The following is a 128,679-nucleotide window of genomic DNA, read 5'->3' as shown; positions in this document are numbered from 1 at the left end:
ACATTTTTTTCTTAACTTTCTGGTTTCCAAGGACATAGGACTCTGAATCTACTTCTAGCCCAAACTTAGCAGTAACCCCTTTATATATAGCTCTGCTTTGATTTAAGCCAATCAAAATACTACATTTAAAGTTTACCTAAATACCACCTTTCCTCAAATCCTAAAATAATTCCACCTCTTCCTCTGATTAGATGGTTCTTAGTTCCTATAAACCCTACCCGCCCCACAACACACACATTGGAACTGATGGTCAGAACCGTTTTACAGATATACACATATATGCATATACTGCTGAACCATTTGGAAGTAAGTGTTCGACATCATGATAGTTTGTCCCTAAATACCCAGGGCATATCTAAGCCTAAAATTCTCCTATATAACCTTACCACTATAATTATATCCCAAAATTTATTAATATAATAATCCAGTATGTAGTTCCTCAGAAACTCTAAGATCAAGCTATAAATGTTGTATCTTTCTTGGGAAGGCATAACTGTAACAAATTCTCTTAAATAAATTAATCCTAATTATGTTTTAATGTTTATTATTTCATGAAAACATTAGCCTAGATCTTGTGTTAGTCAGTCATGGCACAGTTTAGCCCATTTATATATTTCAGGTAGAGCAATGTTTCCCCAAGAAGCTGGGAAGTTGAATGCAGATATTGACTTATTCAGAGAGCCATAAACCTTGGCATGCCCATAAAACTGCTGTCTTTATCAGTTGGGCCACATTAAATTTGAAGGGAAATATTTCAAAACATTTTCAGATATAAGCCATTAAACAAATACCAATAATATATGTGGGACACAGATACCTCATTCTTTTTTATGGCTGAGCAATATTCCACTATATATTTTCCATATATATATATATATGTATATATATATATACATATATATATATATATATATATGTATACATACACACACATATATACATATACCACATCTTCTTTATCCACTCATCTATCATTGAAGACTTAGGCTGCTTCCATAATTTGCCTATCATGAGTAATGCTGCAATAAACATAAGGGTGTATATATCTTTTCAAATTAGTATTTTCATATTCTTTGGGTAAATACTAGTGGAATTCCTGGATCATATGGTAATCCTATTTTTAATTTTTTCGGAAACCTCTATCCTGTTTTCCACAGTGGCTGTACCAGTTTTCATTCCCACCAACAGTGCAAGAATGCTCCGTTTTCTCCATATCCTCATCAACACTTGTTTCTTCTGTTTTTGACTTTAGTCATTCTGACAGGTGTGAGGTGATAGCTCATTCTGGCTTTGAACTGCATTTGCCTGATGCGTAGTGCTGTTGAACATCTTTTCCTGTGTCTGTTGGCCATCTGCATGTCTCCTCTAGAGAAACGTCTGTTCGTGTCCTGCCAATTTTTTAATTGGATTGTTTGTTGGTTGGTTGGTGTTGAGTTGAATAAATTCTTTATATATTTTGGATACTAACCTTTTATTGGCTATGTCATTTCTAAATATCTTCTTCCATCCAGTAGATTGTCTTTTTGTTTAGTTGACAGTTTCCTTTGCTGTGTAAAAGCTTTTTATTTTTATGTAGTCCCAATAGTTTATTTTTGCTTTTGTCTCCCTTGTCTTAGGAGACAAATCTACGAAAATGTTGCTGTAGCCAATATCAGAGAAATTACTGCCTGTGCTCTCTTCGAAGATTTTTATGGCTTCAGGTCTCACATTTAGGTCTTTAATCCATTTTTAGTTTATTTCCCTGTATGATGTAAGAAAATGGTCCAGTTTCATTCTTTTGCATGTTGCTGTTCTGTTTTCCCAGCACCATTTGTTGAAGAGACTGTTTCCCATTGCATATTCTTGCCTCCTGTGTTAAAGATTAATTGACCATACAGTCATGGGTTTGCTTCTGGATTCTCTCTCCTGTTCCATTGATGTATGTGTCTGTTTCTGTGCCAGTACCATACTGTTTTGATTACTACTTTGTAGTGTATTTTGAAATCTGGAATTGTGATGTCTCCAGCTTTTTTCTTCACTTTCAAGATTGCTTTGGCTATTCAGGGTCTTTTGTGGTCCTGTACAAGGTTGAGGATTATTTGTTCTAGTCCTGTGAAACATGCTGTTGGTTTTTTGATAAGGATTGTATTAAATCTATGGATTGCTTTGGGTAGTATGGACATTTTAACAATATTTGTTCTCCTAACCCAGGAGCATGGAATATCTTTCCATTGGTTTGTGCTATCTTCGATTTCTGTCATGAGTGTTTTATAGTTTTCACAGTATAGGGTTTTGTGTTTTTTTTTTTTTGCCTCCCTTGTTAAGTTTATTACTAGGTATTTTATTATTTTTGGTGCAATTGTAAACAATGGGATCACTTTTTAAATTTCTCTTTCTGCTACTTCATTATTAGTGGACAGAAATGCAACAGACTTCCATATATAAGCAAATGATCTGAGACTATTCCTTAGCTAAAACGAACCAGGTTTTATCCTATTAGATACGCCCTGTTGCCCACAGAGATCAGAGCCAGGGGACCATTTCTTCAAATCACAAAGATCCTACACACTTTAGTCCACTTAATTCTCGGTTGGAGGACCGTTTTCCCCTTTCTTACTGTCTACTACCTGCTTCTTCTTTGTTATGTGAAGAAACTCTTCACTTATGTAGGGTTGTCTCAGTCTTTGCCATAAACTAGCTTGTGCTGGGCTCTTGCCCTTCCTTCTCCAAATCCCTTGAAGGGTAGAGTAGGTGGTCAGGCTGTGTTTTCACCAGCAGACCTCTTGTTGCCCAAAAGCCATTTATCCCCAGCCTGTGAGCAAGACTAAAATTCTTGCAAGATAATATTTGTTTTTTTTTTTTTTCTTTCCCAGTCCAAGCATTTAGGACTTTCTTAGCTTTTTCCTCAAGATAACCTACTAATTAGAGATGAGGAAATAGCGGGGGAAGTACAGGAATATGTATAAACGGAGGAAGGAAAAGACTATTGTGTCTCCTAGTTTATAACTTTTGTTTTCCAAAAGTCCAAAGAATAAGATACCGCTAAAGAGGTTATGATAAGTGCTCAGAAAGAGACAAGTTCCCAGTGTTTGGGTACACGAAGAGAAATGGAATGGAAGGAGTAGTCATGATAAAGAGAATAACAGATGTCCCTAGGGACTTGAAGAAGATTCCTGTTGTCCTGAAGAAGACAGGGGGCAAATGCTTGGTGATGAAAGCTGAGAAGGCAGATGGGACCTAGACAAAACAACCAAGCTCCAGATGGCTGTTTGGGGTCCAAAGAGTTTGGGCCTTCTTATTTGCCAAGTAGAGATCCTTATCACAATGACCTGCTTTGATAGATGAACACCAAAATTACCCGCCAGTCCAACTCTTCGTCACTTACACACGCCTGCTTTGCGAGCTCTGCCACAGGCAGAAGGGAGACTTCTCGCCTCTTAGCAGAATAAGATAACAAGAAATTAACTTGAGTGGCAGCAAGATGGTAGAATAGGAAGCCTCAGGTCCCCATTCTTCCATGAAGACACCAAATTAACTATATACGGGCCAAAGTGCCTCGTGAGCTTTCTGGAATCCAGTTAAGTCACAGCATCTCAGGCAAGCACGAAGCCAAGGAAAGATGCATCTAAGCATGTGAAAAAGCATGTGATATATTACCCACCCTGGCACAGTGTGGTATGATGGGGAGAAAACTCTCCTCCAGCTCTTTCCTCAGGAGGGAAGGAACAGCGGAGGCAGAGTATGTGTCTAGTACTCTGGATTTTCAAGGGGCTTCCAGAGGGATTGGTTTCTGTCTCACTGGATTCAGAGTGCCGATGGAAACTGGCAGTTTGGCTGCAAGGTTGAGGGTCACTAAGAACAAAGGCAACCACTGCGGCTTGTCATAGCGGCAGAGTGACTGTAGTACCTCAGACAGACATCAGGGGAAGAAGATGTATGGGCTCCAAAGAAGAAGTGGGCAAACCTCTTTAACTGGGGGGTCTACATGTACAAGCCCAGAGAAGACGCATCTCAGAAAAGGTTGGAGGGGTCCCCAGAATCTCTAGCCATGCTGATTGGCAAAGCTCTTCCCCGTTATGAAGCCAGTTTGAAAGACTGGAGGAGGTGGCTTTTGTTTTTAATGTCCAAGTCTCAAAAAAGATCACAAAGCAAAGAGAGGAACAGGAAAGCATGGCCCAACCAAACCGAAGTAAATCTTTAGAAACTGACCCTAAAGAAAAGAAGGTCTATGGGTTACTTTATCTCAAAAAGATTCCACACTCATTATTTATTGCATCATTATTCCCAATAGCAAAGAGGTGGAAACAACCCAAATACCCACTGGCAGGTGAATGGATAAACCAGAAGTGGCACATGCATACAGTGGAATATTATGCAGCATTAAACAAGAAGGAGATTCTATCACACGCTACAATGTGGATGAAGCTTGAGGACATCATGCTAGGTGAAATATGCCGGTCAAAAGAGGACAAACGTTGTACGATTCTATGGCTGTGAGGACTCTAAAGTAATCAAATTCATAGAAACAGAAAGCTGAATGATAGTTGCCAGGGGCTGAGGGTGGAGGAAATGGGAAGTTGTCATTCAATAGGTATAGAACTTCCGTTTTACAGAAAAACGTTCTAGACATCTGTTGCATGACAATGTGAATGAACTTAACACTAGTGAACTGTAAATTTTATGTGGTTATATAACTATAAATATAATTATAAATATAAACATAGGTAAAATATAAAAACTAAATGGAGTGCCTGGGTGGCTCAGTTGGTTAAGTGTCCTCTTGATTTCGGCTCAGGTCATGGTCCCAGGATCGGGGATCGAGCCCCGCATTGGGCCCTGCACTGGGTGTGGAGCCTGCTTACGATTCTCTCTCTCTCACTCTGCCCTCCACTCAAATAGATACCATACAATAAGATAAATAAATAATCTAATGCAATTTTGAAAATAAATAAAAATAATAAAAATTTTAAAAATTAAAAATTAAATCAATGAGTTAAATAGCAACAATGATTCGTCTCTTGAATGCTTGCCTTTGCACAGAAGTCACAGAAAAAAACCTTTTTGCTTCTAGATCAGTGGTTTCTCAATGAGGCGATTTTTGTCTCCTCTCCACTGGGGGACGTTTGGCAATATCTGGTGACATTTCTAGTTATCACATCTGGGGTAGGCAGTGTTACTGGCATCTAGAGAGTGCAGGACTCCCCTGCCCTGCAAAAAAGAATTATCCAACCCAAAATGTCATTAGTGCTTCTCCGGAGAAGAGATGTCCTAAATTATTAATCACGGGTGTTACTGCTCTGTCAGTCCTTTCCCTCCAAGTTGGATTGGTGGAGTCCAGACTCTGGAAACGAGAGATGGTCAAGGTGGGATGGGTCTAAGTCGAGAAAACAGAGAGAGGAGTCTCTTGTTCAGATATTACTGAAGCCCAAAAGAAAAAGGAGGAGGAGAGTGCAGGGGGTAGAGGGAGGCAGGGAGGGAGATTGGAATTGGGTGTTTGAATGGGGTGGATATTGGAGGGAAGACAGGAGATAAAGCCCTTTTGGACTACCACTCTGTATGGTCCGGTACTAAGCACCTTGCACGTGTTGTTTCATGCAATCCTGTAACTCATCTGCGATTATTTGAAGCTATAATTGTATAGAGAGGAAGACAGACTGTAGAGGGAGTCTTTGCTTGGTTGATAGAATTCATTGGTTATTAGCAAGAGTCTGTTCCTTCTCTCAGACTCATCTCTCGAGTTTAACACAAAAGAATTCCATTAGTAATCTGTGCCATCTAGTCCTGGGAACTAAGCTAACCTTAATGGTGTTTCTTAACTCTTTTCTTTAATGTGTGGAGTTAAGTGCAGAACCCAGAATCCCTTGAGGTGACAGTGATGGGTTGCAACTGTGTTCCCAGGGTTCCTTCTGGCTCTCCCCCAAGGGAAAGAGGAAGCTTGTGGAATGGGGCTGTTCAGCCTCTATGACTGGCTCCGGTGCTGGCATCCTGAGCCAGCACCCTGATATATCAAAGTTGGCTTCCAAAGAACGTCCATCTGGATGCTTGAGGGTGCATAGGACCCCTCTGCTTCACAAAAGCATCCCAAGTCTGAGTCTGTTAAATCTGTGCAGGTCCTTCCCCAGCTACGCCCCCATCTGGTTTCACCACTTCCTAGAAGTGTCCAACCTTTCTGGGACACAGAGATCCATTGCTAGAAAGAGAGAAACCAGAAAAGAAGGACCACCCTATAGCAGGCAGCATCTAGGCAGTGGGTGCTGAGAGGCTGGTTCAGCCTGTCCAGAGCCTAAGGAACTGGAAAAAAGAAAAATTTACATAAGTAACAAAAACATTTTTTCTATATTCTATTATTACTGTTATTAGCTATATGTTATTGAATGCCTCTTGAAATCAGCACAGTCATTATCACTATTATTATGACTATAGTTAGCTATATGTTATTTAATATTATTATTTATCAGTATCACTATCACGATCAATGTTACTATTATTGAATGCCTCTCGGAAACAGTAAAGACCTTCTATAAATATTTTCTCTAAACTGATTCATAACAAATCTCCAGTGTCGGTACTGTTGCCCTGTTTAAGAGACTTGAAAACTGAGGCAGAGAAGAACACCGACTTGTCTGATAACACAGAGCTAGGAAGTGTTGGGGTGGCAATGCACACACAGAGCTCAGGGAATCTCACGTTCTCCCAATCTTTAGGTTTTCTACTGGAGACTTGGCTGAAGATGCTAGGAGTTTGGGGAAAAAAGGAAGTGCAAGCACATTTCACAAATCCACAATCTGTAAGTATCACATCCTGTGTGGCTATAAACTCTGGACTGAGGAAGGGCTGGTGATTTTCAAAAGGTGAAGACCAGTAGAAAATTCTACAGGACTGTGTGAGAACCGAGAATCTCCTGGGAGTTTGAGAGACCTCAGCTGCAACCAACAGGCTGGTCCACGGGCACAGGTAGGCAATGTCCAGAGACTGTTTTCAACTTCTGACTCCCCTGCTGTGCCTCCCTTAGAGGGGATATCGGATTGGAAGCTCCTGGAGAGAAGTTAAGAGGCACCAGATTATTCTGGAAATAGAGCAGGCAGAGGGAAGGAGTTCTGGATTAACTCTTGCTGCTGTTTTCTAACTGTGTGATCTCAGTGAGTCCCTTGCCTGAGGTCACGTGATCAGTGAGAGCACAGCTCTGGCCCCTTCAACTGTTCTTGGGCCTTGTACAAACTGGACAGTCCAGGGGCTGAGAACGGTGCTATGAGCAGAGATGCTGGCTGAGCTCGTCGCTAATACTGCAGGCAGTTTGGTCACTTGAGGCTGGCAAGTGGAAGGCTCGGGCCTGGAACCCGGCTTTCATGACTCTGGTCCTGTTACCGTCTTTCTACATGCTGCTGCCTCTCCAGAATGAGTCAACACAGGCACAGGCTGCTGTTGCCAGGTGGAAAGGATGAAGGGGTCACACGATCTAGTGAATTGTGCAAAGGCTGCATACTCAGGGGGAGCTGGGGTCCAGTCCCAGCTCTACAGCTCTCCAGTTATGTGAACATGCCTGAGTAATCATCATAACTGCAAATATCTCTTCGGCATTAACTCTCTGCCATGCATGTGTGCAAAGTGGGTTTTATTTCCCTTCACAACAAGCTTTTTGATTCTGAGTTTCCCTCACTACGGCATGGTTTTGGTAACTAAAGAACCAACTAACCTACAGGGTTGTTGTAAGGATTAAAAAGGCATTATAGGGTGGGGGCACCCGGCTGGCTCAGTCCATAGAGCATGTGACTCTTGATCTCGGGGTCATGAGTTCAAGCCCCATTTTGGGTATAGAGATTACTTTTTAAAAAAAGGCACTAGAGGATAATGTCTAATAAAATACAACTTAAAAATACTTGGGATTAATCCTAATAAGTATTATTATTGGGCTAAAAAATGAACAGTTAGGTAGCGTGAGAAGTACAGAACCCGAATAGGAAAACGCTGATGAATAGAACCCTTCCTGCATCTCATAACTGGTAGGGACGTTTGAGGGTGACATTCTTGGAATATTTGGCTATTCAGTTGTTGTGGGTAGAACCAGGGGAGAGATTTCGACGTATTGCAAGTTTTGTGTGACCATCTGCCTTTCGAGATTGGTGTGCCAAACGCCGTTGGGAAACAAATATTCATGATGCCAAGTATTTGTGGTTTTCACCGCTGCATGCTGTATAAATTTCCTTCCCTAAAAGAATAGGTCAAGTCCAGACTAACGGGCAAATACTGGCTTCCAATTTTGGGAGGCCTGAGAGCTCTATACTTTTTAAGAACTGAATGTGTTTATTTTCTCTTCCAGGGTTCGTGGCACAATCATGCTATCACGGTCCATGACCAATGAGGCCACTGCAGTTCTGACACCAAATGGCATCAGCTTCCCCCAAACAGGGGAACCTAAACCCACCAACCAGAGGCAATACAACCTCAAGAAACAACTAAAGGCAGAGGTCAAAGTTCTTGGGGTAAGGCCAATTCAGAACGTGCTAGAATGGGATGGGGAGGGGGGCGGGGTACAGGAAAGAAACCGTAGTCTTTAGACTACGTCATGGTGGCTCTTAAGTTTTGCCAGAGGGACTCTGGGTTCGTGAGTAGTCCAATGGAAGCCACTTGTAGAGCCATCCAAACCTTCCCCAGACCTAAGATGATATTAAAAATGTTTTTCCCCTCTTCTGAATACTAGCAATTGAGTCTTTGTTGATGTTTCCATAGTTTTGCAATAGCACACTCCTCTTTTTATAAAAAATCACTTTTTTTATTGTTTTTAATGTTTCATTTATTTTTAGTAGAGAGAGAGAGAGAGAGAGAGAGAGAGAGAGTGAGAGAGAGAGAGTATGGGCAGGGTAGGGGCAGAGAGAGAGAGCGAGACACAAAATCTGAAGCAGGCTCCAGACCCTGAGCTGTCAGCACTGAGCCTGATGCAGGGCTCGAACTCATGAACCACAAGATTGTGGCCTGAGCCGAAGTCAGACGCTCAACTGATTGAGTCACCCGGGAGCCCCCAAAATCACTCTCTTGAAGTGTAATCAGAGTACAAAAAGCCATATGTCTACATGTTTTACCAGAGTAATGGTGATAAATAATTCCATATTTTATGTATGTTTTTTTCTATGTGTTCACCAATTGCATGCTTAGGCAACCTGACTGATGTTTTTGAAGGGAATTTTTCCCTCACCACAAATCATGAGAAAAATAAACTTCTCTCCCCTCTTTTATCCTTCCCTTCTGAGAACAGGGATGATATGTGTCTTTTGTTAGCTTCTCTCCTCTCATGCATGATTTGCTAGAGCTCTGCAGACTGATGGGAGGAGAGCTGGGAGGGATATATGTAGGACTGGAATTATCTCTGCAGTTATATGATCTAAGGCTGCAGAACCTAGGGGGACCCATTGCCTTGCCTCAAATACATGATCCTGTGGGGTACTACGAGGTTCGTGGGACATAATGTTTGGAAAACTGCTTGGCAAATATTCACAGGGCTGGAAATATCTGCGGCGGGTGTCAAGGAGGCAACCTTGGCCACTTGGAAGCCAAGATCCACAGCTGTAGGGACGTGGACTGGAGGGGTCAAGGAGCCGACCGGAGGGTCAGGTTCTCTGTTGTGTCCAGCAGGGTATGGGAGATGAGGGGAGGGACTTCCACATCACCAGTGCCAAGGCGGTGTGAGGGCTCTCAGATCGCCCCTGTTTCCATAAGAGACAGGAGAGTTGGTAGTAACAGAATGAGAGAGCCAGGGAAAACAGTCCAACACTGAGCCGGGAGCAAGGGCCATGAGCCAGAGAGGCAGAGATGCTCGAAGGCTTGCTGAGCACCTGCCAGATGGCCCGACACTATAGTTTTCTGTGACACAGCAACATCTCCTCCAACATCTTCGCGGAGCCCCCACCCCAGACCTTTTACAGTGTCTGTATCCTTGCTGGGATCCTGATGATGTGCGAGGACCCTGGGAGAGATAAAGAGGCTTTGCCTCTCCAGATGCTGACTTTAATCCTCTGTCTCCCTTCTTCTTCTTCCAACAGGCTATTCAGATCCTGTGCGGGGTGATGGTGTTGAGTTTGGGGATCATTTTGGTATCTGTTCCGTCCTCTCCATCCTTTACCCCAGTGTTTTCCACCCTTTTGAAGGCTGCTTACCCATTCATGGGAGGCTTGTGTGTGAGTAGAGATCCTTAGGAAGACAAGCGGGGTGGAAGTGGGAAGAAGATGCCAGGAGGGCAGGCTGTGCACCTGTCAGCTCACTGTCTGCCGGGAGCAAGGGGTCAATGGTAGAACATGTTTCCCTGCGTGTATAGCCCAGGGAAGAGTTGAGTCGGGTGGAATAGCAGAAGTCACCTGATTCTACATCTATGTCTTGGTTGGCTCAAATAATCATTTCTTCTGAAGATCACCTTACTTTTCATGTCATCACCTTGATGATTTCACAAGTGGCTAACATTGCGGCTTCGTGTATACGTAGAAACTGACCTCACCGTTGTCTCTCCTTTCTGAGTAGTTTGTCATTTCTGGAACTCTGTCAGTCATCATGGAGAAAAAGTCAACTAAGCCTTTGGTGAGTATAAGAACTCTGACCCACTACTCATGGATCGAAATGAAATTTAGGGAGAACTCTCCAAGGTCAATGTCTCCACCTTGCAGGTTCAGAGCAGATATTTATCAGAGTCAGGAACTGAGTCTGGATTATCCATATTCCTGTCCAGTGCACCCTCCTCCGGTCACTGCACGCTCAGTCACAGACTTCATTCAGGGTACTGTCTTATACTCTAGATCAGTGCCCAGGAATCTATTCTAGAAAAAGTATGCCTCCTTATAATGCCCTTTTGATGGTGACTGGACTTTAAATTTAAGTCTTCAGTGACGAAGTCGGTGACAGTGTTACAAAGAGGTCTATGTGTTGTGGATTCTGTCCAAACCCTTGAGAAAAGCCAGTCAAAATTGTTATGTGGGGAATTCTCTCTCATTCTTTTATCTATCTGATCTAAAACTCAATACTTTTGGTGGATCTGAGTATAAACTCTCGAGTCCTAAAAGGTGTCATTAATTATTGGTATTGGATAAAAAAAAAAAAAAAACACACAAATTTTCCTGCGTTTAACTCTTCCAGGAAAGCCAGGATTGGGAGTGGCAGGGAGAGGAAAGATGGATTGTAGGGAGGTTTCTAATCTGTAAAATTTCACTAAATCTTCACTCAATCCTAGGTCCCTCAAGTAGTTTGATGTTAGGGGTCACATGTGAGAATGCCATAGAACAGAGAAACTCCATTTGGAAGCTCTGCTTTAAAAAAAATCTCCTGGGGCGCCTGGGTGGCTCAGTCGGTTAGGCGGCCGACTTCGGCTCAGGTCATGATCTCACAGTCTGCGAGTTTGAGCCCCGCGTCAGGCTCTGTGCTGACAGCTCAGAGACTGGAGCCTGCTTCGGATTCTGTGTCTCCCTCTCTCTCTGACCCTCCCTCATTCATGCTCTGTCTCTCTCTGTCTCAAAAATAAATAAACAAAAAAAAAAAAAATTTAAAAAAAAATCTCCTGAAGGCATCAGGAAATTAGAGTGAGTGCTCAGGACAATGCCAATCCCTCCCCCCTCTCTCTCTTTCTCTCTCTCTCTCTCTCACTCTCTCTCTCATCAGACTTTAGAGGTTAATTACTTGGAACCCTTACCTAGCCCCCAAGCTGCTAGATCAGTGCTGTCTTATAGAACTTACTGGAATAGCAGAGATGAAGCAATCACACTGCCAGTCACATGTTGCAACTGAGAACAGGAAATGTGGCCAGTGAAATAGACAAACTGAACTTCAAATTTTATTTCAGTTTACTTTAAATATAAGTAGTCCATGTGGCTAGTGACAACTGTATTGGATAATGTTTCTAGGGGCGCCCGGGGGGCTGAGTCGGTTAAGCATCCAACTCTTGACCTCGCCTCAGGTCATGATCTCATGGTTCGTGGGATCAAGCCCCGCACTGGGCTCTGTGCCGACAGTGCAGAGGCTGCTTGGGATTCTCTCTCTCATTTCCTTCTGCCCCTCCCACACATGCACATGCTTGCTCACTCTCCCTCTCTCTCAAAATAAATAAATATTTTTTTTTAAGACTAATGTTTCTAGATTATCAGGGAAGCTTATGGGACCCTTACCCCAGAGAAAAGCAACACCAGAGTGAACAGAGCAGCAAACTCAAAGCCATGGGGGTGTGGGCTTTGGGTGCACTCAGGCTCACCAGAGTCATGAATCTTGTAGTGAATTCTACTGTGTTCACACATTATACCAGCCCTTTCTGAGGTGGAGGGAGAGTGCTGTCCCAGAACAAACCTAAATTATTCTAAGAAAGCTATACTCTGGAAATCAGGTTATCGGGAGGCCCAGGAGCGTGCACCTTAGTCATTATTTTAGGGAATGGGGGTTAGGAGGAGAAAAATGCCCTGCCTATTCTCTACTGTGCCCCAAATCTCCAACTGCTGAGCCCCTAAAGGAAGAGGAACCTAGACAGGATTATGTGATATTCTAATTTGTGGCTACTGGGAGTTCCCTGGACCACACTCACCTATAAATATAGCTTTCAGGATCATCCTCGCTCGAGTCCCCTTTCCTGTGAGTTGGGGTAGAAGAGACCACATCTCTGAGCTCAGTGTGTTTGTTGCCCTCACTCACTTTGTACATGTGGAAACGAGACCCAGAGTGGAAAATGGAACTGGGGAACGGAGCACTCAGGAAAACTGAGAGGGTCGTAGGCAAAGCTACTACTATGATGTCAGCTTCCTAACATCCAGTCTGACCTTCTGCCTCACCCTGCCACTCACGTGCTACACCATCCTCGGGCCTAAGACTAGAACTCTCTCTATATACTCCTTCATACAGAGCTCTGGGTGTGACCACTCATTCATACAGAGCCCTGGGTCTGTCCACTCCAGGGCTCACCTAAGCCTGACTACACTATGTCCCCATATTCCTATCTGGGTGGGTGGGCGTTGAAGAAGGTGGGGTGCAAGGAGGAGCACCTTGCTTTGTCTGCCTCCTCTGTGTGGCTGATGCTTCCACCAGGGGTTTCTGGATGAGTTGGGGGAGAAAGAAATCACATCTGCCTTTGGTCATACCTTTTAGGGGATTCTGTAGACACGGCCTCAGGAAGCCCCGCCATCAGTCCTGGGTAAAGAATTCAGGAGAGGAATATTCTCTGTCACCTACTGAAGTCCTACGTGGGGAGAAACATTTCATTTATTCATTCACCTAGCCAAGATGTACCTTCTAGGTTCAGAGATGTTGCTAAGTGCTGGGGAGACATACAGGTTTAAGTCTACCCATGCTAGACTTCCTGAAGGACACAGATTAGAAAGTAAGGTTCTGCAATGCATTGGCAGAGAGGGATGATAGAACATTGGTTGCTCATCGGAAGTGATTCTTAACTCAGCATTTGTCTGTCAGGTTCAGAGCAGCGTGGTTGCAAACATTCTGAGCTCTCTATGCGCTCTGGTGGGTTTCATTCTCCTCTCTGTCACTTTGGATGCTGTGGATCCTGCCTTTCGGAAGTGTACCTTCAACAAAGAGCAAAGAAAACCTGAATGGACTACATTTAACTATTATATTAACCCATATATGGACAAAGAATGCATCACGGCCAAAACCACTCTGACTGTAAGTATTTTTTAGATGGGTTGTTCCAGTCATATGAGGTTTCTGAAAGCCTTGACTTGTCGTTACCCCTTCTTTTGAAAATCTGTCTAACTCTTTCCGGGTTGGGCATCTGGGGGAAGGCCAAGGCTCCGTCTTCCCAAAGAGGGGGGCACTGCCCGACTGAGATGACAGGGTAGGCTCTGGGGCAGTGAAATGGAGTAGAACAGGCAATGACAAATAAAGGTGATAAGGAAAAGCTAAAACTTACCTTGATAGAGTTTCTTAATAATCAAAGTAATTCTGTTGTTAGCGTCATAAAATAGGAGTTTGCCAAACCAAAAATCTTGGCACGTGGAAAGGTAAATTCAGAAAGGCAAAGACAGCAGGAAGATGTAAGTGATCAGGAAGCATGGAAAGTATGTGTACTAGGGTGTTAACTTGGCCTGAGCAGACATCAGGCCAAGCACTGAGAAGTAGAGGGTAGGAAGCGTGACCCTGGAGGTGAGGGCTTCTCCTTCCGGTGACCGCAGTGATGAACAGTATTGATCGAGTGAAAAAGCAGCATCATTGCTCTTTTTTATAACTTACAGAGGTGGAATTTATTAAATTGAGAAATATATATAGAAGGATGGAGAATGGCAACTGATAACAATTGCCGCTGTTAGGGAAAAGAAAGCAATGAAGTGTAGCTAATAGAAATAATGTCTTAGGTTGGAGCATTGAAGGGTATGTGTGCGGTCAGAAAACCCTGAGAAAGACACGAATAAAGGGGCTCCAGAATATCTGTTGTCCTGCAGTCACAAAAGTGGGTGATGTCAAGGACACAGCTGGAGGCTGGCCAGAGCTGGTCAAGCACGTGCTTGCACACCACTCCTTATGGAGCTGGCCCAAGGAACTTGCTTCTCTCCAGGTTCGTGATATGATCATGGGGAAAAGGTACCTGCAAATGAGGTTGGCAGTAATTGACATAAACCCACACTTGGTGGAGCCAGCTCATGGTGAGAATCATCCTGGAGAGAAGTTGAGGAGGGATTTGTATAATGAATAAAGTCTGAATTGGTGAGGGATAATTTTGCTTTATAAATAAAGGGACTATGGTGAGCTTGCTTGCTAGGACAATTTCTCGTTAACGTCCACGAGTTGCGTTTCCTCTTCCACTGTGTGTAAATAGACGAGAAGTCCGTGCAGTCACATTTGCTCTCCTGTCCTATCATCTCGCCGGGTCTGCATGAAGGCTGCCTCAGGACAGAAATGGTAGAACCTAGTCTCTTGGTGGAGCATCTTTTTTGAGTTGCTTGGCTTTGTCAGTGAGGGTGGCGGCTTTGTTTATGCTGTGTTTATTGCCTGGATTGTTCTTTCTAACCCTCACAGACATCAAGAAAGGCTAAGAAAGCCCATCCAGAGGGGGTGTTAATATTGACTTTTACAAAGGACTTACACCAATGAGGTCAAAACTTCATTGGTTCTCAGATCCCCCTGAGAAGGAAGTATCATGGTGCGCATTTGATAAATGAGGAAACAAGCTAGAGAAGTAGAGACTTCGGGCCCACTCAGCTGCTTAAGCAGTAGAGGTGAGGCTGAGGCAAGAATGGGAGCTGGCCTCTCCCAGCCCTGGGAGTTATCATACCACTAGCTGCGTCAACGACGGAATCAGATACAGCTATGTCTTCGAGCGAGACGTACGGTGCACAAAGTGGATTATGTGTAGCTAATGTAATTACAGTTCATCCTCCCTCTCAAGGGTCTAACTAAGCAAAGGGGTTAAACTAAGCCAGTTGCCAGGCTGGGCAGGAGCAGTGTGCTCTTCACTCTGTGATGGTTGAGGCCTTCATCCCCACAGTCGCCGCCCAACAAGGGATGAGGGCTTCAGTTGACTCAAGCACCGCCAATCTTGTATTTCCTCCGCTGCAGGGAACTCTGTCTGTGATGCTGATTTACACGGCGCTGGAGTTCTGCCTGGCTGCGCTCTCTGCCGTGATTTGGTGGAAAGAGGCTCACTCCGACTTCCCTGGGGTGAGTGTGCTGGCCGGCCTTCCCGAGTCCTGCCAGGTGTATTTCAGGTTCAGGGTTGTGTTGAGTGATGTCAGCTAGGGTGACCGACGGGCTGGCAGTTGTCGGTCATGAGATACACATCGGAGCTGGTTTGATGGGGATGGAAGACAGATGAGGAAAGCAGATAATGACTGGGGAGCTGACTGGCCGAGGGTCAACCAAATGGAATGGTTGAACCTGAAAAATGGACCAGTTCGGTCTCCTATCTTGTAAGTGCAGAAACCTGGAAGTTAAGTGGCCTGCCTGGCATTGTGTGTGAGTCCGTGCTGTGCTTGGGTCCCTAGAACTTGGCTTGTGTCTTCCCTAGACAGCCCCAGTCTCCTTAACAGTCTTGACTCAGTGAAAGATATTTGCACATGACTGCGTTTGGCAAATGTCCTTTGCTCTGGCTTCACCTTCCTGTGATCTTCAAATTCTTTTTTCACCTAAAAGATACTTTTAAAAACTTGTTGTTTCAAATTCCATGGGACAGCACCCTCCCACCACCATAGACTCACAGCTTCATTTAACCAAATTAAAAAGCCTTGATTTATCCAAAATTTTTATTACAGAAAGCAGGATGAATACTGAGCTGATGAGCAGCACTTATTTAAAGAGCTTAATGACATGCTACACTCATCTTGTATAACACACATGCATACACACACACACACACACACACACACACAGAGATTGGAGGAAATGACATCGAGAGATGTATATATTAAGCTGAACCTTAGTGAAGTCTGAAGAACTAACATATTTTGTTTCTTTTAGCGTGTGCTTTTCCTGCCTCAGAGTTGCAAGAATAAATCCAGCACACCCTCAAAGGCATTTCGTGACCCTGGATACGAAGAACTAGTAACTTCTTAGGGGAAATAGTCATCAGAAATTTGGCTTTATGATACTGTATGAAGACCAGCCAGAGAAACTCAAGAAAGCAAAGTTTGAGTTCCCTGAAATGTAGCGTTTAGGTAATGAGCACTGGAAATGTATATGTTTGTTTTCTTGTTGCTGAATATATGTGCTCAATAGGGGGGGTCTTGGTTTGGCATTAGGTAAAAGCACAGATGTGTAAGTTACCATCGACTAGACCGCCAAATAGTCAGACATTTACCAAAAACCTAGATAGGATTGTGTGATTCAGTGATCATGCTGAAGTAAAGGAGACAACTCTTTCCTGTCCCCCTTAATCGCCAACAGGAGTTAACTGACTTACGGTGGTGTTCCGACTCTTTCATAGTAGACAGTAGTGTTCCCTCACAGGATTTTACTCATCACTACGTGTAGACAAGCCCCCTACAATTAAACCTCAGGAGCTCTGTAAGTAATTGGCTTCAAAATAAAATCTTTATGTGATTTCTATGATGTGTATTTTATCAATACCACCAAACAATTAACTCAATTCTACCTGGAGATAGCATCTAACACTACAGGTTAAGGGCTCAGTCCTATTAGACTGTGACCCTACCACCCTCTTCCCACTTCAGATGCCAGTAGCAGGCCCAGATTGTCACCTGAGCTTCTGGCCCACGGGCTATAGGTAGAGGTTCCCAAGCCCCCTCCTTAGTTCAACTAATTTGCTAGAGTGGCTCACAGAACTCAGAGAAATGTTTCACTTACTATTACCAGTTTATTATAAAAGGATATAACTCTAGAAAATCCATAGGGAAGAGATACAGAGGGCAAGGAATGGGAAAGGCTGTGGAGGACCACTCTCCCCGAATCTCTTTGTTTTTACCAAGAAGCTATCCCAATCCTGTTCTGGCGTTTTACGGAGGCTTTGTTACATACCCATGATTGATTAAATCACTGCCCATTGGTGATAAAACTCAATTTTTACCCCTTCTCTCCCCTCTCTTCTTTCCAGAGGCCAGGGGGGTGGACTGAAAGTTCCAATCCTCTCATCAATCATAAGGTGGGTTTCTCTGCTTGGGGAGGGTCCCCAACCTATCCTTAGGTTCCCTGAGGGCTTTTCCCAAAGCTAGACTTCTCTTAGCTTTGACTCCTTTCTCAGAAAAGGCAGCCAGCCCTTTAGGCCACACTCAAAGTCACTTCTTACCATTGGTTCAACATAACCAGCGTGTTAACCACCTGTGTCTTTTAAGCGGCCACGCCCCTCCAGCCTGAGTGAAATGAGATTGGCGTCTACCTTGAGATCTGAAGATGTATTGAAAACACGTGTGTTTCACATAGAACATGCTCCGTTGAGTTTTATTTTCAATTTTCTTCCACTGCCGCCACCCCCCCCCCAACTTTTTCCCTTACGCCAACTTGATTCTGTAAACAATTTGAATCTCTGTCTGCCTCTGGATTTTGAAACTGATTAATCTCCTAAGATCTTTCATTCCTCCAAGAGTGTCTGTACAGGGCTCTAAACAGAGAATCTCAGACTGCAGCAATTTATTTTCTCTTCCCTTTGCTGCCAAGGAAGATTTTAGAATTAAAGGCATTTTTCAGAGCTTCTGCACAGGTGACTCTACTGACATCCAGTGGTGATAAAGAGAAATGCTTTCCCTCCCCCACCCCCACCCCCCACCCCCGCCCCCGAGCCCCCCAAATAAATAGAAAAGGCAAGCCAGGGTAATAATTCAGCAGTGTCCATGGGGAATTTCCCTGTGGGCAGCTAATATGACAGTATAAAATCACACCTGCAAACTTTGTCTGCATATGTCATCAGTGAGAGGTGACAATGCATCTTTCGGAAATAATTTACTATTTGTATCTTCAAAAAGACACGAACCATTACTATAAGAAGCTAGAATACCTATATTCTTTTTTTTTTTCAATATATGAAGTTTACTGTCAAATTGGTTTCCATACAACACCCAGTGCTCATCCCAAAAGGTGCCCTCCTCAATACCCATCATCCACCCTCCCCTCCCTCCCACCCCCCATCAACCCTCAGTTTGTTCTCAGTTTTTAAGAGTCTCTTATGCTTTGGCTCTGTCCCACTCTAACCTCTCTTTTATTTTTTTTCCCTTCCCCTCCTCCATGGGTTTCTGTTAAGTTTCTCAGGATCCACATAAGAGTGAAAACATATTAGAATACCTATATTCTTATGAAATAAAATAGGCTTTAATATGAGACATTATTAGAGAGAAAGAGGGATATTTTATCATGATAAAAGGGTCAACAGAGCAGGAAGAAACAAGGGTAAATGAAGGTGTAATTAACAGCAGAGACCCCCAAATATAGGAAGCCAAAACTGACAGAATTGAAAGAATTCAGCAACTGCAAGTGGGTTTCAATATTTTATTCTCAATCATTGATAAGAAAGCTAGACAGAAAATCAAGAAGGAAATAAAAGACTTGAACACTATTAACCAACTTAACTTGATGCACATATATATATAAGATAAATCTTAATATAGGGGCACCTGGGTGGCTCAGTCGGTTAAGCGTCTGACTTCAGCTCAGGTCGTGATCTCACAGTTCGTGGGTTCGAGCCCCGCATCAGGCTCTGTGCTGACAGCTCAGAGCCTGGAGCCTGCTTCCGATTCTGTGTCTCCCTCTCTCTCTGCCCCTCCCCTGCTCATGCTCTGTCTCTCTCCCAAAAATAAATAAATATTTTTAAAAATCTTAACATAATATATATTATTTGTAGGAATGCATTTGTTATACAACAATAGAAAACAAATATAGATCATATGCTGGAACTTAAGACAATAAATTTTATAAGATTGAAATAATATAAAGTTCTCTGAACAAAACAGAATTAAACAAGAAATCAATAGCAGAGAGACTTTGTGGAATCCCCATATAGCTGTAAATTTAAATCACTCATTTCTCAATTGACTATGGGTCAAAGAAATTAAAAAAAAAAAGAAATTGGAAAATATTTTAAATTCAATAAAAAAGAAAACATCAAATGTATGGGAGACAGCTAATCCTGGACCTAGAGGAAAATTTATAGCTTTCAGTGCTTATATCAGAAGCAAAAATGTCCCAAATCCATAACCTTAAGCCCCCTCCCATGAAACAGGAAAAAGAGAGAGAAAACTAAATCCAAAGGAAGGAGAAATAAGGAAATAATTAAGGCTAGAGCACAGAAAAATAATGAAGAAAGACTAAGGAAAGCAAAGTTAGTCCTTTGAAAATGCCAGGAAAATTAACAAACTTCAGCTACACAGACCAAACAGAAAGGTGAGAGAAGACACACATTATCAAAATCAGTTATGGAAGAGGAGACCCATCACCAACTCTACAAAAATTAAAAGCATTGTAAAGCCCTTATATATAATTCCGAACAATTTTATGCCAGCAACTTACACAAATAAATGAAACTGTAAGATAGACATAAATTACCAAAACTGATCCAAAAAGAATTAGAAATATATGAATGTATCTATAACAAGTGAAGAAATTGAAATAATATTCAAACACTTTGCCACCAAGAAAAGCTCAGACCCAAATAGCTTCACTGGAATATATCAGATACTTAAAGAAAAATAATAACAATCCATTATAAACTTCACAAAAGAAAGGAGGCGGGGTGGGGGGAGGGGGGCGCCTGGGTGGCTCAGTCGGTTGAGCGTCCGACTTCGGCTCAGGTCATGATCTCACAGTGCGTGAGTTCGAGCCCCGCATCGGGCTCTGTGCTAACAGCTTAGAGCCCGGAGCCTGCCTCAGATTCTGTCTCCCTCTCCCTCTGCCCTTCCCCTGCTCACGCTCTGTCTCTCTCTGTCTCTCATTAATAAATAAACGTTTAAAAAAAATTAAAAAAAAAAAAAAAAGAATGAAAGGAGGGGACGGTCTCAGCTCATTCCATGAGCCAAAGCCAGACAAAGACATTAGAAGAAAGGAAAGCTACAGAATAATGTGCCTCAAGACTGCCATTTTTTTTCCATTCTCCTGAGGTCACAAGGGCAAAGTCAAATAAGATGCCCATTCTGGTGATACCTCTTTTATCACAGTGTCAGTCAGAACCCAGGCAAGAGGCATCTCACCTGGGGGGCTTGTTTCATAGTCTTTGTACAGCCATTCTGAAGCCGCCAGCTTTTGAGGTATTTCCATGGCTTCAGTAGGCGTTGACCATCACAAGGCAAAGGAAGGACAGTAGAGCATTTGCCCTCTTTTGAGTGTAAATGATGCACTTCTCCGTTAGTCCATTATACACTAAATTCTTAGGAGCCGTTTTTATAGATGTAGACAATTGATCCGTGTGATTTGTCCCGGTTCCTTTGGCTGGCGCTCCTCCTACTGGCCAAAGAGGGAAAAGCTCACTCTTGGTCTTGTTAAGCAGGAACACTAAAAAGGAATGTTCAGCTGACTTGCCATTCTTTTGCAGTTCCTTAGTCATCCATTTTGCTAGATCCTCAGGTCAGGTTTCTATCATTTCCATATTATACCGGGAAGTCCTATTATCAGCAACTGATTTTAAAGCCTGTGCCACCTCAAACCGAAGGGGTTCAGTAACCACCTGGGCATTCCCTTTATCAAAACCACCCTTTTTACTTATAAATAAATCCTTAGCAATATTTTTAGTTAAAGACGAATCTGGGTCTTCAATGCAATGTCACTTCTGATGCCCAATGTTCCAGTGGTAGCGGTTAGGGTTTAATTTCTTTTTATTTTTTAAAAAAATTTTTTACATTTATTTATTTTTGAGAAACAGAGTGAGACAAAGCGTGAGCAGGGGAAGGGCAGAGAGAGAAGGAGACACAGAATCTGAAGCAGGCTCCAGGCTCTGAGCAAGAGGTCAGCACAGAGCCTGATGCGGGGCTCAAAACCAGGAACTGCGAGATCATGACCTGAGCGGAAGTCGGATGCTCAACTGACTGAGCCACCCAGGCGCCCCGGGTTTTAATTTCTAAAGAAGACTCATAGGATCCAAATGGACTATGCGTCCCACTTTAAGATCTATTTTGCAGGACTAGGACACGATATAGCAACAGCGTTAAAGTAAAAATGTGCGTTCCAGCTAATGACTGCCTCATTGCAAGGGGTCCATAATGACGGGCTTGTGTTCCAATTGCCCTCCCTTTCCCCCTGTGATGCACGTTTGCTTTTGATAAGGAATCCCAACAGAAAACCTCAGGACCAGGACCAAATTGTATTGGTTTGGGGGCTTCTTATACTTGGCTTGTCACATGGGCATGTTATTGCAACCAGCCCCAATAACATACCATTCTGTGGTCTCGCTGAAGCCACATACACATCACTAGTCACACTGTTATCAATAAATAATGCTGACAAGCTGGCACAAGCCACCCAGAAACTCCTCAGACCCCTGGTTACAGAGCAACACAATGAATCCATGTGTCCATGCCTTGACTAAGGGTCAGTGCCCCACAGGTACTCCCGAAACACCTCTCAGGTCCGTTTCAGGCTTGCTGAAATTAACCCCAACAACACAGGCATGGGTTTGGCCAGACTTGGTTTGACTAATTACTCCTTGTGTGATCTTGGATCAATTCTCAGCTTCCTTTTTTTTTTTTTTTTAATTCTAATATATAGATAATAAGCAGATCCTTGTGTCTGTCATGTAAGGACTGAAAAAGAAATTCTGAGCACTATTCACTATACCTCTGATAAACGTTGGATCTATACCTGTCACACTCAGATGTTTGAGATAAGGAAAAGGAAACATTTTAGCCTTTCAAAGGCATACTCTCAGCAAGAAGAAAAAGCATTTGGCAGAGAAGAGGCCAGCGTTTGCAGGCATCTTTTTTGGTAGGGGCGCCTTAAGAACGGAACTAGAATTAAACAGAACTATTAATATAAACGCGAATCAGGGAGTTTGGGTCTAAATAAAAGAATCAAGTGGAAACCGATACAGTGGAATATGCACCATCAGAAGAGTTCAGAAAGCTGTTATCTCTGTTTCTGAGCGTGGTAGATTGTTGATTATCTTCTGATAATATTAAGGCTAGCTTATCTTTACCGCCCTTATATCTAACCTAAAGTTGGAAATAAAGAAGCCTAGAGTAACAATTCTACCATAACAATCCTTCTCCACAGAGGGCCAAGGGCAGGGGGCAACTCCATGAAAGATATGAAACACAAGGTTGCAAACCAGAACAGCTTGCTACTTAAAACCCACTGGCAGCCTGGGATAGACATCAAGGTAGGTGCAGGTCATTTTTGGTTGTATATATTCTGGCTGAATTTGGCAATGATTCCGGGCTTGAGTCTGGGCTGGGGATAGGCAAAATCCCTGGATTGGGAGCAGATCCAAGCTGGAAGAGTGAGGATCCAGGGAGGGGAGGAGACAGCAGAAAAGTCTTTCTCTGCCAGCTTGGCAGGGGCTCTGTGGCAGTATTTTCTCTTACTGTCATTTGTTTTACTAAGGATATATGCACAGATAATATGATTACAAATACGTTATCTATTGCCCAGGGTCAGCCTTTTGCTTCATTTGCTTCAATGTTATAAAATTTAAAAAAAAATTAATAAAACTTTCTAGGCAGAGTTGGAGCCTCAGCCCTGAGCCGCCAGCTCATTTTCCTTCCTTCTGAACTCAGAGACAATCATTATTTTTCCCTTCCCATCCATGTAAGACTTTTACCACATGTAGGTATATGCATGTTCATACACATGAGAGGACAAGGTTTTATTTACTTTTTATAACGTTTATTTATTTTTGAGACAGAGAGAGACAGAGCATGAACGGGGGAGGGTCAGAGAGAGGGAGACACAGAATCCGAAACAGGCTCCAGGCTCTGAGTTGTCAGCACAGAGCCCAACGCGGGGCTCGAACTCACGGACCGCAAGATCGTGACCTGAGCTGAAGTCGGACGCTTAACCGACTGAGCCACCCAGGCGCCCCTTACAATTAGAGTTTTGAAAAATAAGATTATCTTCTTCATCAGAGGCTGAATATGACTTTTTTTTTTTTTAACTCTTGAGATACACAGAAAGGTTTACACGGAGGCAAGTGTGTGATGGAAGTAATTCAGGAAGCTTTTAGAGCAACATGCACCACCCTTAATTTCTGTCCGTCCTTTGCATTGGAATTCATAATTTACCCATTAAAGTGTTACTTGTTTCTGTTTTACAAGGTCAGCAATAGATTCCAATCTTCCTTTCATTGTTTACCATTAATTCATTTAAAAAGTAAAGGATGTTCTCCCGTTAGATGCCGAGCGATTGTTCTAGATGCTGAAGAAACAGAGATCAAGAAAACCTGGTATACTAGGATGTCAGCCAGAAAATGAAACATTTTGCTACTACTTTTTATATTTCACTTGAAATATTCTGCAGGTGATTTCATCGTTAGAAGAGAGGTGTTTCACTGAGGGTGTCATAACCCGATAATCCAGGTATTTCTAATGACAATGTAAACAGATAAAACCTTTTGGCATGGAATTTAGGATGTGTAAGACTTGCTCTTATCCTTATGCTTTGATTCAATAATCCCACAAAAGGGAATTTATGAATATGAATGTTAAAGGGATACTTATTTACACTAACAAAAATAGGTCACTTAAAACATATATGGCATCTAGGGGCACCTGGGTGGCTCAGTCCGTTAAGCATCTGACTTTGGCCCAGATCATGATCCCACGGTTTGTGGGTTCGAGCCCTGCATCGGGCTCATGTGGACAGCTCAGAGCCTGGAGTCTGCTTTGGGTTCTGTGTCTCCCTGTCTCTCTGCCCCTTCCTGGTTTGTGTTCTCTCTCTCTCAAAAATAAATAAAATTTAAAAATATACATATATGGCATCTTGAAAATGCTTAATAGATCATACCATTATTCTTTTTTAAAATATTGTGCAAACAGAAAAGTGATAATTAACAGACACTTGGATAGATTTTTAATATATAATGTGAAGTGTAAAACATTTAGAGACAAGGGTGCACGTAAACCATAATTAAACTCTCAAAAACCATTTATGTGTATCAGCAAAGACTTGGAATGAAGGCAAATATTGCTAGTTGTGTGTGGTTAATGTACCTTTATGTGAACTTTTCTCTGTTTTTTCAAAATCTTATAATGCAGTCATTATGTTAAATACAGAAAAATAGTATGGCTTTGTGAAGAAAAAAAGTAATGTAGGCTTAGAGGAAAAGACCAATCGAGTGAGATCCATTCTGTTCTATTCTAAAAATTCATCATATGGAAATTTTAGGCAATGATACAAAGAATTCATAGGAAAGCTTAAATTGCTCTTTTCTGAGGAGAAAAGAAACGAACTGGAAACGTGCATCACGTTGCAGATTATTAAATAACTTCGATGAATTGTCTCAGTAACATGACGTGAGAAAATCCTTATGAGGTCACAGAAACGTTGCTATTCCTAAATCACAGCTGAAGAAATAGAAACTCGGAGAATGTACCTGAATTGTCCAAAGCCACCGAGCAAATAACAGGAAGTCGCGATTCACGCAAGGGTGTGCCTGACCTTAAGGTATGCATTCTTCCAGTCCAATCCACAGCTCTTTTTTGCAGATATGTCAGAAACAACGGAGGCGTCCGCTCTACAGTGGTGAACATCTTGGGCTTCTAGAAAGTGTAAGGAAGCTGTCCAAGCCCCCGTGGTACTATTTTCCCATCCCTGCCTTCCACTGCTGTGCTCCAGAATTCCATATTCCATTGATTCCATCCTGGAGGGCTGCAGAACCGCCCCCCCCCCGCCCCCCCCCCCCCCCGCATCCAGGCGTCAAGTACAGGTCTCTTACAGAATGAGTGATGCCGTTGCTACCGAGGGGACTGCTGGGGGCATTTCAACAAATGAAATTCAAAGTGCGCAGGTGGGACGAGCAGACGCACCCGATTTAGCTCAACGTGTACACAGCAAGCTGCGTGATTTCCTTAAAAAGAATCTGCAATCCCTGGGTGTAAGTTACCTTTAGCCCTGTAGACGTTAGGGGGTGAGTATGGAAAATTAAATGGTCTACAACTTTATTGGGGCTGAATTATTTTATGCCAGCTCATAAGACTGGGTAAAAAGTGGGTAGGAAAATATATCTGGGAGTACACTTAGATCAGATGTTTTGCTTTGAAGGTGTTTCAGGCTCCCAGAGTTCAAATGGGATGTTTGTGCCCAAATATAATATCCCCATGACGTAATATCCATCCACAGGGCCTGGGAAACCAACACCATTTTTTTTTTTTTTTTTGGATTTCACTCTTCCGAGGATTATTTTTAAGACCCAGTGAAGGTGGAAAAGATAAAAATGCGATTCATATGTGGCCTTGAGATCGAGGGAGAAAAGTCTGTAATGTAGAGAGTTTTTCCACTTCCCCCCTGTATTCTATTTTTGTTCCTCCAGGTAGCTCAGATAATGATTGGCCTGAAATGTTTCTTATTTGGGATCATTGAGATTTTTCTTTACTGGCACTCTGACTTCAGGAATCTTTTATTCTGCTTTTATATTGGTTACCCGTTCTGGGCTGCAGCATCTGTGAGTATATCTGTTTGAACTACTTTGGGAATCAAAGAAGTTATTTAGAACTTGTAAATAAAGGAAAAATATATGTAATTAGTTTATCCTCTCTTTTTGTAGACAATAGCTGAGACTCCTTTTTAGACTCTGTTAGAGGCACTGTGCCAAGTAGATAGGGGATTTGTTAGGAGAGAAAATGATGAAGCAGCCTCAGGACCAATTGTAAGTGTTTGGAGAAAAAAAAAAATGCTCCTGAGTCCCATGCTCCCTCCTTTGAAGGGAGAGATCATTCCTACTTGAGAGGACCCAGGTGTACTTTAGATAGCAAATGAGGGGCACCTGGGTGGCTCAGTCGGTTAAGCATCCGACTCTGGCTCAGGTCGTGATCTCACGGTTTGTGAGTTCGAGCCCCGCGCCGGGCTCTGTGCTGACTGCTCAGAGCCTGGAGCCTGCTTCGGATTCTGTGTCTCCTCCTCTCTCTGCCCCTCCCCTGCTCATGCTCTGTCTCTCTCTGTCTCTTAATAATAAATAAACGTTTAAAAAAAATTAAAGAAAGCAAATGAACTTTCAGGTTGGAATAAATTGGGATAGGTCAGGATGGGGGTAGGATGGGGGTGTGTAGGCAGAATCATCCATCCTATCCAACTCTATCACGGTCAATGGCATCTACCTTGAGTTCTTGCCTCACTTTCTCTCCATGTCAATATTCTTCCATGCACATGCCCCAAATGGACACACATTCAACTTGGTTCGATTCAATGCGTTGTTCCTTAGGAATATTCTTTTGGACTGGGAGAGATGTGGGGTTCAGGTTAAGTCATCCAAGGTGGAGGTGGGTGATGTGGATAGGAAAGCGTTCTCCCCCGTTAATGTCTTTCCTGTCTTATGAACAGTTCATCATGTCTGGATCTTTGACCATCTCATGTACAAGAAAACAAACAAAATTTCTGGTGAGTATCAGTTTCCCTTTTGCTCATTTAATGAGTTAACAAGAACAGTTGACTCTGACTCTCTACAGGAGGCCAAACCAAAACAAGATTTGGATATTCCAGTCTATTTCGTTGACTTGCAACTTTTTCTTCAATGATCTATTTCATTGGCTTGCAACTTTTTCTTCAATCATCTGTTAATTCTTTAGAAAACGAGACATACACTTAGCTTTTTTAAGAGAAGAAATTATCCAGGGGTGCCTGGGTGGCTTAGTTGGCTAAGCGTCTGACTCTTGACATCAGCTCAGGTCATGATCTCATGGGTTATGCATTCAAACCCTGTGTCAGGCTCTGTGTTGACAGTGTAGAGCCTGCTTGGGATTCTCTCTCTCTCTCTCTCTCTCTCTCTCTCTCTCTTCCTCCCTCCCTCCCCCACTTGCTTTCTATCTCTCTCTCAAAATAAATAAAAATTAAAATTAAAAAAGGAGGAGAAAGTATCCAACTGTCTGAATTTTAGCCTAGTAAGAAGCAAAAGAAGGGGGTCTTCACAGATGGATCCTTGTTTCAATGGTTGAAGAGACGCATTTTGGAAGGCTAAGATGGAGAGGGGAGCACGTTTGTGTTTATATCAGGGAGCTTCTAGTTCAGGGTGGACATATTGAAAATCACTCCTACCAGTGATACCAGAACAAACAGAACCCCCATGATGTTGGCTCCATGGGCTTTCATTTCTGGAGGATCACTTCTTCCCTTCTCTCCCATGATGTAGAGTGGCTTGCCAGAAAACGGCTTCAGTAAAACAGGAAATTGAATTCCTCATGAAGGATCCCTTACCTTAGCCCGTAGAGCCAGGGCATGCCTCCAGGGTACTGCAGAAGATGTGTCTGGAAATACAAAGGGCCCTGAGTATTTCCATTAAAGGCTTTATTCTCTTCCAGATCGAAGTCAGTATTGGAGCTAACATTATCAGCACACTACTTTCAAGCACTGGGATAATTCTTCTCTCCGTGAATTTAGTTGACATAGTCTTACTTGAATGCTGGGAGTTACCGGCATGTTCGTTGGTTAAATCTTTTATAACTGTAAGTACTAATTTGTTGGATGGTGTCTTCACACGTGATGTTTGTTTTCAGTTACCTCAGCCCTCAGCGACTAAAAGCCTATGATGAAGTTTCTAAAGGTTGAAAAGTGATAGGAAAACAAATAAATATAAACATGACATTTGTTTTAAAAAAAAGTGAAACAACCTGATTTCAGAATTGCAGAATTATGTGTGTGCATTTCTGTGTGTCATTTTAAGAACACATATTCTTATTATTCCAGATTTTCTCTGATGAACATGGGCTGTTCTAAAAAAAAAATGATAAAAAGACTGCTCACAGATCAGTGTGCCCAGAGAGGAGGGACCTGATCTGGAACATTGAGGACTGGCCTATGGATTTCTGGTAGTGAAAATGATACAAAATTTGGGAGCTGGTCTGAGTCATCTTAATGTTAATTTAAAAGATCAATGGAGGGGCGCCTGGGTGGCTCAGTCAGTTGAGCATCTGACTCTTGATTTCAGCTCAGGTCATGATCCCAGGCTCATGAGATTGAGCCCTGCATCAGGCTCTGCACTGAGTGTGGAGCCTGCTTGGGATTCTCTCTCTCTCTTCCTCTGCCTCTCTCCCCATGCTCTCTCTCTATCTCTCTAAAATAAAAAAACTAAAAAATAAATAAAAAAATAAAAGACCAATGGAATGTTAGTAAATCCATCCTTTCTGTGAGTAAAGTTGAGTCACATGATGTGTGTATGTGTATGAATGTGTGTGTATGTGTGTGTGAGAGAGAGAGAGAGAGAGAGAGAGAGAGAGGGAGAGAGAGAGAGAAAAGTCCTGGTGTATTCAGTGTTTGACCAATGCGTGTGAAAAAATGGCTGAAATAGGAGTAACTAACTCTAGAATGTTAAGGGAGTTCTTTTGCAGAGCTCTGCCATTTAGAATTCCTATAACTCATATTTGTTTCTGTAGGAGTTTATTTATGGTTGCTCGCTGAGGCAAGGTTTGTGCCAGATCCAATATTGTGTCTCAATGGAATGGGCATATCTTGGATAGGAAGTGCATTGTCCTCAAAATATCCACTAACCCTGGCCCCTTGCCCCCCCCCCCCCCCCAGACAACCAGGATGAGCACATTGCAGACTAAAGCTGGTTGGGGAAATCTTAATTCTTGCCCTTCTCTTCTGTAGAATATTGTGATCCTTCAAATGATACTGACTTGTGTGCAGATTTTTATTTCGTTCTCACTCTGTGGGCTCACTTATACCGTGGATGGCAATGAGATCAGCTGGGTGAGTAGCCTTTTTTATTGAGAAGGTGAGGAAACATTTAAAGCATCACAAAGAATCAGATGTGTTAATAGTTAACTTCAATCTCTGGTTGTATAGAGAATTGGTGAAAACAACAACAACAGCAAACACCCCCCCCAAAACCCTCTTAATGGCAAGATGGGAGATGGGAGGTTAGAGAACAACAGTTACATGTTACATTCACCAGCCACTCCATTTTCAAAATATTCCATTGTATAGATGCTTCATTCATAGTCAGTTTCCCTCATTCACTCACACATGTATTTCTTACTCATCCATCTAAAATATACTGAACATGTATTACATTTACTGTGTTGGGAGATGGGGAAACAGTGGCTTTTCCCATATCTTTAACAAGTGGATGTCATAATAGATCGAATAAATACTTAAGGAAAAAAGTAGCAGCCAAGTAAGAGATACAATAGCTCTAGGAACACGTAAGTGTGATTTCGATATTAATTCCATACCTCATAATTTTTCATGGAATCCCATCAGTCATACACACCCCAACACGTCAATGTGCTCACACGCACAGACGTATTCATACGTGTATATGTAGTCTCCCACATCACCACATGTGCGTTCCTCCATATTTATTCTGCAAAGCCCTCGTAAATGGTTGGCCTTTGCTACATGCAAAATGTCATACTGATATTTCTGTTTCCATGTCCCTAGGACAAAAGTCACGGGGACATATCTCATTGTGTTCACGGATAGCATTTTATCATTTTTTATGGAATGACTGTCTCTCTTGCTACTACTCAAATCCCTGTAGATGCTGGCACGGACGGTTGGCTACATAAATACCTGACAAGATCACCGAAAAAAATGTATTTTACGGTGGTTCCAGACATGGCTAGAATTGCCCTATCTCTACCTAGGCTGTTGTGAAAACATTGGCCGGCCAGGGTGTTTCAGCTTTGGCATTGTAGACATTTTGGAATGAATAATTACGTGTTGAGGGGTGGTGGGGTGGTGGGAGGAGGGGACATGATCTGTTTAGCAGCATCCCTGGCCTCTACCTGCTCGATGTCAAAAATTTCTCCCACCCCCAATTTTGGCAACCAAAATGTCTTCAGACATTGCTAAATATCCCCTGGAGGGTAAAGGTACCACCAGTTGAGGATCAGTGGGCTATACAGAGCACTGCAGCAAAAAACTTACAAGATCAAATAAAAATCACTGAAAATCTGGTTGAAGTAATTGTAGATGTTGTGATGTCCTATTTCTAGGCTTCTGCACTAAGTTGCTTGATCAGATCACATTCTGAAGATCCTTATCAAGACTTACTGACTCAACCTGAAACTTACGAAGATTTAGTGCTTCAAGACATAGACCAGGTTCACTCTCATCCATGAGACACCATCGAAACATTTTTTACCACACCAGGGCGTCTTGGATCCATGATGGCAACCAAAGACAGATCTGATAGGAATCTTCTACAAATCCCCTGTTCCCCATGTCTTTTATTACGCACTTTCACATACACAGACACAATTAGCATGGATATGTGCTTACTTTGACAGGTGACCAGCAAATACTAATATTAGCATTCCGTGGCCTAATAGACTTCTTTTCATTGGGACGGTATTACCATTTTTGAGCCAATTTCAGTTCTTAGGCCTCAGAGAGGAATTTGTTGTTACCCACTTACTCCTTCCTAGAAACTGTACTTCCCTCTGGGTTGACAGTTTATTCAAGTGAAAAATCTTTGTGCAAATAGTTTGGGTGAGTAGTGGCATACCATCTGACACTGGGTCCAATCTAAGTTTCTTTGACTGTTGAATGTACTAGGTCTCCCTTTCTTGTGTCAAGGTGAACTTGACAAAATGTAATGCGATACAAAATGCACACTCTAATGTATGACACATAGTAAAAATCTAATGCAACCTCATTATTACCTGAATGCTGATTTAATCAACCTACCGCTCAATCATTTTTTTTTTTTTAATGATGTTGCTTTCTTCTTGGTGACTGGGTATCATGGTGTTTTTTTTTGTTTGTTTTTGTTTTTGTTTTATATGGCACTATCCAGGGTTTGGTTTATCAAAGGCAAATTTTTTGAATTAGGATTTGTGTGTCTATTTTTTAAGAAGCGAAGAAAAACATCAGTAGGGAGGAAGAGAAGATAGAAGATGGTCAAATGAAGATAGCAGGGGTAGCCTGCTCAGGCTGCCATAAAAGAATACCACAGAATCAACAACGGAAATTTATTTACTCATAGCTCAGGAGGCTGGAAGTCCAAGATCAAGGTACCAGCTGGGTTGCTTTCCCTGAAGCCTCTTTTCCTTGTTTGCAGATGGCTGCCTTCTTGCTGTGTCCTCACATGGTCTTTCCTGTGTGTGTGTCTGTGTCCTAACCCTCCTGTGATAAGGACACCGGTGACAATTGGATTGCATAAAATATGGCTTCATTTTATCTTAGTTAGCTCTTTAAAAGACACTATCTTCAAATACAATCCCCTTCTGAGGTTTTGAGCATCAGAACTTCAACATATACACTTTAGGAGGACACAATTCAGCCCATAACAAGAAAATGCAACCAGTAAAATATACCTTAGCGAGCCAGTTCTAACTGTATACGAAGTGGATCTTAGTTTAGAAGGAAAAATCTAGGAACTATATTTATATATCAACTCCTAGCTGTCGCTGTTTAAAAGCTCTTCTCAGGAATTATTAATTCCCTGGCAATATCTTCCTGCCATGTACATATGTAGGACCTACCTCTCTGGGGTTGGAGAAAGTCCTCAGGCAGAGAATCAAGAGTGTGCTCTAGAAACAAGGCCTGTGGGACATGGGTTGGTCAGTGACCAGTGTTGGCCAAATCATGTCATGGTCAACTACACTCATTTCCTACACTAGAGCCTTTTTTCACATGAAAACTTCTCAAAAAAAAAAAAATATTGCAATAGAGGAAAAAACAATGGTACCCACATCTACAGTTGTTCTGAAGCTTCAATAGTATCCATCAATTCCTTCTTTTAAGCTCCATTTTAGATTCCACGCACCCTCACTCAGTACTTCTGATTGTCTCAATTTCTTCTCCATTAGGACAGCCCAGACATTCTCCTTTGAGAGGTCTGAGCCTCTGGTTTCATGCCTCCTCCAGGCCATGGTTGTTCCATTTACCTATTTGTGGTTATTACGAGACATGGAAACATCAGGAGGCATCCTGGTGAATCCCATGAGTTCCTGACATAATCCTTTACATCCCTATCACTTAAGAGCAATACTAATTCCTCGAAGAAAGTGAGTTCTATAGAGTACCTTCTTTCATTTTCTTCTGATTCACTGGTTTGAAGATTCCAAAATGACTCACTGTTGCTAGTTTTGGTGGAACCCTTACGGTGTACCTGATAAATGCCTCGCCCCTGCCTCATAGGAACCAACACTCTACTTCAGCAGAGAATAAACTTCCAGGAAAAGCATAAACTTTACAAATGGATCACTGGGATATTTCTTGAGAGGGGTCACCGTATTCTATCCATTAGGGTTATAACAATACATAATAGCCACTGGCTCAGAGATACATATAGCCATTTAAAGGACAAAGCCCCAACTCCCCAGAGTATGACAGTCTTGCAGTATATTTAAGAAGTCATTCTGGCATTCTAACAGGAAGAAATTAAGAACTTCTGTTCATCAAAGGACACTCTTGGGACAATGGAAACAGAGCCACTGACTGGGGGAAAATATTTATAAAACATATATTTGATAATAGTCATGTATCCAGGATACATAAAGAACTCTCAAAACTCAATAACAAAATAGCAAACAACCCAAGTAATACATGTGAAAAATAATTGGATGTGCTGAATCTTCACTTCACCAGAGAAGATGTAGCAATTAGAAATAAGCACGTGACAAGGTACTCAAGATCACTGGTTGTTAAGAAATGTGAATTAAGACCATGAGATTCTTTTATACTCCTATCAGAATGGCTAAAATGAAAAAGACTGATCATAACAAGTATTGGCAAGAATGTGGAGAATAGAAACCTTCATACGCAGCTGGTGGGAATGTGAAATGGAAAACATTCTGGCAGTTTCTTAAAAATCTGAACACATACCTATGACCCAGATATTCCACTCTTGGGTAAATACCCAAGAGAAATAAAAGTATATGTTAACACAAAGGCATATGTACACAAATGTTCATAGCAGCTTTATTCGTAATAGCTTTCAACTGGAAACACTCCAAGTGTCTGGTAACAAGTGAATACACAGATTGTAACGTATCCAAACAGAGGAATGCTACCACCAAGCAATAAAAAGGAATGAACTGTCCGTAGACAATGCAACATGGATGAATCTCAATATAATTACACCAAGTGAAAGAAGACAGAAAAAGTACATGATGTATGATTCCATTTATATAAAATAGCAACAGAAAGCAGATCAATAATTTATGGTAATGGGGATGGGGGTGAGGAGGGGCAGGAAATTTGGGGGGAGTGATGTTTCTGTTCATTATCTTGATTGTGATGATGGTTCATGGTTGTGTATATAAGTCAAAACTTTTCGCATGGTAGTCTTAAAACAATGATGGTGTTTTATACACCAGTTGTACCTCAATAAAGAGTTTTGTTCTGTTTTTAAGACATTATTCACAGGCCAGAGGACTCTTCCTCCAGGAAGCAGAAGCCGGAAGATAGATAGATGGCTAAGATGAAGACAGTTCTTCAGACAACTTTTCTAGCTGCCTTTACTCTCATGAGAATCAGTGCTCTCTTTACAGAAATTCAGAAATCACCCCTTGTCACTTGTAAAACTAAGAACATGCTCTTTCCTGGCAGGTGAGACACCATTACCATCTGGTTGGTAGCTTCAAAAAGTTTGGATTCAGGCTCCAAGTCTTCCTCATATTACTAGACCCCGATTGCTCAGTCCTGTGTTTCTAGCTTTCCATAATGGAGATTAGGTTATATCAGGTTACACACAACCCATCCACTCCCCCGATCTAGAGGGTGAGATCTTATCACACCTCGCTTTAGTTCCCTAAACTCATCTCCTGCTAGAGGAAAACAGCTCTTCTCCAAATATCCAGACAACAGGGAGGAGCTATCTCTGCCCCAGGACTACTCACTCAGGGTGGGTCTCCACCAAGCATGTTATTGACTCTCTAAGAGAGCGAGAAGTGGAAATTAGCTTGATTCTTTCCCCGGTCCTGCAACCAAGAGATGACAAATGCTACTTTTAGATCTTCTGTGTTCCTTAGTGCAGATGAGGTACGCTGGAAGGTTCCCTTTTTAGGGCCTAATCTGATTGTGAGTGTCAGATGTATATATAAGATTGTTTAACTCTCGTGAGCAAATCATGCCATCCATCAGCTACAGAATATTTCACAACCAAGTAAACAGGGCATACTAATCTTCTTAGATATCTTCTATCTTTGGACTGTCCCTTGAACAAGGCCTTCTTGCAGCCTTGATCGTTTATAGAGTTTGAAAGATACAACAACAACTCAATTAAGAGTAAAACAAACCATTAATCAGAGGTCCCAGTTACAGCTATCTATCTAAAATGGGAAACGTTGGGGCGCCTGGGTGGCTCAGTCGGTTAAGCGGCTGACTTCGGCTCAGGTCATGATTTCACGGTCCGTGAGTTCAAGCCCCGCGTCGGGGTCTGTGCTGACCGCTCAGAACCTGAAGCCTGTTTCAGATTCTGTGTCTCCCTTTCTCTGACCCTCCCCTGTTCATGCTCTGTCTCTCTCTGTCTCAAAAATAAATAAACGTTAAAAAAAAATTTAAAAAAAATTAAATGGGAAATGTTTTCAAAATGAAAATTACTAGAGGAAAAAAGTCAAAACAAAACAAAACAAAGACAAAGAGGTATTTCTGAAGACTGAGCATTCTGGAAATCAAACGGGGTTTCCTTAAGAAATAATAATATTGAGGACCAAGATTTGTCCTAAGGAGTTCAAATCTATTAAATGAATCAATCCTCACAACTCTTATCTGACAACAGTGCCTATAAACAATGCTTTTACCAGTTAGGAACAAGAAATCTAGAGAAGTTAAGTGCCTTACACATGGTATGCAGGAAGTAGAAAATGGTGTGATGAGGATAGACCCTGAAACAGACATATGGAAGTCTAACTCCTTACACATAATAGAAATTCATTTCTCAGGCACACAATAATTCACATTGAGCACCCCTAGCCAGAAGCAGCTCTTCCCCAGGTTGTGACCCAGTGACCCTGACCTCATCCGTCTGGCCTTCACCATTCCTTAGAACCCTATACGTATGTGTAGTAAACTGTAAGGAAGGCACAACAGAGGAGGTCACCATGGGAGTCCATGCTCCAGACCTGTCAGTAATGTTCCAGAATGAGGTCTTAGTATAGAACTGCTTGCAGAGAATGCTAAAATGTAGTTAACTCTGTGTCTAGAATGGACCGCAAAATAGACTCTGAGCAAGAGCGAGTTTTCTCCACCATCTGTAATTCTGCTGGCAAAATTACCCACTGGCATTTTCCCATCTCAAAACATACTCTTCTCATCAAAGGAAACAACTCCACCCAGTCAACATACTCATCCTGAGAACTGGAACCTTTGGGTGTATGTAGTCTGCTTCATCTGTTCCGGCTGTTATTCCTCACAGTCAGAGACCTCTGAATTAAAAAACAGCAACACCAACAACAAATCCGTTTATTTTCCATCACCCCCTACTCTAATTCGTGTATAGTCAAGGGTGGGAAACGACAGTTCCAAAAAGGGAGGAATGGAAAACATGCAGACGTCCTTGGTCTACAAGAATAATGGAACTCCGTAGGGTCAGTGTCATGACCGTTCCCTATGTTGTCAGTGAACGAGGTTAACTGTAGACAGCCTGCTTCAGTGTGGAATGTGCTTCTAGTCCATCGTCTCCTAGGGCCCTGGCTTAAGTGTGGGCTGGATATAAACCCAGTCACTCTGACTCTGATCCTATTACAGGAAACAAATAACAGGCACAGGTACATATTGATCTCAGGAACAATTTGCTCTGAGAGAAAAAGGACCCGTCACCTGCCTTATGAGAATATAAAAAACCGATAATATATCTATACACATTAGATACATGTAGAGATGAGAATGGGCCAGTTGAATATGCAAAAGCTATCTGGAAGCAAAGAGTGCTCTCCTGTAACTAATCTCATTTTCCTTCCTCCACTTTTATTCAAGCCTGACTTTCTCTTAAGTTCTGCAATTAAAGGTACACCCACTGAAGTGAAGAATGACTTTTAAAAAAACGAGCCCTGGAATCAGATGCTAGTGCCGTTAGCCTGTGATCTTGCAAAATTACTTATTATCTCCATGGTCTCTAAAAGAGGACAATAGTAGACCTGTATCAGAAGGCTGTTTTGAGGAAAAATGAGATTTTTGTCTCCAAAGTACATTTTGTCTGCAAGGTGCTTTATACATCTACAAAGCCGGGCATATGCTAAAAGCTCAGTGAGTATTAGCCAATATTCTATCAGGCCTGATACTAGCTCTCTATTTTGCCTTATTCTGTGCTTTATTTAAATTCCTATTAAAATACGTATGAGCTGCAACATTATGCTAAGTGTAAGAAGCCAGACATGTTGTATGATTCCATGCATAGGAAATATGCAGAATGGGTAAACCCACATAGACAGCGTGTGGACTGGTGGTTGTCAGGGCCTGAGGGAGGGGAGAAATGGGGGAGAAATGTTTATGTTATGTGACTTTCACTTCAATAAATTGAAAAAAAAATACAGTATGGGCTTAGTTACAAGTCGCTCTTGGATTTGCCATTGGAGAAGATATGAAAGGAGACGTTGATGGCCGACCACCCCTTCCCAGACGGTGGCCCTTCGTCCTCTGCGGGAGTCCAAGCATCCGAAGTCATGCCTACAGGCTCACACGTCACTGCACTGCACGAGCGTAAGAACGCACCGGGGCATTGCTCGCATCTGTTCCTCTCGTTTCTCCCAGTATGAATTCCTTGGTTTTGCCATTTCACCCTTGCTACCTTGAACTCCCGATCTTGTCTCTGCTGTCACCCTTGGGGATTTGAAATTTTGTCTGGCATGCCTCTCCCTGACCCAGGCTCAGTGTCTAATACGGTCCCCTTCATGCCATCCAATGACCAAAGTGGTTAGCTCCGCCTCCGGGAATTTTTCTTTTTTCAGCAGGAAGTCTGGATGAAAACAGGAAGTGAGGGAAGACCCAGGTTAATGCAGTGATTTCTCATTCTCCCACCACATCTGTATTGTCTTTGCATTCTGTGTCTTGGCAGGGCCTCTCCGGCCATTTTTAATTTTATGCCACAATAAATGCTTCCATTTCCTAACCAGGGATTATTTAAGCCCATGAAACCTGCCTACCTGGATGGTGGCTTCCTGACCACATCACTTGTTTCTGCTGGAGAATCACCCTCGCCAAATTCCTAAACTGAAACCCGTTTCATATTTGGCTCAAGGCCCCAGTAAGTCCCTGACGCTTCTACCGTGAGTTTTTCAAGCCATTGTCTTTCTTTTTTCTTTCTTTCTTCTAATTTTATTTATTTTTGAGAGAGAACGGGGAGGGGGGAGCAGAGAGAGCAAGAAAGAGAGAATCTTAAGCAACCCCTGCACTGTCAGTGCAGAGCCTGACATGGGGCTCAGGAACTCACGAGCCACGAGATCATGACCTGAGCCGAAATTAAGAGTCAGATGCTTAACCAACTGAGCCACCTAGGCGCCCCAAGACATTACCTTTCTTAACTCGTGAATGCCCCAGGTTTTGAGAAGCATTTCCTTCCCCCATCTCTGTCCACAGAGGCATATGCTGTAGCAATTTGTGTGTATCTCAATTCATCTCCTTTGTAGAAGCACCTTTTATCAGGCGCTTGAGTTGTGCCTTCCTTCTCTGACACAGAGAAGCTAGCAGGTTTTCATCTGAAGGCCTTCCCTTAGAGGCTTAACATTGACCTTTCTCCTGCATATTACCTCAGGAAACAGTAAATGTCTATCAGCCTATCTAAAAGTGGTATACTCTTTAGAAATGCACAGACGTAATCTTTTTTTAAATCTTATTTTAGAGAGAAAGAGAGTGCACAAGAGGGAGAAGGGGGCAGAGAGAGAGAGAGAGAGAGAGAGAGAATCCCAAGCAGGCTCCATGCTCAGCACAGAGCCTGACACAGGGCTCAATCCCCCAACCCTGGGATCATGACCTGAGCCAAAATAAAGAGTCAGACGCTCAACGCACTGAGCCACCCAGGCGCCCCCAGTTATAATCTTTGAGTATGACTTTTGAGCCTCTGTACAAGCCTGGGGGGTTCAAATTCAGTAGATTGCCCTATTCTGTTTGCTTCTCAGTGCACGTTCTTCTTGGGTGCCTTCCCAGACCAGACTGCCCATTTGAATTACAAGCTCACAAGTGCTTCAGAAAACACAGAAGACTCTCCTGAGCTGCAGGATAAAATAATTTTCTCCTCCGTGATGTGTGAAAGACTACTAGGGAACGCTTTTCGTCCTGCAACAGCCGATAGCCTACTGTCTTCTTTGGCAGGTTTAGCTAGTTTCCTTACTGAAAAATTCCTCCCACGTGTTTACTGTGATGGTTAATGTTATGTCCACTTGGTTGGGCCACAGTCCCCAAGTATTTGATCAAACCATTATTCTAGATGTTTCTGTGAAGGCATTTTTTTAGAGGAGATTCACATTTAAGTTGGTGGACTTGAGTAAGACAGATTACCGTTCGTAATGTGGGTGGGCCTTGTCCAAGCAGTTGAAACTCTTAGCAGAAAGAAGACTGACTTTCCAAGAGAAAGCAGCAGACTGCCTTTGGACTCAAAATGCAGCATCTTTTCTTCCCTGGGCTGGATCTCCAAACTACTGGGCTACCCTGCAGGTTTTGGACTTGTGAGCCTTGATAATTGTGTGAGCCAGTTCTTTGAAATAAATCTCTCTCTCCTCTCTTGATTGATAGATGGATAGATACATGGATACATAGACAGATACAGAAATAGTTATAGATATCTCTTATTGGTTCTATTATAGTTTATAGATATAACTAGCCACCAAGGGACAATGATATTATACTCTCAATGGCTATCTTAGAAGAAACCCTAAATGGCCCTTCTATAGGGCAGCAAAAAGGTAATTCCTCCAAAAAAGTAACATCCCTGCAGGAGGTTACCATCTGTGTGCATTATTCTACCCAAAATAGTAGTTTTGTTCTCTTTCGAGTGGTCCAGACTTAAGCACCAAGTACTGAGATTTGAGAAATACCCGATAAATATTATTTATCTTCCTTCATCATGTTTCTACCCTCTTGAAAAATAATCAAGCAAAACAGAAGAAGATCAAAAGGTCTGACAATGGTAGATGTGGCTTATAACTGGTGGCTGCTCGATTTCCCAAGAGTGGGTCTCAGAATGACACAACCATGCAAAGTCATGGCAAGGCTGGCCCCACACAGGGTTAGCACACAGTCACGGGCAGCAGCCCATTCTTCCATAGGGAGCAGTAACTCTCTACATGATGCCGGGTTCCTCCTCCCTGGTGTAACAGACTGCTTCCTCCTTTCTGTGGAAGTAGGAAGTGATGGATAAGAAAAAGGCCAGAAATGTCGCTCTGGTGGAGCTCCCTTCCCCAGGAAGGAAACACCCTTGGAAGAGAAAGCAACCCTCCAGCCACACCACACCGCCCAATAGTTACCCCTGTTCTATAGATGGGAGAATTCAGATTTAGCCAAAGATAAGATCTACTCCTGTAAGGGGTGCCTGGGTGGCTCAGCCAGTTGACTGAGTTGGATGACTCTTGGGTTTGGCTTAGGTCACGGTCTCACAACTCGTGAGTTTGAGCCCCGTGTCGGGCTCCACACTACTAGCGCAAAGGCTGCTTTGGATTCTCTCTCTCCCCCTCTCCCTTTGCCCCTCCCCTGCTCTTTCTCTCCCTGTCTCAAAATAAATAAATAAACTTAAAAGAAAAAACCACTGGTGAAAGTCACGCCATTCATAAGTAGTTTGACTATAGTTCATGCCCGAGTCTATCTATTGTGGGGGAATCTATTCATGCACTATTCTTTAGAAAACAACACTAGCTTTTCATAGGAAATAGAGAACCCCCTTTGGCATGCTTTATGCCAATGAAATGTGAGTTGAGGCATTTAAGGAGCTAGTATTGCAAATATGCACATTCTCATAAAGATCATGGCCTGGTGGTTTACAGAAAGATTCTTATAATTGGATTAACTGAAGGATATGAAACAAAACAAAAAGAAAAGAAAAGAATGAGGAAATCTCTAACATGAATCATTGGGTAGGCTTAATTATCATTTTCAAAAATAATCAGAATCCTCTCTCTCCATGGTCTGGGTATCTCCCCGTGAGGATAGACCATATGCGCCATTACTCTGCTTCCTCTGATGTGTCCCTCCTCGTTCTACTTAAGGCCCCTTCCTCGCTTCATCCATCATAGACCTACTGAGGTTGCCACATGGAGTTGTGGTTCATTAATTTTCACTGCTTTATAATGTTCCTAAGTGTGTACATATTCTCCTCTCTTGTGCGTGTGTGTGTCCATTTATTTATTTGTTCAAATACATAAATATAAAAACAAATGAATAAAATTTTTTTGACATCTTGTTTGACAGATTTTTCATTTGTATTTTTATTTGTCCATCCATGCTATAGATGGATATTTGCATTGTTCCAATTGTTTGCTATCCTTCCTTTAAGATACCTTGTGGTGCCTGACTCCCACTCTACATGAGTACAAGTGTACTCTTGGGTCTATACCTAGGAGTGCAAGAACTGGTTCTTAGGAAATGCAGTATGCAACTTTAGGAGAAAACTTAAAGTGGTTTTCCGAAGTGCTTTTTTTAAATCAAATGTCTCCTTCAAAATAAGAGCAAATATTCACATTGGTCTGCATGTTCGCCAACAGCTGGAGTTACCAGGTTCCCTAGTCAGTGGGAAGTTGTGCCCCATTATGGACTTAACCGACATTTCTCTGGAGACTGATGAGGTGAATTTTCTTGTGTTTCTTTTTTATTTGCATGTCCACATCTATGAAGTCCCTGTTAATATTTTTTGCCCTTTTCTATGTTTGCTTTTTAAATTGGTTTGGGGCCATCTGTAAAGACTCTGCACATTAATCCTGTTGATGTTTTGTGTGTTACAATTATACTCTAGAAAGTTACTTCTTGATTTTTCACTCTATATTTCTTTTTAATTGAAAAATTAATTTTTCACGGACTGTATAAAACATACTTCGGGCAACTTTTATGCATCTTGTTTGACAAATTTTTCTGTGCCTCAGCATAATAATATATCCTTCTACACTGCCTTATAGACTTTGTAGTGGTTTTCTTTTCTAAATTAATCCATTATTCATGTGGAATTGCCTTTTTTTAATGATGTGAGTTATGAGTCCAATTTTACTTTTTTTCCCCCTTAAGATCACTTAAGATTATTGGTCCAGCATCATGGATTTTCCCCACAATGTACATCTGGATCACCCATCGTTTATTAACTGGAAGACAAACCAGTGTCTCCTCAAACAGGACAAGTAAGGATTGCTTAGTAAAGGGTTGTTTACATCTCGCTTTAAAATATGTAGATTCCTGGGTGCCTGGGTGGTCATTAAACATCTGACTTTGGCTCCAGTCATGATCTAATGGCTTGTGAGTTCAAGTACCACATGGGATGAGCTCGAGCCCTGCTTCAGGTGAGCCCTGCTTTTCTCTCTCTCTCTTTCTCTCTCTCTGTTCACCATGGAATTCTCTCTCTCTCTCTCTGTCTCTGCCCCTCACTCACTTGTGCCCTCTCTCTTTCTAAAAAAAAGGGGGGGGGGGACATTCTCCTGAATTATCTCTTGGGCCCAATATAATCTCAGTCCTTGGCTTGAGCCCCTTCGAAGCCAGGAGTGGGGGGCCAGGCCCTTCTCACACTGCATCTGTGACTCTTTGATTGTCACATCACTCTCCATGACCACAACCAGAAAATTTATCTACTTTTAAGAACCTGTGTGATTCTATTGGGCCAGAAAGACAATCCAGGATTAGTAATCTTCTTAATTCTTTTTGCAATGTTTGACTCCCGTTTGCCATGTAACATATTTAATGGTTCTGGGAATCAGGATCTAAAGAGCTTTGAGGACTGATTTTTCTGAATACCACACTGCCCTTGTCTGAGAGTGTTAACAAGGAACATAGGAAGAAAAATATAGGTTATATTCTGCTTGACGCTAGCTAAGAATTCATTGGCAGTAGAAATGTTCTGGATCTTCATCCAGAGGGGCAGAATCTAAAAAAAACTAGGGACACATGGAGCTGTTGGAATAAGAAGTAACCAACATGGACTTCTTTCCTCTGGTGAAAGATTTGGCACGACATGGACTGATACAAGAAAATCTGAATCAAGAAGCTTATTTCCATTTACACAGATTTGGAGACCTTAAAATGACACTGTTTCCTGATTCCTTGAAAAGCTGGTAGATCGTAAGGTGGGGAATCAAAAGAATAATCCTCATCAGCAAATAAAAACAGTCTTTATTATCCTGTGTTTTGTCACAGCAAGATTCCATGTATGTAAACTTAAGAACAGTCAGACAGATGTACTCTCAGTCTTAGTCCCATGTGGTAAACAGCCAACTGAGGGAGATTCAATAGGTCAAACTGACTGGAAATGCCACACCACAGGGATCTATTGAAATGCGACCTCGTCATACAAATGGTCAGGAGAGGGGCTGTTGTCATTATTTGGCAAGAAAACCACCACCTGTGGAAAAATCAGAACATTAGATTCTTGTAGTCGACAATAGGGAGAAAGAAACCATCTCATTTGCTTTAGAAACTGTATGGTCACTGAACACCTTCCTTCTGAATCCTGATACTTTGCAGGTCTATGTTCCCATTCTTGCCTTAACCTTCCTTTCCCTACACCTCTTCAACAATGCCAGAAGTGACCTTCATTCGAGAAAAAGAGGACTCTTCAGTGTCTAGGGATAGTTCTTTGGCTGAGTGTGGTTGGCTATTTCCCTGTGTCTCCCCCTGTGTTACTTCCTTCAAAGATGATAAAGACTTTATACATGGAGCAGCACTTTCCCTCTTCCTAATCTTCCCCACAAAAAGAATAGAGGACACACACAGAGAACGAAGCAGAGTAGAGAGAGAGGGAGAGAGAGAGACCCCATAAAGACCCAGAACACTCACCTTGTTGATGGAACAGGCCGCCCTGCACACAAATATGGAGAGAGCCAGAGCAATGCAGCCTTCCGCCAGAGACAAGAGCAGCAGTCCGGTTAGCATGCCCTGGAAAACACATGGAAAACCCCCACAGGCTATAGAAGACAGAAAAGCAGGTATTTTAAGAGAGAAAATTGTTGGCAAAATTTCACATCTGGCACTAGGAACCCCTTTCCTTAGGAGGGATTCCTGAATTTTCTCCCAATTCAAACAACTTGAAAATGGATTGTTGGAATTCTACTCTTACTCACAGGGTCTAGAATGTCAGGTAAGTCTGGGCGTATCCATACTGATTTCTGGTGGTTTGTTTGCCTGATTGCTACCCACCTTTCATGACCAGTGTTGACTTTTGGGCCTTACACGTCTCCTTTGGTCCGTCTGCCGTTGTTCCTTATGACACACGACAGCCTACAGTTAACCCTCTGAACTTCTCCCTCACTCTGGTTACACCATGCAATTCAAATACCAACACACCCTCCCCAGTCATATCAAGTGGTTGTTCATGGAGCACTGGGAACACCAGTTTTTCTTTTTTTTCTTCGGATGGCTTTTCAAATCAAGAGAAAAGTGCCCCAGGGAAAACTGAGTTCTTGCAGAATTTTCCACTCACCGACCACACATCGGGGCCTTCAGACACGAATGGTACTAAAAAGCTAACTTTTTTTTTTGCTCAGTACTCCCAGCAAGACGCAAAAGGCTAGGTCCCTTAGCCTTCAGGAGAGTGTCCAGAATCTAAGTAAGCAACGGCTGCCAATTCCATGGTGAGAATTAAGAGAAAAATTCAAACAAAACCAGTTAACAGGTTTCCATGACTGGGACCGGATATACTTACTATAAATGCAACTGCATAGGAAAACTTCCACATCACTGTGTCATACATGATTATTTCTTCAAAAATTATCACAATTATGCCAATGCCTGCTACGGTGGCACTGACTGTATTCATTCCCAGGCTGCCTTGGATCTGAAGGAGAATAAGAGAGAAGAGTTGTTGCGAACCTTTCTCGTGTTCTTCCCAGGTTAGATGTGCCAGTCGGGGACATTCAGCTCATCTGAGCTGAGTCTGGGAGTTTACTTGGAGATCTTCCCCAGTTTAAAAAGGAACTTCTGGTAAAGTTGTGGTTTTGACTCCCTCAGGCGCTCTCGTATAGCAAGCACGTGGGCACGTGGAACCTCACAGAGCACAGAGCTAAGCCCATCATTCTTGCCTAAGTGCCACGAAGGAAGCACTTCTAGGGACCCCCTGGAACCACTTCTAGGGTCCTTCTCTAGAGAACCAGCAAGTTGTAGGTGCCTTAGCCTTGTAGCTGAACAGCTCCTTACTTCACTAGACCTATCCGAGCCTCCGCAAGGAAACACTTACCAAACCCTTGGTTACTTTCCTTCCAGCAGCAATGGACAGCGCTCCAGATATGAAGAACTGACCAGAGAGAGAAAACCCACTCAGAGCTTGTCCCATCCACCTGATCTCCCCCACTCCCCTGCCAGTGTTATCTACCCAGTCAGCCCACGATTAGGACCTAAACAGCAGTGCATGGGTTTTTGAGAGACAAGGATGAAGGTCTTGAAGACCCTTGAAAAATTTGAAACACTGGAACAATCACTAATACTCACAGAGAAGGGTCCCCATAGGTGATAGCGTAGTTCAGTGGTAATGCAAAATTGAGAATCATAGTCATATAGGGGGAAAGGACTGATTGTCACACCCAGGCACAGTATTATCAGCCCAATCAGGATCTGAGCCACCTGGAAGGTAAGAGACATCCTATGAGGGGCAGCTTCTCAGGAGGAAGATTCTCTCTCAGATCAGTGCCTGTTAACTTCTTCCCACCGCTGAGACCCCAAGCCTGAGAAGGTCCCAGGAAGGTGACAGTCTACAGAGCGAATCTTTTTCCTTGTCCAATGCAGGACACTGACGTTAGTCTGAAAGTATTTATTCATATAATTACTACCTAAGTAGAATTTTTTTTTTTTTAAATTCCAGTGGTGGACAGCTTTCCACCATTTCTTTCCACTTCCTGAATCTGTAAGGTCTGTGCCATTCAGGATGGTTCCGTTCAGCTCACGACCACCGTCGATGATCTAGAGAATGGGGGTATTGCGAGGAAACCCGTCTTGTGTCAGGAAGCCTGCCCCTCCCCACAGCCTGCACTCTGATCTCGGGCCCACTCACCCCTAAGACCTGGGGCTGCCCCTTCAGGAAGAGCAGCAGACTCTGCTGCTGCGAGGGCAAAACCCAGGTACCTGGCCAGTGTGGTTGGGTTATACTCTCACTCTCAGGAAGGTTTATCGTGTAGTCCCGGGCTGTCTCTGCCTCAAATGTCCCTGTGTTTCTGTTGATACCAGGAAAGAAAACACTTCTCAGCATGGATTCACTTTTTTTAAAGGTTTATTTATTTTTGAGAGAGAGAGAGAGAAAGCAAGTGGGGGAGGAATGGGCGGGGGGGTGGGAAGGACAGAGGATCCAAAACAGGCCCTGCCCTGACAGCGGCCATCTCCACGCGGGGCTCAAACCCACAAACTGCAAGATTGATGACCTGAGCCAAAGTCAGCCGTTCAATCGACTGAGCCACCCAGGCGCCCCCTCAGCATTTCACTTTTAAATATCTTCCTTGTTCCTCAGCAAAATCCAGGGACAGGGGATTTGGTGTCTCTGGCATAACCCAGAGTTTTCCTTCTATCCCGGTTCCCATACCTACCCAAGCAGTCAGCTCAGAATAATCTAGACTGCGTTCCAGCTGCCTCTCCTTGGCAATGTGCACACAGTTATTGATCCTAAAGCAGAGACTCTAAACCTTGTAAGACTGAAAGCCAGATATTTACCTTCCGCTCATATTCCAGAAGCAAAAGCAACTGCCTGCTCACAGCAAGATTTCAAGCAAGATTTTTCCATTCACAAATTTTCTCTAGCTCAACTTATGGAATGCCCCATAGTCCAGACACTTGTATGCCTCCCACCTAGACGCCTTCTCGGAGACAAAGCACGGGGTAAAGATGAGAAAAGATTTCTTCCTACCTATGCATCTCCTCAGCACACACAAATGGGTGGTTGTGCCTTCTGCGGCGTGGTCTCGAATTCACAGTGTTCAAAGACAGTGACCTGCTCTGATGTATGATGCGTGAACAAGACTCTGCTTGGGGTCCCGGGTTGGCCATTTGTTTCCTGTGACTTATCTCAACCTTCCCAGATGAGTATCTGTGATGTGCTTCAGCTAAGATAATAATCGAGCTCCACTTCTCACACATAAAGACTATATCAAAGGGCACACGTGTTCTCAACACCAGCTCCTCCCCACTGCTGTGCTCCTCTTCGGGACTAGGCAGAAGTCTGTGTTTGCCCAGATCCTCAACGACTGGGACCCACACTGATGGGGTGTTGGAGTGGTGGGGTTTCAGAGCTGTCGGCCGAGAAAGAATTGTTGAGATATCTTTGGTGCAAAAAAGGTGATTTTATCAAAGCACGGGGACAGGACCGGCGGGCAGAAAGAGCTGCCCCAGGATCGAACCATGAGAAGAGACGAGTTGGGGGAGGTAAAGTCAAGAGGAAGTTTCCAAAGTGATCTTCATATGCTAAAGACACAGGATCCTGGAGGCCCAGCTACTGTCCAGCTCAGGTTGTCTTTCCCCCTAGCAAAGCATCAACATTAAGATGGTGGGGAGTTCCTGGAGGAATGTTATGCTCTGCCTGCTTCAAGTATTTGTCAACGGGCTGCAGGTTATAAGGAAATTGAATTTTATCTGCCATTTCTTTCTGCCTCTGTTTCCCACATCACACACTATCCTGGCTTGATGTAGTAGAAGCTGGATGCAAATGATGAGTTTTCATAAATAAAGGCTTTGCTGAAGCCTCTGATGAGGGAGCTTGGGACCAGCTGAGGGCCAAATACAGGCTGGCCTCCCCTCCACCCCCCCCCCCCACCCCCGCCCCAGCCCCGACCAGGTGGAACATGTCTGATATTCCTCGGACACTCCTGGCTACCCAAGAACAAAGGAAAGGGGTTTAAATGCTTGCCGTGGTGATGTGGGAAACTAAGGTAAATGACAAATTAAATTCCCTACTGCCTATAGCCCATTGCCAAGTCCTCGAGATGACAGAGTGACCTCCCTCCAGGAGCTCAGCTGCCTCAAGGATGACGCTTTGCTGGGGGCAAAAGAGAACCTTGGCTTACCATTGTCCCAACCTCGAGGATCCTTTATCTCAACTGCCCCAGGATATACGCTGGCAATCATGTTCCAAACTTATGCCCGACACCCCCCCGCCCCCGGCCCCCCGCCCTGAGATGCATCTGAGGGGTCTCATGATTGAGATTTTATTAAACAGTGATAAGTGGTGTTTTCTTAGCAACAGCTAACCCCTCAGTGTCCTGGAAGCCTCACTTCCAAAATTCTTTGGAGACTTACTCTATCCCTGACCCTCTCCCTGAGGATATATAATGAGTTACCCATCAGGACCCCAGTGCAGCTCTTCCTGCCCATGGGTCCTGCCCCCTTGCTTTAACAAAATCACCTTGTGGCACCAAAGACTTCTTCAAGAATTCTTTCTTGGCCGTTGGCTCCAGACCACTCACCATCACCCCAAAGCTTCATCAGCCTCTGTTTTAGTTAATTCTATTTTATGTTACTTTATATGAGCAATGAAGTTGATTTTATTACATAACATTTTCAACTCCACAAGACACTTTCCATATTAAACTTTGGGTTGTACGGGAAATCTTTATCACAAGTCGATTTTTTTTCTAAACTTGTAGTCCATGGGTAACCTCTTGTAACCCACTTCACAAAATGAAAGCGGTGTTGTTCTTCTGCCCGATTCTAGCCGGATGCGCCACGAGGAAGAAGTATCTCCGAGTTATCCGTGACATGTGTGCCTGTGAGAAACAGTGAGCATTTATGCAGATGGTATCTGTCTCCCAAATTCCTTCTTTCTCCTATTAGCCTGTCCTCCTACAGGCTGACGCACTGATTCTCGAAGGCATCACCTTCCATAACCAATATCCAACAGTATTTCCTGAATAATAGCAAAAGCCCCGTGATGGTGATGCTTATGTGTTAGAATAACTCTCGAATTCCCCTACAGCTCTGAGGTCCTTGTAGGTGGACTTCCAGCCATAACCACTCCCCTGAGAAAGTGCTCCCTCTACGTCCGTATTTAGGCTAGCAGGTCCTTTTCAATATGATAAGGTGCCTTTAGGCCACAGTTTTGGTCTTAGGCTACAACCTACGCGGCAGTCCCCCAAGAATCCTACTCTCTTGGAAAAGGTGTTTTGTTCTGGGCCTCATACTGACAAATCCGTCCTACATGGTGTGAATCTTGTTATCGCCACGAAGTTCCAGGGGTTTGTATGGTCTCAGCCCATCTAATAGTATTGCAATTGGCTAGAAATGTCTGGAGACACTCAGCTGGGCCCCTGTGAGCTTCCCACAGATGTCTCCCCTTTCCAAACCAATGTTAGGGATGGACCAACTTTTGTGGTTATTATGATTGCAAGACATCCTTCGGAAGCCTTCATCAGGAAACTCTGAAAAATAAAGATTTGTTACAAGACCAGGAAATTACACAGCACACCGTGGTCACAATGTGAAGTCAAGGGTGGGGGGAAAAGAGAGAGCAGGGGCCTGGGGTTCTGCTCTTATTGGGGACAGGGTGGGGGGCTAGGGTCTGGGGGACTCACTCCTTGCCGGTGAATTTAAAACACAAGAGTAGGAATTTCAAGCATAGGAAGAGAAAAAACAAGCGGCCCAAGGTATCAGTTAGGGAAATCGCCAAAGATCTCTAAAATAAAGGGGTCAGTGCCAGAGGTGTTATGACTCTTTACCAGATGGCTGGCAGTGTGTTTATTCTAGATGGTTGTCTGAGAAGTGGATCCCTGTTTGAAAGAAGGCCTCTCTCCAAATCAAAGCTTAAGTTGGCAGGCGCGTGCATTACCAAAAACAAAAACAAAAACGTCAGGGCTTACACTATACCTGATGAGGTTTTTGGGTGATGAGGGGTTCATGGGGTTTGGAGCTGAAAGCCAAGAAAGCACTCTTAAAGACGTCTTTGGTGCAAAAAGGTGATTTTATTAAAGCACAGGGACAGGACCCGTGGGCAGAAAGAGCTGCACTGGGCTTGTGAAGAGTGGCTTCACTCATTGTGAAGAGTGGCCAGAAGTGGTAAAGTCAAAAGGGAAGTTTCCAAAGAGACTTTCATATGCTAAAGACTTACTGGAGGCCTATGTATTGTCAAGCTAAGGTTGTTTTTCCCTCTAGCAAAGCATTAACATTAAGATAGCAGGGGGTTCCTGGGCTTTAGGCTATTGATGGGATTGCCTTTTTCTTGTAAACTGTTGGAGACTTTTATCAGTTAACCACTTGGTTTTTTGTCCTTTCCTGTTTTGGGGTAGTCAGGACTGTCCAAGAGATATCACACATATCCCACCTAGGGAGGTGGGGGTGTGCTAGCTTGTACTTTGCCCTCTGCCTGCCTTATGCTCCCTCATCAACACTGATGCAGAAGAACTCTCCTCTGAGGGCAACTCTGTTGGATCCAGGCCTTTACCCACTGTGACAGGTTAAGTCACAATATCTGGAGCTCAAAATGTGCTTCCACTTAGGGATCAATCATGCACCCCCAAACATTCCTTTCTACTCAGTAGTATCTAGAGTTAGTAATCTGTCTCCTTATTGTGATGTTAATAATCCGTGTCAATAATGATCTGCCCTTCTGCTGATCTTTCCAGAAAGTGTCCTAATTCTTACACACTATTCTCTGGGGATTTCCTATCCCTTTGGCCCTAGTTTCTGCTATACATACAGTTTTTGAGTGGAAGTGATTTTAACTGAGCAATTTCTGAGTAAATAAAACTCTTCTCAGGAGGTCCTGGAGGCAGAAGGCTACAGATAGTAAACCTATCACCTCCTATTCTTTCAGACATCAGGCTTTAAGCAGGGGCACTAACAATAAGCAGGTAATGGGATCTTCAACTAATTTCATACACCTAGTGCTCCCTATCAATCTGCCTTGGTCTGTTTTTCCCCAATCCCAAAAAGATGGGTTGTCCTGATGAGGAAAACCGAGTCCAGAGAAATGTAGATAAAATGAAATTTCCTTACAAGGGGCAACCTACTAATACCCGAGACATGCACAATGTAACATTCCTCAAGGAACTCACAGCTTTCTTAATGTTAATACTTTGCCAGAGACTAAAAGCAACCTTATCTTGACAACAGCCAGAACCCCAGGATCCTGGAAGACTTCTTTAACATAAGGAAATCCCTTTAGAGACTTCCATCATCTCTACCCACCCCTACTTAAAAATGTATCATCAGTCGCACCTCACAATCATAATGCAGCTCTTTCTGCCCAAGGGTCCTGTCCCAGGGCATACTAAAACACCTTTTGCACCAGAGACATATCCAGAGTTCTTTCCTGACCACTGTTCTCAGTGACCTCACATCAATCCCAACAGCCAATTCTTATCCTGTCCTTTCACCCCTTCCTCCTTCTTGCCTTTTAATCCTAAAATTGTGCCACCTCTTTTGAAAACTGACTAGCAGTTTCCAATAAAGCTGAATGTGTGTGTCCTGAGACAAATGTCTGGATAAAGAGAGCAGGTGTGAGAGCGAAAGGAAATTTTAAATCCTGCCAACTCAGAATCCTCTCCACAAAATGTGGGAAATGATGTGGTTTGATGTGGGGTGCATGAGGGAACGGTCAAGAAAGAATTCTTAAGATGTTTTATTGGTGCGAAAAAGTCGGTTTTATTAAAGCACAGGGATAGCTCCCGTGGGCAGAAAGAGCTTCACTGGGGTTGGGAGGAGTGACTGATTACACACTTTTAATTTGGGAGGAGTAGAGACAAAGGAAGTTTCCAAAAGGGTTTTCGTATGTTAAAGAAGACTTCCAGGATTGTTGTCAAGTTAAGGTTGTTTTTGCCTCTAGCAAGGTATTACCATTAAGACAGCAGGGAGTTCCTGGAGGAATGTCAAACTCCCCTGTCTCAAGTATTTGTCAATGAGCTGCAAGTTATAAGGAAATTTAGCTTTATCTATATTTCCTTTTGCCTTTGTTCTCCACAGCAGAAAATACAGGAAACAACTTTACTTTTTTTTAAGTTTATTTATTTATTCTTAGAGAGAGAGAGGGAGAGAGAGCCGGAAAGAGAGAGAATCCCAAGCAGGCTCTGCAGTGTCAGCACAGAGCCCGACGTGGGACTCGAACTCAAGAATCATGAGATCATGAATTGAACCGAAGTCAAGAGTCAGATGTTTAACTGACTGAGCCACCCAGGCGCCCAAGTTTTACTTTTATTTTTAATGCCACTGAATTTATTTAAAGTTGTATTGCCAAGTCTACAATATCCACAAATTTTGCCCATAAAAAAAAATGATGTCAAATTGACACACAATGTTACCATACCTTAGGTGTATAATATACTGATAAGACATGTCTGCACATTGCAGTGGGGGAGAGGAATCTTCCTCTGCCTTTCAAGTTCTTCCAGCTGGACTAAGAATTCGATTTACATGAGACAGATTAACAAGAGGGGGGAAAAAACAGTTTTATTATGTGTGCACAGGGGTCCGATGATGAAATTGAGGCCCAAAGAAATGACCAAGGCAGGCAGTTTTTAGATATTTAAACAAAGGGGCGATCCATTTGGGAGGAATTTATAGGAGAAGGAAAATAGATACATAGGAGCTTTAATGAGTAAGGCATTCTAAGTGGAATTTGGGCTGAGGTAGAAGGTTAGGAAAAAAAGTAACGTGGTTTATTTCTACACCTTTCTCAATGTGAAAGTCCCTTTCTCGGGTGATAGAGTGTCTTTTTTCTTTTCTTTTTTTTCTAACCCTCTTTTACTTAAAAAAAAATTTTTAATGTATTGTTGAGAGAGGGAGGGTGCAAGTGAGTGAAGGGCAGAGAGACAGAGACAGAAGGAGAGAGAGAGAGAGAATCCCATGTACTGTCAGCATAGAGCCCAAAGTGGGGCTCAAGCTCAGAAACCGTGAGATCATGACCTGAGCCGAAGTTGGACACTTAACCAACTGAGGCACCCAGGAGGCCTAGGGTGTTTTTTTTTCTTCTTAGTACGGGAAGGGTACTTTTCCATACAGGAGATTTGTTTCCTGCTTTCAGAGGGACAGAGGAGGGTCTGAGTGTCCTGGCAGTGACTGTTTCCCAAGTAGCTTTCATTCAGTACAATCAATATGCCATTGCGGCACATTTGGGGGTGGCCTGCCCTTGGCCCCTACAATGTTAGGCTGTGCTCACCACAAGTGTAGCTAACTCCTGTCACCACAGGTGATTACAGCACCACGGACTATGTTCTCTGTGCTGGGCCTTTCACTCCTGTGACTTATTCAGGCCAGAACTGGAAGCCTGGACCTCCCACCCCCTTCACCATTTTCCAGTTTGACTTTGAACAAGCATATATGCCAGTGTACCTAGTGCATCTGTAAGAGCAAATACAGGTTAGAAATAGGATTAATTTGCCTTGGCGACAATAAGGGAAAAGTCTCCCCCCCCCCCACCTTGGGATATTTACCTTAGAAAACTAGTAAGTTCCTCCTCTGTCTTATGGAAATGTATGTACATCTTTTTGAGACAGGAAAACTGAAAGACTCTATAAAAATCTCTTTGCGGGGCGCCTGGGTGGCGCAGTCGGTTAAGCGTCCGACTTCAGCCAGGTCACGATCTCGCGGTCCGTGAGTTCGAGCCCCGCGTCAGGCTCTGGGCTGATGGCTCGGAGCCTGGAGCCTGCTTCCGACTCTGTGTCTCCCTCTCTCTCTGCCCCTCCCCCGTTCATGCTATGTCTCTCTCTGTCCCAAAAATAAATAAAAAACGTTGAAAAAAAAATTAAAAAAAAAAAAAATCTCTTTGCTCCTTTTCCTGCTTCTATTCTCACTAGGACCTGCACCCTTACCTCACTCTACACATGCCTCAGAACGCGAAGAAGTATGTCCTCCTCGAAAGGGACAAGGAGTTAATGATTTCTCTAGAATAAATTACATCTAAGGAAGGACCAAGTGAGAGAATGACGGGACACAAAGCCATCGTATGTGTATTCCAGACCACTGACGCTAGACATCTCGATGCCAAGGCCCCCTAGCTCCAAGAAATGACACCTGGGCCCTCATCTGTGTTCTAACAGGTTCCTGGATACCTGAGAGGACACATACACCAGACCTCCTTCCTCCATAAATCCCCCAGACCCTGATCAAAGACGAGGCTCATGCTCCTTTCCTTTGAGTCTCCTGGATGGCCCATCTGTATCTCTTCTGTCTAAATCTTCAATAAACTCTGTCACCTCCTCCTGGCTCACGCTTGATTTCCATCCTTCTTGAAGCCAAGAACCCTCGTGGCTGGTCTTGCGGGACCCCCTCTGGGTCTCCAGATCCGGCCTGCCAGCATCGTCTTGAAAAGGCAAATATGTCTCTTGACAGTTTTAAGACTCAGGAATGTCTTTCTCAAGCACCTGGGAACCATCTCTTTGAAAAATCGTCATCAAGACAGTGCCCTTAACTCCTGGTTCCTGTGGAGGGTAGGAGTCCATCTCCAAGAGGCAGCTCTCACTAGGTTGCAAAGCTGCTTCCTGATAGCCTGCACAATGGTCATACGTGGATGTCTTTGTGTCATACATCTCAGAAGCATTGTTGGGGAAAATGTAAAAATTGTTGAAGGGTCTACATTGTCAGTAAATGTGACGTGACTGATATAATCGACAGGAACTCAGTAGAAACTTGTTCGTCACATCACATTCTGGCTTGGTGTTTATTCACTAATGAAATGGGTTTTTTTCTCTTTCTCCTTTGTGGAAAGATTTTCTGGGTTGGAAGCAGATTTTATTTTTCATCATATTTCCCCAGCAAGTCATAGTTAATCCACCGACGGGATTTTTATACAGTTAAGCAGATACGATCCTTTAGAGACATGTTCCCAGGAATAAAGACCATCGAACTCCTGGAAGAGGACTTGGTAGCACATACATTCTTTTCTATTTCATATTAAATTTATCTAGCCATCGGAATAGCCGTCTGTACTAGCTAACTGTCTTTGTGTGAAGGAATAACAAGAATCCGGTATCTCTATGACAGGCAGATGGTTACAGTTTGGAGCAAGGCACTAAGCCAAACACTCATAGTGGCAAGGAAATGGTGATACTATCTTTCTTATTGTTTACATTTCAAAGAGATGGCTCTAAAGCCCGTAAGAAAAATATTCCTGCGTTGTAATTTGGGCAAGAGGTCTATTTAGCCTTTAAAAAAACATTTACATACATACCAAAGGGACAGAAGAAGGATTCACAAATACTAGGTTTCTCAAAGAAACAGTTTAAAAAGGAGATGGGAGAGGGGAAGAGAGAGGTCTATTTCCATTTGGCAACAGGGAAAGTTCTAAATGTTTTTATTCACCATTACAGTATTGCCGAAGCCCCAAAGTGGTGGCTTAGGAAGGAAAGTCTATTCCTTTAGGCAGAGAGGTAGCATCAGGAGTGGAATCCTAAAGGACTGAACACCTCAATTCTGGTCAGGGAATAGTCTGGAGGCTACTTCAGAGAAGAAATGCGGGACCTAAGGATGACCATATCTTACCACCATCCAAACAATCCCATGTTGTTTCTTGGAAGTTGGTTGAGAAAAAGTAGATGCCCCATTAATGGTCTGTTGATATCTGATTGTCTTAGAGATGCTACACCCAAAATAAGTCTATTAGAAAAGTTGTATAGTGGAATCAGGGTAAGATTTTAAGGCAATTTTTTGAGGGTGATAAAGAGAGTCTTTTAGTGACAGTTTTCTAGAGGATAAGCAAAGGATTCAATCATCCATATATTGGAAAAGAGTAGGATTTACTTCAAATGATGGTTCAAGTCTTTTTTTTTTTTTTCCAAGATTGTATTTAAATTCAAGTTAGTTAATATATATAGTGTAGTGCTGGTTTCAAGAGTAGAATTTAGTGATTCATATCTTAAATATAACACCCAGTGCTCATCCCAACAAGTGCCCTCCTTAATGTTCATCACCCATTTAGCCCATCCCCTCACCCACCGCCCCTCCACCAGCCCTCAGTTTATTCTATTTAAGAGTCTCTTATGGTTTGCCTCGCTGTCTGTTTTTATCTTATTTTATTTTTCCTTCCCTTCCCCTATGTTCATCTGTTTTGTTTCTTTTTTTTTTTTAATTTTTTTTAATGTTTATTTATTTTGGACAGAGAGAGAGACAGAGCATGAACAGGGGAGGGGCAGAGAGAGAGAGAGGGAGACATAGAATCCGAAGCAGGCTCCAGGCTCTGAGCTGTCAGCACAGAGCCTGACGCGGGGCTGGAACTCACAGACCGGGAGATCATGACCTGAGCTGAAGTCGGACGCTCAACCGACTGAGCCACCCAGGCGCCCCCATCTGTTTTGTTTCTTAAGTTCCAAGTATAAGTGAAATCGTGGTATTTGTCTTTCTCTGACTTATCTCACTTAGCATAATCCACTCTAGGTCTACCCACGTTGTTGTAAATGGCAAGATTTCATTCTTTTTGATCGCTGAGTAAGTATATATAAAATAAGTATATATAAAAATATAGAAGTATATGGGGCGCCTGGGTGGCGCAGTCGGTTAAGCGTCCGACTTCAGCCAGGTCACGATCTCGCGGTCCGTGAGTTCGAGCCCCGCGTCAGGCTCTGGGCTGATGGCTTGGAGCCTGGAGCCTGTTTCTGATTCTGTGTCTCCCTCTCTCTCTGCCCCTCCCTGTTCATGCTCTGTCTCTCTCTGTCCCAAAAATAAAAAAAATAAAAAAAAAAAACGTTGAAAAAATATAGAAGTATATATATAAAAATATAGAAGTATTATATATAAATATTATAAGTATATAAGTATTATATATAATATAATAAGTATTATATACTTTATATTATATTATTATATTATATATACTATATTATATATAATATTAATATATTATTATATACTTTATATATAATATAATACTTATATAAGTATAATTATATATTATATAGATTATATTATATATTATATATTATATATTATATATTATCTCACATCTTCTTTATCCATTCATCTTGATTTACAACCTGAGAGCCATGTGCGGGTAACACAACCTGAGGTATGGCTGTGTAAGTGGAGTGTTGCTTTTCCTAAGTGACAGCAAACTTTTCACATCCCGGAATTATGATGGAAGTAGAATGGAGCTCTACTACCATGAAATGAACAGAATCTGAAGTAGAGGAAGAAAAGAACAATTTTCTGATTGGAAATCATTTGTTAAAATGCAAGAGATCATCTTATTCACAGCTCTGAGATCCTGAACAAGCATAGCTTATTCCACGAAGTGTCTTTGCTAGTGGACCCCTGTCCACTATTAAACAGGCTTCTCTAATATATGTTCAACCTTCTTTGTTTTAGATCCTGCACAATTCATTCTAAACCGGATGTGGCTTCTTGTTTCGGGTTACTGAAGGAATCACATTTTGTGGTTGGTTGGTCAGTTTTTAGGATCCGTGGTAACTTTTAAGGGTTCAATAGTCCGCATCAGTGTTTCTTCTAATTCATAATATAGTAAGGACATTTCTAGTAGATCAGACAAAATTGCAATAAGCAATCTAGAATCTAGAGCTGGGAGATTCAATACAGAAATATACCCCTTGTTCTGATACACACCCTGGGATATCTACAGATAATCCACCTGAGCCATAGAAAATGGTGATAACCCATTTACAGAGAATATCTTGGCCTAATAAGACCTAACAGGGTTAGAGTTATTAAGACTATTCAGGGGCTTAAAGGACAGAAGTAGTTTGGGAAGCAGAAAGATCTGTAGGTTTTACAGGCACTTAAACAGACTTTGCTAAATTTCTCTCTGTCTACCACCCCTAGCTCATATTACACTGTAGTTATCTATGGTGATAATTCTCTTCCTGGAGAAGGTCCTCTGTCTAAATTCTTTTAGGCAGTTAAGGGGAAGATCAAAGTTTCTTCCTGAGTGGTTTGGACCTTGTTTGTTTTCAGCTTGAAATAGTCTGCATGCCAGAGTGGATATCTTGAGGTGATTAGTTAGTTCTGAACCCTACAGTTCCCATTAATCTGGCTGATAGATAAAGATCATAAGTTCTTAAGGCTGTCGCTTTCCAGCTAAGGCAAAAACAATTGTTCTACTAATGTCCTTTTTCCTTATCAACATGATAAGCGTCTTTATCTAGTGTGTATCACCTCATCAGTGACTTTATCTACTGTGCACCACCTCATAGCAGATATAGAGGCTAAATAGACTGCCACTTTCACATAGCATTTTAATTTTTTTATGTTTTCATTTTATTTTTGAGAGAGACAGACAGACAGAGTGCAAGCAGGGGAGCAGCACAGAGAGAGGGAGACACAGAATCTGAAGCGGACTCCAGGCTCTGAGCTGTTGGCACAGAGCCTGACATAGGGCTCGAACCCCCGCACTGTGAGATTATGATCCGAGCCGAAGTCGGACGCTTCACCAGCTGAGCACCCAAGTGCCCAAACATACTATTTTATTTTATTTTATTTTATTTTATTTTATTTTATCATTTTATTTTTTCCAACATACTATTTTAAATAAAAGTTACTTACGAGACAGCCTGCACAAGAAGGACACTCAGCCCCTCCTCTGTCTCCCCTGAAATCAGGAAAGAAATCTCCCATGTGAAAGATACCCTTTCACAGCAGGAGGGACAGAGATATCCTTTTCACCAGAGATAGAAAATTTAGATCCAAGAGGCTGTATAAACGACATTTGTTACTTTTTACTAATTTACTGCCCCAGCTCAAATTCTGTTTAGAGTTCCTTACTAATTGAAGCTCCCAAAGTTAAGTTGTCTTTGTCCTGTCAATTCCTCACTGATTTATTGTCTGTCTAAAAGTATAAAAATTTCCTGCCTTGATCATTTCTTTAGGTCTCAATTTTATTCTCGGGCTTCCATAGGCATGTAGTAAAACTTTGGAGCTTTTTTTCTCCTACGAATATGTCTCATGTAGATTGCATTCTAAGTCCACCGGAAGAACTTGAAGGGTAGAGAAAGAATTTTTTCCTTTCCTACACTGATAAAACTGCAAGCCTATACATTTGGTTTGAAAGTAATCCTCTTGGTTACCTACAGTTTCCTCCAAATGTTCAGCAGGTTGTAATGGCAGTCAGGAGCAGTTATATACCGATATTCTGTCTTTGCTCCTATCCTTGCTACTGAGCTGCTACACATCCAATTGTATACTCAGCTTTTGAGTTCTTGCTTCGTTTTTGTATTCTTGAACAAAACATTTTGAAGACATTGTACTTACCTGTGTTAGATCATCACCATTCTCTCGTGAAACACCCCAGTTCACAGCCTTCCAGTTGCCTTGATCTTCGTATTTAGAGCTCCTCACTTACAGTTCAACGATGAGACAACAGACATGATGTCACGGTTCCCTTTTATAGAACCTGACCAGAGATTTCTGAGTGTAAAGTTTGTATTCTTTTTGTTCTTTGCACTAATTCCACAATTGCTAAACACAGTTATTAGGACAATCTTCTTCTATAACAAGGATAGTGAAAATATAGCGAAACTGATTCTTGAACTCAGCCTCCCTCTTAGATGAAATGTCTTAAATCAGTACAAGAATTCTAAACTAATTATCTTTCTACAAATATTGAGGGAGACCGTAAAAGGGAAAAGCACACATTAGCTAACCAATGTGAGCACTCCTAGGATTCATACTCGTCTCAAGATGATTCCCTGGGATGCTTATATTGGTTCCCTAAATAGCTACGAGGCAAATATCTTGGCCAGTTTTCTATTATATTGATGGATAAGGTCTAATGCTAATTGGAAATAATTAAGTAACTGAGATCTTTTAAAAACATGGTCTAGAAGAATTCTTTGTAGTTTGGAACTTGCAACGTTAAATCTGTGGCAAGGTAATAATATTAGTGTTTTCTCCAAAATGAGAAATGTTTCAGAAAGGGGTTTGGCCTTCCCGGTGAATTACTCTCAGCACAGTAAACTTTCTTTAAAGAAATAATCTGTTCCTAAGATGTATCCCCTATTGGACAAAATTTCAAAACTGAAGCTCAAAAAAGAGAATTTGGATAAGCCCCAGAAATTGGCCTGGGGCCAAACTTATTTTCTATCAAATGGAGAGGATTTGCCATATGTGTAGTGACTTGGCCCGTAAACATCATTCTGTTCCACCAGGGCCATAGGATGATACCTCTGTAAGGCATCGGTGTAGCACAGAGCTTTCCGTAGGAAGCAGTATACTGGGCTCTTTGGGGGGTACAATGTGGTGAAGTAGCTGGGCATTTCTCTCATTTATGCTAGGTTTTCTCTTCAACAAAACTGAATTCCCCTGTTGTGTAAGAAAATACACCCTCTAGCCTCTACGCCCTCCAGAGAAGGTATTAAGATGGGTTAAGATGTGGAGTCTCTCCGAGATAGCCTTTTAGCTTTTATTTTGAAACATTCAGACCTTTATCACAACCTACAAATGTTGATTCCCAGAGCCTGACACACATTTTCCTCTTCAGTCTACCAGTTGTCCAAGAAGTCAGTAGGGGGTTATGTGAGGGAATTATCAGTATTGGAAAACTTGACATTTTGAGAATCAGAAACCACTTTGTCCACAGGACAATCATGACATGAGAAGAAGATAGGGAATATTCCCTGTGGAAGTTACATTGTCTTAGGAATTCTCTGTTTTTTAGAACTCAATTTTGACCTCATAAATAATGACATAAGGGTGCCTGGGTGGCTCAGTTGGTTAAGGGCCCAACTCTTGATTTTGGCTCAGGTTATGATCTCACATTTCATGGGATCAAGCCCTGCCTTTAGCTCTGTGCTGACAGTGCAGAGCCTGCTTCGGATTCTCTCTCACCCTCTCTCTCTGCCCCTCCCCTGCTCATGCATGCATGCACACTCTCTGTCTCAAAACAAACAAATAAATTAAAAATAACAACAACTAAGGGCACCTGGGTGACTCAGTCAGCTAAGCAACCGACTTCAGCTCAGGTTATGATCTCATGGTTCATGGGTTCAAGCCTCACATCGGGCTCTGTGTTGACAACCCAGAGCCTAGAGCCTGTTTCAGATTCTGTGTGTCTCTCTCTGTCCCTCCCCCACTCACACTCTCTCCTTCAAAAATAAATGAATTAACATTAAAAAATATATTAAAAAAAAAACCCCAAAACATACTTCCTTGCAATCTTCTCAAAACCCCCAATTATTCCTCTGGAGGAGAATCAACAGATAAGGAACACCAATGCACCTGAGAGAGAAAACCATGGCTGGCAATGACCTGTCATTTGTCTCTGTCTCTGTTCTTATCTTTCCTGCTGTTACCAGGAGGGCATGATATCAGGAGGGTTACTCCTGTTGGGGAAATATAATTGAAAACAAGATCTTCTCCCAACCATGAAAACCTGTCCACAAAAGTAGAAGAGAAAGAAAACATTGTGCATAACAGATGTTTCAACTGTTCATTCAAATTTCACAGGACAACACTGCTCTGAGGGTAATGAGCACAGTTGGTCAGTGTAACATTGAACCATGTTGCCAATCATTTTTCGTAGGTAGCATTAAAATATGTACCTGGCCAGCATCAATATACCCACAGGATCCAAAGTGACCAAGAATTCGTTGTTCCCACTCATGAATTCTACTTTTTCAGGTTGTTTCTTTTACAGGACAGGGAAGTCAAGAATAGAATAAGTGTCAGTCCTAGTTAATACCCATTCTTCACTCTCAGAGACTACTAGGAGGGGTCTTCTAACTCCGTGCACTTGCCTTTCCATGACACTAAAGGGAATGTATTACCTCTCTGGCTGTTGGCCCATGGCTGAGCACCCATATGCCTTTTCATTTCCTGCATCGAAGCGTCAGCTCAGGCATCAACCCCCATATTCTAATCTGAGCCAGCAGGTGCTTTTATTGTTGTTCTGTTCTCTTTTCTTTGGGAGGCATCGAGAGGAGCCAAATTAATTCTTCCTCTAAATTTCTACGTAGATTTCGATAACAGAGTACCTCACATGGCGATGATCCTTCTTGTTCGGTTATCTAGGGCCAATACTCCTGATCATCTAGAAAGCCTGTTGGCTAACGTCACCTCCACAACATGCATGTATGTGTTAATCTTACCCTCCTGTGAGGCCTGAGTCAGACTCTTCTTCCACAGCTAAATACCTTGTTATCAACTCTGAGTTACTCTGTCTCACTCCATCTAGATTTTTATTGCCTTCCAGATAGCAATGTAGTCATTAACCCAGGAATTCCCATCAGTAAACTATGGGAACTTTTTCACCTTCAGCAGGAGAGAATATTAGGATTCAGATCCCAGCAGTGGGACAAGGAGGTTCTCAGAGGGCTCCTCCCTTCCCTATTTTATGAAGCAACCAGATCGCAGTGTGCCTTTGAAGATACCACCACACACGATGAATGAGTCTTTCTATGCTGCTTTCTCCCAGAAGGTCTGTCCGAAATCACCAAATATTTCTACCCTTTGTTTGCAGAAGCAGCTGTAATCAACTCATTGACAAACCAGCTGTCTCTCAAATGGATTCCAAGAAGAAATTGCCTCGGGCAGATTTTTTTTAATTAAAAAAAAATTTACTGTTTATTTCTTTTTGAGAGAGAAGGAGAGAGTGCATGAGTGCGGTAGGGGCAGAGAGAGAGGGGAGAGAGAATCCCAAGCAGACTCTGCACTGTCAGCACAAAGCCCGATGTGGGACTTGAACCCATGAACTGTGAGATCATGACCCGAGCCAAAACCAAGAGTCAGACCCTTCATTGACTAAGTCACCCAGGTGACCCTGCCTCAGGCAGTTTTTGAGACCCAAACTCAGAACGCCTTCTCTGGGTAGACCTGTTTGATTTTTTTCTCAAGGTCCCACTGTGTGTTCGGGTTGCAGATATATCTCCAGTATTATCCCAGCAGTTGGATCATGAGGACAGGGGAGGAATGTCTACACGATTGCTCTCTATCAATATTTTAATGGCTCTTCTGATCAAGAACCCACTCAAATTCAGATTTCTTGCCGGTGACTATGTGCATAGAGCCCCAAAAGATTTTTAGATGTGGGAAACTGCTATTGCTCCAGAAGGTATGTTCCATTTGGCATGAACATCTGCTGTTTTTAGGTAGGCCTGCCAAACCGACCTGTTTTCCCCATCTGAATCTCTGCAGAAGATTAGCTGGCATAACATTTGAAAGCACCCACTTGTAAAAGGTTGCATACTACCTTTTGAAGTAGGGGCGCCTAGGTGGCTCAGTTGGTCAAGTGTCCAACTCTTCATCTTGACTCAGGTCATGATCTCACAGTTGTGGGATTGAGTCCTATGTAGGGCACTGTGCTTGGGGTAGAGTTTGCTTGAGATTCTTTCTCCCTCTACCCCGTTCCCCCGCTCACATGTTCTAAATAAATAAATAAGTAAAATTTACTGTCCCATGGTAATATCATCAAGGTATGTATTGAAGTAATCATTAAGGGAAATATCAGAGCATCATCAGTAAAGTGACGAATCAAAATCACGCACCACCCAAAAGATGGAATAGGAAAACCCCACCACCCTTCTGTAATATCCCCACCCCAAATGCATACACTCATTCTATCATGGTGAAGCACCGGACAAGTCCACACTAAGAAACATTCTATAAAACAGCTAGCTTGGAATCTCCAAAACCATTCCAAATCATAGCAAAGAAAATACAAAACTCTTCTAGACTAAGGGGACCAAAGAGATAGGGAACTAAATGGGTATATGATTCCTTACCAGTTCATTTTGCTATAAAGGAAAGTATTTTTGGAGTAGTTCTGGGAATTAGATGGTATCACAGTATCAGTGTGAATTGCCTGGATTAGATACAAAATTCTTCATCAAAGATATCATGAAGTTATGTAAAAAGCTATCTACTATATGACAGAAGGTATCTGGCACAAGTATAATCAATAAAAGGCTTATTTCCACATGCATCAGCACCTCCTACAAATCAGTAAGTCAAGGAGACAAAACAATGGGAAAAACAGATGACACTTCAATAGACACTACCAAAAGTTTAAGTGTCCAATAAACACATGAAAAATAGATACTCTACCTCACTGGAAAATAAGAAGTAAAACCAACGTGCAACCAGCCTTGGTAAAGACCTGAACTGCTCTCCTCATAGAAAAAAATAGAAAAATGGGGGCAATCTATGAAAGGATTATTTCCAGAAACTGTAACAGAGGGAGCACAGGGATTTCATTTCTGAGGGGATGAAAACAAACCCGATGAGCCCTACATTCAGGATCTCTGCCCGGAGGAATAGTCCAACTTCCAGAGAAGAAAGCAAGATCAAATGGGGGCATAGTTGTTTTATTGATTTGAAAAGACAGAGACCTTAGTTCAGGGAGGCTTGTGTGATCTGGCAATTGCAGGGGGAGTTTGGAAGAGGAGGCTAGGTGGAAAAAGCACTCTGCAAATCTGCTTAGGAGTCCCTGAGTCTGCTTTAGAGTAAATCACGAGGTACAGGGCAAAACTCCACAAACCTGGACAAAGGAGAAGTTGAGCCCAGTAAGCCCAGTGATTCCCAGAGTTTGCCTAATGGAGAAGGATGCTCGGGCTGGTGTGGAGAGTCCTTGGTAATCACTCAGCACATTCAGCAGAGACCACAAAAAGATCATGCCTGAGTAAAAGGGATAAAGTTTGCCAGGATAAGGCTACTTAGGACCCATACTAACAAAGTATAAAAACAAACCGTGAAAACATCAAACTGATCTGTACATAAGAGAAGTGCCCAAGGCAATGAAGACCAGCATTACGTAAAAGAAGAAACAAAATACAGTCACTCCAAGTAGCATGCACAATATGCACTATCCACACAAAAATTCAAATTTTCCAGACCTAACACTAAGATGGAAATTGTGACCTACAGCCAAGAAAGCAATGAACTGGAATAGACCCATAAATGAAAGAGTTAATGCAATTATGTGACAAAGTCTTCAAATAGCTATTATAAATAGTATAAATATCCTCAAAGATTAACATAAGCATGACTATAAGGTATATTGAAATGAAATATATATTTTTTAAGAAATGAAACCTTGAGAGATAAAACATACACTCTCTGAAATGTGAATTTCACTGGATGGGGTTAAGAGCAGATTACATATAGCAGAGGAAAAGGTCAGTGAACGTGATGGCATAAAAACAGACAATATACAAACTGAAGCATAAAGAGACAATGCCTTAAAATAAATAATCAGCACTACAGTAATTTGTAGAAGAACACCAAGAAATTTAACACATGTATAAATGGGGTCACATAAGAAGACAGAATGAGGCCTGTTGGTCATCTGAATGTCTTCTTTAGAGAAGTGCCTATTCATGTTTTCTGCCCATTTCTTCACTGGATTGTTTTTTGGGTGTGGAGTTTGGTGAGTCCTTTATAGATTTTGGATACTAGCCCTTTGTCCGATATGTCATTTGCAAGTATCTTTTCCCATTCCATCGGTTGCCTTTTAGTTTTGTTGATTGTTTCCTTTGCAGTGCAGAAGCTTTTTATCTTGATGAGGTCCCAATAGTTCATTTTTGCTTTTAATTCCCTTGCCTTTGGAGATGTGTCAAGTAAGAAATTGCTGTGGCTGAGGTCAGAGAGGTCTTTTCCTGCTTTCTCCTCTAAGGTTTTGATGGTTTCCTGTCTCACATTCAGGTCCTTTATCCATTTTGAGTTTATTTTTGTGAATGGTGTGAGAAAGTGGTCTAGTTTCAACCTTCTGCATGTTGCTGTCCAGTTCTCCCAGCACCGTTTGTTAAAGAGACTGTCTTTTTTCTATCAGATATTCTTTCCTGCCTTGTCAAAGATAGGTTGGCCATACTTTTGTGGATCTAATTCTGGAGTCTCTATTCTATTCCATTGGTCTATGTGTCTGTCCTCATCAGGGAAATACAAGTCAAAACCACACTGAGATATCACCTCACGCCGGTCAGGGTGGCTAAAATGAACAAATCAGGAGACTATAGATGCTGGTGAGGATGTGGAGAAACGGGAACCCTTGTGCACTGTTGGTGGGAATGCAAACTGATGCAGCCACTCTGGAAAACAGTGTGGAGGTTCCTCAAAAAGTTAAAAATAGATCACCCTATTACCCAGAAATAGCACTGCTAAGAATTTTCCCAAGGGATACAGGAGTGCTGATGCATAGGGGCACTTGTACCCCAATGTTTATAGCAGCACTTTCAACAATAGCCAAATTATGGAAAGAGCCTAAATGTCCATCAACTGATGAATGGATAAAGAAATTGTGGTTTGTATGCACAATCAAATACTACGTGGCAATGAGAAAGAATGAAATATGGCCTTCTGTAGCAATGTGGATGGAACTGGAGGGTATTATGCTAAGTGAAATAAGCCATACAGAGAAAGACAGATACCATATGTTTTCACTCTGTGGATCCTGAGAAACTTAACAGAAGACCAAGGGGGAGGGGAAGGAAAAAAAAAAAAAAAGTTAGAGAGGGAGGGAGCCAAACCATAAGAGACTCTTAAAAACTGAGAACAAACTGAGGGTTGATGGGGGGTGGGAGGGAGGGGAGGGTGGGTGATGGGCATTGAGGAGGGTACCTGTTGGGATGAGCACTGGGTGTTGTATGGAAACCAATATGACAATAAATTTCATATTAAATAAATAAACAAATAAACATTAAAAAATATTTTTTAAAAAAGAAGAAGACAGAATGAGGGCAAAGAACAGAAAAACACTGAAAAAACTATGGCAGAAAACTTTGTAAATTTGGTGGAAATCGGGGGCCCAATGACTCAATGCAAGATATCCTAAGGAAGATAAATGAAAAGATGACCCTGTTAAGGCATATGCTAATTAATTTTTTGAAAACCAAAAATCAGAATATCTCTAGAGTTGCCAGAGGGGAGGAAATGTGTACAAACAAACAAAGAGATGGATGGTAACAAATTTCACGTTAGAAAATACACACTAGGCAAGGAAAAAAAAATGGGAATTTATGAAGTACTGAGGGGACTATACCTGATGAGTATTCCTTCAAAAATAGACATGTTATCAGAAGATCTAAGGCAATATTGAAAGGGTGCTATCATTGAAAGGCAGAACTGCTTCTGGTAAGGATTGTTATATTGAGGATTCTTCTACTGGGTGAATTTTTCAAGCTTCATGCAGCTTTAGCTGAATTTATACTCCCTTTCCAAGTGGTTGGTTGACCACTGGAGTATGGAGAAAAGACGCTTACGGTAGCCAGGGGGAAATGGAGAGAATAAATATAAGCTTCTGCATATTACAGAAAAGACGGTGTCCAACATTTGAATCCTTATCATTGTGTTGTTATCTACCACCAGAAGCCAGCAGTCTTGAGAACAGCACAGAATACAGAATACAGAAAACTATGATGTCCAGTTTTAAACTAAAAATTCCTGTGCATGCAAAAAATGAGAGGGGGTGGAGAAAAGAAGGAGGAGGAGAGAATGATGGGTGGAAGGAAGGAGAGAAAGAAGGAAGGAAGGAGAGAAGGAAGGAAGGAAGGAAGGAAGAGAAGATGTAACTCATGGTTAGTTTTAAAAAATAAAAAAAGATCATAGAAACTGATTGAGTTGAGCCCAAAGACCAATCATTAGTAACTCTGTGCTCTGAAAAGGGAAACCACTTTTCTCTTGCCAACACTCTCAAGAATAAGGAAAATAATATAGTTGACCCTTGGACCACACAGAAGTTAGGGGCATCGACCCCCCCACACAGTAAAAAATCCAAGTATAACTTTTGATTCCCCCCAAATTTAACTACTAATAGCCTACAGTTGACCAGAAATCCTACTGATAACATAAACAGTTACGACATATTTTGTATCTTATTTGTATTATAACTGGTATTCTTACAGTAAAGTAAGCTCAAGAGAAGAAAATGTTCAGAAAATCATAAAGAACAGAAAATGAATTTTTAGTACTGTACTGTATTTGTAAAAAAACAAATCTGTGTGCTGGCGAGGATGTGGAGAAACGGGAACCCTCTTGCACTGTTGGTGGGAATGCAAACTGGTGCAGCCACTCTGGAAAACAGTGTGGAGGTTCCTCAAAAAATTAAAAATAGATCTACCCTATGACCCAGCAATAGCACTACTAGGAATTTATCCAAGGGATACAGGAGGGCTGATGCATAGGGCCACATATACCCCAATGTTTATAGGAGAACTGTCAACAATAGCCAAATTGTGGAAAGAGCCTAAATGTCCATCAACTGACAAATGGATAAAGAAGATGTGGTTTATATATACGATGGAATACTACTTGGCAATGAGAAAGAATGAAATCATGCCATTTGCAACAACGTGGATGGAACTGGAAGGTATTATGCCAAGTGAAATAAGTCAGTCAGAGAAGGACAGATATCATGTTTTCACTCATATGTGGATCTTGAGAAACTTAACAGAAGACTGTGGGGGAAGAGAAGGAGAAAAAAAATAGTTACAAACAGAGAGGGAGAGAGGCAAACCATAAGAGACTCTTAAATACAGAGACCAAACTGAGGGTTGATGGTGGGAGGGGGGATGGAGGAGAGAGGAAAATAGGTGATGGGCTCTGAGGAGGGCACTTGTTGGGACGAGCACTGGGTGTTGTACGCAAGCCAATTTGACAATAAATTATATTTTTAAAAATAATTAAAAAAATAAAAATAAAATCTGTGTACAACTGGACCCCCATGGTTCAAACCTGTTGAAGAGCCAACTGCCCTTCAGTGTCTTCCTGGAGGGATTTGAGGAGATGATGTTCCTAAAGTTCTCACCACAAAACCTGCTTCACCAAGTTTCTAAAATCCCATCTGCCCACATTTACTTCTGTCAGTTCCTTCTGAACAAGAGAAAGGAGACGTGGTACCAGCCTGACAACTACTGGCAATGCTCCTTCAAAGGTGTGTCTGAGGAGATGCTCCAGATGAGGCATGGACTTGAGGCTGAGGCTGCCGATGAAGGACTCATTTTAACTTATTGATGATGGGGCAGTGAATAGAGTTTTTAGTCAGCAGATTGGAAGAACGTGGAATCTGAGGGGTGGCAAGTAAAGGAATAGGCTAGAATGCTCCTAATTCTGAGCAGTGAACTTTGAGAAGTATCAGCACATCACAGCCACTTATCTGGAGAGTACTGGATGTGGGAGCACAGCCAACGAGGAGCCTCACAGAGATCAGAGTGGAGATCTTAGCCCCCACGTGATGACTCAGTCTGTGCCAGACACGGAAGAGAAGCCAACACCTCAGGAGACGCCAGGCCCCCACCTCTGTGTTCTGGAACACACCAGGTATGCACCGCTCTTCACTCTTCTTCACGATTCTGAAGGGCACCTGAGGGGCTTCTTGGGTAAATTCCGGGATGTGGAGACAGGACCCTGACTCTGGAGACAAACAGAGCCCGGGCAGGGGTGGGGCTCTGGTGCAAGGCATCTGCTTCCCCAGGAAAATGGCAGCTCTGAGAGGGGCTACGTGGTATTTCGTCTCCCTGCTGTCCTGCCTCCCTTCCCTGTATCCTCACTTACGCTTTCCTGAGGGAATTGCCTTTATGGTAAAGAAGCTTTCCTCTGGTTGTGTTTCCCAGGGGACCCGTGCAGGAGTGTTGTTTGTAATCAAGGTGATTAGGGGAAAGTTTTTCTTTCATCGAGTAGGAAATAGGCTTTGCATAATTGTGTACAGAAGACGGTGGGATACCTCCAGTAACATATTTTTGGACCTCAAATCGAGGAGAATTCGTGTTTGGATCATGTGAGCATCCTTTCCCACGCAGGGGGAAAGAGGGGGCAAAACTAGCCTCTGAATCCTTTAATATTAGTTTAATTACTGTGGGGTACAGAATGGACAAGATAGGGATGCTGGGTGGTGCGTTGGTAGTGTTTCACAAACATTGCCACGGTATAAACACAAGACCAATAAAACACATAAACGAGGTAAAATCGTACTTAAAAAGTGGTTTAGGGGTTCTCCTTCCAGCAGGAAGTGTGAGGAGGTTTACAGAGCTCTCCTCGGGCAAACTGGTAACAATTCTTAAGGAGCATTTAATGTGTCTACAAAGGGTCAGAGAGCAAGTGAATACTATTTACTGAAGACAAATCAACGAAAACACTGGGACAGAAAGCAAGAATCTGTGGTATTTGAATCTAGACTCACTCCCTCTGTGACCCCTCCCAGCTCCCACTCAGACGGCCATCTTCCTGACAGGGGGCAGGACCTCAACATTTGGCAGCCTGCCCCCACTACCTGTTGTGAGGCTAAGCTCCAGGTGAGTGTACCTGAGACGTGAGGCTCCTTCTTTTCTTCTCGACCCCCTGCTTGAGGATGAAGGCTCTTCCTTGGGCACAGCATGGCTGAGAATACTGGGTCCTGACTGCCCCACTCCAACGCATGAGTTGGGTTCCATACTGTGAGAGGCAAGCTGAGGGGACCTGGGTCTGTTACCCTACCCCACTGAGCACGTGGCTTCTAAAGTAGTGGTGTCATTCATAGAGAAGTATGTCATTATTCCTATACCCCAGCACTAGAGCTATGATTTACTTTTGTTTGTTTTTGCCTGGGGGTAGGGACTAGTAGACCATGGAACAGAGGTCTCCAAATCACTCCCCAAAGGAAGCAACTTCGTTTTTTTTTCTATTTTCATTTTTCTTTTTTAAATTAATTTATTGTTTAACTTACATCCAACTTAGCATGTGGTGCAACGATGATTTCAGAAGTAGATTCTTTAGTGCCCCTGACCCATTTAGCCCCTCCCTCCTCCCACCACCCCTCCAGTAACCCTCTGTTTGTTCTCTATATTTAAGAGTCTCTTGTGTTTTGTCCTCCTCCCTGTTTTCATATTCTTTTTGCTTCCCTTCCCTCATGTTCATCTGTCTTGTCTCTTAAATTCCTCATATGAGTGAAGTCCTATGATCTTTGTCTTTCTCTGACTAATTTCTGTTAGCATCATACCCTCTAGTTCCATCCACGTAGTTGCAAACGGCAAGATTTCGTTCTTTTTGACTGCCGAGTAATACTCCATTGTATAGATATCCCACATCTTCTTTATGCATTCATCCGTCGATGGACATTTGGGCTCTTTCCATACTTTGGCTATTGTCGATAGTGCTGCTATAAACATGGGGGTGCATGTGCCCCTTCGAAACAGCACCCCTGTATCCCTTGGATAAATACCTAGTAGAGGAAGCAACTTCATTTGAAATAGAGTGTGAAGGTGAAGCCTAAAGTTTCTCTCAAAAACAGTGTAGATGGTAATGAAAGGCAATTGAAAACACATCAGTAGATTAACTGGAGATATATGCTAAATCATACACTGGCAAGCTTCACAGGGGAAAATGGAATAAGGCCTGCCTGGGGCCGGAACAAGTTTCAAATACTGACTTGGAACTCTTTTCTTTCTTTTTTTATTTTTTTTAATTTAGTTAACCCATAGTGTAATAATGGTTTCAGGAGTAGAATTTAGTGATTCATCACTTACCTATAACACCCAATGTCCATCCCGACAAGTGCCTTCCTTAATGCCCATCACCCATTTAGCCCATCCCCTCACCCACCTCCCCTCCAGCAACCCTCAGTTTGTTCTCTGTCTTTAAGAGCCTCTTAAGGTTTGCCTCCCTCTCTGTTTTTATATTTCCTTCCCTTTTCCTATGTTCAGCTGTTTCATTTCTTAAATTCCACATATAAGTGAAATCATATGGTATTTATCTCTATCTGACTGATTTGGCTTAGCATAATACACTCGTTCCATCCACATTGTTGCAAATGGCAAGATTTCATTGTCTTTGATCAACGAGTAATATTCCCTTGTGTATATATATATATATATATACCACATCTTCTTTACCCATTTGTCAGTCAATAGACATTTGGGTTCTTTCCATGACATAACACTTCCATAATATTGTTGATAGTGCTGCTTATAAACATTGGGGTGCATATGCCCCCTCACATCAGCATTTTTGTATCCTTTGGGTCATAGGGTAGTTCTATTTTCGTTTTTCTGGGAAACCTCCGTACTGTTCTCCAGAGTGGCTGCACCAGTTTGCATTCCCACCAACAGTGCGAAAACGTTCCCCTCTCGCTGCATCCTGGCCAATACCTGTAGTTTCCTGAGCTGTTAATTTAGCCATTCTGACAGGTGTGAGGTGGTATCTCATTGTGGTTTTGATTTGTATTTCCCTGATGATGAGTGATGTAAAGCATCTAGAACTACCTCTTTAAAGAGCTTGATGTGTGTGTGTGGTGGGGGTGTGTGGGGGGGCGGTGGTCACCTGGGTGGCTCAGTCAGTTAAGCATCCAACTGTGACTCAAGTCATGATCTCACAGTTTGTGAGTTCGAGTCCCGCATCGGGCTCTGTGCTGACAGCTCGGAGCCTGGAGCCTGCTTCGGATTCTGTGTCTGCCTCTCTCTCTGCCTCTCCCCCACTCATGCGCGCGCGCGCGCGCGCGCGCTCTCTCTCTCTCTCTCTCTCTGTCAAAAATAAATAAACATTAAAAAGATTTTAAGGGAGCTTGATTTTGATTGCATACCTTTGTGGAGTCATTCAAAATGCACTGAAAGGGCACTGTTGAAAAGAGTAGAGCAGTCAGCCTGCAATTAGTGAAGATTAATCACTGCTTGAGGGTAGGGAAAGAAACATTCAAAGCAAGCTCTGAGAAAACCAAGGTCATCCCAGGGTGACTGCGGGCACACCCACGGCTCTGTTCCCTGGAGAGAAACATCAGAGGCTTCATACTGCGTGGGGAGAAATAAGCTTACTAAAATAGTCCTGCCAGGGAATATAAACGTAAACAAAGAAATAAAAATAGCAAGCCGAGGAGGGGTACAATTCCCAGAAATGCTACAGTATATTACCTAAAATGTGCATTCTCTAGCAAAAATTACAAGACATGCAAAGAAGCAGAAACACATTAGCATAGATAAAGAGAGGCTTTTTATAACGCTAAAGGGGTCAGTTTCACCAGGAAGACACGATTACAAACATACATGCAGCTAACAATGGAACACCAAGTTATGGTGTTATCGGTAGCAAAACCAGACGTTGAGGGAGAAATAGATAACTCAACAATCACTGTTAGAGACTCAATGCCTCAATCCAATAATGGATCGAACAGTTAGGCATAAGGTCAAAACTGATATAGGAGGCTTGAACAAGCTATACACCAACCAGACCTGATAGACTTATGGAGAACATTCCATCCAACAACAGAAAGGCTTTCTTCTCCAGTGAACATAGATTAGTCTCCATAATAGACTATCAACTAGGCCATAAAGCAAACCTCAATATATTTACAAGGATAGAAGTAATACAGAGTATGTTTTCTGACCACACCAGGAATGAAGTTAATGGTTAATAATAGAAGGGAATTCGAGAAACTCACACACACACACACACACACACACACACTAAGTAGCACACTCCTAAAAAGCAGGGGGTCAGGGAGAAAGCAAAAGGGAGATTAGGAAATGCATTCATGATAAATGACATATACTTATGAAATGCAGCTAAAGCAGTATTCAGAGAGAAATTGCTACCTGAAAATACCTATTTAAAAAAGAGGAACAATCTTGGGGCTCCTGGGTGGCTCCGTGGGTTAAGCGTGTGACTTTGGCTCAGGTCATCATCTCATGGTTTGTGGGTTCAAGCCCCTTGTCAGGCTCTGTGCTGACAGCTCAGAGCCTGGAGCCTGCTTTGGATTCTGTGTGTCCCTCTCTCTCTGCCCCTCCCCTGCTCATGCTCTTTCTCTCAAAAATAAAATAAACATTAAAAAAAATTTTTTTGAAGCAAGCAGAAATATCAGAGCAGAAATTAATGAAATACAGAACAAAAATAAATACAAATAAAGCAATGAAACTAAAAGCTGGCTCTTTGAAAAGACCAGCAAAATTGACATATCTTTAGCCACATTGAACGAGAAAAACAGGTAGAAGTCTTAAAAATTAGAAAGGACAGAGGGAACATTGCTACCGATCCTACAGAAGTAAGGATTATAACCGTATACTATAAGCAATTATATGTAAATGAATTAGATTTCTTAGCTTAAATGGATGAATTTCCAAAAGACACAAACTACTGAAAAGACTCAAGAAAAAGCAGTCTGAGTGCCCCTAAAGAGTAAAGACACTGATTGGCTTCTTAATAAAAGTAATTGCCCACAGAGAAAAATCCCAGGCCCAGATGGCCTCATGGGTGAATTCTACCAAGCATTTAAAGAAGAATTACTACCAAATTTTCATAAACTCTTCCAAAAAAGTAGAAGAGGAGGGAACACCTACAAATTCATTCTATATGCCCCGTCTTCCCCTGATAGCCAGACAAGAAACTACATTACCATAAAGGAAAGCTACAGACTAATATCTCTTAAGTATCTAGATGCAAAAATCCTCAACAAATCACTAGCAAACTGAATCCTGAAATATATAAAAAAATGATAAGGTCGCCTGGGTGGTTCAGTCGGTTGAGCATCCGACTTTGGCTCAGGTCATGATTTCATGACTTCAGCCCCATGTGGGGAGCTCTGTGCTGATGGCTCAGAGCCTGGAGCCTGCTTCAGATTCTGTGTCTCCCTCTCTCTCTGCCCCCTTCCCTGCTTGCACTCTCTCTGTCTCTCAGAAATAAATAAACGTTAAAAAAGTTTTTTTCGTAGAAGAATGATATACCATGACTACGTGGGATGTATCCCAGGAATGTGAGGTAGATTTAAAGTCTGAAAATCAATGTACTGCACCATCACCTAGAAAAGTGCGCCATCAAAAAGAAAAACTTCACATGATTATCTCAACAGATGCAGAAAAAGCATTTGACAAGATCTCATACCCTTTCGTTATAAAAACACTCAACAACTAGGAATAAAAGGGAGCTTTCTTAACCCAATAAAGGCATCTATGAAAATCGCGCCGCTAACACAATACTTAACAGTGAAAGATTGGAAGCTTTCTTGCCAAGAGTAGGGATAAGACGAGGTTGCCTGTTGCCACCCCTCCTGTTGTCAACATTATGCAGGACGTTCTAGCTAAGCAATTAGAAAGTGAAATAAAATAAGAAGCATTCAAATGAGAAAGGAAGAAACAAAACTGTCTCTATTGGCACATAACATCGTTGTGTAGGTAGGAAATCCGAAGGACTCCACTCAAAATCCATTAGAACTAATAAACTAGTTCAGGAAGGTACAGGGTACAAGATCAATATACAAACATCCCTGTAATTCTATACACTTGCAGTGAACAAGCTGCAAATGAAATTAGTAAGACAACACTATTTACAAACATCCAAAAGAATAAAATACTTAGGAATGCATTTCGTACAAGAAGCATAAAATTCAACGCTACAGAAACATTATTCAAATAAATAAGGTGTAGTTAAATGAAAAGAAATCTTATGGATTAGAATATTTAATGCTCTTACAATGGCAATAGGCACCAAGTGACCTATAGAGATTCAGTATTCTCTCTCTTACAATCCCAGCCAGCTACTTTTTAAAAACTTGATACACTGATTCTAAAATTCATATGGGGGGCACCTGGGTGGCTTGGTCGGTTAAGCGTCCGACTTTGGCTCAGGTCGTGATCTCACGGTCCGTGGGTTCGAGCCCCGCGTCGGGCTCTGTGCTGACAGCTCAGAGCCTGGAGCCTGTTTCAGATTCTGTGTCTCCCTCTCTCTCTCCCCTCCCCTGTTCATGCTCTGTCTCTCTCTGTATTAAAAATAAATAAACGTTTAAAAAAAATTTAAAATTCATATGGAATTGCAGGGGACCCAGAATAGCAAAATGTTTTTGTAAAAGAACAAAGTGGATGACTCACACTTTCAGTTTCAGAGCAACAATACAAAGCAGTAATAATCAGGACAGGGTGATACCAGTATAAGGATAGACATACAGATCAATAGAATTAAATTGAGAGTCCAGAAATGAGCTCATCTATCTGTTTATACTCAACTGATCTGTGACAAGAGTTCCCAAACCATTCAATATGGGAAGAAGGTCTTTCCAACAAATAGTGTTGTTGGACAGCCATGTATGAAATGATGAAGTCAGACCCTTAGCTTATACCATAAACACAAATTAACCCAAAATGGATTAAAATCTAAATTTAGAAGCTAAAATTAGACTCTTAGAAAAGACTCTTAGAAAAAATCTAAGAGATTTTTTTCTCTAGAAGGTCTCGATCTTCATGACCTTGGGTTTACCAATAGATTCTTAGAGATGAGACTGAAAATATGAGACACAGAAGAGAAACAGATCAAGTGGACTTCATCACAAGTAATGCTGGTCTTCAGAGGAGACCATCAAGAGAGTGAAAAGTCACCCACAGAATGAGAAAAAAAGTATTTGCAAATCATATGTGAGATAAGGGACTTGTATGGAAAAAAAATAAGGAAGTCTTTTAACTCAATACTAAGACAAATGACACAATTTTTAAATGTACAAAGGATTGGAATAGACATTTCTCCAAAGAAGATATGCAAATGCCATTAACACCCGAAAAGATGCTCAAAATCATTAGTTATAGGGAAATGCAAATCAAAGCCACAATGCGGTACCAGTTCATATTCACTAGAATGGTTATAACCAAAAGGTCAGTCAATAACCAGTGTCGGCAAGGATGTGGAGAAACTGGGACTGTCACACACTACTGGTAGGAATGGAAAATGGTGGATCCACCCCGGAAAACAGTTTGACAGTTCCTCAAATGGTGAAACACAGAATTATCAGATGATACAGCCGTTCTATGCCACGTCTACACCCGAGAGAATTAAAAACATAAGCACACACAGAACTTTGCACATCGTTGTTTACAGCAGGATTTTTCATAATAGCCAAAAAGTGGAAGCAACCAAAATGCCCATCAACTGATGGACAGATAGACAAAATGTAATATATTCTTACAATGGGATACTCCATGGTCATAAAAAAAAAAAAAAAAAAAAAAAAGAAGGAAGCAATGCCCATGCTACAATATGGAGCAGTTCTTCCTGGGCCATCTTGCCACCTAATCCACATAGAACTCGTGTTGAAACCCAGACACAGAGTGACATATTTCTATAACCTAGAAAATTTCCCAGACACGTTAAGTGACTTTTGTAAGCCTCCATCATTTTCTTTTTCCTTTCTTTTTCCTACTTTTGCTACGAAGGGCCTGCTGTGGGCACAGTATTGGGATCTATAATTGTAGACAAACATGACTTGGCCTAAGTCTCCTTTATGAGCTATAAAGTCTACAGAAACAGAAACACGAGTGTCTACTTTCCTACTAATACTTCTCACAGAAGAGCACAGAGTACTGTGCCTAGTGAGTAGTGAATAGTGAATCTGACGCTGTTAATGGCTGTTTTCTGCACAGAATGAGAGAAATTGTGGCTTCCAGTGGGATAGCTGTGGATGTTTCCTCAAATCAAAACCACGGTGTCCGGTTAGGGAAGGCTGTAACACCTGACACCTCAGGACACACACCAAACAAGCTGCAGAGATTCCTGAAGGAACATCTCAAACTCCTGGGGGTAGGTGAGCCTCAGCCAGGTGGAAGTTTTAGTGAAGAGAAACTAAAAGGTTTTTGTTTAATCTTGGGTGGGGGGGTGGGAGGGGTTGGGTAGCTTGGGAGATAGTAGAGTGCTGGGAATCCCATGGAGGAGGCCTTGAAGGACACCAGGGTGTATACCTGTAGGGGTGACTCCAGGCAAGAGACAGGCAAGCTGTCACAGTGATGTGATTTTAGCTGTCGCCAGTACAGGGAGCAGATACCACGGTACCCAGCTCTACTTAGGAGATCTTCTTAGTGACGTCTGACGGTCCAATCCACGGGTGGCCTCTGTGTTTGAACAGAGAAATCTTCTCTCTTGGAATGTTCACCGACGTCTGTATTTTATTCTATTCTGTCTTTTATCCAGGTGGCTCAGATTATGATTAGTGTGAAATTCATCATCTATGGGATCATTGGAATTTCAGTTCTCCATTACGCAACACCCAACGCCAGTTTCTTCTCATTTCAGATAGGCTTCCCGATATGGGCAGCTTTACCTGTGAGTACATCTGACTTATACCTAAAATAACTGATAGCCAATTAACTCTTCATTCAGTCATCCATCAAATTGCACGCTGGCCGCCTGCAAAGGCTGCAGAGTTTTCAAACTTGCCGATCTAAGGTTCAATATTTAATCTCAGCCATTCTAGACCTTCTATTGTCATAGGAGCCTTAAGATCTATGTGTTGGTGATTATTCATTAAATTCTAGGTAGCATACAGCCATACAGTAAAATCCTGCTCGTTTCCTTTAAGAGACTGTATTGGGTTGGGTTATTAGATAATTCCTGGTTCACCCACAGAGTTCTCTTCAAATATGCATAGAATATTGAAGTGTTGAAGATGATGGTCATGTAGTGAACAACTCTTCCTTTGAACTTGTCTTTTTTCCTGGCCAAAGCTACTGAGATGAGAATCATGGGATATGAGTGCACTTAGTCCCTTCTCTGAAACTCAAGATAAATTTAGCTCTCTTTTTAAATTTTTCTCTACCTTCCATGGAAACATTCACTGGATTCCTTTGATTTCATCCCCTCTGCTTTAGATAAGGATTTTCACCTTTAGATAAGGATTGTCAATTATTTTCATAAGGACGCGAAGACAGCCATGAAAATTTAGTCACGCACTGTATGCAGTTCAATAATCTGCCCTACTCAAAGTTTTGAAGGGATTTTCATAGGAAAAGAAAATACACACTAAGGGTAATTGATCCTTTAGACATGGCCAGTTAATGTGCAGGAAGAAGTGCTAATAAGCTCATTTCTCTCTCATGAGCAGTTTATCATTTCTGGATCTATGACAGTTGTGTCTGCAAAGAAGCAAACCAAAGCTCTGGTAATGTATCAGTTAATTCATATTTCATTTATAAATAGTGTGTGGCCTTGTAACACTCTGATATCCTATAGAAGGCCCAATAAGCCAGAAGTTCCTTGTTTTCCAGTACATTTGAGGACAAGTACAAATGTCTTTTCTTTCCACGAATTCATCTGATCACTCTGGGTCTGGATACAATCAGAAGCCTCCTCAGGTTTAGATAAGATCTATTCCCTTGGGTTTTCAGAACACAAGTCTCCATGAGTAAAATTTGAGATAGACTTTATGGCCAGGAGTAACGTTGATATAGAGACATGAATCCCTTTAGGCTTGAACAGGGTAGACATTTATTTGGGCTCATCCATATCAGGGAAGGGAAAGAATAAAAGCTCACAACTGATGCTTTTTCCTGTGGCATATTTTATTCAGCTGTCAGCTGCCTCCAGCTTTCCTTTGCTCAATTGTGGGTTTCCATTTAATTTAACTGCGACACAGTTAATTAGTACCCAGAAGAGGTATTAAGAATTATTTGTGAATATCTCTCCTGGGAAAGGTTTATGGAGGCCTGTAAGAAATCAGAAGTTAAGGGTCCTGAATATTTTCGATGAATGAACTTTTTCTGTATTGCAGCTGAGAGGAAATCTGAGAGCTAACACTCTCAGCACAGTTGTTTCGAGTATCGGAATTCTTATTCTTTCACACAACTTAGTAAAAATCACCTTCATGAACTGTGACATGGAAGATTTATGTCCTGGTGTCACATCAATTGTAACTGTAAGTATTTTTCTTCTGAATGCTGAAAAGCCTGCCTACGTATGAGGCCCAGGATCAGGAGATAAGAGATGATAGGCACAAGTCTAAAAAAGGTTCCTTCATTTGAATGGATCCATAATTTCTAGGTAAGTCCGATGTCGTTTTAACAAGAGACAAAATATTTGCATTCAATACGAACAAGGGCAGGGAACCCAAAATTCCTTTATGCCAATTTGATACCTTCACGAAAAGTTGCAAACAAATGTACCAACGTTATTTACTTCTTGGTCCGTAATTGGGGTGATTTCTATTGTCTGCTTTATATTTTAATGTTCCTACAAATTTTCTACAGTAAATATGCATTCTGTATACAATTAGAATCCAGGTAAAACCAGGAAAACTCTCTGATTTGAGGAAAGCAGGGAGCTGAGAGTCAGGAGAAACCAAGGCATCTCGAGTTTGTGGGAGAGCACACTTGAGAAGAGAGATCTGCAAACAGATAATTCCAGATCTATACCTAGGTCCCTTTAAATATTAATTACAGTACTTATCAGTGCATGTGCATGAAAAAATACCTGAGGGCAGAGGAAGGATCACCCCAAATGATTAGAGGGAACAGTACCCAACATTCACCTAAGGCCAGGTATAGAGTCTGTTTCCATCTGCCAGCCTGTAAAAATGTCTTGTAACTGACAAGATAACATTACAATGTCTCACACATAATAAAAAATGACCAGACATACAAAGAAGCAAAATAATATGTTCCATAACAAGGTGAATCAATTGAAACAGTCTCAGAAAAGACACAGATGTTAGAAGTAGCAATGACCTTAAGAGTTACTTTATTCTGTGTTCCATCCTTTCAAGTTACGTGCAGACATGGAAGATATATGTTTTAAAGTCCCACATCAAACTTCTAGAGAAGAAAACTACCACGTTTGAGAAGAAAAACTGGCCGATAAGATTAATGACAGAATTAAACATTCAGGAAAATAAAATACTAATGAACTTGAGGAAATAATACTAAAAACCATCCAAAGTAAAAAACAGAGGCACAAAATACACGTGAAAATATTAAAAGAGCATCAGTGACCAACGAAATAACTTCAAATTATTGAAGAGACATGTAACTGGAGTCCCCACAGAAAGCAAATGTAGGACAGAAAAAAAATATTTGAGTCAATTGGGTGAATCTTTCCCAAAATTTGGTAATACTTGTATACTCACAGAATCCAAGAAGATGAATAAAGCATAAGAAAACAAAAAGACAACTGTATCAGGGCACATCATAGTGAAATTTCTCAAAACCAATGATTGAAAGACAGTCTTTTTCTTTTTAGTTTTTTAATGCTCATTTCTTTTTGAGAGAGAGAGAGACAGAGTGCAAGTCGGGTGTGGTGGGGGGGGAGGTGGCAGAGAGAGAGGGAGACACAGGATCGAAGCAGGCTCCAGGCTCTGAGCTGTCAGCACAGAGCCCGATGTGGGGCTCAAACTCACGAACTGTGAGATCATGACCTGAACCAAAGTCGGACATTTAACTGACTGAGACACCCAGGCACCCCTTAAAGTAGGTTTCAGAGCAAGGTATACAACTAGGGGTGAAAAACGTCATTTATAATGATAAGGTGATTTTTTGGAAAAAATTAACGAGATAGTCATTGAATTCATAAAATAAGAATGAAAAGAGAAGCCAGACTGGGAGATAATATTTGCACAATACATGTCTGTCAAAGGACTGGCACCTAGGATGCATTTCTGGAATATATAAAGAACTCTCAACAATAAAACACCAACAATCCAATTTTAAAAATGGGCAAAAGATATGAAGAGACTCTGCTGACGAAAATATGTGCATATGGCAAATGGACACACGAAAAGGCATTTAATATGACTAGACTAGCCTTTCGGTGAATATAAATTTGTTTTTAATGTTTTTGTTTATTTTTGAGACAGAGAGAGACAGAGCATGAGCAGGGGAAGGGCAGAGAGAGAGGGCAACACAGAATCTGAAGCAGGCTCCAGGCTCTGAGCTGTCAGCACAGAGCCCGACGCAGGGCTCGAACTCATGGACTGTGAGATCACGACCTGAGCCGAAGTCGGACACTTAACCGACTGAGCCACCCAGGCGCCCCTTTAGGTAAATATAAATTAAGAGCATTACAAGGTATGACGACCTACCTAACACAATATGCATCATTTAAAAAATAGTGGCAATACAGAATGCTGTCAAGGATGCAGAAAAACGGGATGTGTTCTGCATTGCTGGTGGGAATGTAAAATGGTACTCTGGAAAGTATCCCTCAGGAAAGTACTTTGTCAATTTCCTAAAACACTAAAGATACACTTAACATGCAACCCAGCAATCTCACTCCTGGGCATTAGCCTCAGAGAAATAAAAACTAAATTCCACACAAAACCTGTGCTTGGTTGTTCACAGAAACTTTTTATGTCACACACAAAAACTGGTAACAACCAAGGGTCCTACCGCAGATAAATGATGACTCAGCTATGATACATACACACAACAGAATACTACTCAGCAAATAGAAGGAGTGAATGATTGATTCACAAAACAGCTTCTCTGGATCTAAAGAGCATCATGCTGAGTGAAAAACCGAATCTCAAAATATCACCAATTGTATGATTCCACTTACACAGTATGCTCAGAATGACGATATTATAGAGACAGAGAACAGATCAGTGGTTAACAGGGGTTAGCGATGGTGGAAGGAAAGGAAGTATTTGTGGCTATAGGATAGCAGCATGAGGTATATCTCTGTGGAGATGGAATAATACTGTCTTAACTGTGGTGGTGGTTACACAAATCTACGCACATCATGAAATCTCATGGAATCACACACACATTATTCCAACGTTAATGTCCTGGTTCGATATTGCACCATAGACACATATGATATAACCATAGGGAGACAGTGGATAAGGGTAAATGGGACCACCTTGTGCTCTCTTAGCAACTGCCTGTAACTTCCTATAATTATTTCCATATAAAAGTTGAAAAAAATGGGAAAAAGGTAGAGTAAGCACTTCAAAAAAAGATAGACGGCAAATAAGCACCTGGAAAGATGCCACTAGTCATTAAGAAAACACAGATTAAGATCACAATTACTGGGCACCTGGGTAGCTCAGTTGGTTAAGTGTCCAATTTCAGCCCAGGTCATGATCTCATAGTTTGTGGGTTCAAGCCCCGCATCGGGCTGTGTGCTGACAGCTCAGAGCCTGGAGCCTGCTTCGGATTCTGTGTCTCCCTCTGTCTGCCCCTCCCCTGCTTGCTCTCTGTCTCTCTCTCTTTCTGAAATAAATAAACATTAAAAAAAATTTTTTTAAACATCACAATTACCTATTACCACACATCTGCTAAAAGGGACTGACATCATGTATGAGAACCAGTACCAACTTGGCCCTGTAGACAATTTCAACCATCTTTCTGATGAATTACTATAAAAGAAAGTTTAACCTCTAGGAGACTTCTGGTTTTGGTTAGGAGACCAGGTTCAGGAGGGGGATTGGATCCGTTTCTCCTTGAATCCCCAAATCCATTGAAAAGACTTGCTCCTATAAACACTGCATCTTTTCTGCTAGCTGAGAATGAACAATATTATAATATTAACAACATAAAGTGATCACTGTGGAAAGGAAAGTAACCAAGGCTATTTTTTTAATGCAGTCACTGTTGTGTTAAAATTCAGTGACTTTTTTTCTTCTGAAATCCAGTTTGTCAAAAGCGCCACATATATTTTTAAATTCTGATTCAACCTGGTATCACCATTTTATATAATGCTAAGGTGCTCCCCACAATGGGCCTGAGGTGAAGCTCTGGGACATGGGTTTTCATAGGGCCATGGGAGGAAAATCCAATGCAACGGAATTTTATTCTCTTTAACAGGGTCTTGTGGTTATACTGATGATCCTGAACTGTCTGCAATTTTTAATTACACTTGCTCTGTCCATGCTCACCTACAGTGTGGATGGCAAGAGAATTGACTGGGTAAGTAGCAGTTCTTGAGAGAACGAGGGTGCAGCTGATTGTTTTATTTAGTGATGTGGGCTATGATTATTTGCATAATTTTTGAGAGAAACAAAGACAAAACGGGTGGTGTAGAATTTCTGAGAACGACTCGTTTCTTTTTTTCATTTTTTTAATGTTTAATTATCTTTGAGAAAGAGAGAGAGAAAGAGAGATTGTGAGCGGTCGGGGGTGGGGGGCAGAGAGAGGCAGAGGCTCAGAATCGGAAGTAGACCTCCAAGCTCTGAGCTGTCAGCACAGAGCCCGACGCAGGGGTCAAACTCACTAGCCATGAGATCATGACCTGAGCCAAAGTCGGTCGCTTAACCAACTGAGCCACTGAGGTACCCCTTTTAATTTTTTAAAAGAGTTTACTTATTTATTTCGAGAGAGAGAGAGCGGGGTAGGGAGAGAGAGAATCCCAAGCAGGCTCCACACTGTCAGTGCAGAGCTCAACTAGGGGCTCGGAACCCATGAACCATGAGAACCCATGAACCCATGAACCTAAGCCGCGATCAAAAGCTGGACACTTAACCGACCGAGACACCCAGGAGCCCCATGAGAACCACTCTTTATATGCTAACCATACTTTCCAGCACACTGATTAATGCCTAGGACAATCAGAAACTTTCAACCATGTTGACACTGAGTAATTCCATTTTTTTGTTAGCTTATTGGTTCATTGATTCATGTATGTATCATACACAGAACATCTACTGGTGGGCTGCACCATATGGCATGGAAAAGATACAAAAACAAGTCCTCCACTTGAATAATTCAAAGCATAATTAGGAACATCACCCCACGAAGGGGTAACTTATACTGTCGTGGTATTGTGCTGTAGAAACTCAGACTACCTCCAAAGTACCTGAAAGTTGTCATTTTATTCTCCTTTCCTGTAACAGCTCAGAAGTCAGCGGACCACATCTGGAGGTATAGCTTTAGCTTCTTCGTTGTGTGGCTTCTCTTTCCCTGTAGAAGTTGCTGCTCTGAGGCCTTCCTTCATCAGCTGGATCTTTGCCATATGGCCACACCGAATTGCAAAAGCTGTTGCATAATTTAGCCACAAGCTGGGCAGTTGTTTGTGTAGTTTAAACCTCCGAGGTGTGCTATTTGAGGATGCAGATAATACTGAAAACTGGTAGACAAACAATTTCCTATCACGCTCTGTTCGCTGACCACCCGAACGCCCTATTCAACTTCCCTCCCCCAAAGTGAATGCACCACCCATTCACTTTGGAAAATCATCAAGGTGGAAAATCCAAAGTCTCATGCATTTGTTATAATTGGCTCAAAGTACAGGATTTCTGAGTGATTTGCCGTTTTCCCCTATAATTCTGGAACTGCTTACTTGTTACTTAAGAAGCTACTGAGTAGAAGTCTTGTTATCTGCCCTCGCTTCCACTCAGAGCCAAAAATAATAGCTATTTAGGAGGATTAAAAATCACACAAATCCCCACTTTGAAAAACAAGTCATTGATAACCTTAATGTTACCCATCTATAGGAATTATGATTCGCTTAGGCAGGAGTTGAGAAGCCCAAACAAGGATATGGCTTTCTCCTCTTCTCATTTATTAAATAGCCCTTTATTATTATTAGTTTGCCCTCTTTGGGGGTTGCTTGATTTTTGCACCCCACGTTCTGATGGTGCAGGGGATCTGGGGATTGTTTCAGATGCCAAATAGTTCCAAGTTTTTGCAAGGTAGGCCTTTGAGCTTGTGAAAAGAAAATATCTTTAAACCATCAGGAATGGTAGAACAGCCTTGTTCTCTTTTTTTTTTTTTTTAATTTTTTTTAATGTTTACTTATTTTTGAGAGAGAGAAAGACAGAGTGTGAGTGGGGAGGGGCAGAGAGAGAGGGAGACACAGAATCTGAAGCAGGCTCCAGGATCTGAGCTGTCAACACAGAGCCGGACGTGGGGCTGGAATGCTCCGACCGTGAGATCATGACCTGAGCTGAAGTCAGACGCCCAACCTACTGAGCCACCCAGGGGCCCCCAGAACTGTTTAATGTTAAGGAGTGGGTGGGAATTTTTTTATTTTTTACTACTAAGAGGCAACTCTAAAAAAATTTTCTTTTTAATATTTATTTTTGAGAGAGACAGAGCACAAGCGGGGCTGGGGCAGAGAGAGAGGGAGACCCAGAATCTAAAGCAAGGTCCAGGCTCCGAGCTGTCCGCACAGAGCCCGACCCGGGGCTGGAACGCACGGACCGTGAGATCATGACCTGAGCTGAAGTCGGACGCCCAACCGACTGAGCCACCCAGGCGCCCCCAGCCTTGTTCTCTTTAATGGTGAATTTCAGGTCTGTATCCATGAGCGCTCTCTCAGTTCCATCCCTTTTATGTGTATTCTAGCCAGCAGGAAAAGAAAAGAAGCACACACACTGTATTTTAAGTGTGCCAGTCAAGAGTGGTTCACAGTAATTTTTCTTACATCCACTTGGCCAGGTCTTAGAATCTGGCCATACTGAGATGAAAACAGCCTTAAAATTAAAGTCACAAATCAGTAGCCGTTTGCTCAGATAAATGCAAATGATTTTTTTTAAGGAAATAAGAGAAAATGTAGCTTTAACCTCATACAAGTATCTTTTAAAAAGTACCAGATACATTTTTGGAAAACACAATGATCATCCCTCATACATATAGAAAATCTTATATATATTCTCTCATGAAATCTTTACACATGTATATATAGGCAGACATAAAAATCATACACACACACACACACACACATATATATATATATATATATATATATAACAGGCACAGATTAATTTTCTAGGCCTTCATAAATATTTAGGGTTCCCAGAAATATCCAGGCTGCCTTTTCCACATTAAAAACAGAAAAGGAAGGCAACGATCTCCTATCTCTCCCTAGTTTGTGTCATCCTGGATATCAGTCCATTTTCTTTTTCCGTTACCTCCTACAAATCTTACGGATGTAGGGAAATAAGCTGAAAAGCGTTCACACACACATCCTGACACTGGGTAACTTGGCAGTGTCGGTGGTGACTGACCTTGACCTCTACTGTGCCCTCCCTGGGGAATATGTGTTAAATCACAGCAGCTCAGAGTGACATGGGGTAGCCTTTGGAGTCCAGGGTATACCTTAAGGAAGAGGACTGGAATAAAACTCGGAGGATTTAGGTGAAACTATTCTGAATGATGTTTTGGCTTATTCACAGGTTTCTGCATTATCTTTCCTGAAATCGGCTTCCAAGAGTCCTTATCAAGGCTTGTTGCATCAGCCTTCCTTCTACCAAGATCTTGAGAGGAAGGACACATTGTTATACTATAACACCTGAGACAAGTACCGATGTGAGAGTATGCTTCTGACACCTGCAGTCATGGAGATGGGAACTGGAAGAATAAAACGAGATAAGGCCAAAACCTTCTTTGGATCCTCCTTTGTTGACTACTCTTGTATTAGTCAGCATAGGCCGTGATGCTGTAATAAGATTTCATCCCTGAAACACCTGTGCTTATCATAACTTAACCATATTAGCTGCATGTTCCATGTGACCTATTAGGTCACAGCCACCCCTGCCAATTACAGTCATATTAAGCCAACACAGACTGAAGGGTTTAGCTACAATTCAGTAGAGGCTTGAGTACAGGCGAGAGGTTTACATCATGGGCCATCGTTGGCATCATCTCTAACCAATCGAGCTTCTAATCAATAAAGGATTTCTCATTCTCTTTTCATGGAGATAAGTCTGGCTAAACATTACAGCCGTTACCAATGTCATAGGCGGCTTCTCAAATGTAAAAGACTAGTAACGTATTGTTTTGATCAAACATTTATGGTGATTATTTTTCTTGGGATAAAGAGGCCAGAGCACAAGCCTCTCTTACAAAAGCCTCCTCAATATAATTTTTAAAATTCCTTTTTCTCTTTAAAAAATTTTTTTAATGTTTATTTAGTTTTGAAGGAGAGAGAGAGACAAAGCGTTGAGTGGGGGAGAGGCAGAGAGAGAGGGAGACACAGAATCCGAAGCAGGATCCAGGCTCTGAGTTGTCAGCACAGAGCCCGAAGTGGGGCTCGAACTCATAAACCATGCGATCATGACCTGAGCTGAAGTTGGACACTTAACCCACTGAGCCACCCAGGCACCCCAAAGTTCCTTTTCTTCTAAGTCGTCCCCCCCAACCTGGCTTTGTTGAGGTATAATTGACAAAATTGTAGTATTTTTAAAGTGTACATATGATGATTTGATATACGTATATATGGTGAAATGATTTTCACAATCAAGTCAACTATACATCTATCACTCCACATAGTTGCTGTGTGTGTGTGTGTGTGTGTGTGTGTGTGTGAATGCTTAAGATCTACTCTGTTACCAAATTTCAAGTATATAATTCACTATTATTAACTATAGTCGCCATGGTTTATATCAGACCCTCAGAACCTTTTCATCTTTTCACTCTTTCTTTTTAAGATTTTATTTAAATTCCAGTTAGTTAACACACAGTGTAATGTTAGTTTCAGGTGTAGAATTTAGTGATTCAATGCTTCCATACGACACATCCTACAACTCTTTTGCAATAGTCTTCACTGAACTCTCAGCACTACAGTGAGGGTTCGATTCCCTATGGCACACTTCAAGGGAAGAACAAAATATGTATCTGCCCAATTATATATCTAAATTGGAGGGAAAATCTAGTATTTTCCTTTTTGAAGTCATACACTTTTTATCTTTATAGAAATAAAAAACAAGAGCTCAGATGCTTACCACCACTCTACTAATGTGTAATTGACCTATAAAAAAAACTGTATGTTTAAACTACAGATCTGGGGCACCTGGGTGGCTCAGTCGGTTAAGAGTCCAACTTCAGCTCAGGTCATGATCTCACAGCTTGTGAGTTTGAGCCCCACATCAGGCTCTGTGCTGACAGCTCAGAGCCTAGAGCCTGCTTCAGATTGTGTCTCCCTCTCTCTTTGTCCCTCCCCTGCTCATATTCTGTCTCTCACTCTCTCTCTCTCTCTCTCTCTCAAATAAACATTAAAAATTAAAAAATTAAAAAATAAATAAATAAATAAACTACAAATCAATTATGTGGAGTGCCTGGGTAGATCAGTCAGTTAAGTATCCAACTCTTGGTTTTGGCTCAGGTCGTGATCCCAGGGTTGTGGGTTCAAGCCCCATGTTGAGCTCCATGCCTGCTTGGGAGTCTCTCTCCTTCTCTTTCTACCCCTCCCCCTTCAAAATAAATACACATTAAAAAAAATAGAGTACCTGGGAGGGATCAGCTCATACATTCGCTTGCTGTGTTCAGGGAACCTCCTGGGAAAGGTTTAGAAATAGATTCTCATAAAATGATGTTCCCTAGTCTTGCACTAACATCTAGTTTAGATTGAATGATGTTTGGGGACACAGGTATGTGTTTCTCCTATTTTCTTACATATGGTGGTTTTTCTCTTAGATTCTTAGATGGCTTGCTCAGGCTGTGCTGGTGCCTAAGGCTCATGTAAGTTTTCCTTGAGTTGTCCCATGCAAGGAAAATGTAGGCGAATATTAATCTTATAAAAGCTATTTGTTAGGTAACGGCACTAATTATTGGAGAAGGTCATCATTGTCTAAGGGCATTTCTTTTTCCATAAAAAAAATTACCCAACTCTCTGGCTGCAAATTTAAGGTTGCAATTTCATAAGCCCTTAGAGCACTTCCAAGCTGTGCTGTGAAATGATCTCAACAGTGGGGATCATTTGCGAAGGTCAGGAAATAATTCTCCTAAAAGCCATATTCTGTCCAGAATGTGCAACACGGAGTATTTTGGTCCCCAAGACTGGCTAGCTAGTTTCCTTGGTGCTGTTTTATCCAATTTTACATAACAAATAATAAGGGTTTTTTTTTTAAATCAGGGTAAGTACTGTGATCCATGAAGAAGGTGTACTTGGTATGGAATTATATTCTCTAGGTGTTCATTCTTCTTTTTTTTTTTTAATGTTTATTTATTTTTGAGAGAGACAGAGAGACAGAGAGACAGAGAATGCATGGGGGAGGGGCAGAGAGAGGGAGACACAATCTGAAGCAGGCTCCAGACTCTGAGCTGTCAGCACAGAGCCCGACGCGGGGCTTGAGTCCACAAGCAGTGAGATCATGACCTGAGCCAAAGTCAGATGCTCAACTGACTGAGCCATCCAGGTGCCCCATAAGTGTTCCTTATTCTTGTTGAGAAGTAGGATATTGCGCAAAAAGGCTCTCGCTTCCAAAGGGTGTGTTTTGTCAATCAGGAGTCAACAAAAGAAAAATGGTAAAATGCCATTTTGTCATCGTGAAGAATGAGTCACAATTTGTCCAGAGAGACATGAGAGAGGAGTGACAAAACTTTTGAGCTAATTATAGTATTATGAAGGTATAAGAAAAATACACTTTTTCCTAACAACACACAGAATAAACACAAATGCATTTTTTGTCTTTTTTTCACTTTTTTAAAAATCTTAGCGAGGGATGGTGGGAAAAGGGCAGAGATAGAGAGAGAGAGAGGGAGAGAGAGAGAAAATCCCAAGCAGGCTCCACAGTCAACGCAGAGCCCCACGAGTGGCTCAGTCTCACGGATCATGACCTGAGCTGAAATCAAGAGTTGGACGCTCAACTGACACCCAGGTGCCCCACAAAATACATTTTGAGTATGGGAAGACAGAGTGCAGGAACTGTCATTGCTAAGAATTGGAATAAAGCCAGAAAATCATGGGATAATTCTTATCAGATTATTAGCCTGCATTAAACACTATGCCACCTGGGTCCTTTTACAAATTCAGTATCTAGGGACACCTGGGTGGCTCAGTGGGTTAAGCAGCCGACTTCAGCTCAGGTCATGATCTCCCAGTCCGTGGGTTCAAGCCCTGCATCAGGCTCTGTGCTGACAGCTCAGAGCCTGGAGCCTGCTTCTAATTCTGTGTCTCCCTGTCTCTCAGCACCTCCTTTGTTCACGCTCTGTCTCTCCCTCTCAAAAATTAATAAGCATAAAAAAGTAAAAAAAAAAAAAAAACACAACAAATTCAGCATCTAAATACTAACTTCTATGTGTTTATGCCTGTCTTTCCTACTTATTCTTCTCATTGAAAATAACAACAGTGATTTTTTTTTCCCCCTTGGATATTCTCCTGGAAAAAAAAAAAGGCATTAAATTTCTATAAAAGGATGAATAGGTTTTACAGGATGTAACTGAGTCAGAAAAAATATTTCTGTTTGCCTTTATTGTTTCTAGGTATTTTCTTCATATAGCATGCTTCACAAAATTTTTATAGTGCGCTCTAGAACTGGAGTTGGAGCTCCAGTAAAAACATCTTTGTGGGGCAGGAACACCAAAACTAATGGTTAATGTGTCATTTCAGCCTCATTGATGGGGTTCAACATATTTTAAGGCAAAGTATCCAAATGGAGCAAGCTTGCAGGCTAGGACCTTCTGTTTCCTCTCAGAGTGATTTGACGTTACTTATTACGTTACGTACTAGCCTTTCTAACTCTCCTTAATAAGACAGAGGTCACAACATTCTTCAGCAGCCAAGACACAATGTTAAATGCTTACTAATATCATGTCTTTCCTGCTCAAGATTTAAAACAGTTCCATTGGGGGCGCCTGGGTGGCGCAGTCGGTTAAGCGTCCGACTTCAGCCAGGTCACGATCTCGCGGTCCGTGAGTTCGAGCCCCGCGTCAGGCTCTGGGCTGATGGCTCGGAGCCTGGAGCCTGTTTCCGGTTCTGTGTCTCCCTCTCTCTCTGCCCCTCCCCCGTTCATGCTATGTCTCTCTCTGTCCCAAAAATAAATAAAAAACGTTGAAAAAAAAAAAAATTTAAAAAAAAAAATAAAACAGTTCCATTGTCTAATGTCTTTCATTTGGCATAGCGCCCATGTTTTACTTTGAAGCTTTATGGGTGGGAATTGCCTATGGAATCATAAAGATTCGTCCTTCTACCTGATCTTCCTGGCCAACACACCCTCTGTCAGCAAGGGAAGTGCCAGGTTGTAAAGAACAATAGTATCAGGGGACACAACTATGGATGTTCAAGGAGGAAATCCAGACACCTACCAGGGCCAGTCGGAGCCAATGCCTTTCCCTCAGGAGGCACAGACCAATCTGCAGAATATCCTACGGGGGAGCCAGTCGTCCTGGGGTGGTTCATGTTCCCCTAAATTAGCTGTAGGTCAAAGTTACAGGAAGACCTAAGAGAAGAGTGTGGAGTGATCACAGTCATTCCCGTATCCAGAGGACAATGGGGGCGTCATCAATAAGAGGCTGCGTGTACCATTTAGTCCAGTCTCCAAAATGTCCTGGATTACAAAAAAAAAAAAAAAAAGATAGAAAGAAAAAAAAGATGACTAGCTCCTCTATGGTTTTGGAAAATTAAGAGTCACAGAATAGGTCAATCTATGTTTCCAAAAAGACCAAGCTGTCTCAACTTCTCAGGTGTCTCTTTGCACTGAGTTGAGGTTCCGGAATGATTCTTTCCCCTCAAACTCCCTAGAATTCTTTTCTGCCTTATACAGGAAAAATTCCATAGTGGAGGGTAGCAAATTCTTCCATAACTTTTCAGAATTTCAACTCACGGTGCTTAGTTCTGTTTTAAATGTAGGGCACACATGTGTAATCATTTGTCAGTTTAAAGAATGTGAAATAAGAACGTGCTTTCGGAATCTCTTTCAGATATATGTCAGCCTAGGATGAACACTGTGAATGCCATATTAACAGGAGTATGGCTCATAGTCTTTGCTGCCAGTTTGGGCAGATTCATTTATGACATGCAAAACATATTAGATGATTTGCTCATTGTTATAAGGATTTCCTGGTCCAGTGAAATAATTTCCTGGTATTTTTCCACATACACAAAATGACTTCCAGAATGTATTCTCAATACAGGTGGCAGAAATGCACAGATTATCACTGAAAGCCCACTTGAAGTAAGAAAATCAGGGCCTTGACCCTGAATGAATAAATTTCTCTGTGCTCTAAGTTATTGGTCATGCGAAGGCATGCGTACCAGGTAAAGCTAACTAAAACCTTTTTTTAGGCAAGAGCAGAATGAATGTCAATGAATTCATTCAGTGAATTTGATGCCTGTCCCTGGAAGGTAAACAATGAAAAGTCTAGATGTTTTGTTCCTTTCAGAACGATGATAGACAAAGCCCACGATTCTCTCTACAGACATCACATGGAGCCTATGCTGCCCTGATACACTGAGGACATAGTCAAGATTACTATGAAGTTCAAAAGCGTTGTTAAGATACCCCAAATTACATAAGCTTCAATAAAGCAATCTTTGCAAATCAACAGGCTTTCTTTCATGTTAGTGATGTCAGGAAAAACACATAATAGGAGCTCGTGTCACTGTGTGAGTGTAACTACAAATTTGAGTGTCTGTATGATATAGTGGTTAATTATGCTGCATAGTCACTTAAGTTTGCTCTGTAGAGGAAGTCAGGGTGGGACATTTTATCACTGATGAGAGTAGGTCAATCATTTATGAACGAGAGCAAGCACGGTCAATGGCAAAGCTCATTTTGCTCAATCTTGTAAACTTTTTCTTCTTTTTAATGTTTTTTTTAAATTTATTTATTTTGAAAGACAGAGCACAAGCAGGGGAGGGGTGGGGAGAGAGGGAGAGAGAGAGAATCCCAAGCAGGCTCCACGCCGTCAGCACAGAGCCCAATGCGGGGCTCATACTCGTGAACCGTGAGATCATGACCTGAGCCGAAATCAAGAGTTGGACACTCAGCCGACTGAGCAACCCAGGTGCCCCCCATAACCTTTTTCTATGCAGGATTTTAATTGGCAGGGGATTATTATTCTAAGGCTCATCTCCTTTGTGCTTGAACTTGCCATCTGGGGGCCTCTGCATCTAGTTACCAGGGCTGTCGCTATGATGTGACCTCAGTGAAGGTCTGTGGTCCAGAGACTTGGAATGTTTTCTGGGACATTCTCTGCCATTTTTATATTTACCTCGTTGTTGTTAGCCATATAAAGCATATTAAAGTCCTGAGCCCCTGTGTCGTGTTACACATCTGTGTGAGAAGCCCCTCGTATTCAGTTTTGCCCCTAGGATCCACGTGCATAAGATTAGACTGGGTACACATTGAGGAGGTGTCTAGGTAGGTGTAGGTATTTGTATCAGAACAAGACAAAAGTAACCCGAAGAAGGATCCACAGGACATTGGGAGACCTAAGGCCACGGGCAAAAGGCATACCATATGCTCCTCTGTTGTATGTCTTGATTTCTCCACAGATGGCAGTTGACTTGTCCTCCAGTGAGCATGGACCCTCTATAACATCTCCATATCATGATTATGATGATGTGGCTTCCCAACCCACTTAAGTTGTTTCGTTTATCTCTTCAATGAGCAAGTCTTGGATTTGTTCTAGTTTGTGTTCTTGAAAATATATCCACGTCTCCATAGCAAAGAGGGCCTAAAGTGTCCTCAGAAATATGGGGGGGGTCACAGGTTTTATAAAGCTGACTTTGTTACAGTCGCCTACTCTTTCCATCAGTGGATGACCATTGAACATAAAAAATTAAGTATACAATGCTTATGCCATCAGGACTGTCATCATGTCAGAGCCTTCTTAACAAGAAGAAAGAGACTGTTGGAAGTCTGTTGGAGATTTAAGACGCTGGTCTGCTCCTGCAGAGCATGTCTCAGGACCACTGATCCGTACAATTTCTGGAAAGTCATTCACTTCAGACCACACTGTGAATGCTATTTGGAATTATGCAATAGGCCATCTGTGCCACAGTGTGATTTTTCTGATGCCTTCTCCACAGAATATAAATAGCAATGAACTATAAATAATTAAAAATAAACCCTGTCCTTAACATCTTACCTTGTAGTAGGCTCCCCAGTTTCCTGGGTCTTTGGACTTGGACCCAAATTATACATTGGCTCTCTGGGCTCCAATTGGCCGATTGTGGAACTCGGGACTTCTCAGCTTCCATAATCACCCATGCCAAGCCTTTATAATAAATGCCATTGCCATATCAGTGCATCCTATTGGTTCTGCTTCTCTAGAGAACCCCGATTAATACAAATAGATCTGTATCATGAAAAGAAACTGAATTCGTAATTGAAAGGCTTGTCACACAGAGAAGACTGGGGGGAGATGGCTTTGCTCCTGAATTCTATCAAACGTTCAATGAAGAAATAATACCAATATTACACAAATCCTTTCTGAAAATAGAAGAGGAAGAAAACCTATAGAGCTTTTTAAAAAATGTTTATTTTTCAGAGGGAGAGAGAGCACACAAGTGGGGGAGTGGCAGAGAGGGATGGGGGACAGAGTATCTGAAACAGATTCTGTGCTGACAGCCCGATGTAGGGCTTGAACCCACAGACCATGAGATCGTGACCTTAGCCGAAGGCAGGCACTTTAGAGGTTATTTTTGAGGCAAGCAAGTAACCAGCTCTCCCACCCCCCAAAAAGGATTTAAAATATCATAGGAAAATAAAATATGGATATATTTACATGAGCTTAGACCCATATATCCTTACCAATATTAATAAATTAATCCCAGAAATATGTATAAAAAAAGATACTTCATAACCAAAATGGTTTATGCCAGGTGCATAAGATAGTTTTACACCTTTGAATACAGCATAAAGGAGAGAAACTGTATGGTCATTACAATAGGTGGAAAAAAAGCTGTTGAAAGAGGTGAACTCCTTTCATAATAGAGCTTTTCAGCAAATTAAGAATATACTGAAAAATCTTCAGGTTAAGAAAAGGCAGAGCAGGGCTCACTTCAGCAGCACAGGTACTACAATTGAAACCATTTACAGAAGATTAGCATGACCACTGCACAAGAATGACATGCAAATTCACGAAGAAAAGGCAGAGCATTCCTTTTGATGGATTCAAAACAAAAGCTAACAAGAACAGTGACACTTAACTCTTTTATACAGCTGTTGCCAGACCCAAGGATAGGAAAAGAGCATCTTTTCTTCCCCTTAGAAGCTTTATCTCAAATGCTTATGCCTTGCAGGAAGCGGGGTGGTGGTGAAGAACAGTGAGATTCTCCATCATTCATGATGGGAACCCATGGGCAAGTCCCATGCAAGAACCCAGAGAAACCATAGAGTCAAAAGGATGCCATATTTCTTCTTTCTTTCTAAGTTAAAGGATAATTTAGCCAAGGCTATAGAATATGCAAAATCTCCCTTATATTTTTGGATAATATAATTCCAGAGATATGGGCAAATAGCAACATTACTCCCATCTCTGGGTTTCCTGGCTTAGGCTCTATAAATATTGAGTGCTGTTTTCCCATAATGATTTGTCAGGCAGTAGAAATGGGAGTAAGAAAGCTAAAGTCACTATAGAAGAACTATCATTGTTAACCAAACATACAAAGTATAATCTGGAAGCAAAGAGGGTAAAAATCCCATATTTATGTAAAAATCTCATATTTTTTATCCAAGGTGAGGACTTCTATGGACAAATTAAGATTTAATTGTAAATCAAAATATCGCCCCAAACAGAGAGCACATGCTTCTTTCAAACGGTCTTTGGGAGGGGGTGGGTAAATACGGATTGAGATTTGCCCTCACAATGAGAAAAGAGTGTGCAAAGCTTTGGCACTCAAAACTGTGGCTATCTGAACAGCAGAGATAAAGGATTATCTCTGTCAACATGATGCAATTTACCCCATCAGAGAAACCCATCTGCAAGAAATACAGCACAGAAAGACGCCTTTTAGGGTGAGGCTTCATTATCTCTTCATACAACAGGGAGTTATGTCTTGTTGAGGAAAACCTACGTATACCAAATTCCCACAGCTTATAGTCCCTGATAGGGACACAGATCATATACTGCTTGATGCTCTGGGGAACTTCCTTGGAAAGACTCTGAAAATGACTCTTTGGACTGATGTTTCCAGGTCCTGTACGGATATCTAGTTAAGACGCAATGCAGTTTGGGGACAGAGGTATGTATTTCTCTTTTATTCTTATTTTAGTGGCTATTCCATTGGCCTGTAAGGGGGCACTAGTTATCTGAGAAGGACATAAATGTCTAAGGGGATTTTTTTCCCATAAAAAAAAAAAAATGCTTGACTTTCTAGTAGCAAACTTAATGGTACAATTTTATTTTTAATTTTTTTAATGTTTATTTTTGAGAGAGAGAGCACAAGGGCATGTGAGGGGGAGGGGCAGAGAGAGGGGGGACAGAGGATCCAAAGCAGGTTCTGTGCTGAAAGCACAGAGCCTGATGTGGGAATCGAACTCACAAACCATGAGATCATGACCTTGAGCTGAAGTCAGACACTTAACCGACTGAGCCACCCGGGGGTTCCTTAATGTTATAATTTTAAAGACCCATAGAACCTTTTCAGATTGTGCTTTGAAATTATCTCAGCCATGTAATCATTTTCAAAAGAGAGAAAACAAGTGGTCTAAAAATCATATTCTATCTAGAATTTGCAACACAGACTACTTTTCCAGTGTTCCCCAAGTCTAGCCAGCTAGTTCTTTTCATGCTGCATTATCCAATTTTTTGTAACAAATGATTACTTTTGATATTTTTTGTGAATAAAAGAACTTTGATCCAAAAAGGAGATATTCTTGATCTGGAATGATCTTATAATCTTTACTCTTGCTGAGAAGAAGTATATGGCATTGAGTGGGCAATCAGTTCTAAAGACTGCTTTGTAAATCAGGAATCATTGAAAAAATATTTTTAAAAATGTTGACTTTACCATCATGAACAGTGAGTCACAGTCTGTTCAGAGAAACATGATATTTTTGCTTCAGATATGATTAATAATAAGGAAGAGGATTAAAGCTTTTGTAAAAAGCAAATTAGTGAAGACAGTATCATACTATTTATAATGTTACAAGATGTAAGAAAAAATACACATTTATTTCCATACTTAACATAGATACTCTGTTGGTAATAACAACAGAGATGATCAGTGTGAGAAGACAGTGTTCAGTAACTATCATTGAAACAAGGGTAGGAATAAAGTCAGAATATCATGGAACAATTCTATATAAAAGATTATTAGTCTGCATTAAACACAAATACTTCTATTTCCACTTGGATCCTTAGGCAAATCTAGTGTCTAAATACTAGTTTTCTTTGTGCGTGGCTTTTCCCCATCCATTTTCCATTTGAAAGTAATTATTCAGGATGCCCCCCAATAGTAGAAAATCTCCCCAAACTCAACTGTTTAAGCCTAGTGTTGAATGGAAGCCTTACCAATAACATAAACAGTCAATTAACAAATATATTTTATGTTACATGTACTACGTACTACATTCTTACAGTAAAGTAAACTAAGGGAAATGTTACTAAGAAAACCGTAAGGGATAGAAAATACACTTACAGTACTGTACTGTAAAAATCCACATTTAAGTGGATCTGTGTGGCTCAAAACTGTGCCATTCAAGAGTCAACTTTATAGTGTTTTTTTTTTTTTCTTGGTCAATCTCCTAAGAATAAAAGGCATTAATTTCTGTAAAAGAACCATCAGATTTTATAGAACTTAATAAAGGTAGGTAGAAGAAATATCGGTTTTATCACTACTGTTTTAATATATTTTCCTGATAAGTTTGAACATACCTGTACACCATGCAGCTAAAACTTTTTATAGTGAATTCTAGAGGTGACGTGAAATTGTGGCTGCATGGACCATATACCAAGATTCCCATGATCTCATTTCAAAAAGATCTGTACACACGACAGAGTATCCATTGCCGTCATGATGAAGATAGCAAAGATGATACTATTTTTTGTTTATACTCAGGATGGTCCCTGTGTTCAAATAAAGAAAGATTTCTTGGTGTCAGAGAAGGAAAGCCTTCCGAACGTGAGCATTTTTGCTTAACATTTCTGTAAGCAGATCACGAGTGGAAAAGTGAGGATTTGGGCTTAGGCAGACACGGTTCCAAGCCACCTAGCTGGCTATGCCAGTGCGGAGCCATATGGTCCCTTCCGGACTTTCTGTGAGTTGTGCCTAGTTTGTATGGTGACTTAGAGGTAGGAAGAGGAAGCAAACTCGGAGTCTAAGAACACGCATGCTGCATTGTGGCTTCTTGAGTCAAATGCCGTTTGTTCTCAAACTTCAGAAAGAACTTCCTGAACCCAGAGACCAGGCAATAATAGCTCTGTCAGATACTACCTAGGAACAGAGGTGTAAATGAAAGAATTCTGCACAGCAAAATAAGGAATCAAAGTAACAAATATCGTCTCTCCATGGGGCCGGAATACCAGGACTAGTGGGCGATATGTATTTTCAGCTTCAGGGCTGAGATGGCCAACACTGTTTCAAGACAGAGGACCCATAAGACACACGCACCCAAGCTAAGATTCTCAGCTTCCTATAATGTAAGCATACATTACTTACACAGCCTTCCTGAAACTCAATATAATAGAGAGTATGTCAATCTGAACCGCCTGAGGTACATCGTTAAATACTTAATAAGTGTCAGATTTCCCACCGTTGAGAACTGAAAAAATTACAAGTGTCCTAATTTCTTACATTTAGCACCGTACCTGTCTTTTACTTTAAAATATTTATGTGCGTTAACTATCACATGGAATCAAAGAGACTAATCCTTTTACCTGATCTTTCTGGCCAACACATGCTCCACTTGTGTGGTGACTCAACACCCCCAGTGGGGTGAGCAACAGGGTTGTGAAGAACAACGGTACCAAGGGACACAACTATGGATCTTCAACGAAGAGATCCAGCCATCTACCTGGGCCAGTCGGGGCCAATGCCTCTCCCTCAGGAGGCACAGAGCAATCTGCAGAATTTCCTAAAGGGGGAGCCAGTTATTCTTGGGGTAAGTACAATGAAGGTCATCTAAGGATTCTGAGGTGGCTCACATTCTCCTAAATTCGCTCTGGGCCAAAGCCACATGATTCCCTAAAAGTGTGGAGTGGTCACAGTGATTCCTATACCGAGAGGACTATGGGACTTTTAAATAAGGGACCGCATATACCATTTAGCCAAATCACCGAAGTGTTTTATATTTGGGAACACTGAATGTAAATTTAGGTACTGATCATGGAATCCCCAAATGAAAGTAGTCCTGAGTCATTTACAACCTCCAAATGCGGGGCAAGTAATTCAAAGAGTAAAGCAAATTCCTCCTAACTCAAAGGTACTTTCTCACTTTCTAGGTGAGCCAGATCATGATTGGCCTAATGAATATTTGCCTGTGGATCATGGTAAAGGTCTTTCTTTCATTCCACAAACTACATCTATTCCTAGAGAACACGGTATATACCTTCATTTTCCTTTTGGGACCAATCTTTGTAAGTAAAGTGGAATCACTTTGATTTCTGTATTAGTTAGAACTTACGTAAAATCCTTAATAGTTATCTATCAGCACAAAATTTAGGGGAAAGTATTGAGAAATATTTGGTGTTAGGAAAAAATACTATAGAATGAGAATACATTCACAGACTAACTCATTGAACTTTATCTTTGTACAGTTAATTATATCTGGAACTATGTCTATTGCGTCTGGAAAGAAAACAACAAAAAAAATGGTGCGTTTACCTACAATTTCAGAAAATTAAAAGAGGCATAGCATAAATCAGCCTTCATTTCCTGGGGTGCCTAGGTAGGTCAGTTGGTTAAGCATCCAACTTCAGCTCAGGTCATGATCTCAGGTTTGCCATTTTGAGCCCTGCATTGGGCTCTGTGCTGACAGCTCAGACAGAGCCTGGAGCCTGCTGCAGGGAGATTCTGTGTCTCCCTCTCTCTCTGCTCCTCCCACTCTCTCTGCCCCTCCCCTTCTCTGCTTATGCTCTCTTTCTCTCATTAATAAATAAACATTAAAAAAATGTTAAATCAACCTTTGCTTCCAGAATGATCAAGCTGTCTCAGACTCCCAGGTTTTTCTTTGCCTTGAGTTAAGATTCCAGAATGATTCCTTCCTTATTCCCCCATAGGTCATGCTGTCTCTGTCTGGCTCAGATGAGAAATTATCCAATAGTGGGTAACAACCCTGGGCATAATTTTGATGAATTCCAATTTTACTTACATTTTAAATATAATGCATACATATGTACAATCATTTGCCAGAGTCAAGAGGGTAAGAACAGGGACTCCGTTTCTGATTCTCTTTCAGATCTGTAGCAGCCTTGGAACGAACACGCTGGCTGCCATATTGGCTGGAGTGTCGCTAATAATCCTTGCAATCAGAACGGAAATCTCCAGTCACTTCTTATCAGAAACAGTTTTAGCTCGTTATTTCTTAATTGTAAGTATTGAAAGACCTAGTGGAAAAAAGATCTCCTGATATCTATCCACATATATAAAATTCCTTGCAGATGTCATTTTCATCCCAAGGGAGCAAGAGGGGGAGGGGCGTGTGGCGCCTGGGTGGCTCAGTCAGTTAAGTGTCTGACTTTGGCTCAGGTCATGATCCTATGGGTCGTGGGTTCCAGTCCCACGTTGGGTTCCTCACTGACAGTGTGTACCTGCTTGGAATTCTCTCTCTCTCTCTCTCTCTCTCCCTCTCTCTCTGGCCCTCCCCAACTCATGCTCTTTCTCTCAAAATAAATAATAAAATAAGCTTAACAAAATTTTGAAAACAAAACCAAAAAACACAAGTGGGTAATAGGGCATAGCTTAAAACTGACAAATCACCTGAAGAAAGATGATCAGGGCCTTGACCCTGAGTGAATAAATATCTCTGTACTACACATTATTGGTGATGTTAGGATCTAAGTACATCAGGTGAAGCTAAGTAAAACCCTTACTTTAGATAAAACCAGAATGGGTGCCAATGAATTCAGTCAATGATTGTGATTGCTGTCTTCATCAAGGTAAAGAGGAGTCTAGTTGCTGAGTCCATTCAGCACAATGACAGACAAAGTCCAGGATCCTTTCAAGAAAGTACGTTCAACAAAACCGACACTGATCTACTGATCATATGATGAAAATCACTATGAGCTACAAAGGGATCTTGAAACATTTCAATTTGTAGACACCTCAAGAAAGCATGGTTTGCAAATGAGCAGGCTTTTTATCAGTGGGTTATGTCGAGGAAGAAAGTGGATAACGGGATCTCACTTCATCTGTGTGAAAATTATAAAGGAATGAAATTGCAAATTTGGGAGTCTGTAAATTAGAGTCATTACGGGTATCTCTGCCCAGATTTTATCTGAAGGTGGGGCCAGACTGGGATATTTTCCTACCCTGGGTTATGAAGGAGAGTGTGCAGGGTCCACGGCAGGCCCTCTCTTTCTCAGGCCTTTAATCTTTTCTCTCCGCATGATTTTAATTTGCAGGGGATTATGATTATGAAACTGATCCTCATAATCCTGGGACTCATCGTCTCGGTGTTGCTGTCTGCATTTGGATGCAGTGCTGTCTGCTGTGATGTGACCTCAGTGAGTTTCTGTTATCCCGAGGGCTCAGAATGTGTTTTAGGGTATTCTCCGCCATTTGTACATTTACCTCTTTAAGTTTTACTGAACAGTTCAAACCGTAAAAAGCTCTTAAGCCCCTCTTTCATGTTCGGAGCCCCTTGCACTCTGTTTTGCCACTAAGAGCCGCCAGCGTTAAGATCGACCCAACACCTATACTGACAGGGCGGAGCTTCCCTGGGATTTTCATTCTGTCCCTCTCTCTCTCTCTCAAGATAAATGAATAAACTTAAAAAAAAGAAGAAGAAGAAGTAGATTGGACCAGGCATTAGTGGAAGGTTGCTTGGCTGGACGTAGACGTTCATGTCAGAAAGAGTGGCCCCAAAGAAGGTCTGCACGTTAGGAGAACTAGGACCAGGGACAAGTGAAACGTCATATCATATCATGAAATGCCATCTACTGTGTTGTTTTTTTTTTTTTTCCTCCACAGGTGGTTGTCGACTTATCCTCCAATGACTGTGGAGTTGCCGTAACCTCTCTTTATCATTATTATGATGACGTGGCTTTCCAACATGCTTAGTTGTTGGAGATACCAACTTTTGAACCATTCCTGGACTTCCTCTAATTGTATCATTAAAAGTAAATCAGTAATCAGGTAGTAAATAGAGTCTTAAGTGTCTGGGGTGGGGCGGGGGGGGGGGGGGGATCCAAGGTCATAGATTTGCTGATGTTGACTCTGCTGGGGCCCCCTACTCTATCCTCAATTATGATTCCATTTGGACATGATCAATGAAGTACGTGATCCCTCCGCATCGGCACTGGCATCGTCTCATACCGTTGGCGGTATGAAGAAAAGGAACACACCAGAAAGGTTGTAGGTATTTGGGGATTCTGGTCTGGCCTTGGAGGATGTGTGCCAGAACGGCTGATCCCCACAATTTCTGAGAAGCCCTTCACTTTGGACTATAATGCTAATGCTATACTGGGAGCTGTGCAATAGGCCAGCTAGGTAGATCATGTGCTTCCTGACACTTTCCCTAAAATGTACAATTTTCTATGACATAAATGAATTAAAATAAACCCTGCTTTTATCCTTTAACCTTGAAGTAGCCATAATTTTCCTTTATTTACCATTTTGGTGTTCTCTGTCCCATTACGATTATACATCATGAAGTCAGTGATGGCCTTTTCAATTCAGGGTCCTGTAAAAGCAACCCAATGAGTAAAGTGTGACTGATGTTTGAAAATAGGGAAATACACACACTTTCTGCACACAGGTTCTGCTTTTTCAGTGATTGAGCCCCTGCAGGTCCTTATTCTCCTTTGCGTCGTGGATCCTGACTCAGCCTGAAGTAACCCACACACTGTGTGGCAAGGGAATAGTGATCATCACATTTCGACTTTTTGGAAAGGCCTGGAACACTATCAGTTTGTAATCTATAGTCAAAAGACACATGTGGCCTCTCTTAATATATGGCTAATCACAATTTAAGGAAGTGCTAGCAGATGGCTTAATGCAATCCTGCCTGTACCGCCTATAATAAGATCAGAAACTGGCAACTCACTGTGTGATTCTGGCTGAGCTGTTGCCAGTCTGATAGCATTTCGTCAACTACAATATGTTACTGGCACTTAACACTGTCTTAAACACTAGACTAAGTCTATGGAAACAAACAAAAAAATGTACAAAAAACATCCAAAGCAAACCTTATCTCTTCTTTTAATGCTTTTTCACAGAAAAGAAAGTCTGCTATACTCATTTACTAGTTCTAGATTTTTTAAAAGATTCTGTAGGATTTTCTACATAAACAACAATGTCTTCAATAGGGACATTTATATTTCTTACTTTCCGAACTTTAGGTCTTTCTTTTCTTGCCATATGACCCTGGCTATGACTTCCAGTAGATGTTGAACAGGAGTGGTGAGCACATATACGCTAGTATTGGGGAATAAGTAGTCAGTATCTCACTGCTGGGTATGTTGTAACTGTAGGTTTTTGTATATGACTTTTTCCAGATAATGGGAATCCACATCTTTTCCTAGTTTTTTGAGAGTTTTTCTTTATCATGAATAAATAAATTTCATCAGACACGTTTCCTGTATATTGAGAAGATCATGTGGGTTTTTGTATTTATTCTGTCAATATGATGAATTTTACGCATTGATTTTTTTGTTAAACCACTGTTGCCTTCCTGAAATAAACTCTGTTGGCTGTGGTGTGGTATCTTTTGATATACTTTTGGATTTGATGTGATAACATTTTGCTGTGGATTTCTGGACCTATGTTGAGAGTTATTGCCACATAGTTCTTATATCTTTGTCTTGTTATGGTATTGGAGCAATGTTGACCTCATAACATAGAAGGGATTACATCCAACTTTTTTTCCCTTAAATATTTGGTAGAATTAGCAATATATGATGGAGTTGGTTTTGTTATTGTTGTTGTTGTAATGGTTTTTGTCTATACACTCAATTGTTTAATAGATATTAAACTAAGGAGATCATCTATTCCTGAGTCAATGTTCATAATTTGTGTCTTTCAAGTAATTATTCCATTTCCTTCAAGATGTCAAATTTACTTCCTAAATTTATTCACAGTATTTCTTTATTATCCTTTGAATATCTCTGGATTCTGCAGGGATGTCCCTTCTTTTATTCCTTACATTGATAATTTTTGTCTTCTCTCTTTTTCCCTTGGTCAAGAAAGTTTAATAATTTTTATTGATTTTTACTGTAATGCTACTGTAATACAGTTATATATTAATACTTTGCTTGGTATACTTGAGCCTGGCCATTGAAATAGATGATAGATAGGTAGATAGATAGATAGATAGATAGATAGATATAGCTAGCTAGATATAAATTTAAGTGTCATTGGAAATATAATTATTTTTTGTTTTTGCTCATGTTTATGTTTATTTTATTTTAGTGAAGTTAGAGTTAATAAGGTGCTAACACAAAGACCAAGAAAAGTTTGTTGAAAATATGAATTTCCTAGAAATTGCTCCAAAGGAAAGAATTTTATTTAGTAAGTTAAAAGAAAAAATATAGTCTTTGTCAGATTAATGGAAAGAAATGCGAAGAAAGTGAGTGCAAAAAAACCCTATAAATTGGTATTGAGGATTACGGTGCTAATGCTTGTAAAAAAATTTATTTATTTTTGAGAGAGAGACAGAACACGAGGAGGGGAGGGAAGGAGAGAGAGGGAGACACAGAATCTGAAGCAGGCTCCAGGCTCTGAGCTGTCAGCACAGAGCCCGACATGGGGCTCAAACCCATGAACTGTGAGATCATGACCAGAGCCAAAGTCAGACACTTAATTGACTGGGCCACCAGGCACCCCACGGTGATAATGCTTCTAATTTTGAGCAACAAAACATGATTTATATCGATTTTATTGATGTACATCAAAACTGCTTATCTAGAGTTCTAGGTATGGAAATATAGCAAATGAGGAAACACAGAGATCTGAGCATAGATTTCTCTCCCCTACATGTTGGCACAGTCTTTGATAGACATACAAGACACATAAGCTTAAGAAGACGACAGGCTCCCACATTTGTGTGGTGGAACAACACTAGGTAGGTAGAACTCTTTTTTCCCCCATTATCCAGAGCACCAGAAAGTACTTTTGTCTATGTTCTGAGAGGGAAAGCCGTGGAACCTGACAGAGACTGAACAGAATGTGGGCTCAAGGCAGAGACAGTTTTTCCTTTCTTTCCACTGGTAGATATTCAACGTCATATATTTTAGGAAATTTTTAAAGATAATGCAGAAAGTTTCAGTGACGTAGACACATCTGATCTTGTCTACATTCCTGCTTTCTGACTTTCTGATTATGCAAACAACTTTACCCATCAGCGGGTAGATAGTAAGGCTTAGCTTACCAAGGAAGTTTGTCCCCAGCCCTATTTTCTAGAAGGCCCAATGTGATACAGGGGAATACTTTGGTTAGAATTGTGACGCAGAAACTTTTCTGTCTACGATCTGCAAATGAAATTCAGAACATCAAGAATGGACATGGGTGAGTCAGCTAAGTTCATAATAATATTTTTAGAATCACGAGAGTTTTATAACTAATCTGGTAGAGACACGACGAGGAGGATTAGGTAGGTCTGAAGCTATATTAACACATAAAGGGTCATTGGGCTTTGAAGTCAATACTTAAGGTGAGGACATCGTGGTAAACAAGACTAATTTTTGTATTGTTGAGTAACCAAGAAATACTGCAACGTCATTCTCTAAGTAGGCAACAGAGGTGGAGGGCAGCATTCGTTAGAAAGAGGACGGCTGTAAATGTGAAAGTCCTACTCAAAATACTGACCATTTGTATGGTAGCTTCAAGGAGCACTAACAGGTTCAACTACAGGTTTACAATTTGATAGAATATTACAGATGATAATCACATAGCTGCAATAAAATATCATTAAAGGCATTAGTGAATAAAAATGTGCCCGGTATTATGGTCAGCATTTTTAATCTAAAAATACATACTTGTTGAGTGAATGGATGAATACATAGTGACATTTGCAGTGAGGCGTGATAGGGGATACTTTGGGGGGTCAATAGTGTGTTTCCCCCCCAAAAAAAAAGTTACGTTGGGAGCAATGGCTCCCTCAAACACTCAAACCTGTTACGTGTGGGCTTCGGGAGGCTAAAAAAAGGATGTGTTAGTTTGAGGCAGGCTTCGCCTAAAGAGCAGATTTTTACTTATCAGACCCATAGCTCTTTGGTCCCACATCTATAAATATGTCTGAATTTGGGCAAGTTATTCACCATCTTTAGATATAAGGGTCACATTTTAAAAACATAGAACAACTGATTGATGAGATCCTCTTTATCTTTGAAATATTAATGAACGAGATTCATCCACCAAAGAAATTGAAAAAAAAATCTCTCTCGTTTGCACTTCCAGTGTGATCATACAAAATAAATTCCTTGTTTCAGCTCTTTAATGAAAAGCAACTACTGGGAATAGAAACATCGAATACTTATGATTAATCTTAAGTGTCCCATAGGAGTTCCATGTCATGATATCTTAATCTTTTCATGGAGACTGCAAAGAAATTTACACACTCAAAGAGTGTTGGAACTGATATACACTAACTCTTTGTTTTTTTTTTAAAGACATTGAGCATGGATCTCAAGAGCCAGAAACTATGTTTCCACTTTGATTCAGGAAATCTAAACATAAATAGCTATATAAAGGGTCTAATTCCATATCATTAGCATAATAGGAGGAGAAAACATAAGAAGGAATTGTACAAATTGTAAGCAAAGCTAAACTGAAACCTAATAGGGAGAGTGATAGCATCACAAATACCAACGTAATAAGGAACAAAGTCGGCCCCTATTTCCCCAACTTAATTTAATGGTACAAAATAGTCCTAAAATTGATAGAGTAAATGATGATATAGAAATAAAAAGCGAATATTTGGTAAAAAAAAAAATGTTCAAAATGAGTTAGTTTATGAAGGAAACCCCTCTTGGGTTTGTTCTACAATGGAAATCCATCATTGTTTTTGACGAGTACCAAAGCACACCCTACCTTCTTGAGAAGATAATACTAGAATTTATGCAATGTTACATCTCTGATGATACTAAAAAAATTGGATACATCATTTCCAGTGTCACACCTATGAAGCATAAGCATGATTATATTTTATGTTGACAAACCTAGGGTTTCAACTAAATACACCTCTCATTGCCACACAGTGATCAAAGTTAAGGTGGCTTTTACATAGTGTATCCCCAGGTCTCTCCTATAATTATGGATACCACTCCTATTCTCTTTCATTCCTAAGATTATCTTGGATTGGATGATAAGTTACATGATATATTTAATTCAATTAAAGGGAAATGTCTTTCATTCAAAACTCTTTGCGTTTAAATCTCAGGTGATTTTTACTCCACCAGGGATAAGGCTAAATAGATATATCACCATTCCCATTGGGGGTTCTTTTATACAAGTCTGTGGCCACATGCAATGTTAAAAAGAAAAAAAAATCTTGGAGGCTATCTTACAGTTACATAGGATTTGGTATTTCTCAACCTCTGTCATGTGTCTCCATGCTGACCACATCAGTGATATCAGAGTCAGCAGCATGGACACATAAGCATCACTTGGCCAATGCCTTCCCTTCATACGATAAAGACTTCAGATAAAAGAAGCCCAGTATCTACTCCCATTATAATAACATTAACAGTATTGGGCATATGACGGTGCATATCTGATGCCATCTATTACAGAATGAGCAAAACTTCGGATTCTGATGGGAAGACTGTGGACATTCCTCCAAACCCAAACCAAAGTACCCCATTAGGAAAGACTGAAAAGCCTGGTACCCTGAAACATTTGCTCGACAAGCTGCAGAAATTCCTGAAGGGGAATCTAAAAGCTCTGGGGGTAAGTAAGTAAACACTATAAAGAATTTTGAACCAGAAGCTGGGGCATATCCTGAGGGTAGAGGGTTATTCTGGCTAATTATCCTGACATAGAGGCATCAGGTTATTATCCCTGTCAACCATTCTGTGGTGTGGAAGAAAGACACTTCAATTAAAAGCAAAGGACCACATTTGTAGGAGGATGGGAGGGATGCATTAAGAGGAGACCGTAGAAGTCCTAATCTCTTAGATGAGCCTAATAGTGACTATATCTTATTGGAGCAAGGTTGACCCCCATGGGCAGACCTCCGGGAAAAAAGAAAAAGCAGACTCTCCAGGAACTGACTCTTCTTAGTAGATCTTTTCATAATATTCAAGGGATTCAAACCTTGAAAATGGGTGACCGAGGGCTTCTCTCTCTCCTGAGAAATGCTCACCATTGTCTTTAAGACATGGTTTTTGTTTTGTTAATTTGAATGGTTGGTAATTTGGTTTGTTTTGTCTCTTACCCAGGTGGCTCAGATTATGATTGGTGTGAAATGCATCTTTTATGGGATAATTGGATTTTTTGCTTTTGATTCTGAAATGTACCCAACTATTTTCTTCTCAATTTACACAGGCTTCCCTTTATGGGGGGCGTTGTCTGTGAGTATCTCACTTATATCTCAAATTATTATTATTTAATCCGTTATTCATTCATTCATCAACTCAACACACAATTTTTGTGACAACTTGCCAATTCTAGAGTACTTGCAATGACACTTAGTTAAGATTTAACTTCCAACCTGAACTTTATTTTACATTTTTTTATTTTTGAGAGACAGAGAGAGAGAGAGAAACAAAGTGTGAGCAGGGGAGGGGCAGAGAGAGAAGGAGACACAGAATCTGAAGCAGACTCCAGGCTCTGAGCTGTCAGCACAGAGCCTGATTGGGGGGGGGCGGGGGGGGGGGGACTCCAACTTGAAGACTTGACTGTGAGATCATGACCAGAGCTGAAGCCCGATGCTTAACTGACTGAGTCACCCAGGCGCCCCTCCCAACCTGAACTTTAATATATATTCTAATATAATAATACCCTTAAGTTCTATTCATTGCTGTATAGCCTGAAGCTATTCAGTAACGATCTTGCCATTTTGCTGAGAAGAAAATCCTGGGTTTGACACATGGGAGAAGCATCTCTGAAATGTAATAATATTTGGATTAGAGAATTTGCTGGGTGGGAAGGGTAAGCAGGTGTTACTCTTCTTAAGTCATCACCCTTCTTGGCCACACATTGAGAAAAGCGCCATGTAATTTGAGTTCACATGTTCCCTTTTCTGCACCCCAAAGTGTGTCTTTGGGTTATATTTATTTATTTTGTTCTCTCCACATTGAATAAGTCGTTTCGCCCTGTGGTTTTTATGTCCCCTTCTCTGATTTAGCTAAGGGAATTTTACTGGTCAGAAGAATAAATTATAACTGTGGTACTTTAATTGTGTGGTGCACACACTTTAATCATCTGCTTTCCTCTGAGTTCTGAAGGGATGGCCCTGGCAGGTGGGGGGTAGAGGGGGGAGGTACTAGATATGAAGAAAGATATGCATCTGGCAACAGGGTGGAAAGGCGACTTGGAAGAAGCCACTGCTCTGTAGATACCTTTCTTATCTTCTAAACAGTTTATCGTGTCTGGATCTCTGACTGTTGTGTCTGCCAAGAAGCAAACAAAATCACTGGTAAGCTAACAACCTTCCCCTTCGTCATTCAAGGAGAAAATGAGCACTTATAACACTCTGAGTTTCCCACGTGAAGCCCAGTCACCCTGGAGATTCGTTATTTTGTAGTACATTTCATCGTGTAACTGTCCCTTTGGCCCAATGAATCACGTGACCATCCTATGTCTAGACACAGACAGGCTGGATCTCCCTGGATTTTAGAATTCTGATCCCCATATCTCGTCACCATAAGAAGAGTGAGTAAAGATTTATGTAGCTATTCAAGCCTCGTTATGGTAATGGGGTGGGGTGACTAAAGAGAAAAACATGGCTTAGGCTTGAGCAAGGCAGATTTTTATCTTTGGTGGAGGGAGGAGCTAATAGGAGGAGAAAACAAGAGACACTGACAAAAACGCACGTAATATTTTTATCCTATCCATGGTATGTGTTCATGAAAGATCAATCTTCTCTAACTCTTCTTCTCGCAATTGTGATTTATCATTGAACCAAATTGGCACTATAAGGATGATGAATGCCTGTAGATCTCATGGATAAGTCAATAAAATCAGAATTCTCTCCCCAACATGTAGGGTCTAGAAACCCTTGGTCCTTAACTTATAAGCTAGTTATGTCTTTTTTTTTTTTTTTCCAGCTGAGGAAGAATATAGGTGCTAACACTGTTAGCACATTGGTCTCGATTGTTGGGATCTGTATTCTGTCATATAATTTAACAAAAAATTTCTGCTATGATTGCAAGGAGGAAACTCTCTGTTTGGGCATCAAATCAATTGCAATTGTAAGTATTATCCCCCTGAATTTGGAGAAGACTGAACGCTTATCTGAGCATGATGAAGATGAAACCTGATCATTGGTATATTTCAAGAACATGACAAAAATTCTTGCTTCCAGAGTCCTTCCAAATGCCTCTCTACAGATGCAATGATTAGAAAGAGAAAAAAACTATTTCTTTTCAATGGCAGAGAGCCCCAATTCTGTGGTCTAAATTTTATTTTTTCTGGAAAAACTAGAATGATATTAAAATCTGAGTCAAAGATTGGGGAAATTTTTACTTTACCCTTTATTTTTTAAAATTATTTTCTATTATAATATTCATTACTGCTAGGATTTTAAAAATAAGTTATTACCCAAAGCTACCTGGAGAATGAATGTTTATTCCGACTTGCCACTATTTGAGCGTAATCCTTTTTTTTTTTTTTTTTTTTTTTTTGCAATAAAGCCATGTGAAAGAAATGCAGACGAATGGTCTGAAATAGAGGAGAAAGAAATCAGGAAGAAAGCGGTAAAAGAAACCAGGAACACTGGAGTATGGGAAGACACATTTTACTTATGAGGACAATGACAAAAATTTTCACAACTGTTATTTAATTTTTACCCTAAAGCGTGTTCCAAATTTAGGAGACATTCTGGGTTTTTTTTTTTTAATTTTTTTTTAATGTTTATTTCTTATTGAGAGACAGGGAGACACAAAGCATGAGCAGGGGAGGGGTAGAGAGAGGGGGAGACACAGAATCTGAAGTAGGCTCCAGGCTCTGAGCTGTCAGCACAGAGTGCAACGCAGGGCTCGAACTCACAAACTGTGAGATCATGACCTGAGCCAAAGTCAGTCACCTAACCAACTGAGCCACCCAGGCACCCCGGAGACCTTCTGGTTTTAATTAGAATTGAGTCCAGTGGAAAACTGGGAAATTTTAGTATTTCACTGGGGAGATCTGAACCCTTACCATTTCTGCCCTGTTTATTGAGAAAAGTCAGCTTTGCAAGCCTTGGCAACATTTCTGATCTCCATGACTGAGTAACAATAACTTCAATAGTAATATTACTAATAACCTACCCTACCACCAATAATAATAATAATAATTTTAATAAAAATCAAAAGTGGAGTAGTTATTGTGAATTCTGTAATGTCATCAAGTTTTACTTCCCGTCTTGTATTAGTATGTTCAAGAATGTTTAATATCATCCCTAACTCTTGCTTTTCTGTAACAGCACATAGATTTCTGGGTTCAGACCCAACTTCATTGCACCATTTTTATAATGTGATGTGTCCCCTTTTGACAGCCTGATGTGGGGCTCTGACATAAAACTTTCTAAACTATCATCAAAGTGGAAGGTAATGCATGACATTTTATTTTCTTTTAACAGGGACTTGTGATTGTCCTAATGATCCTAACTTGTCTGCAAATTTTAATTTCACTCCCTCTCTCCATGCTCGTCTATAATGTGGATGACAGGAATATTCGCTGGGTATGTACAATTCTTAGAAGAAAGAGGATGATTTCAACTGTTTCGTTAAACAATGTGGTCGATGACTCTTTTCACTGTTGGTAAAATGAACAAAAGCATAAACTAGAAGTGATTCTGTGGACAACCTGGAAGCTACTAGCTGTGTGTTGAGCACACTTGGAATACACAGTGTGCAATTCTCTATTCCATACGGAAACTCTCACCCATGGGTATCTACCCATGACTTCAAACATCTGTCCATGCATCCATCCATCCATCCATCCATCTATTAATTTACTATATGAAGTACACTCTTTAGTGTGATGAATATGCAACGCATATATCATCCAAAAATAATAAAATCAAGGTGTCACTAATTTAAAAGCCTGAAAGAGATGAAATATATTATTGCAGGTATATAAAGTTGACAATACAGCTGACTGGAAACACAGATATAGTTAGAATTTTATGTTTTATTATTACAGGTAACAGACGTAGGTAAGAGCTAGTAGCATACTTTTCTCAACCTCATTACCTGGTTCTTTTTTGTGTGTTGAAATTATTGCCAGAACTGTGTGTCAATTAGGGTTAATTCAGACAGAAAATGGAAAGGTTTCTGGTATTGAAATCCCCCTCATTTCAAGCGTATAACATGATCACAAGCAATTGGATTACATGAGTCTAAGGGCTGGTAAGCAAGTCTGAATTTCTCAGGGCAGGCAGTCAGGAAAGGAAGGCCATGGATGGGATGGACCCACGGGCACGGCAAAGGTAGGTCAGAAGTCCCAGTGGACCTGAGTGGATTCTTTACTCAGAATCCAGTCATTTCATAAGGCTGAAGTCCATGTACTGGATGCCTGGACTCCTGGAAAGTCTGGGGATGGTCTGATAGTTCTCTGCTGTTGTTGGCAGAATCCAGTGGCCTGTGTTATGGAACTGGGATCGTTGGCCAGGAGTCATTCATGCTCAGCTCCTAGAAGCTGCTCTTGGATCTGTTCAAGAGGTTCCCTCCATTTCAGTAACAGAGAGCTTCCTCTTTGTCAAACAGTTCTTGTGCTTTGAATCACTCTGACTTCCTTTTCTACCATCCAGAGAACACTCTGCCTTGAAAGGACTCCTATACTTAGATTAGGCTCATCCGGATAACGTTTTGTTTTGTTTTGTTTTTCTGCCATATGATATAACACAATCACGGAAATGACACCATAATATTCTTCCCACCACAGAATACTTGTGCAGCACCCAATGAGAAAAGACACAGAGAAGGGGAAGACATATTTATTCTTGTAAGGCCATGGGTCTGAAGGAAAATGCGGATCTTCTCTCACATTACACTGGACAACATGTGTTGCATGACCACACTGAGCTGTAATGGAGGCCACAGAGTTCCATTAGGCTCAAATCTAGCTCTAATATACAGAATTTCTATTCTTAAAGGAAGATGAGGAACATTCTCAATCACATTCTTCTCTATAGGCACCAAATAGACACATCTACCTTCTTCCCCACACCTAAAATACAACTCACCAGCTCACGAAGGACAATAATCCAAACCATTTGTTGCTCTGGAGTTACTGTATCTTTGTCGTTCTCTACAACAAAAACAGAAGTAGTTCATTGCAGTGAGGGCTGAAAGACAAATTATTTGCCCTATTTCTACTTACATTATATAAATGTGGACTTGACCAAAGATAATGATAAAACTTCAACCTGGAGATAAAAAGAGAAATGTGAAATCACTGATCTATGGCAATTACAATATGTTCTAAGGCAGGAATTATGGAGACACCCTACCCCCCAAAAGCCATAAAATACTTAAGTTATGTCATAGTTCCCTTCTTGGGGAGGTATTAACTTATCCATTTTCCTCTCTGGCTCTTTGTATGCTAATTTTCATGGCCCTCGCTAGAGTAGACATTGGAGAGTATGCTCTTTTTAGGTATTCTTAGATATTTCTCAGTATTTGCATCTACTCTCTACTGGTATACATGGCTTTTATATGTCAAGTATTCTCTGGCTACTGTAAGTCAGGTTTTTGCCTTCTATGACAACATAGTTGCACCAAAAACAGGGATGGAAAGGTAGATTCTTTATTGTCAAAATGTGGCTTTCACCTCTGCATCCACGAAGGACCTCCTGCTATGACATCCACATCCCAATCAGCAGAAAGGAAAAGGGAAATGAGAATACATACCCTTCTTCTTAAGTGTGTAACTCCAAAGTGGGATTTACTACTTATTCTCACATTTTGTCGGCTAGTACTTAAATATTTTCCCATACTTAGCTGCAAGAGAGCCTAGGAAATATAGTCCCAATTTTATCTCCATTTTCCAGTTTAGAAACAGGTTATATTGTTAAGAGAAGAAGGGAAATGTCAGCAAGAGCTCTATGGGTTAAGCATTATTTAAAAATTATGAAAACACAATAACCATCCTTTATTTATAAAACCTTACATTATTTTCTCTCATCAAATAATCGTTCATTATAAGAGACAGACATCAAATCACAAATACAAAATACAAAAATACTTAAAATTTTCTATGCATAATCACACAAAACATGTTCAGACACTCAAAAACTTATGTTCTATTAGCAACTCATTATTTTCCAGCCCATCAGCAATGCATCACATGTAATGTCCCAACATTAGCTGGGTTGGCATTCTTCATACCAAAATGATTAAAGAAGGCCCTACTATCTCTCCCTATTTCTGTTGTTCAAGAATGATTTTAATCGATATGTTTATAGTTTCCTTTATCTTCCTCAAAACTAAATACTAGTAACCCAAGTAGATTGATACTCACCTGGCTTAATATCTGGAAAAAATTAACCATTGGGTAGGTTTTTTTTTTCAAGTTTCATTAAATTATAGTCCATTAACATACAGTGTAATATCAGCTTCAGGTTAAAATATACAGTGATTCATTGCTAACATACAACACTCAGTGATCATCATGACAAGTACATTCCTTAATCCCCATCAACTATTCCACCCATCCTCCTTCAACCTTCCCTCTAGTAACCCTCAGCTTGTTCTCTATAGTTAAGAGTCTGTTCCTTGGTTTGCCTCTCTCTCTTTTTCGCTTGCTCATTTGTTTTGTTTCTTAAATTCCACATGTGAGTGAAATCATATGGTATTTGTCTTTCTCAGACTAACTTATTTCACTTAGCAAAATACTCTCCAGCTCCACCCACGTTTTTGCAAATGGCAAGATTCCATTCCTTTTTATGGCTGAGTAATATTCCATTGTGTATATATACCATACCTCCTTTATCCATTCATCAGTGGGTGGACACTTGAGCTGCTTCCACAATTTAGCTATTGCAGATAGTGCTGTTATAAACATTGGAATGCATGTGTCCCTTTGAATTCGTATTTTTGTATCCTGTGAGTAAATACCTACTAGTGCAACTGCTGGATTGTAAGGTAGTTCTATTTTTAACTTTTTGAGGAAACTCCATACTGTTTTGCAGAGTTACTGCACCAGTTTGCATTTCCACCAACAGTGCAGGAGGGTTCCTCTTTCTCCCCATCCTCATCAACACCTGTTGTTTCTTGTGTTGTTGATTTTAGCCATTCTGGCTGGGGTAAGGTGATATCTCATTGTAGTTTTGATTTGCATTTCCCTGATGATCAGTGATGTTGAGCATCTTTTCATGTGTCTGTTGGCCATCTGGATACCTTCTTTGGAAAAATGCCTATTCAAGACTTCTTCCCATTTTTTAATTAGATTATTTATTTTTCGAGTGTTGAGTTTGCTAAATTATAGATTTTGGATACTAACTCTTTATCAGATATGTCATTTGCAAATATCTTCTCCCATTCCATAGATTGCTTTTTAGTTTTGTTGATTGTTTCCTTCACTCAGAAGCTTTTTATTTTAGTAAAGTCCCAATAGTTTATTTTTGCTTTTGTTTCTCTTGCCTCAGGAGAAATATTTAGAAACAAATTGCTACAGACGATGTCAAAGAAGTTACTGCCTGTGTTCTCCTCCAGGATTTTTATGGTTTCATGCCTCATATTTAGGTCTTTTATCCATTTTGAATTTATTTTTGTGTGTGGTATACGAAAGTAGTCCAGGTTCATTCTTCTGCATGTTGATGTCCAGTTTTCCCAACACCATTTGTTGAATCATTGGGTAGTTTTAGTCATGATTGAAACTGAACTCACCCTCTACCTTTTTTGGAGAGCAGCCATTAAGTTACTCTGGCCCCAAATCCACACAATTAATCTTTAGAGTAAGAGAGCATATATTTGGAGACAAATCATTGAGGACTTAGATTATATTATTCTTTATGGCTTATTTTACAGACTTTACAGATTATTTTATGGATTATTCTTTGACTTCTTTACAGATTTCTGTATTTTTTTGCTGGAAATCACCTTCTGAAAGTCCTTATCAAGACTTGTTGCCTCAAACTTCAATCTATCAAGAACTTGAATGTAAAGAAGAAACACCTTCATGTTATCCCACAGATACTAGTAAACAAATATGAAGCTATACTTCTGTATTTTGGATCCACAGTGATAGCAAGAAGATCATACTGTGACCACTGAGGCATAAATATACACGTGTGAGAATACAACTGTGTGGTTCAAAGTCATAAAGACAGCAACTAGCATCTATAGCATCAAGAATTTGGTTGTCACTATTCTTTTGGTTGGATGTTATCACAGGCTAGGTGTATGCTCTGTAACAAAACTTAACTTTGAAATATTGGTGGCTTAACACATCAGAAGTTCATTTACTGCATACTTTACATGTTCATTGTTAGTTGGCTGTTTAGACCCACACTGATATGGGTTCTACAAAATAGAATAATATCTCAAAAAGTTTTTTTTATTTTGCCGAGGTAGGGAAAAAAAAGTTAGAAGTTGGACCTCTGGCAATGAGATACTTTGGTCGAGAAGCATGTGTCATTCTGGCCACAGCTCATTAAATGGTGACCTTCCCAGTGCTGTGTGGGAGACAGGAAATGTAGAGGGACAGAAAATATCAGTGAATAATATTATCTCCACCCCAGTGTTCTTCATCAGCTAGGATCTATTTTCTGAGATCACAATTCATTTTCCTTATTCATTCATTACTACATGTTAGAAAAAAATCTCAATTCCTCCAACTCTCAAATGTATGAACATAAAGCTCCATTCCTTTCTTAAAACTCTGAAGTTTAACCTTTCTTTGATGAAGCACAGTGAAGTCAGTGGAGACTTTCCTGGACCAGTCGTGAACATTTTGCATGAAGTCTTTGGTCCGTCATTTTTACACTCTGTGACTTTGGATGTGTTTCTTTCCTGACTAAACATCAGTTTCCTTATCTTTCAAATGGCCTCACTTGTGCTTACTCAGTTCCGATTGGGATATACATCAAGGAAAAGAGTAAATATACGCAAAAAATACTTTTAATCATACAAAATACTATAGATTATAGTATTTCATTGGTCTAGTGTTAGGTTAATTAATTATATTGCATCATTCAGAGTACATTAGGCCTTTGTGATGATATTTTACATATGTAAGCTTATATATAAAAGCTTGGGTTGCTTCCTTGGCTCACTGACAATTAATCAAAGTGTTACCCATTCCCCTAGAATATACAACCAGAATGTTTCAAAGTCTAGTAAAATTAATAGTGTGTCCATGAGATCCAACAATTCCATTCCTGTTCTATACAGTATCATAGCTACTACACATGTATGGCAATTAAAATTTAAGTTCTTTAAAATGAAAAAAAGATTCAAAGCTTATTTTCTTAGCGTCACTATCCATGTTACAAGCGTTCAATGTCCACTTGTAGCTAGTCCAAAATATATGAGGAAAAGGGCTGATAAAACTAAAAGGAGAAATCGACAAATATCCTATTATATTTGGAGACCTCAACCCCCTCTTTGACAGCTGATATATCACCCAGGTAGAGAAGCAGAAAGGATATAGATGACCTGAGCAGCAGTATCAATCAAGTTGACCTAATTGACATTTATAGACCTCTCCATCCAACAACAGAACATACATTGTTTTCCAATGTGCGTGGAATATTTGCCAATATTGGTCACTTCATGTGTTAGGCAACACAGCTCAACAAATGTAAAACAATATAAATCATACAGTTGTCAGACAATAGCAGAATTGTGATAGGTGGAAAATTCAAAATTTTTGGAAATCAAACAACATATTTCGAAACAGTCCGTGAGCCACAGGAAAGTTTTTAAAACAGGTAGAAATATGGGGTTTCTTTTGCTTTTGGGGGACAATTCTTGTGATTTTTTTTTTCAAAGCCAGATGTGATACATCATGTAATAGATGGCTAAAGATAGAAATATTTACAGATACGTGTATAAACATGGTGCAGTGGGCTGTCTGTGTCTCCCCTTCCCAAATTCATATGTTGAAACTCTAGCCCTCAATATGATGGTATTTGGAGATGGGGCCTTTGGGAGGGAATGAGGTAGCAAGGGTGGATCTGTCGTGATGGAATTAGTACCTTATAAGAAACAACATGAGGGAACTTACTTCCTCTCTTTGCTCTCTACTATGTGAGGATACAATGAGAAAATGGCTATCTGGAAGACAGGGGAGAAAACTGAGCATGCTGACATCTGGATCTCAGATGTCCACCCTCCAGAATTGTGAGAAATAAATATTTTCTAAGTTACCCACTATATAGTGTCTTGTTAGAATAGCTCAACTAAGACACATGAATTAGTAGACAGATGTATGTTTTCCTCTGTTAGCTAAGAGAACCTAAAAGAAATGACATCCCAATAGTAACAAGCACGCCTAGAGGCCAGATCTTTATTTCTAGTATGGTTCTCCAATAAGAAGAAATGGGCTGCCTGATGAAATGGCTGATTCTAAGACGTGGGCAAGAAGTATGTAAGATGAGGGGCGCCTGGGTGGCTCAGTCGGTTGAGCATCTGACTTCGGCTCAGGTTATGGTCTCACAGTTCGTGAGTTCGAGCCCCGCGTTGGGCTCTGTGCTGACAGCTCAGAGCCTGGAGCCTGCTTCGGATTCTGTGTCTCCCTCTCTCTGTCCCTTCCCTGCTCATGCTCTGTCTCTCTCTCTCTGTCTCTCAAAAATGAATAAATGTTAAAAAAAAAAAATTAAAAAAAAAAAGATGTAAGATGAACCTGAGAACATGGTCATGTCATAAAAAGAAGCAAGTGCCCCAAATGAGACACAATGATAGGATCCATCAAGGGGACACAGGAGCCACTGAACAATCTCCCAGTGATCAAAACAGAAACAATTTGAGCAATAAGATAAATTGGTATTAGATTAAAACCCCAAGAATGTATAAATATTCATAAATTCATACAAATACTTGAATGCATAAATAAGTGGGAGAAAATTGACAAAACCCCAGGGCAGAATATCAAATAACTTATGAGGTTACTCTACCCTCAAAGCAATAGATCTTAACTCCCTGACTCCTTGAGCCCAGGCTGCACACGGTGGCTGGATAGTGACATCCTTCTGAAGAGTACAGTATAAAAAGTCGGGGAAAAGCTAACTTTAGAGTGGAAAAAACTGAAAAACTGTACTCAGTGAGGTGATTAAAGCCAACGTCAACAGCGTAAGTCATGTTGATAATATGTACCCTTGATTGGATGTGATAAGGATCATATTGTACTTCTGACGTCTTCCTCCCCAAACCTCAAAACACTAGTCTGATCATGAGAAAAATATCAGATAAGCTCCAGGTGAGGGACATTCTGCAAAATACTTGATCAGTATTCCACAAAACTATCAAGGTCATCAAAAACAAAGGAAGTCTCAGAAATAGTCACAGCCAAGAGGAGGCTAAGAAAACATGGAAGCTAAGTCTAATGTCGTGTCTTGGGTGGGGATCTTGAAAGAGGAAAAAGGCACTAACTAAAAACTAAAGACATCTGAATAATAATAATGCTGTAGTTAATGATAATGTATCAATATTGGTTCATCCCATACTAAGGTAAGATGCCAACTGATTTGGGGTATATGGGAACTCTTTTAATATTTTCTCAATTTTTTAAAATAAATCTAAAGCTGTCGTAAAAAGAAATAGTATTCAAATTATTGCAATGTGATACAAAGACATCAAAATGGTTAGAATGAAAATCACATGATATCAGGGTACAGATGTACAATACCTGGAATTCAGGCATTGCTAGAAGGCAGGTGCATATGCCATATGCACTTTGGACACGGCCTAGCAGTTCCACTGCTATACGTAGACCCGATGGAATTTTACACACGCACGTACCAAAATATACGGATACATTTTGCACGCACGGCATGATTCGTCCCAAATCGAAGCATCCCAAATATTCATCAATATTTACATATGTAATAGATTGTCCTGCAAGTCTTACAATAGAATATCTTGCAGCGGTATGAACATAGTATTACCACTGGCAATGGCGGGAATGAAGTTCACAAACATGCTAGAAGAAAGGAGCCATAGCCAGTGCATATATTTCACAAGACTCCATTTTATGAAATTCAAAGATGCAACTCATATTGGTGGTAAAAGTCAAGACAGCAGTTAAGCTGGGGATCTTAGTGAGTGAAAAGGGGAATTCACCATTGTCTGAAACTGGTAGTGTTTACTCATGGATTCGGATGCTGCTTACACGAGGATGTCCACCTTCTATATAACTAAAAATTGGGGGCACGGCTGGCTCAGTCAGTAGAACATGTGACTCTTGATCCCTAGGTTGTAAATGTGAGCCCCATGTTGGAGGTAGAGATTACTCAAAAATTAAGATCTTAAAAAATATTAGGCAGCTGTTACAACCATGATCTATTCAGTTTTCTGTATGTGTGGTATAGGGCCTTTACAAGTTATGAGAAATGACACTGTGCATCCTAGTCATTTGAGTGACAATAGGATGAAGTGGGAGATTGGGACTCAAAACCACAATCAGCAGCAATAGAGGAGAAAATGCACTTTATTTGGTTGTGTAATAACTATGCTCCTGTGCACAGATGAGAACACTTCCTGGCAGGCAAAGAGATACACAATGAATAATATTTTCAAAAGCAAGAATTATTCTATTCAAACTCCAGCTCCTCATAAATATGTTCATGGGGGGCTATTGCTGAAGACACCTTGTCATCGGTTGACTGGATAATCACCACCTGTGGATAGTGAGAATAATATATACCATTATTCACATCGTCTTTCAGCTAGAGGGATTCGCATTTATCCTGGTGATGCCTACCTTTTCTGTGTATTCTAGGACCTGAAAATTAAATGTCCCTTCCTTCAGGGCCTTACATCCCTCACTCGATAAAAATTGATATCCCGCAAGACCTATGAGGTTCCTGGAAACATACACCATAGCTCTATCCGTGTATTCCTCTGTCTCCTTCAGTTTCAAGAATGACTCATGTACATAACTATCTTTCCATCACTCTGCTTCCTTATCCTTCTCATTGGTCCAGAGAGGAGGAGAGAGACAGTGAGAGAAACAAAAACGTGACAAATTTGAACCCTCCATCAGGTCCTCAACACTCACCTGAGTGACAAAGCAGGTCACCTTGCACCCAAATACAGAGAGAGAGATAGCGATGCTGACTTCCAGCAGGGAGAGGACTAATATCACAATCTCAAACGTCCTCTAGAAAGGAGGAGCAGATTCCATGAGGAGAGAGAAGAGCAAAAGGAAAGGAATATTAATAACAGATGGATACTTCCCCTGGCCCTGGATCCTCTGATTCCAATCTGACTCCTTCTCCCCTACGGAAACAGGTAAATTCCCTCTCATAACAAACCAAAAAAGAAAAATTGAAAAGCAAATGCTAAAATAGCGGAGGGGAGTTCTATTCTGGAACTTCATTAAGTGCAAGGAAATTCAGATGAAATCACATGTGTCTGCATAGTTTTCTGGGCTTAGAGATTCTCTGTGTTGTCCACTTCAGGTTATTTTCATTCCTGTATGAATTTATACCTTTTTCTCATCTAAAGAGCAGAGAACCTCCGGGTCTGTGAAAGCGATATCATTGCCCTTTCCTTGTACATATACACACCCCCAGAGGCTCTGAGCATCTTGGCCTGGTGTTCTGACTCTCCTCAACCCACCCACAAATGACACAAAGCCTGCTGAGCCAGCCCAGCGGTCCACCCCCATCGTAACTTGACCCTGGAGACTAAAGAAAGAGCCTAATGATCAATTCTCTAACATAACTGCATTCAGAGAAGAATGAGAGAAAAAAAGGTAACTGTCCTGGTAGGTCCTAGCAGCAAGGGGCTGAAAATTCTCCCCGTGAGCTCAAAGTCCCAGATCTTACTTATGCTGATAAGCCAGGATTAACTGGGAGACAGTCATCTCACACTAGTATGCATTTAGATAATGTAAATATAATTGCAGAAAATAAAAGCAGCTCAGAAACACTTACAAGAATAAGACACTTTTTCTCCGGTGCAAATAGGACAGTCAGTTCTATTATTAACACGATTATCCCTATCACTCCTGCAACAGCACTGAGCAAGTTCACTCCCAGGCTGCCTTTGATCTGGAAGAGAATGACCAGTGTCCCCTACAACCCGCTGTTTCTTCTCCTTCCTCCCTTCGGAGAACACAAAAACATTCATTCATTTGGAAGGGGTTGAAGACACATTCTCAAATAATTTTCCTAAGTCTGAGAGAGAAAAGAGAATACTGCTGAAGCATTGGATTCTATGGTCACAGATTAATCCCAAGGATGGAGTTTCAGACAATAGGGGCAAAAAACAAAAACAAAAACAAAAAGGTAAGTCAAACCCCAGTTTCCTTATGGAAGAATTTGCCATGACCCCCATAGAGCCCAGATGATTCAGAGAATCAGAGAGCATTTCTTTTGCCTTGAGATACAGCACGTCTGATTTTACTTGTTGCTTCTGGGCCCAGGGACATACTTACCAGGTTCAATGTCATTTTTCTTCCAGCTGCAATAGACACAGCTCCAGATAAGAAGAACTGAAAATGGAAGAAACCACTCAGCCTGGTGAGCCTACACCTGTCCTTCCACCTACCCTAGAGGTCATCAGAACCCCAGTCTTTAGGCCACATACTTTGCTCTAAGAAGTAAAATCCCAGGTCACATCATTGGTTTGTAAGAGGGAAGGCTGGAAGGAATGTTTGTGGATTTTACCACTGAGGAAGTTGAGATATTCCAACATACTCACAAATAAGGATCCCCATACAGGATATCCTGAGACCATGGTAAGAGGATAACACCAGTAGTGAAAGTCAGAAGAATAAAAACACAGACCTATAACAAACAGGCACACTTTCATCAGACCAATCAGGATCTGAGTCACCTGGGGAGTGAAAAAGAAGATACGCTCAGAGTATGAAGCATGCAGGCTTCTAGGAAGATGATTTTGTGGTCTCTACACAGAACTCCCATCCCCTGGTTTTGAAAGGGTTCCCAGAATGAAATCTTTAGGAATCCATGGCGTTTTCTCAAGTTCAAGACTGTTTAGAAAGGTTTTATGGTGCGGTGCCTGGGTGGCTCAGTCAGTTAAGCATACAACTTCAGCTCAGGTCATGATCTCACTGTGAGTGAGTTCTGACAGCTCAGAGCCTGGAGCCTGCTTCGGGTTCTGTGTTTCCCTCTCTATCTGCCACTCACAGTCTGTCTGTCTGTCTGTCTCTCAAAAATAAATAAACATAATAATAATTTTAAAAAAAAACTAAAGGTCTTATGGTAACCTTCTTCCCCACCCCCCTCACTAGGGAAACACATTTTCCTTTCAGATTCCGGATCTCTAGTTTTGAAAAAATCTATTTCCTGCCACTAGGAAGGTCAGTTTATGACACAGCTAATCACACCTCAGGAGCCACAAGGGACAACTGTTCTCCTCTCTGGAAATGGCTATTTCCCCAAATGCGACGCTTGGAGGTCAAGCTCACTCACCCCCAGTATTTGGGGCTCCCCCTTCAAGAAGATCTTCAGGTTGTCTGTCTGGTGTACTTGGATGATGTTGTCTTTCTGGAGAGGATTTGGGCCAAACCCTCCAGTTGTTCCTTTGGGTGTATCAACATAGTCTTTAGTGCTGTAAAATGTAAATATTTTACAGAGAACAGATCCACTCTCCAACCCCTTTATTCTAGGTATGAAGAACAGCCTTTGGAAAAATGGTATCATAAGGCAAGTTTGGTGTGACGGTAAGTTAAATAAAGTTATAATTTCACTCACACACTGTGTAAACTTGGGCAAGTGTTTTTTTACCATCTCCGTGCCCTAGGCTTGGAAACTATAAAACCGGTGTGCGTGGGGTACCCACCTCCTGTTGTTTGCCATACATCCATATGATTTCAAAAGATTCGTACATATACAATTAGAATTGGTATGTTCTAATATTTATTTATTTATGAGAGACAGAGAGAGGCAGAGTGCGAGCAGGGGAGGGGCACAGAGAGGAAGACACAGAATCCAAAGCAGGCTCCAGGCCCTGAGCTGTCAGCACAGAGCCCAGTGCAAGACTTGAACTCATGAACCTCGAGATCATGACATGAGCTGAAGTCGACGCTTAACCAGCTGAGCCACCCAGGTGCCCCAGAACTGGTATATTCTAAATAATTAACAGCGTCATTATTTTTCATGTATTTTTATTAAATTTTAATGTAAACATTCATGCAGGATGCTTAAATTTATATCCTCGAGAAAAAAAAATGACTGATGGAAAGTGAATCAATTGTTATAGAGAGTCCTGAAAGGGATATGTGTTATGCTTTTTGTTCACAAGCATACTATCCATTCATTCAGTCAGCAAATATTGATGAAATGTCTATCAATGAAATGTGCCAGACCCTGTTACAGGTTTTGTTGCTTAGGACCATAGCGACGAATAAAACACACACAATTCCTGTCCGTTGGAAGCCTACGATACAGTAAAAGAAAATAAGTATTTAATTTATATCATGAATTTATAAGTACGTGTGAATAGAAACTATGTAAAATGAGAACCTTCACTTTCCATGTAAGAAAACTTAGTTTTAAAGGGATTATATCACTTCTTCAATGTCAGTCAGCATTTCTGTGTTTGAAGCAAATGAGAATTCAATTTCCCTAGCACACTGGCCTTTGCTAATGTTCTCCTATACCACAAGCATAGTGCTGATCAACAAAAAGCTCTGATGAGCCAGAGCTGAGTCAACATGGTTTTCGGAGGTCCTTTTTTTTTTTTTTTTTTTAATGTTTTTGTAATGTTTTTATTGATTTTTGAAACAGAGACAGAACATGAGCAGGGGAAGGGCAGAAAGAGAGGGAGACACAGAATCCAAAGCAGGCTCCAGGCTCTGAGCTGTCAGCACAGAGCCCGACGCGGGGCTCAAACTCACAGACTGTGAGATCATGACCTGAGCCGAAGTCGGACACTCAACCGACTGAGCCACCCAGGCGCCCCTCAGAGGTCCTTTTAATTGTCTTATACTCCCCTTGCAAATAGATTTGTTGCAGCGATAGCCCTTATTCTTTACCCTTCTCTGCATTCCTACAAGTGCCACATGACTTTACTGTCATATAAATATAGCTACTATCAAATAAATGTATTTCCTTCTCCCCTTAATTCTGATTTCAGCCATGTGACTCACTTTGGCCAGTGAGATATCAGCAAATGTTTTAAAAGCACAGGCTCTTGAACTCATGCCATGGCTAAGAAAACATAGCTGAGTCACCTTGCTTGAGGATACAAGACACTGAAAATGCAAGATGTCATAACATTCATGTTGGCTGAAGTCATCCTCAATCAGATGGCAATTATTGACCTTCATTCTTATGAGTGATCCCAGAGGATTTCAGAAGAACCATGCACACCCATGTGCAGACTTTTCAGCAATATACACGTTTATTGCTTTAAGCCATTAAGTTTCAGGAGGGTGTTTGTTATGCACCAGTGTGGTTTCTTTATATTTCCCAGAAACCAGTGTGGTTTCTTTATATTTCCCAGTTTCTTTCTCATTCTTTAGCCTTAAAGAAAAAAAGATTGGTCATTCCTGAATAGTCTCCCACAGGAACAGAGATAATTATAAATAGACTTGAGCAGTAACTTCACTACCTCTGTTGAGAAAAAAGATCACTGACAGAGCTTTGACAGCTCTCTGTTCAGGGATCAGGATCCAGGTCTAAGCAAAACATCCTGAAGACAAAACTTAAACTTGTGACCTGAGATGACATCAGCTCCCAGATCGTTTTTGTGTGTGATTAAGGCTCATAAATACGAGGCAATATCACAACATGCTATTATATGATCTTATGTGTCTCAAAAAAGAATAATAGCTTTTTAAATTTTTTTAAGTTATTTATTTATTTTGAGAAAGAGGGAGAGCACAAGCGGAGGAGGGACAGAGAGAAAGAGAGACAGAATCCCAAGCAGGCTAAGCACCATCAATGCAGAGCCCAATGTGGGGCTTGAACTCACGAACTGTGAGATCATGACCTCGGAAAGAGTAATCTTTCTATCACAAGACAGAGAATAAAGAATGGACCACAAAAGTTTCCTTAGATGATCAACTTTCAGAGTTTGCCTCTCAAATCAGGTCAGGGAGAAGCCAGGGTGTGTTGAACTACCTTCTGCACATGAATATACACAACAGAGCCATTTACTAGGAAAGGAGGGCTCTGTCTGATACCTTCAGTCAGCCACTTCTTCCTTTTCCCTTCCTTCAATTTCTCTGGCTCAGATTCCATTTATTCTGGAAGTTAGTTGATGTTTTCCCTTTGAAGAAGATGTTGAAGCGGGCAAAATTCTGCAGCCTGAACATTCACTCCCACATAGATGAGAGCCTAGCCTTCTAAAGCCAGGTCAAGAGCAGGCTAACTTGTCCCAAAGTTCATTCACACCTCATCCTGTGCTAGATACTTTTGACCCACATTCCTACATATCACCTGCCAACAGCTCAACCCAGAACTCTTCCTAGAAGCTGAGAACAGAAGATGGGCTCTTCCTACCTTTGCATCCCTCTAGAACTGCACGAAGTGGGAGGTGCGAGCTCCTCCGGGCCATCATTCCGTAACACCATTTCCACTGAGGAGTCTGACCTGATCCGAAGAGTAATTGGGCAATCATCTTCGACTCTGTGTAGTCACCATTATTTCCTGTGGGTCATCCTACCCAGCCCACCACAGTGAATAAACTGTGCTTGCATGAGATAGTGAAGCCACGGACAAACTAACAACAGAACTTGCTTTTAGATCTTGATGGCACTCCCAGGCTGTTTTCTTAAGTACCGTATTTAAGGCCTTTCATAGCAAAACCTCAGTCACAGGAAAACACGTGATTCTGACTTTTATCCAAGGGCCAAATAGCAGCTAAGAATAAACTTGAATTTGTGCAAATTAACATTTTGCTAACAAACATCAGGACGAAAATCACTAACCACTACAATTGAGTATACTAATCATAGGTACCAACCAACCCTTTTGATAGCCCTTTTCTCTTGGCTATACTGGAAAACTCTTCCCCCTCTACCTTTATTGATTATGATTATGATTATGATCATGATTATGATTATGACTTTTCTTGAGATATAACACATGATGTTCTACCCTGGTCTTCCAAGATGGGTTTTCAAAAATTTACCCACAAGCCCTAGGTCCCATCAGTTGGTCTACAAAATCAGGAAAGGTATTCCATTTATTTTATGGCTTGCTAATTACTTGATTTTTTTTTTTAAATCAGAGAACCAATTGCTGCAGAAGATCAAGAGGTAGAAATCAGACCCCCAAAATTTGGTTTTTTACTGATACTATTTTTTTCTACAATATATAACATAAATAAAAATTATATTCTTCCCACATTGATTTTCCATGCCCTGCCCTTTGCATGTTTCACTGGATCTGAAAGTCTGTGAAAGGGAGGGCATTCTGTTAGGGTATGGGCAGACAAAAGTAGAATTGTGCTGACAGATCAGAACCTGGAGCCTGGTTCGAATTCTATATCTCCCTCTCTCTCTCCCCCTCTTCTGCTTGTGCTCTGTCTCTCAAAAATAAAAGGGGGAAAAAAAAGAGGTTAGAGTGGAAGAGAGCCAAAGCATAAGAGACTCTTAAAAATTGAGAACAAGCTGAGGGTTGATGGGGGGTGGGAAGGAGGGGAGGGCGGGTGATGGGTATTGAGGAGGGCACCTTTTGGGATGAGCCCTGGGTGTTGTATGGAAACCAATTTGACAATAAACTTCATATATTGAAAAAAAATAAAAGAAATAATAATTAAGATAAATAAATAAATACATGTAAAAAAATTAAAAAACAAACAAACAAGAAACATAGTGATAGAGTCTCTCTCTGTCTCTCTCCCTCTGCATCTCCCCCATGCATGTGCACATGTTCTCTCTCTCTCTCTCAAAATAAATAAATAAAAATTAAAAAAAAAAAATAAACCAGTATTCAGTACCTAGAAAAGAATCATGCAGATGAAAAATAAAGGCCACCTACTTGGAGGTAATATTTGCAAGATATATAAATTGCACAAGATTAACACACACTAAAGGCTAAATGTTTGTGTACCCTCCCAAAAAGATGGCTAAACGTTTCAGCCTCCTGTGCTTTCAGCTGATGGTTCTGGGAGGTGTTTTACACACTTTTTCAAAGGTATTTGGGTAATCGAATCCCACTTGTGCAAAATGGTGGACCTAACCATCTTGTTTTGGCTTTCCTTCTCCCTTCCTGTCTACTCTCCCCACCCCTTCTCACAACTTTCTGAGCTGACCATCCAATAAACCCTCTGCACTCAAATCCTTGCTGCTTTTAGGGGAAGTGAGTAGAATAGAACCGGAAGTGGCTCTAGGAAGAAAATCTATTAGATTTTGGAAGTAAGTGTCTACACAATCAGATAATCATAAAGATTCCATATTAGGGGGAATTATAACGATGATCTCTAGCATGCTGTAACATCACTACTGAGACTCCAGACTGCAGTAGGTAGGAGTGAGGTCAGTGTAGAAGAGAAAGCTTTGAGTTAAGCAGTTTTAGTGCTTTGAACAATATGGGATAAGGATTGTGGCCGTGGCTGGTGATATTAACTGCATTAGAAATCTAGAGGAAAAGGAATAAAATTCTTAGGTCAGTTAAATATCAATGCA

General features: G+C 41.2%; 6 protein-coding genes and 1 pseudogene across 20 annotated transcripts; 5 read left to right on the top strand and 2 right to left on the bottom strand.

Moving 5' to 3' along the window:
• Nucleotides 1–6,733: 6,733 nt before the first annotated feature.
• LOC131487937 (membrane-spanning 4-domains subfamily A member 6D-like) lies at nt 6,734–31,120 on the top strand. Of its 13 annotated transcripts, none has more exons than XR_009250015.1 (15): nt 6,734–6,933; nt 8,297–8,459; nt 10,014–10,148; nt 10,486–10,542; nt 13,402–13,611; nt 15,502–15,603; nt 16,399–16,595; nt 17,492–17,539; nt 22,585–22,690; nt 24,873–25,076; nt 25,246–25,402; nt 25,838–25,969; nt 26,845–26,901; nt 27,819–29,208; nt 30,459–31,120. XR_009250015.1 is itself a non-coding variant. In XM_058689139.1 (10 exons), the coding sequence occupies exons 5-10, from the start codon at nt 25,247–25,249 to the stop codon at nt 30,582–30,584; spliced, it is 717 nt and encodes a 238-aa protein (XP_058545122.1). In that variant the 5' UTR covers nt 16,489–16,595; nt 17,492–17,539; nt 22,585–22,690; nt 24,873–24,972; nt 25,246; the 3' UTR covers nt 30,585–31,120. The 13 variants fall into 13 exon arrangements, 4 of the variants coding, with proteins under 4 accessions (XP_058545120.1, XP_058545122.1, XP_058545121.1 ...); XR_009250019.1 differs by having other exon boundaries at nt 25,246–25,435; XR_009250013.1 differs by having other exon boundaries at nt 25,246–25,969; nt 27,819–27,962; nt 29,107–29,208.
• An 11,573-nt stretch (nt 31,121–42,693) lies between these two features.
• On the bottom strand, nt 42,694–46,843 carry LOC131487936 (membrane-spanning 4-domains subfamily A member 4A-like). Its single transcript, XM_058689136.1, has 7 exons — nt 46,418–46,843; nt 45,575–45,734; nt 45,016–45,147; nt 44,765–44,821; nt 44,234–44,365; nt 43,369–43,467; nt 42,694–42,934 (listed from the first exon to the last, which is right to left on the bottom strand). Exons 1-7 carry the CDS (start codon nt 46,645–46,647, stop codon nt 42,860–42,862), a joined length of 885 nt encoding a protein of 294 aa, XP_058545119.1. The 5' UTR covers nt 46,648–46,843; the 3' UTR covers nt 42,694–42,859.
• A 21,302-nt stretch (nt 46,844–68,145) lies between these two features.
• Nucleotides 68,146–86,871, top strand: LOC131486696 (uncharacterized). Its single transcript, XM_058686581.1, has 8 exons — nt 68,146–68,293; nt 68,478–68,679; nt 76,722–76,878; nt 77,266–77,397; nt 78,176–78,232; nt 78,842–78,985; nt 82,869–82,970; nt 86,177–86,871. The coding sequence occupies exons 1-8, from the start codon at nt 68,146–68,148 to the stop codon at nt 86,294–86,296; spliced, it is 1,062 nt and encodes a 353-aa protein (XP_058542564.1). The 3' UTR covers nt 86,297–86,871.
• A 7,708-nt stretch (nt 86,872–94,579) lies between these two features.
• On the top strand, nt 94,580–103,817 carry LOC131487935 (membrane-spanning 4-domains subfamily A member 4D-like). Its single transcript, XM_058689134.1, has 7 exons — nt 94,580–95,910; nt 98,601–98,770; nt 99,111–99,245; nt 99,426–99,482; nt 100,067–100,198; nt 101,232–101,333; nt 101,800–103,817. Exons 2-7 carry the CDS (start codon nt 98,651–98,653, stop codon nt 101,887–101,889), a joined length of 636 nt encoding a protein of 211 aa, XP_058545117.1. The 5' UTR covers nt 94,580–95,910; nt 98,601–98,650; the 3' UTR covers nt 101,890–103,817.
• On the top strand, nt 94,720–94,832 carry LOC131488930 (U6 spliceosomal RNA; annotated as a pseudogene).
• A 995-nt stretch (nt 103,818–104,812) lies between the features above and the next one.
• LOC131487934 (membrane-spanning 4-domains subfamily A member 3-like) lies at nt 104,813–116,956 on the top strand. Its single transcript, XM_058689133.1, has 7 exons — nt 104,813–104,890; nt 107,559–107,715; nt 108,207–108,338; nt 109,349–109,405; nt 110,037–110,180; nt 111,548–111,649; nt 115,985–116,956. The coding sequence occupies exons 2-7, from the start codon at nt 107,560–107,562 to the stop codon at nt 116,123–116,125; spliced, it is 732 nt and encodes a 243-aa protein (XP_058545116.1). The 5' UTR covers nt 104,813–104,890; nt 107,559; the 3' UTR covers nt 116,126–116,956.
• Nucleotides 116,957–120,543: 3,587 nt separating this feature from the next.
• On the bottom strand, nt 120,544–126,807 carry LOC131487933 (membrane-spanning 4-domains subfamily A member 4A-like). 3 transcript variants are annotated; one of them, XM_058689131.1, is made up of 7 exons: nt 126,551–126,807; nt 123,515–123,653; nt 122,781–122,915; nt 122,515–122,571; nt 122,012–122,128; nt 121,132–121,233; nt 120,544–120,751 (listed from the first exon to the last, which is right to left on the bottom strand). In XM_058689131.1, the coding sequence occupies exons 1-7, from the start codon at nt 126,619–126,621 to the stop codon at nt 120,665–120,667; spliced, it is 708 nt and encodes a 235-aa protein (XP_058545114.1). In that variant the 5' UTR covers nt 126,622–126,807; the 3' UTR covers nt 120,544–120,664. The 3 variants fall into 3 exon arrangements, with proteins under 3 accessions (XP_058545114.1, XP_058545113.1, XP_058545115.1); XM_058689130.1 differs by having other exon boundaries at nt 123,515–123,624; XM_058689132.1 differs by lacking the exon at nt 122,012–122,128 and having other exon boundaries at nt 123,515–123,624.
• Nucleotides 126,808–128,679: the final 1,872 nt, after the last annotated feature.

Source organism: Neofelis nebulosa, chromosome 10 (genome assembly GCF_028018385.1).
Source record: "Neofelis nebulosa isolate mNeoNeb1 chromosome 10, mNeoNeb1.pri, whole genome shotgun sequence".
Lineage (NCBI taxonomy): Eukaryota > Metazoa > Chordata > Mammalia > Carnivora > Felidae > Neofelis > Neofelis nebulosa.
Note: the sequence above shows the minus strand (reverse complement) of the source record. Positions and strands in the feature narration are given on the sequence as shown.

What these genes read in the sequence shown, in the direction of transcription:
- LOC131487937 (XM_058689137.1), top strand. Translation starts at nt 8,313, where the DNA reads ATGCTATCACGGTCCATGACCAATGAGGCCACTGCAGTTCTGACACCA. An exon ending in CAGAGGTCAAAGTTCTTGGG is followed by an intron (nt 8,460 to 10,013) that starts GTAAGGCCAATT and finishes TTCTTCCAACAG; the next exon opens with GCTATTCAGATCCTGTGCGG. An exon ending in AAAAGTCAACTAAGCCTTTG is followed by an intron (nt 10,543 to 13,401) that starts GTGAGTATAAGA and finishes TTTGTCTGTCAG; the next exon opens with GTTCAGAGCAGCGTGGTTGC.
- LOC131487936 (XM_058689136.1), bottom strand. Translation starts at nt 46,647, where the DNA reads ATGTGTGAGAAGTGGAGCTCGATTATTATCTTAGCTGAAGCACATCAC. An exon ending in TGTGCTGAGGAGATGCATAG is followed by an intron (nt 45,735 to 46,417) that starts GTAGGAAGAAAT and finishes TGGTATCAACAG; the next exon opens with AAACACAGGGACATTTGAGG. An exon ending in CGGCCTGTTCCATCAACAAG is followed by an intron (nt 42,935 to 43,368) that starts GTGAGTGTTCTG and finishes ATTTTTCCACAG; the next exon opens with GTGGTGGTTTTCTTGCCAAA.
- LOC131486696 (XM_058686581.1), top strand. Translation starts at nt 68,146, where the DNA reads ATGATGTTCCTAAAGTTCTCACCACAAAACCTGCTTCACCAAGTTTCT. An exon ending in CTGGCAATGCTCCTTCAAAG is followed by an intron (nt 68,294 to 68,477) that starts GTGTGTCTGAGG and finishes AATTCTGAGCAG; the next exon opens with TGAACTTTGAGAAGTATCAG. An exon ending in CGATATGGGCAGCTTTACCT is followed by an intron (nt 77,398 to 78,175) that starts GTGAGTACATCT and finishes TCTCATGAGCAG; the next exon opens with TTTATCATTTCTGGATCTAT.
- LOC131487935 (XM_058689134.1), top strand. Translation starts at nt 98,651, where the DNA reads ATGGATCTTCAACGAAGAGATCCAGCCATCTACCTGGGCCAGTCGGGG. An exon ending in TCCTTTTGGGACCAATCTTT is followed by an intron (nt 99,246 to 99,425) that starts GTAAGTAAAGTG and finishes ATCTTTGTACAG; the next exon opens with TTAATTATATCTGGAACTAT. An exon ending in TAGCTCGTTATTTCTTAATT is followed by an intron (nt 100,199 to 101,231) that starts GTAAGTATTGAA and finishes TTTAATTTGCAG; the next exon opens with GGGATTATGATTATGAAACT.
- LOC131487934 (XM_058689133.1), top strand. Translation starts at nt 107,560, where the DNA reads ATGAGCAAAACTTCGGATTCTGATGGGAAGACTGTGGACATTCCTCCA. An exon ending in CTTTATGGGGGGCGTTGTCT is followed by an intron (nt 108,339 to 109,348) that starts GTGAGTATCTCA and finishes TCTTCTAAACAG; the next exon opens with TTTATCGTGTCTGGATCTCT. An exon ending in GCATCAAATCAATTGCAATT is followed by an intron (nt 110,181 to 111,547) that starts GTAAGTATTATC and finishes TTCTTTTAACAG; the next exon opens with GGACTTGTGATTGTCCTAAT.
- LOC131487933 (XM_058689130.1), bottom strand. Translation starts at nt 126,668, where the DNA reads ATGATTGCCCAATTACTCTTCGGATCAGGTCAGACTCCTCAGTGGAAA. An exon ending in GGGAGCCCCAAATACTGGGG is followed by an intron (nt 122,916 to 123,514) that starts GTGAGTGAGCTT and finishes TTCACTCCCCAG; the next exon opens with GTGACTCAGATCCTGATTGG. An exon ending in CTGTATGGGGATCCTTATTT is followed by an intron (nt 122,572 to 122,780) that starts GTGAGTATGTTG and finishes TTCCATTTTCAG; the next exon opens with TTCTTCTTATCTGGAGCTGT.